Below are 144,179 nucleotides of genomic sequence, written 5' to 3'. Positions count from 1 at the left end.
GTTTGCTCTCTGTGTTGTCTGCTAAATCATAAGCTCCAGGGACTCTTTCTTTTTGCTGCTGCAGCCGCAGCCATGAGTATGCTCAGGTTACAGAAGAGGCTTACCTCTAGTGTCCTCCGCTGCGGGAGGGGGCGGGGGGAGGGAGAAGAAGGTCTGGTTGGATCCCTATGAGACCAATGAAATTGCCAATGCCAACTCCCGTCAGCAGATCAGGAAGCTGATCAAAGATGGGCTGATCATCCGCAAGCCTGTGACTGTCCATTCCCGGGCTCATTGCCGGAAAAACACCCTGGCCCGATGGAAGGGCAGGCATATGGGCATAGGGAAGAGGAGGGGTACTGCCAATGCTCAGATGCCCGAGAAGGTGACCTTGATGAGAAGGATAAGGATCCTGCACCGGCTTCTCAGGAGATACTGGGAATCCAAGAAGATTGACCGCCATATGTACCACAGCCTGTACCTGAAGGTCAAAGGGAACGTGTTAAAAAACAAGCGCATCCTCATGGAGCACATCCACAAGCTGAAGGCGGACAAGGCTCGCAAGAAGCTCCTGGCTGGCCAGGCTGAGGCTCGCAGGTCTAAGACCAAGGAAGCACGAAAGCCCCGGGAGGAGTGCCTCCAGGCCAAGAAGGAAGAGATCATCAAGACTCTGTCAAAGGAGGAATCGACCAAGAAATAAAGTTCCCTCGTGTCTCTACATAGTGGTCTGACTGTGGCCTCACTTGGATCAGTCATTAAAATAAATCAAGCCTTTGTCCATTGCCCTCTAAAAAAAATAAATAAATAAAAAACCTCCAGGGAGGGAGGGAGGGAGGAAGGCATTGCTTCTAGCTCATCCAAGACTAGGTTTCCCACTCTCAGACCATACAGGGTTCAACTATTCAACAATCTCACCACAAGACAACATAGGCTTCCTTTCCAAACAAACCCATGAGCAGGTAGCCTCCTGATTATACACACCAGTCCAGTCTGTCACCAGTCCCCCTGTCACACGTACAAAGGTCACCAAGTCTAAGGGAGACTTTGGTGGGAATCTTCACTTTTGGACATAGGAAGATGAAGGCACGAATGCCAAGGTGGAGAGGAGTAATGAAAGTTTGTTCACACCTCTTCTGTTCACACTTCTTGACAACGCTCACTTGTGGGGGTACAGGAGGCCCTGAACCCCTGGAAGAAAACAACTATGAGAAACTGGGGCGTAGAAGAAGAAGACACAGGGATATGTCTTTAGGGCCTTTCCATGCTCCCACCTGTCATCTGCATGCCCAAAACAGAAATCAGAGTCAAGGAGACCACCCTCGATTAGAGGGGTGTACTATATGGCTAAGAGAAGACACTTTTTTGTGAGGTCTGGGTGAACACAGGGGCAAAACTATGTAGTGTTTCCCTGATGTGTAACCCTGTTCCTTGCTGTTTCTTGTGCGCTGCAACTATTGCTGCTTCTAGATGAGGCAAACGTGCTCCAGAGGAAATTGCCACGTCTGGAACGAGAGGGTACAAGTTTGGATTTTAGCACTACAGCCTCCAGCCCTAGCATTACACGGTATCTCCCAATCAGTGCCACATGACTGGCAGGCTGAGACCTTTAAGAGAATCAGCAAGGAACTGCTGAGGTTCCCTCTCCAAAGGCAGCCTAAGCAGGCTGGATGGTTCACCCCTTATCCATCTCCCTACATTGAATCAGTTCCTCAGAGTAGCTACATGCTCAGGTTTCATACTCAAACCCTCTGCTTCTTAATGTTATCGTTTGGGGGAAATTACTTAGTATCCCCATACCTCAGTTCTACAGGGCTAGGCTTTCAGGCCTAGAACCCGAGTATCTGCACAGCCCCATGCTTAGAATCATCCGCTGCTTGGCTTAATGCTTTGTACTTGAAAATCTCTGGGTTCTATTAAGCAAGGAACCTGTATTTCCATTTTGCACTGGGTGGGCCCTACAAATTATGTAGTTGGTCATTATTATAAAATGTATGTCACAATAGTATCTCTTTCTGGGCAAGGAACAATGAGGCAAGGCAGGCCTATAGCTAATGCACACTAACAACTAAGATTAAGGGGAATTATTATTGTGGTCTCTTGTGTGACCCACCAAGTATTTACTGATTCTTCAGTTTCCTCACCACTGGTTGGTAAGAAGAGACTTCTCAAGGCTTCAAAGATAATTATGGGCAGGATCCCCTTTAATCTCTGCCTAGGACTTGGATAAAATGAAGAGCCACGACCAAGACCTAGACTAGCTGCATAGCCATTTCCCCAGAGCATGAAGTTGGGTCTAGAGTTAGAGTGACAGACTGCCTCAGAACCTATGTTACACTCCTGCCTCAGTGCCTTGGTATTTAATATTACTGCCATCTACTGTTGCTTATCTGTATTCTTCCACATCTAGGAGCTTCCGGCCTAGGCATCTATCTGTCAGGGAACAGAAACAGGCTTGGATTCCTGTAAGCTTGGATTCCTTCGTTTCACAATTGGGTGCTCTGGAAATCTCCAGCCCTATCCAGGTCTGTGATCTCTGTCTCATCTAGAATGTTTGGCTCTGGAGAGTGTAGACATGTTCCTTTACCCTTCCAATCTCCCCTCAACTCATCCCTTGACCTGTGTGAGCTGAGCTCTGAAGGCCTTCACCTGTCACTTCCTGGCTTTTGACTAAGATAAATTTGAACATGGCTTTGGCCCTCAGAAACCCCTTACTATTTGATGACTTTTGAAGTGTCCATAGAAAACAGAATCCCTTTGTGAAAAAAGGAGGGGCTCCCAATGACATTTAGCCCTTGTGTATTTTTTTATGCACAGAACATACATAACTTTTTGGCCTTAAGTTTTCTCATATAATCCCAGCTACTCTTTAATGTCAACAGGAGACAGGAAAAGCAGAGGATCCTCCAATCATGAGGAAGCTAGCATACCAGAGAAGCTCAGCAGGTACCCACAGAGCTCGGCTTGGAAAAGGGGTCTCTGAAATTCTGCCCAGTGCTCTTTTTTCCCGACGCAGTATGTTGTCTATTGAAAAATTTTCATTCCCAAACATAGCAAATACAACAATCCCATTGAATACATCGCCAATGACAAACTATGTATGGACAAATAACAACAGTGACAAAAACCGCACATAGAGACAAGGCAAGCTGTGTCGGGGAAGAAAGAGAAAAATAAATGAAATTAACAGTGGGAGACAAAAACAGAGGAAAACCCAGCAATTAGATTAATCATAGACTTCCAGGAAATTGGCCCAAATTTCTTTAAAATCTTGTTGATTGTTATTCAGATTGAAGGGTTCCCTGTGAGATTAGCCAAAGCCCACCAAGCTTGCATACCAATCCACTGTATCCCACACACTAGCTGCTCCCTGATATCCAGATCCAGGGGGCTGTGTTCCTTCTACCTGGGACCACTTATATGAGGTGAAGTTCAGTTGGCTAGTATTTCTATTCCAGGCTCTCTGGCCAACTCAGGGAATTTGGACAAACTCTCTACCTTTTTGGACCTCAGTTGGCACATCTGCTAAATGAGTATTTAGAATTGTTTTTAAGTCAGCTGGGATTTGAAAGGCTGAGAAGAAAGTAGGTGTGGAAATATGTGTATTAGCTAAAAGTATTGGGCAAGTAAAACAGAGTTTTGGGGATAGGTTGCAGCAGATTCAACTCTGTCCCTCCCAGTATATTGGGATAGGAAGCTGTACCTTGAGGCTAGCCCTTGTCACTTGCCAAAAAAAAAAAAAAAAAAAAAGCCCAAAGCCTGCAGATTCAGTCAAACTCTCAGTACACCTTGACCCAGATATTCCTTCCTTTTTTTATGATCTGGATTTAAAAGAAAATTGAATGACCTATCTCTGGATATATTAACACTTAAATCATTAGTATGTTGGCTCCAGAATGTTCCAGGCTTGCCAAAGATATGTCAGAGCTCTCAAATGCCTGGAAGTAGCCCATCACCCAGGGTGAAATAATCTAAGCATAAACCAGTTTGAGTTTGGTTTAATGGACTGAATGCTAGAATTATTCTTCTTAGAACCCAACTGTTAAACACAACCATATTGAGCTCAAGGGTAAATAAAATTGAGGCTGCCTTCTAGGTGCTAGGCTCTGTGCTAAGTATTCTGCATCCTTTACTTAATTTCATCCTTACAATAGCCAATGTGTTAAGTTCTGATGTAAAAGGTGGAACACCCTTCAGATATTGTGGAAAACATTAGGACCAATTTTTATCTTGATACTTGTCTTCAAGTCTTTTAAAAACTACTTTTGAAATTCATCCTTTGACAATTTTATATGTGCATATATTATATTTTGATCATATTTACCTTTCATTACCTCTTTTATCCCCTGCCCAGTCCCTCTGAATCCTTTCTTCTTCCCCACAAAAAATCTCCCTCCCACTTTCATGGTATGTGTGAGGGGGGTGAAGGAGGGAGATTTCAGTGAGTTTAGTTAAAATTGTTTGCATGGGTATAGGGCCATCCACTAAAACGTAAGTGACTTACCAGTATCTACACCCCCAATAAAACCTGATTCTGCCTCTCTCAGCTGCCATTAACTTCTAATAGTTTCTCAGCTAGGGGTGAGCCCCTCCCCATCTGTGATGGCATGTTGACAGACTCCACCCTGCACAAATTTTATGCACATACCCATGCCATATCTGCTGTGAGTTCATGAGTGCAGCAAGCAACTGTGTCATGTTGGGAACACGTTTCATAGCTCTCCTCCATCTTCATACATTCTTTTCAGCTTTGCCTGTAAAGAATAAACAATCTGAGGGCTAAAGAAGACCATGGCAACCATTGCTCATTATAATTCCAGGAATAGGTCGCTGCTATATTTAACAGATACTAGCAATTATTCATCAGATAACTCAGAGGCAGGAAGAGTGGGATTAAATGGTTTGTTTGTTTGTTTTATTTTGGTTTGATTTTTGCTTGTGTTTTTGTTTTGTTTTATGTTTGTTTGTTTTTTTCTTTAAGACTTCTCAGAGCCTTGAATGAATGTTTCCCATTATGCCCTAAGAGGGAATGGCTATATACAGGCTTTCCCAAGTTGGCTTGGTAATACAGAAACCTTAAACCTTTTCCAAAGAACTCTTAATAATACCCACTATTTAGGAAATATTGACCTAAGTCAGATCCCAGCTTTAAAGAAAGATGACAGTGCTCTGCTTGGGAAGAAGGCTTGCTCCTAAGTCCAAGGATGACAATGCTTAGTCAGGAAAAGGGGCTTGCTCCCCAGCCCTTGGGCATTAATAGTAAACAAAGAACACAACCCAGATGGCTCATGTTCAGGTCTGGGGTGGTTCCAAGTTACACTACTGCAGAGAAAGATATGCATGGGGCCATTTATGGGATTCTAGAGACTGAAGCTACAAGGGCCACACTTGGGAATCACAGATCACAAATCATTTATCTCTAATATTTTCAGGGGAACGTGGTTAAAAGAGAGGGGAGTGTGCAGACAACTCTAAACTCACTGACCTCCCCCCTCCCCCACTCACACACACACCATAAATATAGGAGAGAGAATTATTAAGAAGAAAACAGGGTTTAAAAGGGAGGGAGATAAAAAATGTAATGGGAGGTAAATATGGTCAAAATATAATATATGCACATATGAAATTGTCAAAGGATAAATTTTAAATGTATTTAATGCATTTATTTAATTTAATGCATTCCCAGGGCCAGGAATCAAAGCACTACTCCCTTGGTCAGAAACACAGAGTCTCAGGCATGCATCAGAACACTAAAGAGTATATTTTAACAAGATCCATAGGCAAAGCATATTTCAGACCATATTTAGGACTCAAAGGCCTGGGTCTAGACTTTGAATACCCAGAGACCACTCTGGCAGTACCAGGTACATAGTAGGAAGCTGGTAGTTACTTTTCCTGAATAATGGCCTGATTTGGGAAGCTGAAGCTGTGATGTGACATACAACAGACTCACGCAATACCAATATAGTCTTCTCATGAGAACATAAGGATCTTTGGCCATATCCATGTTCTTGGTATCATAGTATACCTGCTCTCTGAAGAGTGTGTCACCGCTGAGAAGTCTCAAGTTTCCAGTTTCATAATTTCAGAAGCCAAGAAGTCCTAATGTTCTTTGTTTTGAGTGTTCCTAGTTTTTTGTGTTCATGGGAGACCTGCCTCCTAGGACTTCATTCTGCAAACAAAACTCTCTCGGCAAAAATGAATAGCTCCTCAAGAGGGTTTCTGAATAAGAATGGAAATAGAGCTTATTTTTATCTGTACGTCTGTTCTAACTGAAACAAAAAATCCTCATCTAGGAAATACAGGGTCCATTTGGACTGTGCGTTCTGCCAGGGTGTGAGAAACCCTGCAGATGATCAGTTGAGTGAATCTGCTGTTGTGCTGAACTGCTAGCATGGTGGCTGTCATAAGGGAGAACAGAAAGCAAGCAGAGAGTCTTTGATCCTCAGTCTAGCCAACTTCTTCCAGAAAGTTGAACAGGAGATCAAACATGAACAGCAGTGCAGGCGCTGGGCTCCGTCCAGGGCTATCGGAATCCAATACCCAGATAGCCATCCAACTTCGACAGAAGTCAACCCAGGAAGCTTGCCAAGGAGAAAGCTGGACCAAGAAGAGGGCTGAAGCTATAACCAATGAAGGAGAGGCAGAGAGGGATGTACATGTCTTTGGGTTGTCCTCACTGCAATGTTTCTCCTGTGCATTGCCCCAGCATAGCCAGCCTTTCTTACAGCAGCTAGCATCAGGAAGAAGAAATGTGCTAGCTCTTTTTGACTAAGATAAAAGAATCAAGGGTCTGTCTTGCGTGTGTGTATGTGTGTGTGTATGTGTTTGTGTGTGTACAAGTGTGCATGTGGACATGCATGTGTATGCTAGAAACATCCTCAGGTGCTGTATCTCAGGCACTGTCCATCTTGTTTTCTGATATAGGGCCTATCATTGTCCCAAGGCTCACCAAGTCGGCTAGGCTGCTTACTAGTGAACTACGGGGATATGCTTGTCTTAGCTACCCAAGTGCTGGGATTACCAGTTTATGCCACCATGTCTGGCTTTGTTATGTTGACTCTGAGTCTCAAACTGAGATCCTCATGCTTGTACAGCAAGTAGTTTACAGACTGAGCCTATTTCTAAGCTTATGTATGGTCTTTGCTTTTCTAAGTACTAAGGAGTCACAACACCACAGTCCATGAAATAAATTTACCATACAGACAGTAGTGTGTAGAATATGTCACTCCAACACTTCCTTCCTCTGAAACATGATGGTCACCACAAAGACCTCACACCTATAAGTGAGGCACCTTTTTATCCTTTAATGAATGGATCTGAAGTGGGGTCTGTGTGTTTTAGGATTTAGAACTGGTAACCCATGACCTCCCCACATTGTTTTCCAGTCTGCAAATCTCAGTCTGAGTGATGCAGGGATCCATTTGGTCAAAGCCCAGCAAATTGTTCATCATACTTACCATACTCACGGCAGAGGCAGAATCTCATGATAGCTGCTGGCCAAGAGCCAGGCATGCTGATATTTGGCAAGAGACAAGCAGAATAGCACCTCTTACCACTGTCTTGGGATTCAATAGGAGACAATCTTACTTTGGGAGGATCAAGTGCACAGAGAAGATATTTCACAAAAGCTGTGCCTTGAGGCTAGAGCTGTACCCACATGCTTGGTCCTGAAGACATTCTTCAGTGTCTGTAGCTCTCAAATGTCTTATCTACTTACTGCCACACCCTTTCTTCCTTTATTTCCTGTCCCTGCTCAAATGCACCTTTATTACAGCACAAACCCTTGTCAATATAAACCAAGACCTAGTCCCACCCCTGTACCTTAGCATTCTTCTCAAGTACCCTGCCTGGCCTGGAAAACACGGTACAGTAAGAGTGTGTCAGCAATTGGGAAACCCAACATGTGGAGCACCATCAATATACCACATGGTGGGATCCACTGTTTAGTCATCAACATGCAGAAAAGAAGCTAGCCAGACAGAATGAGTTCTGGAGCCTTAAGTATGGTGGACTAGATTTTATCCGTCATCAAGGTGGATTGATGTCACTCACAATGGTTAACAACACAACTCCTTCCCTTGAGAGGCTTACAACCCACCAGGATGGTCAACACTTGCCATTATGGTAAGAGGTGGTGGTCGTGACAGTGCTCTTAAAGAACACTGACTACCACAATGAATCTATCCACCCTGGAAAAAATTCACAGGAAAATGGCTGGGCATGGTCTTTCTGGCTAGCTTTCTATCCTTACCACACAGCAGCTTCCCACAGATGCTTCTCTGAAAATCTTGTGCTGGTACCCAAACATCAATGCATTCATTCTCTTTGAGACCCACTCCAGAGAGGGCCTTGATGTCACCTCAAGCCAGCATCACAGCAGGGAAGCTCATAGACAAGCAGGGTAGATTCCTTGTTTAGTTAATGAACTGTGCAGTGTAGCTCTTAGTAGGCATTTGTCTGGCTTTAAGATACAACTCTGTTTACATATTCTGCACCCTAACCAGGAATTAGTCCTGCATTTTTGTGAATTTTCCTATCTTAGACAACTCCAGCTTTTTTATTTTGTCTCCCTCTTACATTCAGTAGGTGTGCAGGGACCAGTCTCCCAGAGTTTCTGTTGGAGAGTAAAGCCCTGTTGGGGATATTATCTAGCATTGAGATTTTGTGCCGTAACTGAAAAAGAGAAGTTTGTTTAATTTCCTTCCCCTAAATTTGTTTTATAATGCAGAAGATGAACGGGAACTTAAAATTATCTAATGTAAAATTTTGTCACTTTAAAAAATATAATATTTTTTTAACTTTTAAAAATCTCATACATGCATTTAGATTATATTCATCCCCTTCTTCTCTTTCATCTTTTAATTCTTCTAACTCTTCCCAGATACCCTCTCACCCACTCCCAACTTCATATAAATACATATATTCATATATATGTGTGTGTGTGCATATGTATATATATGCACACAGATATATATACATATATTACATATACACACATATATACATACATATATACATATGTACACACACACATATATATATGTATATATACACACATGCACACACATATATTTATCTCACTGAGTCAGATTTGTACTGCACACATACACAGGAGTATGGGGAGATCCTCTGGAGTATGGGTCAACCTACTGGGAGTTACACCACTACAAACCTTATTCTTCCTCCTGCAGAAGCTATTAACTGTCAACAGTGCCTCAGCTAGGAGTTGGGATTCATAAGCCCCTCCCCATTACAAGATGGAATGTTGACTAGCTTGATCTTGTGCACAGGTCTTGGGCAGGCAACCAGAGCTGCTGTGAATTCCTGAGTGGAATGATCCTGTCAATGTCCAGAAGATGTTCTTTGGCTCTGGTCCTTTCACATCCTGGCACTTTTAGTCTTTCTACCGCCTCTTCCATAATGGTCTGAGAGCCGTGTATGTGTGTGGGGGGGTAAGATTGGCAGTGGTAATACAGTTTGAAGTTAGTCTAAGTCATGTCAAAGATAATATTAAGGAGTCCCTATTACTTGATTAAATGAAATCTGTGTGTATGTGCCATTCCAATCATTTTCTCACCCTTGAAATCAAGATAGGAATCCTGACCCTGTGACTATTCTAATGTTCCAACTGTGCAATATAGACAACACATTAGTATTTGGTTGAACACTTAGCTCCAGGTGAGGTCATAGCCTAACTTGAGTAATACAGAGATGGAGAAGACAAATAACTTGTCTAATCCCTGAGAACTTTGAAATGGAGCTCAGTTAGAAAGGAGCAACCTAAAGTTGGGCATGATGGTAATAAGCCTGTGCCACTCTCCCTATGGGGATCTGAACCTGTTAATACAAGACCATCAAAGTGCACAGTCTTTCTTGGCTGAGCACTCCCACAGCCAAGTCTTGGGAGCAGGTGTAAAAAGAGGTTTTGACTCTAGGTGACCATCTCTGGGACTCTGGATGATACATGGGAGCAGCATGAGCCATTAAGGGTCTAATAAAGTAATTATAAAAAGGCTACACAGCATAAGGAACGGAGAGGCACTCTGCTGCCTCAACAGCATGCTCCAGGCCTTACTGAGGGCCACTCTCTCAAATGAAGGGGGGTGTTGAGAACGCAGAGCAGAAAGATTGATAATTATTTGAAACAAGCTTAAACATTCCGATTGCTCCAACTGCCTTAAATCACTCTACCATATTTATACTTGACTAGTGTTCTACATAACAACTTCCAAATCAAAGACTTTTGAAAAATCTCAATCACTGTGTTTTGAAGTGATTGAGAGCTTAGGGCGTGAGCAGTGTGGAAATAAGGCATATTAACATTATTAGCGCGACAAATTTCCTGAAGTAGTTACAGTAAGAAATGATCAAGGCCTTAGCCTCTGCAAAGAACGAGCAGCATGGGGTTCATGCACTTGGGCCTGAAAGGCTTCTTAACTCTTTTGATGCTGAGAGGAGCTTAGTAGCTGGAAAGTGGAGGATTCAGAATGGACAATATCTTAGGCTCTCTTCTGTTACTGTGATAAAAATATTCTAATAAAAATTACTTGAGAACACCAGGGATTATTCTGGCCACAGTTCAAGTGTATATAGTCCATCATAGTGAGAAAGTCAAGAAGTCGTAACCTTGAAGCATCTGATCATATCTTCTATGTAATTCAGAATAGATATGATGCATGCTTGCTGCTTCTTAGGTCCTTTCCTCCACTTAGATGTCCAAGATTCAAGCCAGGGAATGTTGCTACCCACAGAAGACAGGTCTTCGCACCGGAATCAATGCAACACATTTGATAATCATTCCTACAGTCATGTCACTGAGATTGACGAGCATCACAGATGGTGTTGTCAGATCTAACAAATTAAGACATCCTCTAGTATAAGCATGGTTAGCTGATAAGGAAGAAAGGAATCCATAGATTTTATGTAACACCATCTACAGGGCAGGTATTATCTTAAATGCCTTATAATTTTGTAGCAACTGATACGTATTCAACTCAGATTAACCAACTCCTCATGGGAAATATTATGATCTCCCTGAAGGTCTTCCTGACAATTACTCTAGTCAGTTTGATGGGGTGTAGAACTACCTAGGGACATATGTCTAGATGTGTCTTTGAGGAGGCTATTTCCAGAGGCCATTTTCACATATTGGAAATATGTGAAATATGAGCCCTCCTCAAGCCTTTCATGTAAGTCCCTAACAAAGGTTTAATGGAGGAGGGAAGACCCACCCTAAACATGGAAGCCACCACCCCTTGTTTTGGGTCCTGGGCTAATCAAAAATGAGAAACCAAGCTGAGCGCCAGTGTTCATCTCTCTCTGCTTCCTAATAGGTATAATATGGCCAGTTGCCTCATGGTCCTGCCTTCCCAGACTTGGTAGACTATATCCTCAAACCATGAGCTAAAAATAAGCTTCCCTTCCCTACATTGTTTTTGATATACTAAGAAAAATAGCTAATAAAGCTCTCTGTTTAGATAGTGAAATGGTCAGGATGAAAAACAAACCCACTCTAGGCTCTCTTCTCTTGTAAGTGAGAAGAAAATCTTAGTTCTGGCTTTGTAGTGCACCAGATAGGTGTTCCCATTTAAACCTTTGGACAACCTTCTAGACTTCAGCTCTCATTCAACACCCAAGGAAAACAGAGTTCCAAGCAGATTGACATATAGCTACAGAACTTTAATCTACCTCTCTTTCTGGCCAATCTGGCTTCTGTTTTGATCTTTGTTAAGGGCAGAGAATGCTAGGTGTGCAGAAAGAAGTCAATGCTTATAACATGGACAGGACAAGATTAAAGGCCTCTTTCCTTTCCAGTCTATCAGACTGCTATACTGAAAAGGAGTATCAGAGACAGCTGGTCACTTAAACTGGGACCAGGAGGAAGCAGTGACATTGTGAGTCACATGGTTTGGTTCTATATCACCGTCTACTTCTGAATGAAAACATGAGCTTGAACAAGTAGAATTTTCATTTGTCCTTTTGTCCTTTTGTCTTTTTGCTCTCTCCTTTCCTCTCTCTCTCTCTCTCTCTCTCTCTCTCTCTCTCTCTCTCTCTCTCTCTCTCTCTCTCTCTCTCTCACTGTGTGTGTGTGTGTGTGTGTGTGTGTGTGTGTAAGATTGAACCCCATGCTTACCTGGCAAACACTTGACTCTCGGTCATATTACCAGCCTACAAGTAGACGATTCTGAAGTTTATCTGGTCTCCTTGAAGACTGATGATAGTTCATATGTACATAACATTCTCCTGAAATTGCATAGTATATGCTAGATGTTGAGTAAATATCAGAGCCCAGAAAATGGCTAGACTGTAAATGCCCCTGTCAATAACATTATCATAATTGCATAATGTGTGTGCATAGTATATGTGTGCATGTGGAGGTCAGAGGTCAACATCAGATGACTTCTTCAATGGCTGCCCTTGTTAGTTTGGAGACAGCACTCCTCACTAAACCTGGGACTTGTGGATTTGGCTAGGCTGACTGGCCAAAATGCAGCAGGAATCCTTATGTCCTTGCCATCCTAGTGCTGTTCTATAGGTCCAGCCTACCAGGTATTGTGACTTCCCCTCTCAGGAGAAAGTTAAGTAAAAATATGAACAGACAAGACTTGACTTGGGTAAAGCTGCAGTTTAACCTTGACTGGGAGGGCAGCTGTTTCATTAACTGAACGTCCAGCACCCTCCCCATAGTCCTGACTACCTTGGAGTACACTCCTAGTGTCTTTCTTTTCCTAACCAGGAAAAGAAACCAGGAGTGGGGGTGGGGTGTACACCTGTGACATTAGTACTTGGGAGGTGGAAGAAGGAGAATCAGGAATTCAAGGCCACGCTGGGCTACATGAGACCCTGTCTGAAACAAGAGTAACAACGAAAACAGATGGCCATGGGAAGTCCCTAATAGAACAGCAAACCTGTCATTGCAATCATGATCAGAGGCCCACTAAACAATTATTCTCCTGCTCTGAGAATCCTCTGACCCACTCACCCTCTCGACTCCTCTTCTTCCAGCTGCATCCACCTCTATCAGATCTGTTGTTGGATCTTAGTCAGTGTCTACATTTATTTTCAGTTGCTGCAGTAAACACTGTGCTCAAAAGCAACTTGAGGAAGAAAGGATTTATTTCATCTTATGGCTTATAGCTTACCATAAAGGAAGTCAGGCACTAGAGCAGAGGCCATGGAGAAATGCTGTTTACCCATTTGCTTTCCTTGGCTTGCTTGGCCTGCTTTCTTATACAAGTCATGGCCACATGCCCACAAGTGGTACTATTCGTGGTGGGCTGAGCCTCCACACATCAATCACTACACAAGAAAAATGCTCCTATAGACTTGCCTTCAGTCAATCTGATGGAAACATTTTTTCAGTTGAGGTTCCTCTTTTCAGAAGACTCTATGTCAAATAACAATAACAACAGCAAAACAGAACCAGCACAGCTAGATTGTCCCAAAATTTACTTGATGGTGCTTTTTGCCTAGGACACAGCATATCCCTCCCACTTCCTATCTCGGGTCCTCAATTTGAAGTTGAGAGGCACGTTCATGTGGCACTAGAAGTTCAGGAAGGCAATAGCAGAGGAACACCCTCAGTTGAGAGACACTTCTAGTTCACAGATTCAAGACACCTTTTACAAGATTCACCCTTTGAGGACACATATCCATTGTTTGTGGCAATAGCCTGTTCCTTAGTACCCTTTGTGTCTGCTCTCCCAGCTCACACCATTTCCCTCTCCCAACCCTAGATCAAGTTCATTTACATTAGAAACCTGCACACAACAGCATGTGCTGCAGATCTGTTTCCAGGGGAACTCAGAAATTACCCGTACCTAGAAGGATTGGGCTCAAGAAAACAAAACACAAAATAAAAAAAAAAAATCTCAGGCCCCTCCACATTGACTTGGAAGGATGGGAACAGAAGGATTCCAGGGACAAACGGAATGAAGCCAGGGACACCTTCACATAGAAGGACAAGGTGACCTAGTTGCCTGAGCACAGAATGACCAGGAGGGCAGAACTACCTCAGCACAAAGGGTCTGCTTGACACATTTGCTTTTGCTTTCAGCAATAAAGAACCCATGAACAAGACTACCTCAGTGGAATGAATACAGATCCCACAATATCTACAGCACCAAGGATGGGAGGTGTGGTATATAGTTAGAGGGGAAAACACCAATTTGTCAGACAGAAGTTTCTATTGCTTCTTTGCAAATGGGTGAAGGCCCCAAGATTGCTCAGCATGAACAGAGGCTTGGTGTGTGGAGTGAAGTTAGCAGCCTTGTTTCTTCCACCCCTGGTGTCCCCATGTGACACTAGCTCTCTCCTTCTTTTGTACTGGTGGAAAGCACATGAAGAAGCTGTGGGGTTTTAGCTTGGGAGATCTTTATTCCTCCATTGCCTGTGTGACTCAAGCATTCACCACAACTGTCTGGACACCATTTCCTCCTTTATTAATGAGAAATAATAAAGCATGCAAGAGTGGATTTGCACATCCTCTGCAAAACTATAAAATATCATACACTTAATGTTGATAATGCTACTGCATAGAAAATGCACACTTCATAGAAGGAGCCAGGAATCATCATTATTACCATCACAGTTATAGTTATTATCAAATAATATTGACATAGCTCTCAATTACAAAACATCTTTACTTGATCTTGTCAAAAACCTGCCTGCCTAATTATGTCATCATCCCTCTTTCCACAGAGAAGGACACTGCAAATAGCAAGTGGACTCCTCAGACACTCGGGTGCTGAGTAGGCACAGGACAAGACTTCTAAGTCCATATCTCTTGCTGTGTTGCAATTCCAATATTCCTGAAAAGGCAGCTTTAATTGGAATAATTCCTGGAGATGATTGGATCATGATGTTTTGTCTCATTCCCTGGGGCAGGTGGCGGGTGGCAGGGGGAGAGGATATGCCCAGGTAGCACTCACATCATGCTGTCACCAAAAGAAACATCAGGCCTAAATTTAAGTGATAATATATGACAGGCAGTATATTTCTGGAACGTTATTACATGCCTGGGGTGATGGCGGGAGGTCGGGGGGGAGCTGAGCCTGAGGACATTTCTTTGAGTGTCATTTTGTGTATGCTAGGGAATCACATATAAGTCAAATTATAGTCAGTTTAGAAGTGTGACTGGTGTGACATCAGCATCAGAAAATCTCTCTCTTTCTCTATCTCCATCTCTTTCTCTGTCTCTCTATTTGTGTCTCTTTGAGTCTGTCTCTCTGTGTGTTTTTGTGTATGTGTCCCTCTCTGTCTCCATCTCTCTCTCTCTGTCTTTCTTTGTGTCTCTTTGTTTCTGTCTGTCTCTGTCTGTTTTTTTGTGTCTATGTCTCTGTCTTTGTCTCTGTGTATGTGTGTGTTTTGTGTGTGTGTGTGTGTGTGTGTGTGTTTGTATGTGTGTGTATATGTATTTGCATGCAGAGGCCAGAGGACAACCTCAGAGGGATGCCAGTCCTCAAAAGCAGTCTACCTGTGTTTTGAGATGTCATCTCTCCATGGTCTGGAGCACTCTGACTAGGCTGCCTGGCCACTGGGCCCAGGAATCTCCACCTCACCAGTGCTGGGATTAAAAGCACACTTGACAGCCTTTCCACGAGTCCTGGTGATGGAATCTAGGGTCTCATGCTTGCAAAGCATAGATAATTGAGCCATCCTTCCAGCCCCCAGGAGCCTCTTTCTTACCTCAATCAATTTGAGACTTAAGAAGTACTTAGGTTCAAAATCAATGATAGAGATGAGAAATTGTCAGTGTCCATGAGGGCAGAAGATGGCTCGTCTGAGAAGATGTTATGTCTGAGTCCAGAGCCGCATGAAGTGGGTGAGTTGGACTTAGAGGGGTGTGAGGCAGAGCCTGCCTACATTTTCCAGTGGATACTCACTAGATTTGCATATCTCAGGGCCTTGCAGGATCTGGTTGTGGCTTTGCACTCAATCTCAGGGCTGGGTCTGTTCTCTCTACTACTTTAAATGAGCAGAAGGCCAGAATGATGGATACCAGGATGATTGGAAATAGACCTCTGAGCTGATCTCTGGGCTGGATCTCTGAGCTCTGATGTCCCAGCCAAAGTGAAGCAAATCCAGGCTGCTTGACTCTTCTCTGTGGATTGTTCTCATGTGCTGCAATCAGGAGGGGATTGGGGCATTAATACTTTCCAGAGGTGTTGCCCTTGAGGACCTGACAAACTGGAAGAAGATATAAAACAAATTTGCTGAGATGAATCCAATATGGGGCAATAAAAGAACACTTACTTCAGAGTCCTGCTTTGCTCTGTCTACAGTGTGTGGCATTGAGTTAAAAACAAGGTTTCCAGGACAGTGCCTGCTGAGGGATTCAAAGGCCTAAAGAACCCAGCATTCTAAGGAAGCCCAGGTTCTCAGCCCCACACTTAAGGTTTTGTTGTTGATGTTTGTTCGTTTTGATTTTGGTTTGGGTTTTTTTTTTGGGGGGGGGGGTTGTTTGTTTTTGTTTTTAGGCTCCAAGGAAAGAGAAATTGGAGGATGGGAGCTGAGTACTTTCTTGCTTCTAGGGTTCAGGTGAAAATTAGAATATGGAAATTTGGGGGGAGCAAATTGGCTCCATGAATAATTTGAGGGCAAACTCAAAGGTCACAGTAGAGCTCAGATCCTAGAACCCTAGAGGTTACTACAGGCAGACTTGCGAATCCAATATAGGGCTACCTATAATCCCTACGCTCGAGAGGCAGAGGCAGGGGATTCCCCAAGGTTAGCTGGTTAGCTAGACTTGTCAAAATCACCAAGCTCTAGTTTCAATGAGAGATCCTGCCTCAAATAAAGCCGACAGTGGTTGAGGAAGACATCCAATGTCAACTTCAAGCCACCACACTCACCTGCAAACACATGCACCTGCACACTGGTGCACCCACAAACATGGGAACACACATATAGGAGTGTGTGCCGCACACACTTATGCATGGAAAAGAGGAGACCAGCCATTAAGCACTAGCCAGTTGTGACTAGTTGTATAGAATCTGATGGCACACATGACTGGCAAGAATAGGAACAGCTGTTAGAAAGTTCTTTTGAATTCTTGGGGTCCATGAACATTCCCAACTTCTTTCTCTTTTCCGTCTCAGTGTAAGTGGATTAGACTGGATGCTGGTTGTCAGGAGCTTCCGTCTAAGGAAGCTACAGTAACATCTTCCTTGTTTAAGTTGAATAGCATTGAGATGTTTTATCTGGCCTGGGGAGAAGGGATCAGTTGACAATATGTTCCATGGAATTAGGTTAAGAAAATACTAACACAGGTACATGGATGGGTTTTGTTTTTTCCATTCTTTGCCTCAGCTCCTACTTTCTCACTTGGTAGAAGAACCTGCTGATTGAGTTCCATCTTCCAGCACCATCCACCCTAATCCATTCTTGCTGCTGCCACCAAGGTGGTCCCTTTCAAAATGTAAGTCTGATCATGACATTCTCTCTCCTCAAGTCACTTACAAACACTTCAGCAAGGCCTTCTAACCCTCAACTGTTTGACTCCTAGCTTGCTTTTAAATCCTCTCTGGCCCAGAGTCCTAAATTGGATTTTAGTCACACCAGCAGTAGTACCACCAGGTTCCTCCCCAAGCACACCCCAGTGTCTTGCTGGTGTAAGCCCTTCTACTTTTATCCAGTGTTTTTATTTTCACCCCAATGAACTTGTCCTCTCTCTCTTTCAAAGAGAATTGATGTCTTCTCCTTTATCCCCACAGCACAACCAGAAAGACACCTACATGCCATTATCCTTCATGAAAAATATTTATTTGCTGTTTACTCCCCTTATTATGGTGTGAAATTTGCAATCCATGGGACTATGTCTTATGTATATAGCTTAGTATGCATCCTCACTACTGATTTACATAAATATATAACCGATTAATATTTAAAGAACAAATAAATGAGTTATAGAAGGCAATGAATTGGCCTGCCAGACATGTATTTCTTTTTATAAGGCTTTGCTTTCATAACTGTCACCCCTAAATATGAGTCCATCTAGGGAGGGCACAGACCTGAAACAGCACCTCTGATGATGATGACGGGCTCCAATGTGGTAATTGTCTTCTCACTGCTGAATCTGAATTTGAGATACAGCAAAAAGGAAAAGCAGACAGTAAAGGCCACTTTGCCATTCTCAAGACTTCAGACACAAAGGAGAGCTGCCAGGAAGACCATCCACAAGGAACAGAACAGAGAGCATGGCTGCTGCCTGCTGAGAAGGAGACAGGGCCAGCTCTGGTCCCCTGGGGATGACCTTTGGAGCCATCTTGGATCCTATAGGCCTTTCTGGTTTGCACTGGTACCTTCTGGTTGCAAGGACAACTTTGAACTTCTCTGTTCAGGTATTTTTATAACTGCACTTATTTATTTCTGTACTGACATTTTCGACTTTACATATGTTGAAATATATTTCTACCTTAAGAAAAAAAAAACAGAAAAATGTTAAGTGGTTTATACATAGAACAGAATGAATGTTTGCTAATTTAAATAAGTGATTGATTGGGTTGAGCCCCAAATGGGCAGGGAAAAAAAATCCTCCCTGTTTTCTTCATTTACATAAATATATCTGACATGCTGTAGGTGCCTTGATAGTGTCTGTTGAATGAATGAAAGCACACAGAATCTGAAAAGCAGGAATGTGAAAAAATATCTATGAAACTTACCTGTCATCTATCAAAAACATTGGCAAGGCAAGAGGCCAGGCAGGATAGCTCTGTAGGTAAGAACGCTGTGCCACTAAGGTTGATGGCCTGAGTTTCCCAGTTTCTCCCACTGACCATCTCCAGTGGGCAGACTTATCCCAGGATTCCTTGCAGCCAGCATTCTTCTCCTGGGACAGTAGCATTTCATAAATAGCTGATATTGTCACTAAGCATCACTATACTGCAGATGTCACTCATATCCTGAGCGATTCTTTAGGACCACCTTCCTCTTGTCCCTGGCTTTCACTCTACCCTCCACATTGGCTCTCTAGACCCAACTTTTGGCTAATGGACCTATCCTGGAGGAATAGGCCTGTGCATCTATTACCATATCCAACCTAGACTCCCTTCTGGCTTCTAAGTCATTCTCATATTAGAGAATACAGCCCAGCTCCGTCACCACTTTCTCCTCTTCTCTCTTGTCCTGGTTTACCTTAGCCCTTGTGGTCTTTCTCCTCCCATCTTTTCCTTGAGCCTGGGTTCTAAAAGGACAGTGGGAGGCCCATACCCTGCCTCTTCCAAGCACATTGTAGGCTGGTGGGAAGGAGATTCAGCCTGCCCTTGGCTGCCTCCATTTGCCTCAATTATTGTCCATTTCTCTAAGCCATAAGTCACACTAGGGTCATGTTGCAGTGTCTGTCTAAAGCAAGGAAATGGGACTGAAACTGAAGCATGGCCAAACAGAAACTATTTTTGATCATGCTTTTGTTTTTTTGAGATACTCCATAACATGTCTGCTGCTTGCAAAAAAAAAAAAATTTAAAAAGGGTGGAAGGGCTCCAGTTTCAGCCTGATAAGCATATCTGACAAGCCCAGGGATCATGGGAATCCTGAGAGAATGGCACTGCAGGGTTATGGAGCCTCGGCTGTGCTCAGGGACAGACAAGTGTTATTGAAGGATGATACAGACCAGAGCTCAAAGCAGACATGGGCTTGTCTTGTTCTCAGAGGAAAGGCGGCTGGAAATGGGGCTGGAAGACAGGGTCAAGGCAGCAAGGCCCTCCTGGCCAGCAGCCCTCCCAATCTTGTCTCCACAGAATCTCCCTGGGAAAAAGACAGAACCCAGAACAATTCACGGGGCTGTCTTTAGAATTAATCGTGATTGATATTCATCCAAGAGAGTGAATGGATCCAGGAAGGGGAGAGAGATGTCTCATCAGAGGGCTGAGTGGGCTAGCTCCCAGATTTGCTTTCCATCCCATTAAAGCCTCATTAGAACTAGTCCTTTGGGAGATCTAAGACAGTCACATTGGAAGCACTTGAGAAAGCAGATATTTGGGCAAGGGAAAGGACTCCAGTGAACTGTCTTCTACTCTCTGGGAGAAACAGCGAAGACAGCAAACAGAATCACCAGAGCAGAGAGGAGTCTTGGAGGTCGTCAGAGTCAATGTCTCCATTTCAGAGAGGAGCACAGAGAAGAAGGGGGGATATGCTCAAGGTGGCAGGGGTTGGGTAGGGGAAGCTGGACCATCCTTTGCTCTCCCGATGTTCAACCCCTTGCATTTTTCTTACATCCATCTTTGAAGGACAGACCAGACATTGGCTAAGATGCCCATTTCCCTTTGCTGGCCTATGGAGCCAGGCTTCTAAATGCAGCTCTCAGGGAAGTCTCTAGCAGGGGTGTCATTGCTACTGCCAGTGCTGAGCTGGCAGACGAGGGTGGAGAGAAGTGCTTAGAAATCCTGAGCACTGAAAGGTGGCCTGTAATTGTAAAATTCCATTTCCTTTCAATTAGCAGCTGATTGCCTTTGATGAGCTGCGACATTGTTTCCTCCGTGTAGATTAGGAGTCAGAGCAGTCAATGAGCTGTGAAATTCTCTCGCTGCTGAAACAATAGACAGTGATTAAGGCACAGCTAATCCGATCATTACAGCCAGAGCCCACTGATCATTAGCTGCTAACCAGATCCCAGAGAGCCGCTCTAGTCCGGCCAAGGCAGAGGCAGGCACCAGGTCAAGGCTACCAACATGCTGCCACCCCCTCCTCCCATGCACAGGAGGGGCTGGGCACAAAACAGGATGCTATGGCGGATACAGAGAAGAAGCCTACTAAGGCAGCCGAATTCCAAAGGCAGATGTCCCAGAACTGGGCTGGAATCCTGCCTAAATCAAACCCAGGCTGAGGTTTAACCTCTGAGCTGAGATAAATTATTCGTACCAAATCCTTAATAATACCTTCCATGTGCAGTTGTTCAGAGGATTAATATCACAGCCTAGGTAAGACCCTTGGCATGACGCTCTGAGTTGGTGATAGCGCTAACTAACATTTTCAAGTGTTTGCTACGTGCCTAGCACTGTTCTCGGGGCTTTATATGGATTAACTTGTCTAATCTTTGTAACAGTGCTGACAAAACACATGCTATTATTATCTCCCTTGTTCCAAGAGGAAACAGAAGTTCAGTACCTCATTTGAGATCATTTAGTCAAGGGTGGCAGAGCTGGGATTTGAACTAGGCTTGCCAACACAGAGACCCTGTGATGAAACATACACACACACATACACACACACACACAGAGAGAGAGAGAGAGAGAGAGAGAGAGAGAGAGAGAGAGAGAGAGAGAGATTACTTGTCTTTGTTTGGGCCTGGAGACTGAAAGCTTTCCTGTGCAGGAGATCTAGGCAGAGATGAGGACTAGCATTCAAAGAGCCATGTCCAAGCCATGGAAACTGACTAAGCAGGTGAGGAGCAGGCTTCAGAAACGTATGGTTGTAGAGCTGAGGTGCCATAGGTTCTGTTGACCATGGGCCTTTCTGTCCAGGGTCTGCATTCTCCTGGACAGTGCTGTCTCATCCAGTGTAGAAGCTATGGCCCGACGAAGACAACTGCAGGTGCACTATCAGAGGAAAGGGAGGAGGGAAATCAGAAGTGCTAGAGCCCTATGTGTTAGTGTTTGGAACTCTGCCCTTCCCTTTTTGGAGTGGCCATCTAAATCATTCCGTGAAGCAGGGCTTAATGAAAGGGGGAAAGTGTCTGCATTCCTAGGGTGTATAGGTTGGGTGTATCTCCCATGCTTGCCACCTCTAGTACTGAGGTCCGCTTGCAACAAGTGATTGTGGAGCGTACTAGTCTATGCTCACAAGCCAGTGGAGGTTCCAATCCACAAAGTAGCATCAACTAGTGACAGACAGGAAATTTATTCATAATCTCCCCTAGTGGTCTTGCCTCTAGGGCCAAGTAATAACTAAACAGTATTGTGCTCCAATTCCAGAGTTGCCAGCAAGGCTGAGCCCCTTGTACCTAGGTAAGCATCTTACTGCCTCTGTTTGCACTTTCTTGTTTCCCATAGCACTGCTTAGCTCCTAGAACCTCCTCCTAGAGGATTTACTTATCCTTTTGACCTCATCTCTCAGGCTCAGAGCTGTCATTGATGGGCTATGGGACCCAGGACCAGTCTTAAAATGTCAGTTTTCTCAAGAGTAAAAGGGAGTGATGGGGAAGATGCCAGTGGATAAGAGCCCTTGCTGAATTCAGACCCCAGCACACACAGAAAAAGCTAACCATGTTCATGTGCACCTCAGCACTGTGCATGGGTACAAACAGGATTCTTGGGGATTGCTGCCCAGTGAGACCACGTGGAAGGTTAGAGGTTCCAGATGCAGTGAGAGACGCCATCTCAAGGGAATACAGTAGAGAGTGACAAAACAGGATACCTGACATCCTCCTCTGGCCTCTGCATGGACATGGATGGGAGAATACACACACACACACACACACACACACAAATACCACAGCAAGAATAACAGAAGAAATATGTAAAATGTAGGATAAAGCAAGCACTCGGGTTTGATGCAATTCTATTAATAGTTATATTTCTCCTGGGATAGTAGTAATACTGGAAATCTGAGGCTCACACCCAGAGGAATCTTTTCTCTATCTTGCATCTGTGTCCTTTGTCACTCCTCTGAACTGCTGCAATAGTATGTGACTCTCAGCCCTCAGCCTCTCATACACAAAGTGGCCAGGTCTCAAACTCCTTACTTCATTGCCCCTGTCATCCTGCTGCATAGTGGGCATGTTCTAGGCTCTGAGAAATCTCCACATATTGTTCTCTGCTTGCTTTGAGAAATGATTTCGGGATAGCCGCTGCTAATGAGCACACACTGCATGAGCCATCTGCAGAAGCTGATGACAAATATTGAAGATCCACACACATCTGGGAAGCCCACAGTTGATTGTCCCCCTTTCCAGGCCCTTCCATTGCTGCCTCTAAACAAGTCCCAGTGTCACCTCCAAGGTCATCATGAGTCTCAGCTTCCAAGAGCACTGCTGATACTGTTTTTGCCAGAGGCCCCTCCCTCCAGAGAAAACAACACAGAAAACCCCGCTCTGTATGATTCACCCATCTTCTATAGTTGCATCAAAAGGAACAAATGAGAGGTGCTATTGCCTATTGCTTTGAATTCTTTTTGCCAAGCACAGTTGAACAGCTGATTTCAGTCATTTCTACCTATGGTTTCCTCCTTAAAGCTAATTAGTTTCTTTTCAAGTAATTGCAAATAGTACATTTTCCAGGCCCTTAGAGTCAAGGCTGACAACTAGCTGGCTGGAGTGGGCTCTTATCAATAGTTCAAGAAAATTAGACATGCAAACATCCCACCAGGGCCCTGAGGGTTGCTCTGAGTTGTTTAGAATAAATGGCTCATGGAAGGCCCAGAGCTCTTTTATGAATGGACCTGCTCATGCCAAGTCTCTGGGATGTAGTGAACCAACATAGGAGTGAGGAGGTTTAGAAAGCCTCAGCAGGACTCAGCTCTGTGTGGGGCAACAGGCTTTGTGCCCTGAGTGTAGGCACTGGGTAGAGGCAGGGGATGGAATTGAGGCAGATGGGTAAGAAGAGAGTGGCAAGAACTATTTGGAGGTGGGGGGGGGGTTAGAGGAGGATTGACAATCTTGAAAGAGGAGGGATGGATGCAGTAATTGAAACAGGACTCATTATCTTCTTCACCACCACCTTGACTTCTTCATCCTCTTCCTCCTCCTTTTCTTCTTCCTTATCTTCCTCTCCGCTTTTTCCTTATACTTTTTTCCTTTTCCTTCTTTTCTTTTGCCTTCTCTTCCTCCTCTCCCTCTTCTTCTTTCCTCTCCTCTTTCTCTGCCTTTTCTTCCTCCTCCATCATCTCCATCAGTGAGCCACTGGTCAGTCACAGTACTCAGCCTCCAGTAACCAGAGAAGCACTCCTGCCTGTTTAGCTCCCAGTTCCATCCTGATGCTTTGGTAAGTGCTGATTTCAGACCTACTGTGAATCTGGCTTCAGATTCTGAGATGATTTCTTTTTTTTCTCTATAATTTTAAACTTTTAGTCATTGTCACTGTCACTGCTGCCGCCGCCACCGCTGCACCGTTGCCATCGCTGCCGTCACTGCTCCTGGGTTTGGAGCTAGAGTGAGGGATCCTCAGCTGATGGCACTGTTTGGGAGGTAGTAAAGCCTTTAGGAGGTAGAGCCTAGTCACAGTTTGGAGATAACTTGGAAGGGCCTTGAAGTCTGTAGCCTGATCCCTTTTCCTAATCTGCTCAGATGTGAGAAGCAGCCCCAAGCTCCTGCTGCCGTAGCTAGAAGCGGCTCCACCACCATGCTTTCCCTACCATGATGGGCTATGCTTTCAAACCATGAACCAAAATAAACTCCTCCTTTATTAAGTAGATGGATTGTTTGTTTTGTTTTGTTTTGTTTTGTTTTGTTTTGTTTGTTTGTTTGTTTGTTTTGGTCAGGTGTGTGGTCACAGCAATGAGGAGAATGATTCAGGATACAACACAGATGCATTCTTTCAAAGTTTGGTAAATCTGAAATATTACTCAGATCTTCACGGGTGAAGGTGGGGATGCTGGCAGGATGGGTTCTTCTCATAGTGGCCATAGATGAAAGTGTCTCTGCTTTTTTCCTGCTCCCACATCCCTAAGCTCGTATATATTCCTTCCAAATCCAAAGTAGGAGGCTTCTGGCCCTGTCTCCTGTGCACCTCCTCTGTCTTAAACAGTGGTATCTCCTTCATTCAATGGATTTCCTCTTCCACACTGAAATGTCTTTAAGATTATTTGGTGCTCAGGTGGATAATCCAGAAAAATAATCTCCAGATCTGCTTGGGAGCAACCCTAACCCAAAGCCTGTAATCATGGAATAAGAGAGGTTTGCAGGTACTAGAGATTAGAATGTGAATATATTTTGGGAAGGAAAGAAGGGATTACTATTTCTACCACCATCTTAAGTCCTAATTCCATACCTGTTGCTGACACCCAACCCTACTGTAACTGACACATATGCTGACCTGTGGACAATTCCATGTGAGCATGCCAATGTTTCAGTAGACAAAGGATATTGTTCTGTGTTCCAGTGATGGCAGCCTTCATTCAACACATCGAAGGTTGTTGCTATGTGTCACTGAGTTTGATGTCTCTAACTACTTGTCATCTCATGGTTTTCATCTCTGTCATCTCACTCCTCCATTGCTCCTCTGACATCTGCAAACATGCCTTGAGCATCTACTGGAGTAAATGCATCTCTCACTCTCCTTACCTACTAGGCTAGAAAAGGATTTAAGTACAGACCCACCTGCCACAGTTCTTTCAATTAGTTTGCAAAAGTTTAGCCTGGGTCCATTAATTTCTCCTGCAAATGGACCTACTCCAACCACACAGCATTTTTTTTGTTTTGCCAGAAAATTGCATTTCCCTTCCACTTGGTTATGCATGTTTCCACACACACCCCCACCCCAGAAATCCTTCCTTAACATGGCATCTAGAATAAATATTAAGAATATATCAGTTATACCCCATTAATCTCTCACATCTGTTGGCATTCTGTCACCTGGCCATCGAATAAAATTCACATGCTGTGGCCTGGTTTATAAAGCTGTATTGCAGCTGGCTGAACCTGTCTTTATGACCTCAGAACATTTCTCTCCATTCCCCACATGTTAGCCTTCTCGCTAGTCCAGGAACAGGTCTACCTCATATCCACATCTGAGCTTTTACATCAATGGTTCTGTTTTGCCAAAATTCCCTTTTCCATGAATTCTCAGGAATGGCTCTTCTTATCCCCCACTCAGCAGGGCTGCTTTTATTTTCTAGACACCACTTATTCACTTATTGGCAGTACTAGGAGTATTGAGGGTATGAGGCCTATTGCATAGTGCTATGGCCACAACAGCAGGCAGAAACAATTTAAAGGAAGAAAGAGTTATTTTGGCTCATGGTTTCAGATGGCTTTATTTTATTTTTATTTTACTATATTGTATTTAGACAGGATCTATTTAGTTCTGGATAGCCTTAAACTTGTGATATCCTTGAGCTCACAGGAATCTATTGTCTCTGCCCTCCAAGAGCTTGAATTAAAGGTGTGTGCCATCATGCCTAGCTCAACATTTCAGAGAATTTCAGCCCCATCATGTGCGACCAAGCATCTAAGACTTAGCCTGAGGTGGAGTCATTTCAGATTTGTACTATTCTACCTGGTTTACCCTGAAGTGTGTGAGCTTCATGGGAATGCTCTATTCTCTCTTGGTCCCTCCTCTATCCAAGTCTGCTGTAAAACCTGTTACAGACCAGATTCTCAACCAATGTTTGAGAAATAAGAACGGTTCTCAGTCTTGGCTCCCAGCTAGAATCCCTTTCCTGCCGAGACCATCGAAGTGGGACTCTTTGGGCCTGGGGTGCAGATACTTTTAGAAGCCTCTCAAATAAGTGTGCATCTAGACTTATAAATCAGGCACTCCAAGAACACAGACCATCTACCTCGGGACAGTCTATGACCCTTCCCTGTGCTTTAATATTTAATTTAAGCTCTAGCAAGAAGAAGATTGTTGCTTGCTTTCTTTGGAGCTAAGATGAAGGTCTTCTATGTCTGATTCCACCTGAAGCCATGTCAGCTGGTCATTACACCAACTACAGCACTGAAATGAAGCTGTAGAAGAAAAGTGTGGAAAGCTAAACTGACTGGGGCAGGAGAGAGGACTGAGGGGAACATGGAAGAAAAGGGCTGGTGATGTGGTAGTCAGTCACAGGTGCCTATGTGCTCACCCCTCTTAAATCCTCCCTTCTGCTGAGGCTGGGCAGGATTAGGCTTCTGTCACTTGCAACTAAAGGAATTCTGACCAGTACTCCATCAAGCAAACAAGTGTGAGTCTAGAAAAGAAGAGCTGAATGGGACTCAGAAGACAGACTAATAAGGCAGTGCCTTTATCAACAAATCTGCAATTCCAATTATAGGCTGTTGCTAACCTAGAAATAATCCTCCATGTCGTTTATTTCAGTAACGCTAGCATGTTTACAAAGGGTTGCTGTTGGGCATTTCCACAGCTGAATGAAATGTATTAGATCACTTATCCTTAATACAGGGAATTGATTTGCCATGGAACTGTGTGTATTCAACACACACACACACATGTACACAAACACATACATATAACTGTACACACATACACAAGTACACACCAGTGTGTATGTGTGTATCAGTACAAATAAAGATATATTTAAAATAAACAACTAAAATGAGATATTTTTGTGGGTTTTTAAAAAAATTCTTTGACAAGGTTTACGTGTGTGCATGAGACATTTTGTTCTCAGTGCCAACTCCCCATTGAACATCCTTTCCTCTCTGATTGAAAGCTTTCTTCTGCTTGACAAGTCCCTGCCCCTACCTTCATGCCTGTCATGTATGTGTGACCTACCGAATTGGTCTGAGGTGACATACATGAGCCTGGGTCGGGGGTTATTTACTGGATCAGGTGCAATTTATCACCACTGAGGAAAATGACAGTTCTTCTCCTTAGCAACAATTAATTGGCAAATAGTCCTTCAGAGATGAGTGGGGTGTCATGAGTGTCCCCCTACCTCCAACCACAATGAAAGGCTGATAGGTCCAATCTTGTGAAATAACCACAACTGCAATAAGTTCATGGGATGCAAAAGTCATGCCACATCCTGGTGGATGTGTCCCAGCACTCCTGGACATCTTCCGGCTCTTACAGTCTTTCCATTTCCTCTTCCATGATGTTCTCTGAGCCTTGGAGAAGTTAATACAAATGTTCTGTGTGATTTGACAGTCACTTGCTGTTGGCATATCGAAACATTATGAGGCTCTGCATTCATTGGATTCCTCATCAAAACAAACACACTAAAAACAAAACAAACAAACAAATAAACAGCGACAAAAAGCCAAGCTGATGGAGGCGGACAGCAGCAGCAATCTGTGTCTATCCACACTAGCATTTAAGAAGACAGTTTCACACCATTTTCATTTAGTAGCCCCTCATCCAGGGCTTATGACCTCCTCCCCGACCCCAACCATTACCCAGTTTACAGTACAGGACATGAATTCCCTTCTGTGCAGCAGGCCTTCTTAATCTAAACAGAAAGCAGTTTGTTCACTCCACAAGGGTCATACCACCGTTGTACCAGTGGGCACATCTCGCTACGTAAGAGAGTTGATGACTTTTCTCCCCAAGCCGTTTATATAGTTTCTTCTAGAACAATTAAAACAAATGAGCAAAAAGAAGTTTCCATTTCATTTCTAGAGTAATCCCTCTGTGTCCTACAAACAAAGCACACAGTATCTTCAGCAACAGGGTCTAGTCATCCAGTGCCAGGGAGAAACTGAGGGCAATGGCAGTAGAGATAACGTTAGGGGTGGGACTCTAAAGCCTCCATAACCAACAAGTACTAGGAGGTACCCCCACTGGGCACCGAGATTTTCATGTAAGAATCCATAGCTTCTGGTAAGGGTATGTTTCATCCATGTATGGTGCCTCATTCAAATCTCTTTTTAATTGTGTTTTAAATATGCTTATAAAACAATAAGATTTTTAAATGAGTTTTCATCTATTTTTAGCTTGGGTTTTCTCTACTCCTTACTTCTTTCCCTACTATCCTCCTGTCACCAAGGCTATTTTTTTAAAAATCACGATGTGATGTTCATTCCCCTGTCCTCCCAGAGTGACTTAAATATGCTTCTTTACATGTGAATTATGGGTTTGGCCTGTGTCTCAGAATTTCCATAGTGATAAAACACCATGACCAAAAGAAACGCAGGGAGGAAAGGATTTACTCTCAGGTCATATTCTGTCACCAAAGAAAGTCAGATCAGGAACTCAAGGCAGGATCCTGGAGATAGGAACCAAGCATTGCTGTGAAGGAGTGCTGCTTGCTGGATTGCTCCAACTGGAGCTCTCAGCCTGCTTTCTTATAGAACCCAGGACCACCTGCTCAGGTGTGGCACCACCCATAGTAGGCAGGGTTCTGCCACATAAGACAAAAAAAAAATGCCATCCAGACTTGCCATCAGGCCAATCTGATAGAGACATCTCAGTTGAAGTCTCTTCTTGGATGTATCTAGGTTTGTGTCACGTTGGCAAAACCCAACCCCCACAGCACATTGGTTTCCAATGGGATATTAGTGGACATGGTACAGGGAATACTTTGTTTATGATCACCATGAAAAGAATAAGCGTAGTGGGCCCACTGCTCCAAGCACGAAGAGCACCCAGAGTGGAACTGAACACAAAGTACAGCTTCAAACCATGGCCAGTTTAGGACATCTGCCCCTCATTCTCATATGAGGCTATCATGAACTACCATGTGATTCCCCCATATTTAAAATACAGAAAGAGTAATAAAGATTTTCCAGAGTAAGTTTTGAAGACCAAAAATCAAAAAGAAAATTGTACAAATACATGTACATACACACACATATGCATGTATATCTATATATGTATATATGTGTATATGTATACATATATATATACATATATATATATATATATATATATATATACACACACAGGTGAGGTTGCATTCATATGTGTGTGTGTGTGTGTGTGTGTGTGTTTGAATATCCTCTTTGATAGCTACCTGCTGTATATATTTTGGGATAGGGTCTCTCAATGAACTTGGAGCTTGCTGCTTTGCCTGTTCTCAATCACCACCTTGCTCCAGGTATTCTTTGGTCTCAGCTCAGCCTCCTGTCACATCGACTTATCTTTTAAATGGGTTCTGGAAACCCAAACTTGGTCCTCATGTTTGTGAATTAGCCAGTAAGCTATCTCATTTGCTCCTACTTCATAAAGTATCAAAGATGTTTGTGGATTAAAAAAAAACATAGAAATTAGCTTATACAGTTTATAAGCTTTATGAGCTGGTAGTTAAAGAATGATCTTTAGTAAACGTGGATGGAATGAAGGAAGCCACAAGAAAAGTTAAAGTATACAGAATGCACATGCACTGATAAGCTTTGACTTTGTTCTTTGTGGCAGATCAGGTAGCTAATAAAGTAAGTGATGTCACTATTCTATAAGGTAATAGCATTATCCTATATGGTCCACTCATTTGCATAATGCTTTCTCCAGGGAAAACAGTGAAAGAACACGGAATGATGGCTGCATCCTGAGTCTTGGAATCTAACAGATGTGGGTTCAAATCCTCCTTAGGGGGGGGGTTATGCAAATTATGCTGGTGATCAGATCAGTGTATCTATGTCTTTACATTTATAAAATAGAAGTGAAATCTACCAAGCAGTATTAGCATGAGGAAAAAAAACTGAGACAAGGTTTAGAAAGCACTCAACACAGTACCTGCATTGAATAAAAGATCATTGAATGTGAACTCCGCTTCTTGCTCTGATGTTATTAGAGCAAGAAGCGGAGAAATACCTCCATAGCTAAAATACCTCTGGTGAAATACCTCCATAGCTAAAACACCTTTTTATGTATTGAGGAATTAACACCACTGTTAAGAGATTAATTCACAGCACTGCACATGAAAACAGTGATTCTGAGCATGGCAAAAAACCATAATTAAAGTATCCAGTATTGTTTGATTACAGGGTTGACTTCGCTCACTTTAGCACTTTGTGGTTAGGGAGCAGCAGGCTAGAGGCAAAGAATGGCTTTATTTTCTGAGGGGTTCCTGACCACTTCCTGGGGCAGGGTGGTGGTTATTCTTCTTGTCCATTGAAGAATCTGAATCCCAGTAGAGGGAGAGGGGCAGATAGAGAGGTATTGATAGATGAATGGAGAGAGGGAAGAAGGGATGAAGGAAGGGAGATTGAAAGTAAGCCAGCTCAGGATCCTATGACCACAAAGAGGGAAAGACACACAGGTCAAATACGTATCTTTAGTGCCTTAAGATAGCCTTTCTACTGATGGATGGTACTCCCATCCACTGGGTCCTACAGAGGCTCTTTCCTACTTTAGGCGCCAAATTTAAGGTTATCTAATAGGCAACACTTTAAAGTACTTTGAATGCTATAGCAAAGATTGCTAGATATAAATTCTATTGTTTTCTTCTTTAATGGATAAAATCCAAGGTTTATTCTGGCTGTTCAATCATAGGTCAGCATTCCCTGGTTTGGGCACTTTTGCAGCTAAGGAGATTCAAAGGATCTAATAACATATACTAGAATTGCTAGGGAGTTTCCAATATACTGAGTCATCTGAGAGATAAGAGCACACACCCTCCTTCCCTCTACATTACCTTCTCCTTCTTGTCTAGAACATGTACTGAGAGTTGGTACCTGGCAGGTATTATAAACCATAAACCACAGGGAATGGCTTTACAAATGGCAATGAACACTAGAGACAGTACAGCAGGAAGTTAAATGGTATATCAGACTCTTTGATGACAGTGGCCAATGCCAGGTTGCCAGCTTTTAAATATCTTTTAAAACAGAGTGAATATGCCTGTATTAAGTTTCTTTTGCTATTATTGCACCTGAGTGTATCCTGTTGCTCCTACAATTTCTTTAATTCTCGTGCTAATTACTTTTCTGTTGTTGTGATAAAACATCATGACCCAAGCAACTTTATGAAAGAGGTTGTTTTGGCTTATAGTTCTAGAATGGTAAGAGTCATCATGGCTAGACGGCATGGCAACAGGAGCCAAGAGGTGTGTGTGTGTGTGTGTGTGTGTGTGTGTGTGTGTGTGTGAGAGAGAGAGAGAGAGAGAGAGAGAGAGAGAGAGAGAGAGAGATACACAGAGAGATACAGAGAGAGATATACACACAGAGAGAGACAGAGAGAGACAAAGAGAGATACAGAGACAGAGACATAGTCAGAGACAGAGAGAGAGACAGAGAGACAGAGAGAGGCAGTCAGAGAGAGAAAAAGAGGACTGGAAGTGAAATTAGGCTACACACTCAGAGCCCTGCTCCAGTGATATACTTCCTCCTTCAAGGCTGCTCCAGGTCCCCAAACAGCACCACCAACTGTGAACAAAGTCTTCCAATACCTGGGTTACCCCAAGGGGTCCATTTCTCCTTCAAACCACTACAGAATACTTCAGTATTCTGTAAGGTAGCATTCTTGCTCACTCCCCAGCATTTCGCTTGAGATCACTGGAGCAGTGCAGTGAGGCCCCTCCCACCAGATCAGTGAGTGAGTCACAGAGTAATTTGACCTGCATCCAGCTTCTGCAACACCCTGCTCTTAAAACTCATATTAGACTGTGCATCGGACGCAACATCAAAGACCGTTTTCCTAAGCTGGAGAACTTTCATGTCTCAGTGGAATTTTCCTTCAGAATCAAACTTTTTTTTTTCTGATGGCTTGAGCTCTATTTGCATCTGGCACGAGGTTAGTTTTTCATTTTGTAAAAAATAACATTCTAATGGGTTTTCAAGGGCCCAGAAGACTTGTTAGCCATTCCCTGGCTGCTGCAGGACAAACTCATTAAAAACATCTGAACAAAACCAACAGAACTTGAAGGGCAGCAAGAAAATGAAGATACTCTGTGGGTGGGGTTAGAGAACCCATACCAGGCACTAGAGATACTGAAGGTGTTCTCACCATACTACGGTTGGGCTCTATGCCCTAGACATGCCACCTGTCTATATCCCAGGATCCCATCGACTGCAAAGAAGAGTCACAATTGCTTATTCATTATTGCCAGAAGTTCAATCAGTAAGACAGTTTTGGATGTCCTTAGAGTTTTCTCTTAATGAGGTTGCTCCCTCTTCAGACAAGAAGTTTGTTAAGCAAATGAACAAAGTTAATAACACTGAAGGAAAAGTCTTTACTGGGTTCAAGAGAGTCAGTGACTCTTTTCAGCCTTGGGCAAGTAGCAGTTACAGGAAACTATGGTGTAGCCAGGGTACTCTCGGTTGGAGTTTACTATGTGTCGCCTGGATCTGTAGAATGGAGATAATCACACTGGCATCTCAGGATGGTGACATCACCTTGAGATGCATTGGCATACTTTTAGTGGTTTCTGGGACCAAGGGCTGGTCTCCCAGTTCTCTTTCAACCTCTGCACCATGGTCTATAGAAGATACACAGGCTATTAAAAACAATAAAGTTGGAAGAAAAGCCATATGTCTTCTGATGCCTCCAACAGCCTGGATAAAGAAATGAAAGCATTGGTCACAGTATCTGTCCAAATCTTAGCAGAGGTGTGGGGTTTTTATTTTATGTTTTTGAGGGGATGGGCAGGTACCTTAAGTTCCAAGCCCTTAGAGTGCAGCTTTTAATCCCTGGATCCTATCAAGGGAAGCACAGCATAGCAGGAACCAGCATGAGCTCCAAACCCAGTAGGCTTATTTTAATCTTTAGTCTTTATCTATGTCAGTGGTTCTCAACCTTCCTAATGCTGTGACCCTTTCATATAGCTCTTCATGTTGTAGTGACCGCCAACCATAAAATTATTTTCATTACTATTTTATAACTGTAATTTTGCTACTGTTATGAATCACAATGTAAATTATATGATGTGCAGAATATCTAATATGCAACCCCGAAAGGGGTCACAACCCACATATTGAGAACTACTGATCTATGCGGTCATGTGAGTTGAATATTTGCAAGGCAGAACTACTGATTGTATGCATAGTTGATGATGTTCAGATGTCAGTAGGTCAGATAACCCATAGCAGAGGGGTTAGAGCACTGACTGTCTAGACATCACCACTGGTTAATAGATAAAGATATGGACCAGGCTTAAGTCTTGGTTTCTCCAATGATTAACTGATTCTGTTAGAATGCCCAGAATGTTGGTCAAAGTATGTCTCTGAAATTGACTAACTGAGGAATCAAAGGCAAGTAAAAGTGTTTAACTGTGTAGCCAGTGGCCAAGACTGTCTGGACCCACAGGCTATTTAGAAGAATAACCCACAAAGATTCATTTAGGAAAGGCTTGCCTCTGGCGCCACCCATTCCTTAGTGACTTACAGTGATAGCCCTTGGCTTCACTGGTTTGCTCTAGCTCAGCTGGAGGTGAGGGGTGGGTTTGAAGAGTGTCTGCCTTGGTGCTTCATGCTGACAGACAGTACATGTCTACTAGGCTAGCTGCCTTTCCATAATTGCTTTGAAGTACGATGCTACTAAGTTAATTCTTAAGACAAAATTAAGACAAGATTGAGGGTGCCAGGCTGAGAGGCTTCTTTGGACCCCAGCATCTGTCTTTTCTATGCCTGGGCCCACTTTGCCAGCATCTCTCTTTCAGTCCACAGGTCTCACTGCGCTCAGTCTCAGCTCTCAGGGGCAGGCATCTAGCTGTGATATTCACAATCTTCTCTGCACTGAACCTTGAAGACTGGCACATGGCCTTGAAACCCAATGATACTCAGGCAACAAAGAGTGTTTGAGGCAAAGAAGTGCAGAAGAGATGGGGGCCAGCAACAAGAGTGATCACTGACCCAGATGGCATGCTGCTCACAGCCCCTCCACCTACTGGGACCACCTAATACTACTAAGTGACCATTGTCCAAAGCCAGCCAAACTCCATTTCCACTCTGGCTTCAGGCAGCTGTTACCAGAAGCTTAGGCAGGCATACAAGCAGACAGCACCAGAGAAGGTTGCCCTGGGGCTCTCTTCCTCAGGGTCTGGTACCTAGGCTCCGGGCATGAAGGCCTGGCATGTTTGCCATCTCAGTCCTGCCTTGGGCATCCATTAATGAGCATGAGCTTTTCTGTTGTCTCTTGAGTTTCTCAGTGTAGACCTGCATCATGGATGTCAGACTTCGAATTCCTTATCATGTTTATATCTAATAAGTGAACCGCCCTTTTTTTTTTAAAGTCAGCTTTTAAAAATACTGTGTTTGAACATCTGTCATGGGCTGGGGATTAGCTGAATAGGCGCTGCATGCCAGGATATTATATTCTCTCTTATCTTTTATACTGTAATTATCTTGATCCTCAAACAACTCAACACCAGTTACAACCACTTTCACAGACTTGTTGTTGCTGCAAATTCAAAAAATTATTTTATTTGAATCTAAATTAAACTGATATGTAACAAGGTTTTTTTTTTCATGTTAAGTCTCAGGGTAAAAAAAAAACAGTATCTGCAGATGATTAAAAAACAGTAAAACACGGACAATTTCAAAGTTTATTTCAAAAATAAACTCATGAAAATTCATCTAATTATGTAGCAGTGTACCAAAAATAATCTTTTCCAAACCTAAACTTGTTTAACAAAACACACAGTCAGCTAAGCCAAACGAGAGGAAACCTGTGTTTATGCCACACTTGTGCACCCTCTCCCCTGGCTGATGAAGTGGACACCAGAGCTTGACAGGGTTCAAAAGCCCAAGGGTGGCATCTGTGCCCAGAACTTTTGCTTTCAACCGTTCTGATAAGGGGATTGTCCATAATGGCATGGTGGCAGAGATGGGTTTTGTGGCGATTCATGGGAGTGAACTTGCTTTTGGTGGTACACAACATTAGGGTGGAGAAGACTGAGGGCACAGGCTGTCAGGAATATAGAGATACCAAGAAGTCACACGCATGAGCACACAAATGCGTCCTGCTTCCTTCTCTGCCTGACACCGTTCACTGAGCCCTTGTGCTGGGTCAGATGTGTGCTTGAGCCTCCATTCACAGCACATAGCGCCATGGAACAAAGGAGCTGGTTCTTATTGCTCCTGATTTACAAATGTGGAAACTGAGTTCAGAGTTGAATGGCTATCCTAAGGCCACACAAGCATCTTGTTCATATATTACTATGTTCTAACGTGCTGGCTTAGATCCCAGCCAACCTCTAAGAAGGAACTCTTGAGAATCACTGCTGTCTCATTCTTTAAAAAGTTCCTGGCCAATCTGTGTGGGGCTCCTAGCTAAAATAGAAGAGCCCAGAACTGAAGATACAGCAAAAATTCAAGAATTCATCATGAAATATTATTATTCTATTGGCCAAAACATACATCCCAGAGGAAAGGGAGTATGTTTATTTTATTCATATTGCAGCCCTAGGACCTCCTGTAATCGTTTTTCTCACTGTGTTTGGCTTAGAAGAGAGACTATTAATGTGTGGGAAGGAGAATGATAAGAGGGGCTTCCTTCCTGTGAGGTGGAAGTTGCTTACACTTTCTTTGCGAAGAAAAAACTAACTAGTGTGAGCAGATGAGAGAACAACCCCAGCGGGCATGTGGCATCAAGGAGGCTAATTAGCTGCAAATTGGCCACCTATCAATACTATCTGTTGGAATTGTCCCTCTCACGGAATCAGACGATAGTTTCTGGTCTCAGCGCCACAATCTTGTGCTGTGTGAATCACTCTGAACTTCTGACAGAGATGAACTGTAATGGTCTGACTCGGCTTCTTCCCCGGTCCTGTTGTGAAGAGTCCCAGAGTCCAGAAAGCGTCCTCAGAGGCTGCGTAAAGTGTCATCGCTGCTATTGTTCCTGACAGTGAGGGCTAAGAAGCAAGGCTACCTCAGGGCAGGAGTAGACTCCTGGAGAACTGACAGCAGCAGTCTCTAACATTCTAGAGGCCCAGAACATCCAAAGACAAGTCTCACTCTTTGTCATTTGCCTCCAGGAATGAAGAAGACTTCCAGTGAATGTTCTAAAATTCAAGCTCATTTCTTTTTTTAATTGCAGTACATGAATTACGATAGGCCTCAAAGTATAGTTAAAACCCTAAAACTCACTTCTCTCCCGCCGAACACAAATCCACTGAAATCATCTGGAAGGCTTCCCAAAGTCCGGTGAGCTGTGCTGTTTAGAGCTTGCTCTAACTTGGGGTGAGGGCAGGCCTGAGGAATAAGCTTGGCTGCAGCAAAGGGGTGAGAGGCTCCATGTCTAGTCAAAGCCAGAGAAAGAGTTTTCCACTTTAGGAGGGAAGGCCCTGAGACTGGCAGAAGACTGACCTGACATCCCTTTGACCCCTTGACACATGCTTTCCAATATCACTCTGCTGGTGGTCTTCTCTCACCTCAGCATCCTTGAATGTCAGCATCCTATGAATGTCGTTCATCCCTGTTGCCTGCTCGATACCAAGCTGGTCCCTAGACTGTCGGGCTTGCTTGCTTGCTTATTTATTTATTTATTTATTTTACATTCTATCTCTGCTTTCTTGGACCATCTTTGGATTTTCCTGCTCCTCCCTTTATAGATACCATTTTATATGCCTTCCAGAAATCGGTAGGATGATCTAATGGTGTTAAAAATGATCAGCAAGAGGGAGGGGTAAGAAATTCAATGTGGGCAGGGAAAGAAAGACAAAATACCATATTTTCTCTCACATGTGAAATCAAGATTTAACACGCACAGCAAGATGACATCAAAGCAGAAATGGGATGAGTCACCGGGGAGGACAAAAAGCACTGCAGGGGACAAGATAGGATGGATGAGCACAGATCACAGTGATTGCATAATGCCTATATTATGATGAAACCCATCGATTCGTACCCTACAAATGATTAAAAAAATAAACAGCAGCAAATACAAAATAAAACAGAATGCTAAGTGAGCTACCCCATACATGGTGATTAAAAGAATCGACAGACGACCAATTACAGCTTTAAAAAAGATATCTTCCCATCTAGCAAGGGGATAGTTCTCAGAACTAACAATGAGGGAGGTGGGAAGGAATACACACACATGCAGTAACACAAAATAAAAACAAAACAAAATATACTTGATTATATTAATCACCTGTCAAAAGCACTCTGATGTCCACCATCCATCCCCAATGAGTCCAGAGAGTCTGATGTGAGCTGATATTCCTGGGTGCATAGAGTCACACCTATGTTGACAATTCCGTAAGAATGAATGAATAAAATAATCCCTGTGAATTCAGGGAGTTGGAATGTGGCAAGTTCTCATGGGCTTTCTTTAGTGGTCCCTTTAGTAGCCATGTAATGTCTACCTCTGTATATACCCAACCTTCTTCTGACTAACAGATAAAAGCCTTGTAATGTAGTCTCAAGAGACAGCTAGCTCCCACCAACCCAAAGGTTATGAACACACTAGAGAGCACCTGAAGCCTGCCACTGAGACTTCTCATTTCCCACAGCTGCCTACCTGCTGCCCAATGTGTATTTCTAAAAGACCTTGACCAATGGCTTCCCTTAATAATAAAATAAAGATGTGATAATGACTATGAAACTCTATGTAACTGCTGCCATGTCAGAACGTATCTTTCAGGGCAACTTGAATCCATGTTCCTAGCCTATAGTCTATCATATTTGGCTCAAAATAAACATGTTCTTATTCCTTTTGAGGTGAGAGCTGTTTTGAATCAGCGTTTGACTGGCCAGCTCTCTCAGGCTCACTCCCTGGCCACCATCCACCCTTCACCTCTGTCCCTTGATAGGCCAGTTATCCAAGAAGCCTTGCTTCTGCCCTGCCTCTGCAGGGGCCACTCCCTCTTTCTGTATATTTTCAGTGCGTTAGTTGGCCAGAACAAGCCCAAGGTCAGCTCCAGGAAGGCACCTCCTGGTCCAGCCCTCCTGGCCTGACTAAGATTCTTGGTGGATCATCTTCTCAGTGCTATCTTCTAGCCAAGTTCTAACACCCATAAAACTCACCAACCACATCTTCAGTTTTCCCTTCATGGAAAATACAAACAGCCAGCATGCTACTTAATAGGAAATATATCAGTCAGCTTCTAGTGGGCTTTCTCAAGGATTTTTTTTCATGAGTACTTACTATCTGCCCATCATCCTACATATGTCACCTCAGTCACACTACCCAGATAAAGAAAGGGAGAATCCGGGAGTTGATCCCCTTCACCTGTAGTCCCAGAGCAAATGCATCGCTGTGTGCCACAGTGAAATAGGCTCCATCTGGAATCGGACAAGAGTTCTCCCTACACATACACACACACACACACACACACACACACACACACACACACACCTATCTCATTCAAATATCACAGGTAGCCATCACGTTTCACATTGACAGAACTGTGTGTGATCTCACAGGATCTGAGATAGAGCACAGGATGAGCAAGTTGAATGTCACTCTCTCACAGATGCAGAAACAGAGGCCCAGAGGCGTCCAGCTTATACAAGGTAACACAGCAGGAGAGTAGAAGTGTTGGGCTGTTTGTTATAGCATAGCTTGTAAGTAGGGCAAAAAGAAAATAAAAAACAACAACAACAAAACCCGAAAACAACCACCACCACCCCACAAAACATTAAAAGCATGAGATTCACTATTTTCTTTCTAATCTTACTGTTTCAATTCCCCCCTCCCCCAGACATTAGCTCTCTTCATTCTGTTTCTTTTATTTATCTGTTTATTGCATCTGTAGACGTTTGCTGGTGTACTAGTGAAGTATGTCATATTCGGGGAAGTAGGGAATTCAGAAGGAATAAGTGAGACAGAGAGAAAGAAACAAACAAGAAAATGAACAGAGAAGGAAAAATTTGAAAAGAAAGAAAAAGAAAGGAGAGATAGAGAATGGCTGGAAGGGCAAGACAGAATGACTACAATGTGTGTGTGTGTGTGTGTGTGTGTGTGTGTGTGAGAGAGAGAGAGAGAGAGAGAGAGAGAGAGAGAGAGAGAGAGAGAGAGAGAGAGAGAGACCTTATGTCAGCAGTCCAAGGTCAGAGTACTGGGCAATGGCAAGGCCCGCAGCAAGCCCTCGCAGATCACTACCCAGAGGACCGACCTGGAAGCTTTGTGAATCTCTTTGACATTCTCCATTTGCCTTATGGCTGCTAGAAGCAAAAGTGGAGTAGATGCCTCTAGGGACAGTCACATCACAGAGATCCTCCATCTTTCTTCCCAAGCTGCTCTCTGAAAAATACCCTCACATGGCTTTAGGACCTTCAGTGTGCCAGGCAGGAAGTGGGAGAGACCCATCAAGCAGAGCCGCTGTTGTGTCTCGTCATGTGATTAGACCCACAAGAGGTACTGAATTGAGTGCCTTCCACACCAGAGCTGTGACACAGATGAGTCACCTCACCTCTTCAGCTGCCTGGCTCCTCCTCTGGTGGGTGGGAGCGATAGTTCTTCTTGACCCCGTTTTGGAAGATTGCATTTAGAACACCTATCAAACAGTACAAATCCAGTGATGCTTAATTTCATTCAGATGTTTATGGGGGGCATCAAAACCAAAAGAATCATTGAGGGGGGGAGCTGATCTTAGAATGAAGATGTTGGAGAAGCTTAAGAGAGGATGACTAATGTGAATTCATGGCTGATAATCAAAGGGAATGGGTCCGAGTTTAAGAAAAGTAGATTATATCATTCATTCATCATCTATTCATTAATTCAGTTAATATGAGTGTCTCCAAAATGCCAGGTCTAGGGATACAGAGGTGTAAGAAGCAGAATCCACCCTGGTTCACATAGAACATGCAGTCCTCAGAAAATTAGACACTGCACAGATGCGTGTAGAACATAAACGTGTAACTACAAACTGTGAGGTGTTTGTTCTATGAGACAAAGAAAAATAATCTATAACCCTGGAAAACGGAACTGAGCAGTGTGGAGGGGGTGTCCTTGCTTCGCCCTTGCTCCTCCTCTCCACTCATCACCTGCCATCCAAAGTCTGACATCTCTGCTCCAAGCTGATTGGTGGTGCCGGGAAGGAACAGGACCCTCAGAATGAACAGATTGTCCATAATCCATGAGCATCCATGGTATAATCTCAGGTAACTTCATAGCCATCCTCACTGCAGCCTTCTCTGATGGCTCTCTGCTCATTGTGACCACTGCACTTACATACAGACTGTGAATGTTTTCAAAACAGGATACTGGTTTGTCCAAGATAAGGCTGGTCATATGGCTGCTTGAGAGTTCAGGACTCTACAGAAAATCAAAGGTCCTTGTAGTAAACTCTGAAGGCCACTGCCCTACCTCATCTCTTGCTGGTGTCCTTTCCTCACCAGGCTTGGTCCACTTGGGTTTTTCCAGTTTTTCCAGGCAGAACAAGATCTTCTCTGTTTTTTGGGCTACACGTCAGCTCTGGCTGATGTTGGCGACCCTCTTCTTTGCCTTCTTCACTTTATAACTCTCCATATCTCCCTTTCTCTTTCTTTTCTTTTTTCCTGTCTCTTCTTCCCATGTCTTGTCTCACCTTATTTCAGTCTTTACCACTTCTTTGTTTGTTTAGTTATTCTATTGGTTAGATTTCTTTTTTTAAAGAACTAAATATAACACAATGAGTTTCATTATGACATTTTTATATGTGTATGCCTTATCTTGTCCCTGAATTCCTATCTCACTTCGTGCAACTAACTCCTACCTACCTTCATGCCTCTGTGTGTGTGTGAGTGTGTGTGTGTGTGTGTGTATGTGTGTGTAAACTAATGAGTTTAATTAGGGTTGCTTACAGGAACATATGGGTTTGAGCAGCTATTTCACAGGCGCTTGGGCACTTACCAGTGACTACACCACGGAAGAAAAGATATCTCTCTCCTCCAGCAACTGCTAATATTTGAGACAAGGTCTTGCCATGTAGCTCAGCTTGACCATAAACTTCAGATTCTCTTGACCTCCATCTTGCTGTTATGAACAGAGCACATCACTACCTGGTCCAGTTTGTTTTTCTTTCATCTTTTGTTTTTATAATCAGGTCTATTGAACTGTACTTTGCATGCAATACCATCCCCTCCCTCTGAGAATGCAGACCACTGAGCTTTGACTTGTATGTGCACACACTCAGCAAGACTGAGATCATACCTGTCCCCTTCATAGCCAGTCTCCTCCGTATACCCCAAGAAGCCACCATTTACCTCTTTCATCCTTCAAGTTTGCATCAGACCACCTTCTACACAGACATCTCTCATTCTGAGCCCTATGCTGGCTCCATCTGCAGAAGGCCCACCCCACACCCCAGACTTCTTTCAGATACCTTGGATATTCTTGCTTTAATATTCACTTCATCTGTACATCTATTTGTTGGGGTTGTTTTGGAAACAGAATCTCACTCACTGTATGGCCCCTTGCATTCTCTACATGGCCTTGAATTTTTAATGTAGACCAGGCTGGCCCCCAACTTCCTACAATCCTCCTGCCTCTGCCTCCTAAGTGCAGAAATTGTAGGAATGTGGCCCCATGTCTGACTCATTTGTTCTGTCTTCGTCTAACCCTATAAACTCTGTGAATGAAAGGTCTCAGTCTTCAGTTCCACCACCCTTTTAACCCCAGAGCATTGTGTATAGCACATTTATTGAATGGATAGACAGATAGATGGATGGATAGGTAGATAGATAGATAGATAGATAGATAGATAGATAGATAGATAGATGATAGATAGGTAGATAGATAGACAGACAGACAGATATATAGATACATGGTACTACTTTCTCCTGTGCAAGTAGCTATGATTGATAGCGTGACCGATTCTGAAATGATTTTAGCACTTAGGGAGCTAAAAGATGAATGGAAATCTTGGGATAGTATGCAGATAATCTGAGCCTTGAATAATCCCCTTACTAGGCACTTGTAAAGCACCTACTGGATGCCAGGCTCGTTCCGGGTCCTTCGTATATCGTCATTCATTTCATACTATGACCAGCTGTATGGAAAGCATGGTCGTTTTAGATTTAAAGATGAATAATATTGAGTATTTTTTTTTTAAAAAAAGGGTTAAATAACTTCTGGCCAGCCAGAGTGCAATCAGATGCAGTAGTCATTTCAAGCTGAAGTTTTATCTGGTTCCAGAAAGAGAGACGTAAGAGAAAGACCATGAGGAAAGAGAGAAGAGAAGGGCCACGAGGAAAGAAGGTAGAGAGACTACGTGGAGAAACCCTGAGACAGTGTGTCCAGAAGAAGTCCTGATGAGCAGGTCACTGAGGGATTTGCCATCAGTTCACCAGGAGAGAACAGACATAGGCAACGCTCGGACCAGAGCAAGATGGTGAGACTCAGATTGAAGGTAAAGGGCCCTGGGACTGAGAAACGGATAGCTTAGACTGTTAGAATAGATGAATACATGCCAAGTCACAGTGTTTAAAGCTTGTTAATAGACTTAATAGATCTTTTTGTCAATTATTTGGGAAGTAGAACAAGAACACATAAGACTTCAACTTTTAAATTACTACTACAGACAGGACTTCGGGCCCAAATAACACATGTAATAGTTAAGACAAAGTAACATTAGGGCAAGTAAAAGAGAAAAAGGCTGAAGGCATGCCCTCATCAGGGAGGTCAGACTGCAGCACAGATTAAGGTCTAACCAGGAAAATCAGAAATAGGAACATTTACTATAAATTTTACATCTGATCCTTTCTGAGGAACCTTTTAACCCCAGGGGAAACCTTTTCAGACCTCCCAGGTGTTCCCCAAATAAGATATAGCACAAGGAGTTCAAGAGGTCTGGTAGAATTGTTCCCACACAACGCAGCCCTGGAACACTCTGGAAACTGAGGCTTTAAGCAGATGCACCCCAGAGTTGCTGCTCTGGCTCCCCAAGGACACTTCCAAGAGGCTTGCAGTTCTCATCTATGGACAGTAGGTGGCAGTAGGTCGTGAGAAATGTGGGTTCTCCTGGGCCCTGGCTGTGGAGACCTAGCCTGCAGAAAAACGTGGCTGGGCTTGAGTTGCGCCTGGGAGCACACCCCCCCGGGGGGGGGGGGAGTGGGCCGCACTGCCCAGGTCAGCAAGGACCTTGCCGGGTGGGGGCTCCATTGGCTCCCGGTATCCCTGCAGCGTTGTAGTCATGGGGAGTTCCCAAAGAGCGCCCAACCCATCCTGCCTCCCCCATCAGACCTTGTGCCAGGCGTGGATTCCCCTTGCCTGGGCAGACAACCTGGTTTTGTTGTTGTTTGGTGGGAGAGGGGAGCGCGGAGGGAGCACAAAAGTTTACTTTTTATTTTCTAAGCTAAAGAATAAACTTCTGTTCAGGGGGACATGGCTGTATCCATATAGCTCACGTCTGGCTGCACAGAAATGAGGTGTGCTTTTTCCTTCCCGTGGTGCCAATGCCTGCTGGGGTTCCCTGGTGGAGACACCTGTTTTATCCAGACCTCTGGTCTGCACTTACAACAAGGATCTCATGGCGCTGTTGTCTTGACCTTAGTAGCAGCCAGCTTTGCACCACTTGGATGCAGTATGTCCCAGCAGGGCAGTGGCTGAGAAGCTGCAAATTCTCTTCAGATTCCCCCAGGACCTGGCCTCTTGGCTCTACCAGGACCTGGGCATTAGCCTACCCAGGCCGGATCTAGACCTCTGAATACACTTTCATTTAACACCTGCACAAATCCTGCCATCCTCCCTTCCACCCCTCCCACATTGAAAGAGCGTGTCTCTCTCTCTCTCTCTCTCTCTCTCTCTCTCTGTCTCTCTCTCTCTCTCTCTCTCTCTCTCTCTCTCTCTCTCTCTCTCTCTCCTCTCTCTCTCTCCTGGCAAACTCTTACAGTTGCCATAAGGCAAGTGGAGGCTGAACACAGAGATCTCTGGGTGAATATTTGTTAAAGGTTACAGAGCCAGTAGTCCAGTGCCTCGAACCCCAGGCTTCAAGGCATCCTTCACCTCAAACCCCTCCGCCTGCCAACAACAGGGCTGCTGCTGCTTCCAGGGCACCCGGGCCAGGCCAGCCAAGGAAGCACAGACAGCCCCAGTGCATCTTTCTCTCTCGCTCAGTGGGCAAATTAATTCACGCTATCTTTACATTATGTATAATGCTGCATGATTTTATTTTGCTTCATTCCCGAAATCTTTTACAGTAATTAGTAGCCGAGTAAAATATAAAAATTAATGCAATATAACACTTTAATGGTAATAATACACCATCCTGTCTAATTAATAAAATCTGTTGTTTCCAAGCACGGTTATTTATTTGACAAATTGATGGCACACATCCTGTTCATATCCCCTTTCCCGGCTCCCATCCTTTCAGTTTATTGAATAAAATTGTATCAGGAAAATAAACAGATTGTCTTCTGACCTGACAAGCGAGTGAGGAAAAACCCCTCACTCATGCAGCCCTAATTGTTCTCAACAATATTCGCTAACATGCATCGAGAGGGCTTGGAAATGAAGCCTCATTTCCTAGCTCCTGTATTTTTTCCATTTAATTTAAATCTTTATAATTGTGTCTTCTTATTTTTTTAGGGACTGGGGACCTAGCGAGTTTGAGGGGTGAGCTTTGTCCCTGTGGGCTGTCATTCTGATGGCCTTAACAAGCGGGGATGGCCCCCACTCTGCAGAGAGATCAGAGTGGAGATCTGGGCTCTTCTGAGCCCTGGTGGAGCACACTGAAGTCACCTCCAATGTGGCAGAAGAGGACCAGATGGAGAGCCGGGGACAGTCATATTGGAGGACTGTCATTAGGGATTAAAAGGGACATGGAAGGAGGGGTTCAGGCAGGATTCTGAGGCTTGGTGATGTCTGCTGGTGGGAGTGGAGCAGGGAACAATGTCCAGCCCGAGCATGTGCCACTGGGACAGAGTGCTGATCTAATTACAGAGCCACTCTGTGCTCGCTCTCTCATGTAAGACAGGACGTTTATATGCTAAGTGTGAAAACATGAAAGCCTTAAGCTATAAATAGAACGGCAGAGACGGAGGGAGACGAACACGGAGGAAGAGAAGGCAGAAAGAGGAAGTAAAGGAGAGACTTGCCCCTTGCAGGCTAATTTCTAGCATTTTTCCCTGAAAGAAAAATGATGTGATGTAGTTGGTGTTCAGGAAGAGCCCCTGTCACCAGCTTTTAAGCTACATTTACTGCAAGAGAAAAGGCGCCCAAGTGCACACACGTGAGGACTCATCCCCTCTGGTGAAGTGACTTCTACACCAGAGAGACATCCACACAGAGACACGGAGTGCAGCCCTGTGTGAGCGTGACTATGGAGTCCACACCACCGAATCAACACAGTCCCACCCTGTCTGGGATGCCTAGGACATTGTGCTGGGCCACCACAGTAACAACGTCTTTCCCCAAGGTCTGTGTGGGAGTCTGGGGGTGCTGACCCTTCCTTGTCACTTCTCCTGATCTGCCTCCTCCCCTTCACCACTATTGTACGCCAATGCCTTATCTTAATAATTCTTACCATAATGATCAAAAGCTTAAATAAGATTTATCCACACAGAGGTCACTGCTACCTTCTGACTAACGCCCAGGTACACAGAAGGTGATCAATAAATGCCATGGGAACCAGCACCTTCTACTTTGGCTGCCTACAAAGTATTTCATGGCATAGGTTACCATCCCTGCCCATTTCATGAAGCAGGCCCAATCTCCTTCTAAATGGAAACAGTGGGATGTTCAGTGGGAAAAACAAATGGTATTTGTTGAACTATTTTGGACATTCCAAAATTGTTTAGCTTAAAGACATTTCATTGAAACCTCAGTAATAACTCAAAGAGAAAGGCCTAATCATTACCACCAGTGTCATAGATGCAGTGTAATTTCCAAAACTCTATGTAGTTGGCTTAAAATTATATAAAGTGTATAAAATGACTGGGGTTTGAACCCATATCTGTCTAGATTTGGGGCTCCTCAAAGCCATGCTGTAGTTCCAGCTGGGGTGCTAACAATGTCTCCTTGGGGTGGCATTTCTGTAACTGCCTCCTCAGCTGTAAATATCCGAGGCTCTGCTGTTGGGTTTACATGGCTCCACATGGCACTGTGTGTAGGTCAGGAGGGTAATCCAGTCTACCTTGTCTCTTTGTTCTTTCGTTTGTCACTCCCCCAGCTATCATCTGACAGACAACTCTTTTGGCTGGGGCTGTACCAAGGGAGTGACAGCTGGGGTTCCAAGATCCATTTTACTTTTTGCAGAATAAGGAAATCTCAACTACTGGTAATGGGGGAGGCAGCTAAGGCATGAGAGGTCTGTACAGTGCCTGGCCCAAGGCTGGCTTGAAGGCTAGAAGGCAGGGAAAAAGAGACAGTAGAATTCTGGATCGCTACAGGGACCCATCCCACCTAGCACTGCCACAGAGATGACAGCAATATTCCAGGGGACACTGAATGTCCTGAGGACCTGCTCAGTGTCATTGATCAATATGTTTTATGATGGATCTAATTAAGCTCCCTAACGAGGGATCAGGAGATAACAATTTATACTGGAGCCATCAGTCATTAAAATGCTATTTCAGGAGATGACATCGTTCCAGCCTTAATTAGTCGGGTTCGCGTGACTGGAATCCCTTGGGAGCAGAGATGCCCCTTGTCATTTGCTCATCACCTCTGTGCGAAAGGGTCTCAAAGGAGCTCTGAGAGCCACATGCCTTCTTCAGCCTTGTGTTCCTTACTCTGCTGAGCTTCCTGAACAGGTTACGCAGGTGGTCATTGGTGAGAAAGCAGCTTCTAAAGGCCTGGGTCCAGACTCAAGCTTATGTCTGAGTTAGGTCCTGCATTGAACCCAACTGGGAACCCTGGGAAGAGAACTTCCTCTCAGAGCCTTAATTTTCTCTTCTACAAAGGGACCTTCCCAGGCAGTGGAGAAAACTCAATGGGTGACATACTAATCTCAAAAGCATGAAGTGTGAACCCCCAAAACTTACCTCAGGGCCTTAAAGCCCCATAGGATAGTGCATGTCTATATTACTAACATATCTTAGCATAGACCTGCATTGTAGGTGTCAGACATGGAGTTTCTCTTCGTGATAGTTATATGTAAGTGAAAAGATTATTAGAGAAAGTTTAAAAGCCTAAAATTCAGACACAGGGAGAATCCTCAGTAGTTCAAGGACCAGCTGATATAACATAGCCAGCTATGAATATCACAGGAAATCTTTCTCAAAGGAAGTAGAACCTGAATATCAACAACCTGAAATTGTTCTCTGACCTCTACATGTGTCATAGCGTGTTGCACCCACAAACACACAAATGCACATAGATATCCATGCACACACAACCTATGCATATGTACGCACACAAGTAAATAAGGTAAAACGTGGAGTTTCCTGCCTTGCTGTCTACTTAGAAGAAAAAGGAAGATTTGTCTCTGAACCTTGCTTTCTTCGTGCACAAAGTGAATCAGTAATCCTGTGTACGCCTGTGGAACTTTAAAAGCTTGATGGGCAATCTAATGTCTAAGGATCCCAGGAACACTGAGACGAAGAGACATAACTGTGTTCTGAAGGAGCCGATGCCAGGCACATCAGAGTTTTATCTGTGTCATGGGTGCAGTACCAGCCCACAGAGGACCTGAGTGAGTTGTAGAAGTCACATAGGCCACATCCATGAGAGAGAAGGGGGCATTTGATCTGGGTCATGAAGAGGAGACCTTATCAAGTGGAAAATACATCCTGGAACAAGACAGCAGAAAGTGCATACAAAGGGCCTGGGGTTGGAGAAAGTATCCAGAGTCTAGCAAACAGAGAGGTGATGTGGGATGAAGGACACACTTGGTGATGAGAGATGAGAGGCTAAATGAACAAGCCCAGGCATACAACTAAAGTCCTTAAATGTCATGCAGAAGCACTGGAGTGCATGTGGCTCTCTGACACCTCACAAAGGATGAGTTTTATGAGGTCTCCTTACAAAGCCTGGACCTTAGGAAAGAGAAAGAGGAGGAGGAGGAGAAAAGGGGAGTAAAAAGAGAGGAGGAGGAGAAGAAAGGAGGTGAAGAAAGAAGGGGAGAATAAGAAGAGGAGAGGAAGAGGAGAAAGAGGGGGTTGGAGTAAATTCAGGCAGGCACGTTTGCCATGACAGGTGACTTTGTGGCCACAGAATAGAACCCATTAGCCCAAGACCAGGAAGCCTTCGGTGTCAGTGTGCCAAATGCTGCAGTTCTGGATACTCAGGCTGGGGGAAACTCAAGTGGCAACTGCTTTTCTCTGGAGCTGGGTCCTAGTAAGGAGAAAGTCAAATGTGTGGGCCTGCCATCCAGACACCAGGATTAAGTCTCCATTAGGTGTGACAAATCTCACCAGCTTATGCCTGGAGTGTTTGCAAAGGCCAGCTGGCTCCACAGGGCTACCTACTGAGACCAGTAGAGCTTGAGCTTGAATCCTGCACAGCTGGCCCCAAACCATAGCTTCTAAGGCAGCATACTCTCTCACCAGATATTGCTACTTCTAGGGTGGTGAGCCCTCACTGCTTTAAAGGACAGGTAATCTGATCTCTTTTTAACCCCCAGAAGTGAATAGTGAAACCAAGAATTCTATAAGGTGCCTTTTGCCTGTGGACACTGTCATGGGTTGAATAAGAAATACCCTGACTAGGCTCAGGTTTTGAACGCCTGTCCCCAGAGGGTGGCAGCAGTTAGTAGTTTGTGTAACCTTTAGAAAGTAGGGTCTAGCTGGGTTCTGCAGGGGGGGGGGGGCAAGCTGGATTGGGGATGACAGCATGGGCCCACCCCCTATGGGGTTCTGTCTCTTGATTCGCTGGGATCCGAGCAAGCATGTTCAGATTCAGAATGCCCCTGCCTTCTGTTGTCATAAACTCTGTCATGCCTTTCTGGCCATAACACACCGCCTGTCAGATCCTGAGCCAAAATAAACCCTTCCTCATGTATATTGCTTTAAGTGTTTTATCACAGTAATGAGAAGACAGACAGACACTTTGCACCCCAAAACTTTGATAGAAAACATAGATGCAATTCTAACCTGACAGCAACGGAGTTGGGGAACCCGCTTGCCCTGAACTCTGAGGTGCATTTCAGGGTCACATTTTAATCTGCCGTTACAGGGGTCATTTGTCTTGGCTTACTCATGACTTCTGCCAGAAGATGCAATCACTCTTGGCTCTTGGACTTTTGAGGAGACAAAGGTAGGCGATGGGGCCAGATTCTTATTGTACAATAAAAATCGTTCCTTAAACATAAAAACACAAAAAATGAAAAAACAGAAAACTGCAGGGTGGGTCTCACAGTTTCTAAGTCAAGTGCTTTTAGGGAAAAAACAAACAAACAAAAAAAAAACACCAACAACAGAGAAGTGTACTTAGAGATAGTTGAAAGAATTCGCCCCTAAAAGGGAAGCTGCTAGGGTAGATGTGCTAGTAGCTGGGCTTCCACAGTCCCTGACAGCCACTACTTACACTGCTTAGAAGTTGCAATTAGTACCAAAGGCTTCGATGAAGAAACATCCCATCACGGGCATATTTATAAAACAACTTCCATCAGCCGAAGGAAAAATGGACAGAACTCTATTACAAGCTTTTTATATTTGAAGAGCAATTTCTAATAATATCTCTAGCAGCCATTTCCGAAATTGACTTAGTGTGCATGATCTGGGATTAATGTTTTCTGCGGAATCACATGCTCGTTTGAACATAAACATTTTGCACTTCCGTTCCACCTCCTGGTTCAGAAGAATGCATGGCCAACGTATAAAATGATCTATCAAAATTAATCGTGAATGCCCTAATCCAATCAAGTCCACCTCATTAGGCAAACATTTAAATTATTAAGTTAAATAGTGGGATATTTCAATATAATCTTGTTAGGCTATTTTTATGGCATTACAAATGCCGTCTACATATGGGCTCAGCGTCCTAGCCTCCCCTTTGTTAAAGTGTTCTTATCTTTTGGGGCTGGACTTCACTGTCTTGTCGTATGGATATGAACCCTATATGGGCTTCATTCCCCTACCACAGGCATTGCTAAAGGAGCACTCAGAGGAGATACAGGAACTGGGGTTCTGAGAGGCTGAGAGCTTTTGGGTGAATCACACAGCAGTCCCTGACAGCATGTATGTGGAACCCTGGCTTCTTGCATCTGCCTGCAAGCTTCTCCTCTCCTCTTTTCTCCCCTTCACTCCTCTGCCCATTTCCCTTTGTAATTTGCATGTAAATGTATAGATAAAGTAGTTCGGATAGGTACCTTGATGTCTTTTAAAGATTTGTTTTATTTGTATTTGTGTGTTTGTTCCATGAGTATGTAGCTGCTCCAAGGAGCCAGAAAAAGGGCATCAGATCCCGTTGCAGCTGGAGATTAGATCCCCAGGCAGTTGTAAGCTACACAAGATTTGTGCTAGGAATTGACTTGGATCCTTGGAAAGAACCAAGAGTGTTCTGAAAAGCTGAGCCATCCCTCCAGCCCTCTTGTTTTAAATAATAACTATTGTACAAAATTATTCTTTTATCCACTCTGTTTGATACAAGTTCTTTCACCCAACCTGGTTGGTTGTGCTTCACAAAGCTTTAAATAGCTCACCTTTTCCAAATTCTTCCAGTCAGCAAGCTACTACTTATCATTTGATATTTCCTTAAAGTCCAGCCCAACAGAGGCATGTTGAAGAAATAAGATCTTGATCCCTCAGACCCCAGCCCCGTAATTAGTTCTGTGCATTTGGAGGAGAAAGAGTGAGGGAGTAAATGAACAAGAACTAAGGCAGTTTGGAGCGATAGCCTTGTCTAAGCAGGTTGGAGGGATAGCCCTGTCTAAGGTTCAGATGACATTGCCAGAATCCACTTGGGAAGCCTGAGAATAGATGCCATTCTTACCAGGAAACTTGACTTCAAGGTGGTTAGCTTCATGCTATCTGTTTAAATTTCACAATAGCACTGGAGGAAGGTTAAGGACCTCTTATGCCCACCTTACTTCTGCTACACCATGAAATAAGGAATGTACAGGGTCCTTGTGTTCCAATTCAAATCTAGGCAGAATCCCTCTCCCTCCTCTATCTCTACCCCCACCCCCTATGTCCTGAGGCTTGGCTGAATCAAAGCTTTAACTATCATCAAGCTATTCCTAAAGGAACATGAACCCCAAAAGTGTCATGAGTTCCATCTGATTCTCTCTCTGGTTCCAAAGTCATGCTATGACCTTCATGGGCTGTAAGTACAACTGCCTTCAAGGGCTCTGTCTTCCATTTAGATAAGACTGTAGACAGATAGATACACACACACACACACACACACACACACACACACACACACACACTCTCTACAACTATAATGACAGTAATGCAAAGAGGAGTGTATTAAAATATCTTAAATTATAACATTTTCTTCAACCTAAAATGATTTTCCCCTGATTTTTAAAAGACTGTAGACATTGTGTGTGTGTGTGTGTGTGTGTGTGTGTGTGTGTGTGTGTTTTGTGGATCCTGGCACTTAGATGACAGTGGCTATGGGAAGCCCAAGCAGTAAGAGCTACTAGCTATTTCTTCATCTGTCAGATGGGTGCTGAGAGACACAAACATCTCAGAAATGTCTGGGCTCTTTGGGCCTGGGTGGGAAGGAACAGGAGCCTTTCCAGCCCTTTTCCTTCCTTTGTTTTCTGCCCAGAGACAGGTTGAGAAGCATTGGTGGAAGCAGTCGTCACCTTGCTAATACCCATGGGAAAGGCACTTCAAGGTCCTTGCTGGAGGTGCGAGGCTGACCACTGCCCTTTGCCCTCACAATCAAGGTATGATGTCCTTGCCATCATTACACTGGCCCCATGTGCACCGTGATCCTTGTTCACTAACACATGACATATCATCTGGGGAAAGATTTTCCAAAAGGAAACCAAATACGGAGTCCATCATGGAGTTACAACACAAAAGTAAACATAGGGAATGATGGGACCCTGGGGTACAGCAAAGTCAAGGCTCAGCCTTGCTTTCATTTGTTTACTTGTTTTGTTTTATTTCTTAGACTACTAATTCAACTTCCCCCACTCTTTGCTTTTCTCCCAGTAGTTTGAAGGTGGGAAGAAACATACAGAAGATGGATAGGAATATGTGCTTCTGGAGGAGGCTGGGTGAGTCTACTTGTGTGCTTTCCCTTTAAAGTAAAAAACAAACACTACTGAACAGGGTCTCTCATTATGCTCATAATAATGCTTAAAGATACATGTGATAGCTGCTGACTTCACTGCATGGGATGTCAGTATGAGAAATCTGGGAGAAGTGGAGATGAGCTAACCCCTTCTTCTCCAGGATCTTCATACAGAATTCCTGAATCCCTTCAACGAATGTGCACATACTCAGAGCATGCAGTCCAGTGATACAAGCAGGTAATCTGAGAGGCACAGCTACTCTTTCTGGAAACACAAAGAGAGACACTGGGGAAGAAAAGGCAACAATGGCCTCCCACAACTTTACACATTACATGGTACAGCTACAATTTTCCAAGGAAGAGATGCATACTGGCTCCATAAAGGCACAATTGTTATAGGGGTAACCAATTGATTCCTGAATGGATCTGATGTAGGCTCAGTAGAAGGGAGTTTATAGATGCATTTTTTTTATTGTTACTATTGTTGGTGATGGTTTAGTGTGTTCATTTTTAATATCACCAGCATCTAGACTATGCCCAGCACCTTCCAGATGCTTTAAATAAATATATCTTATATGATAAGCAGATAAACGAATGCCCATTTAAGACCTAAATGTCAAGCCATCTTTGTCCATTACAACCCAATCCATCCACCAAGCTATTTCAAATTCTATTTCCTGCACACATTTCTTCATCTCCTTGCCTCTGACTTAATGGGCTTTTCAGCTTCTCCAAGTCCTCCTATCATTCAGTTGAACTCTGTTGTGGACTGTTTCAATCTCCCTGGGCCAGGAACACTTCATATTGCCCTCAGCATCAGTCAGCTCATTCCATGAGCCCCAGAGACCAATGCATTCTCTTTTGATGATGCCCATCTATGCCTTTCCATCTCTCCAGGAATCCCCAAACTGATACTAATACATTATCATGGGTCTTTCATAAACCAGAGAGTACATTTCCTAAGCTCCCAGGTTTGCCTTTTTTTCTTGTTCTACAATTTTCTCTCTAGACATACAACTGCTTCCATTCTTCATAAACTCACTAACTATACAAAAATAGAAAGCGAACCAGGGGCCAGCACAGACATTCCCAGGGAGCAGGCAGCCTCTTGCACCCTTTCTGTGCAAACACCTTAAGCCCAAACTGTCCCCATGGAGAGCAAGCTAACACTCCCCAGGAAACCCCACACGTTCAGGCATTCACACTTCAGGGAAAAAAAATAAAGATTCTGAACAGGAGGGGGAAAATGGAATCATGGGCCACAGCCATCACACAGAGTGAGAAGCACTAATTATTCTGTGTAGCCTGAGTTTTTCTTAGTAGGCAAACTCTTTTGAATATTAACAAATATTTATTTAGGAATTAATAATTGACATCTATTAAAGCATAATTTATGGAGAGTGAATTCCTCTTGGTTTGGGTTCCCACTGCTCTGCTACAACTGGCTTACCCACAGCCACTGTTTCTTTTGTTGAAAGCAAGATGCACAGTGTTGAGGGTGGATAAGCAAGGGGGCAAGGTGCCCTATGTTGACCATACAGACAAAGCCTGGGCGAGAGGGCAGTGGGTTAGGACATAGCTGGAAACTAACAGTGCTTCCAACCCTCCTACTCCTGTCTGTTTGGCTTGGGGCCCACCCCTACCCCATGCACCTCTGAGCAACTCTCTATCTTTGCAAAGCTTATCCTATGAGGATGATGCCGTTTTCCTATCCACCTTGATTGGGTTGGAAAGGCTTGTTTACCAGGAAAGAAACTCTCCTGCAATGCTCTAGGCTGGAACTCTCTCTCTCTCTCTCTCTCTCTCTCTCTCTCTCTCTCTCTCTCTCTCTCTCTCTCTCTCTCTCTCTTTCTCTCTCTCTGTGTGTGTGTGTGTGTGTGTGTGTGTGTGTGTGTGTGTGTGTGTGTGTGTGTGTAAAGAGAAGAAACCAGGTCACCTCCTGGGTGTCCTGGTCAGAGGTGTGGCTGGGCCAATGGGACTGCTGGGTGACAGGGCAGGCCAGTCCTCACACTTTCCACTTCCCATCTCTGCTCATTCTCTGTACGTTTTTCTTTCCTTTATTTTTCTTGTTTCTTTCACTTTTATGGTCCCCATGGCAAAGCACAGTCTCTTCACAGCTCCTGGGCTCCTCTGACACACCAGAGAAGACAGTACATGTCTCTTTGTCTATGCTTGCCCCTCACCCCTGTTTTTTGCTTCATGGAGAGATTAGTCTGCAGAACAAGCCATGGGCAGCAATGCAAATATTTGATAAAATACCTGCAGCTCTTCACACATATGTTTATTAACTCAGTATGTACTGAGGTTCCACTGTGTGCCAGGCAAGTTCTGGGGGCAGAAAGTTGTGCAGACCAGACAAGACCTTATCTCCGTAGCAGCAGGCCCTTCTGAGGCAAGAAAGCAGCATCACCAGAGAATGGACAGGAATCCACTCATTGGAGTCTGACTCTGTGTATGATGACATCCAGTCAGCCTTCAGATCCTGCACAACTACAACTAACCTTTAAACGTTAGATTTTATATATATAAAATCTAAATCTAAATATATATATATATATATATATATATATATATATATATATATATATAATCTAACGTTTAAAAAGGAGTAAAGTGGAGGAGATACAGAAGTAGGAAATGCAAAAGTAGGCCCACAGAAGTCAAAATAGGACAGAGATTGACGTTGGACCAATACAATAATTTAGTGCTTGAGTCCTGGAAAGTTAAAATGACAATGGCGAGCTCCAGCTTGATGTCTTTGGGGAATATCCAAGTCAAAGCTAGAAAGCCTCCGGTCAGAGCTGATGTTAGGCCAGCCATGGTCTGGGCAAAAGACAGAAAGGCAAATTGGCTGAAAAGGTGCTCTGCCATTCTATAATTCTAGGAATCAATGTTCAGAGCCCGATCCAAGGACACAATGCCATCCTCCTGGTCTTTAAGCGGAGCAGTAGCTCATCATCTTCCCTATCCTCTCCAGATGAGAGTGTACACCTCATTTTAACGTTAACTAAAAAGCAGCATGCCATCTCCTCTGGAATGCAAAACTGTGAATTTGAGTGAAATATGCAGTTTTCATTATGTTAAAAGATCTACTCATTACAATCAGGATAAGAGGATGTGAAAAGACAAATTGATCCCCACTTTAAATGTATTAATCAGCTCGCAACTCTTGTCACCAGTCAAAACAGAACCAGCAGACATTTATTCTGTCTCAGTTGTGTTTTAGAGCCCATCCCAGGAGGTCACAGAATCAGTGAGTCACCCTGTACTGTGTGTGGGAAAACAGCCACGGCACATGGCTGAGACCTCGCCTGCTCACAAGCAGGCTAAGCGTGTGTGTGTGTGTGTGTGTGTGTGTGTGTGTGTGTGTGTGTGTGTGTGTACTCATTGCAAAACTCTGTGCATCCTTACTTATCCCATACTTTGTTCCAGATATTGGTCAAAAGTAGTCCTTGTTCTCTGCCAAGTTTAATCCAGGGTAAGTGAGTGGGTAAACCCTGACACTAACGTGTAACTGGGGGTACATTAATGATCTGTGTGCAATGCTGTAGCACTAAGCCTCAGATTGAATGTTGTAGTTTATAGGCAAGTGGGCAGGCTGGAAGGATGGTTTGTATAAGTGCTGACTAAGTTTTAGATCTAGGAAGAGACAGAGTTTAGTGAGAAGAGAGTCAGCCACCTTCAGTCCAGTCTGTAAACACAGAGCAAGTATTACTGTTCAGGAAGAATGTGTCTTCTCTTAGCAGTGTAGAACTCCAGGTTAGTATCCACATTAGCCAAGATACACTCAGCCCAATGAAGATAGTGAAGCTCCTATGAAGGGCCTTCCCTCTTGCTGTCTGTGCTACGATATGACTCAGGGCTCAGTAGGCCCACAACAGTCAGAACTTCACGAGTATAGACAAGTAAGGGAATGGAAGATTTATTCTCACAGTAGGCAGAAGGCAGGACCCCTCAGAAGTGAGCTTTCAGGGTAAAATAGACTGAAAAGAGGCTGGTACCTGGACTGGGTTAAGCCGAAGCAAGATTTCCATAACTGAGAATCCAATAGATGGTCTTCCTTCTCTAAGGGTATATAATGATTTAAGGAGTCAGACTTAGTGGGGATGGAGGTGTTTGTCAAGCTTGGGATACAAGGTGTTCAGCTTGTTCAGAATCAGACTGTCAAGAATGAGACTCATTGTTCAAGACCAGCATCTTCAATCCTCCTTATCTAAGAACAGAGAGGCAAGGCAAGGCTGACCTGTGTGAGAGTCTCTCTGTCTCTGTCTCTGTCTCTCTCTCCATCATGCTAATTCTCAGAAAGACATCTGGAGTGGTTAATCTTCACTGTCTAGAGAACTGGACTGAGAATCTTCATAGGAATGGCTCCTCTGCGTATGTCTATGTAGGTGTGTCCGGAAATAGTTAAGTGAGCAAAGAGGCCCATCCTGAATACAGCTATCACCATTCACCCATCAAGACAGCTGAGCACTAGTATTTATCTTTCTATGCTTCCTGACTCTGGACAAATGGCCAGCTGTCTCAGGCGCCTGCTGCCATGCCTTCCCCACCATAGTAGACTGTCCCCTCCAGCTGTGAGTCCAAACAAATCTCCCTTCCTTCCTTCAGTTGCTCTTGCCAGACATCTTGTCACAGCAGTAAGAAAAAGTGTCTAACATGATGCTCACCAGTGCTGGGCACAGATTTATGCCAAGCCTGGCTACTAACTGAACTCAAGTGCTAAAGAGTCATCAGGTATCATTGGGAAGGCAGTTAGAACCATCGAGAAATAAGATTTCTTTTGATAGCTTTGCTCCAACCCTCATGGAAGACATAGAACAGCTATCTGAAGTTTAAAAAAAAAAAAAAAGAGCAAGCTGCCTCTGGTGTGACGTGCTTTTCCTCTGGGCAGCCTTAGGGTCAGACAATCATTGCATTAAGTTGAACCATACAAGTGACAGGATTTTTTTTTTAACTCCAATTATCTTCTGTTGACAATTCCATTATGGAGAGAGAGAGGAGTGTAAGCTCCATCTAGGATTCTCCGGAGCAGAGCATTTATCTGGTTTTATGAGCCCATGAGAGACCATAATGTATATTTTATGAGCCCATTCTCATTTTTAATCTGCTGTGATAAGATCACTATGCTAGGACAGAGAAACTCACTGACAAAACCAACCCAGAAGAGAGGCAAGGATACTGCCTGCGAGAGTCCTGGCTCTTCCAGGGTTAGCCCTTGGTGGTGGTCCCTGGATGTGAGCACCTTAGGATAGTTTCTCAAGCAGGGCACAACGTTGCTCATCCTTTCAGTCACCACTTGACATGGCCTCTGAATGGTAAGTATTGATAGGGGACACTGACTTCAGACAGTGACCCAGACCAGTCATCTTAAACACTCTGTCAGGCTGTAACAGCAACTGCACTTCCCAGTGAGAGGCTGGGATATATGCACACTAGGAGAATATAGCTTTCATAGTCATAGAAACAGTTTAAGGCACGGATATCAAATGTAAGATTTGAAAGTCAAAGGTTGACTTAGTTGGACTAGGTTCTCTGCTCCATCCATCATCCCTGACATTGGCTGTCTCCACTGGGACCTTCAGTCCTTTCTCAGTTCAGTCTACCCATCAGGAGACAGCAGAGTATGACTAAGAAGACAGAGGCAAGCAATCCTCCTTGAATACCCACATGTTCCCACTCCACTTCCTGGCCTCCTTTGCAGCTAGGCCAAGCACGTGCCAGATCAATGGTCTGAGAGTGGGAGCAACCTGTGTTGCTTCTAGTTCAAGTATCAGAATTAGAAGGTGGGAATGACCTAGTATCTAAAAAACTATTGCAAAAGATCCTCTATGTCTCTGACACATGGAAGACTTTATGAAATCACCAGGGCTTAGAGACAGCTTGTTCTCATTGATTAGTGTGTTTCCTTGGAAGTCATGGGAAGCGGGCCTGTTTCTAGGTCCCACTCACCTTTTCATTCCTTCCCTGTCTGTTTGAGTCCCTTCATATATTCCAACCCCATCTCCCTCCTACCCCATTCTCTCACTGTATACCCAGAGGGTCAGCTGGTAGGGCTGCTTCAGGTTGATTTCTTGGGGTAAATGAGGAAGGAGGTGGGATGTTATCTACTGTTGAGACTGAGACACACTCAGGTCTGGCTGTTCTGGGAAAACTGAGGGGAGAGACATGTCAAACCTCTGATTTTTGTGGAGAAAGACTGCCAGGTGGCACACTGTGGCTTGGTGGCAATCCTCCAGGAAGTGCTGTGTGTTAAAAACTCCCTGAGGGGCAGGGAAGATGGGTCAATGTATAAAGCATCTACCATACAAACAAAGGGATTGAGAGAGTGACACCAGAAAGTTGTCCTCTGACCCCCACATGCCCGCCATGACGCACATCACCCTCACTATAGACTGAACCAGGCACTGCATTGGGTTCTTGCTAGAATTATCTCAACACACCACCATGGATGGTTGTTAGTGTGATTTAGGGAGGTCTGACAGGCACCCATGTATCCCCCAATATTTTATTTTACACCCACCCCTCCTGGGTTCCAGAGCCTCACATCCTGTCTTCAGACACTCTCCTGAGAATCCAGGTGGCTATCTGGACCTGGCAGGCTCTACCTTTTCTTCTGGACATGACAGTGATCAGACACTGGTTTTATTGAAGGGCTGCAAGGTGACTACGTATGAAATACTGATTTCCAGGGCTGAAGAGATGGCTCAGCTGGTAAGTGCTTGCCCTTCAAGCCCAAGAACATGAGTTCAATCTTCACAGCCAGCAGAGAATAGCCAGGAGTGGTGACTGTGTATAATCCAAGCTCTAGAGGGGTGGAGACAGATAGAAGCTCAAGTCTCACTGGTCAGGCAGATTAAACTAATGTGTCATCTCCAAGTCTGTGAGTGAAACTGTCTTTAAAAAAATCACAAGGGAGATGATCTCATGAGGGGTGATACCCAAGACTGACTTCTAGTCTCTATACCACACACCTGAACACAGGAGCACACATACCAGTACACACACACACACACACACACACACACACACACACACACCAGAGGACAACTTTGTAGAGTTGGTAATTGGTTCTCTCTCTCCCCCTTTGCTTGTTTGGCAAGTGCTTTCCCTACTGACCATCTTCCCAGGCCCTTCAGAGAATTTTTAACTCACAGCTGGACACATCATTTTCAGGCAGACCGTCACCTAGTGACTGTGTAACACTGGGCAGGCCAGTGCATTCTCCTCCTTCTCCACAACATCAGATGTTTCCAAGTTCATCTCTTCCGTTTCTTTGGAATGTCCAGACCCGTGTGTGTCTAAGGTGCAACAGTAAAATTTAAAAGTAAAGAAATGCCTTCCTCATTTATGACAAGAAATCAATCAGGTTTAGGTATACTGAGGTATCCAGGGGGTGGGGGAGGAATATATGCATATGGAGGGAACAGAAAGGAGAATGGGAAGGTACAAAACAGAAGGTGAACACAGAGCTGTTTCCCCCCAGGAATTTCTGGTAAAATTCCTCACCTCAAAGTTTACAAATTGACTCAGTGGCTCCTTGAAGTTAACCAGCAGCCAGGGGCTTTTTTTTTTTTTTTTTTTTTTTTTCCTCTGAACAGAGCGGGTGGAAAGCACACTGAAAAGGAAATTTTAAAAGCCACAAGCACAGAGCAGAGACTACAGATACTGAACAATAAATGTCCTGGTCAAATTGCGGATCCAAGTGTCTGTATTAGTCTGCGTTTGTAGTCTCTGCATGTTGAGTGATGGGGAGGCCTGATTGTGACCGGGAAGTCACACAACAATGAAGCCTGATGTTTTGTTTCCACTTTTCAAAGGCGCTCCTTTTTTTCCCCCTCCTGGTGATAAGGCCCAGGAAATGGTTAGTGACATGCTCGTGGGAACCTCTGGAAAAGAATGCACGGGTATCAATGGTGCAGCCACAGGCCCAGGAGCAGAGCTGGGGGGTGGGGGAGTTGAAGGTTCCCAGTGTGGGCTGCAGTGGTGAGATAGCATTGAGGAGACCACTGGAGCCCTGCGCCCCTAGTCTGGGGAGTAGGCCCCTTTATTCAGCCAGAATGGGTGGAAGGCCAGACAATGGAGCGCTATATTTGGTTTGACAACAAAGGCCTCAAGAAAGATTTGATAGTATGGGGATGGCCGGGTAGGCGGTACAAGAATCCTGCACAATATAGGCTTTGCAAAGGTATTTAGCTAGGTCCTTTATGTCAGGGGCGTGCTGGGGTATGGATATGTCCTGATCTCTAATGGTTTTTGTCCAGGTCAGCTTCTGTTTGCTAGAGTGAAGTCCCTAGGCAGAGCTCAGAAGTGCCATTATACCCTGGTGCTGCAACAGTCAGGTACAGTACAGCTGATGCCCTTCTTCCTCTTCATCCAGGCTCCTTCAAGCTCAGGACCCTAAATGAGGACAAGCTAGAGCAGGGTCTTTGCAGTGGTCACACAGGTATACAAACCAGAAAGGGGCACTTACAGCTTCAAGTCTATTCTGAGCATAAAATTATAAAGTTTATTCAAGTGGCTCACACACATGGAAGCTAGGTAGTTCCATAATGACCACAATGACCGCTTGTTACAGGGCAGAGAGCTGGAGGAGCTGCCTGATGCTTAGCTCAAGATGTGGGTAGCCTTGAAACACGAGGGCCCAATGGTGCAGCCCCATTTCAAAGCTGAGGGTCCAGAAGCACCCTGTAGAGTCTCTGGCCCAGCTCATTTTCAGTGGCTGACAAAGTGGCATTTGATGTCCATGGCGATGGCAGAAGATAACAAAGTTAGCCTGTCAGGCTGGCCTCCTCTCTTCCTCTGGATGGTATGGCCCTCATTCAGGGCAGATCTTGCCACTCAGTATGCTCACCTAAATGCCAGTTGTGTCTGGAAACACCTTCACAGGGGTACCCAGAAGTGAGTTTTATCAACTTTCTAGATACTTCTAAATCTAGATAAATTGACCATCAAGACTAACCTTTATTTTTATCCAGAGAGAAACCACCCAAAAGGGACCAGCCCTGCTCAATAAGTCTGGCAAGTATCTAGAAAAGCAAGTTTCAGGGCATAGGGATGTCTGAGGAAAGGCTGAGGAAGACAATAACTTCAGAAATGCAGGGTATGGGGCAGCCTAGCTATATCAGGAAGTGCTTTGGACCATGGAAGTGGAAAGGGGGTTACTACTTGACAGCAGTTTTACACATGTAGGTCAGGCATGGAGTGTCAGTGATTCTTTTGAACCGTAGTTCTGTTTATTCGTTGTTTGTTAGAGTCTTGTAAACCTTACAGGGTTGCCTTTGTACCAGGTCAAGAAATGGAATAAGACATCAGGAAGACTTTGGCTTTGGTGAGAGGCGACGCAGTCACCTCAGAAAGATAAAGCACTGTGGATGCACAGGGTGGAAATAGATTCTGGCATCTACCAGAAGAAGACAGCTTAGAACATGCATTTACCTCATGGTCCCCATAGAAGCCAATCCACTATCAACCATGAGTGTTTGCCTGCATGTATGCATGTGTACCACACCCACGCAGTGCCTTGAAGTCCAGAAGAGTGCATCAGATCCCTTGGAATTAGAGTAACAGATGGTTGTGAGCTTCCATTCAGCTGCTAGGAATTGATTCTGGGTCCTCTGGAAGAGCAGCTGCTAGTGTTACTGTCACCTCGATCTTGAACCATGAAGAGAGTCATATCTGAAAGTTGCTTATTCTGACCAGTCTATGGAACTCTGGCACGGCAGCTCACTGATCATTTTATTGATCCAAATGCCAACATTCTTTGAAGGAAAGAAATAGGCTTGTCACAATAGAGGTGCCTAGTAACTGCTGAATGGAATGAATAGTGGCTCAGTTTTACTTGAAATTTATACTAGCCTCAAAGAGAGCGTGCAAGTCACAGAGAAGAAAGTAGTCTTGTTCCTAACCCACACCCAACTTCTATCTCAGCTTCCATTACCCATGCATTAGTTATTCTTGAGGTTGTGACCTGACAAAAGGGAACTCAGCAAAGGAAGGGTTTATCTGGGCTCAAAGTTCAAAGAATCAGAGTCTATCATGGTGGGGCAGGCCTGGAGGTGGTAGCAAGAGGTCACACTGTAATCTGGTTAGGACTGAAAAATGATTATGAAGAAGAAATTGCTAATTCACCTAGGGTTATCTTGAAATGACTAAGTTAATGCCTTTCTATCCCAACATGGTACATTCCTGGTCTTCCACCCTTGGCATCTTTAACAGCCACCTCCACCTTGGCAACACTTCTGGAACCATCCATAACCTTGACCATGGTGCAGTATGTAGAAGATACCCCTGAATCTTACAAAGAGAGAAGATATTAACAGAAAACTCTAAGTGTCTCACTAATGTTAAGAAGCCTCTACACCAATACTGATGTAATTATGGTTTTGTCTTTATAAATGCTGCACTACTGAGCTTGGGCACCAACAGACTTTCCAGAGGCACGAGCTCACTCTTGGCCTAGCCACTGATGAAGGAGTCAAAATTAACTTTTTCTTTCTCTCTCCCTCTCCCTCTCCCTCTCCCTCTCCCTCCCCCTCCTTCCTCCCCCCCTTCCTTCCTCCCTTTCTTGATTTATTTTGATAAATAAGTACACTGTTGCTATCTTCAGACGCACCAGAAGAGGGCGTCAGATCTCATTATGGGTGGTTGTGAGCCACCATATGGTTGCTGGAATTTGAACTCTGGACATTCGGAAGGGCAGTCAGTACTCTTACCCACTGAGCCATCTCACCAGCCCGAGTCAAAACTTTCAGTTGGCCTAATCATCATGGTTGTCAGTAGCTATCTCATGTGGATCATTTCTACATCTTCATCATCCACAGGACTATGCTTCAAGACCAGTTCTACACACTATGGGCTGAAATTGATGACAGAGCCTGCCTTTACTATATACTACTGGAAGGCTGAGATAGGGCACATGAGCCAGAAGAATAGAAGGGGCACCAGTAAGAGGGTCTTAGGAGAGATAGCCAAATGAATAAACTGAATTCCCTTCTTGTTCCTTTGAATCATTCCTGGTCCTGGGATAAACCTAGGGCTGATACAGACATGTGGATCCTCAGAAAACTGTGAGGAGTTTCTCCTTCTACCTGGCAAGCATCCAGCTACCAGTAGTGATGAGTGATCAGAAGAATGGAGAACAAGTGTGTGTGCTAATGAGGCCTGGGGAGTCAGGCAGGAAGCTACATAAGCAGCATCTGCCACAGGATGCCAGCTCTAGAGGCAAGCACTGTGGATAAAATCTACATACATTCACGTACATATGTGCACACATGCCAGCATGTGTAATGTATGCTTCTGTTAGCATAGAAGGCATTCTGCTCTATGCTGTGGCACCTACACACAACACTGAGCAGGAGCCACAGGCATGATACACACACAAAGCCTGGCATGTTTGGAATGCTTATGGGCATACAAATACATAGATGTTTCTAAGACTCCACCCACTAGAAACCTTAAGTTTACTCTAGGGCATGGAAGTTAAGTCAAAGTAACTACAATGTATGAAAGTTGTGTTTCTCAGGATCTATATCCTCCTCAACAGTTTAGAATAACTTCCCAGGACCCAGAACAAGTAGATGTTTTTACTCTTCAGGTCTTTCCTATTTGTCTTCAGATGAGAACCAGACTCAGTTACTTTGGAAGTCACAAAGCACCTCTCAGTAGATTACCACCATTATTGACTTAAAGGGACAAAATGACGGTATGATGCAAGTTTTAAGAAAAAGCAGCAGGCTAGACATCAGAAGATTTAAATTCTTCCAGGTGTATATGGCTAACGTCCAATCAGATTTCTTGGTAATGGTTGTGACAAGCATGTTCTGAAGTTCCAAAGAGAGAGTGCCACATTTGACTAGTGATGCCTAAGTCCGCATCAAAATACAAAAGAGGGATACGTATTAATCAATTTTCTAAAAACATAGAACTGAGAGAGAGAGAGTATATATGCATACATATACATAAAACATACTAATACTTAAAGGGTATTTGTTTCATTAGATTAGACTATAGATGTGGTCAGGGTTGGATACTCAATCAATGGCTGTCTCACACTGGGAAGGCTAAGAACCTGTAGCTTCTTAGTTCATGAGTCTGGATGTCTCAGCAGTCCCTGTTTTGCCCTGAAGTCCTAGAAGATGGTTGGAGTTTGCATTGGAAGTCCAAAGAAGCTGCTTCTGCTATTAGTGAAGGGATGCTGCAACAGCAGAATGGATGAACTTGCCATCAAGAGTGGGGACAAGCAGGCAAAGCTTCTTTCTTCCATGGTTCTGTCACCAGAAGGTTCTGACCACATTTAAACTTCATCTTCTTGCTTCAAATCTTCCAACCAAGACAATCCCTCACAGGAATGCATAGCAGGCTATGTTTTACTTGATTCTAGATGCAGTCAAGCTGACAGCCAAAGTTAGGGAGCATGGGGTATGTCTGGCCTGTATATTCACAAGAAAATTTAAGTGTGTATTGTGATCGTCCTCATGCAGGATCTGGATGTCTGGTAGCATGAGTGAGGACAGGGACCACGCATATACCTCTTTCTTCTCTCCCAGCTCTCCTTCAATCTTAAGAAAACCTTCAGATTGCTGTTAAGGCGCTTTGTGACCTGTGTGAGTTCCATGGAGCCTCAGTTTATCATCTGTCTCTGAATAGAGGGATGTCCTTAAGGATCTCCAAGGCCATGTAGTAAAGCCTCAACCTGTGGTCATGAAAAGAGTTGCAGGACTGCCCAGAACATGCCTTGCTCTCTGTGGAGTGTCCTCTGCAACTCAATGGAACAATGCACTTGCCTTCCAGTTACCAGAGTGGTCCCAGATGCTGAAGAGCATCTGCATCCTCTAAGCACTGTGACTCAGACTGATGATGTAAGGGCGAAAACTGGGCAGAAAGACTGAGGTCCCTCACCACCATCACACTACTTAAACAAAACCAGAAAATTTAATTAGGGTTATCAGGAATATCAACCCTGTCCTTAATTTCTACTTCTCAATATCTCAGCTCCGTTTACATTAATCAAGACATATTCCCAAGAGGACCTGGATTTTTAGAATGTGCCAGACATTAGACATTACACCTCAGGTTACTTACACCATTTAATATGCTCCACTTGTCTACTAGATAAACAATATCTACATTTTTAAAGTAAAAGAAAATCCAAAGAGGGACTAAATGGAGCAAAGGAAAAGTTGATCAAGAGTCAGTACCCTATATTAAACTGGTTTTCCCAGACTACCCGATGTAGCTGTCAATGACAGAAACTTGCATCATTCCTCTTTACTGAAGAACATACAGGTCCCCTCCATGGTCATTTCCAACTGAGGATGACCCCCATTAATCAGAGTCCTCCCTAGGGCGACAGATCTGACCTTTAAAATAGTGGAAGTATTTTGAGAGCTGTGCTACAGGAGAGACCACTTTCTAAAAGCACTGGTTGTGACATCAGAACCTACAAAATACTTTTGGGAATGCATGGCCTACAGTCAAATATACTGATCCCTTGCCAGTCTTAAAAAAAGACCTAGAGCAGGGTTCTCAACCTGTGGAGATCAAGCTACCCTTTCACAGGGTTTGCATCCCAGATATCCTACATGCCAGATATTTACATTATGATTCACAACAGAAGCAAAATTACAGTTATGAAGTACAAAATAACTTTATGGTTGTGAGCTCATCACAACATGAGGAACTGTATTAAAGGGTCCTAGCATTAGGAAGGTTGAGAACCACTGACCTACAGTCTCATAACATGATACTCAAACTATGGAAATCCAAGCCTGTTCAGTATATGAAAACCCAAAGGAAACTAAAATCTAAACTATGGTCCAAACACTGTGAATGAGGGTGACTCTGCTAATGGGCTCCAATGATGCCTATATCAACATCCACCCTGAAAGGCTCAGAGAAAACCACCAGAGGAGGCATAAAGAATATAAGAGACAGATGACGGGGAGGACGGCTGAGATACTGTCTTCTGAAATGACATGGCCACTACACTCATAGTCTCACAGCAGCTGTAGTAACCTGCAAAACAAACCTACATAAGATCAAGCCAATCAAAGTTCCAGCAAAGACAGAGTAGAGGGTCTCTGGGCCCCACCTTATACTGAGAAGCCATTGGGAGTTGATAGTTGCAACAGAAAGAAGAGCCATACTTTTGGGGGGGACTGTGATCACTGGTGGGATTCCAGTGCTCTATCAGATGCCTCCAAATCTATTCACACATAGGCACCACCAACCACACTCAGTAGATTGTCAAAATCATGAAAAGAAAACCCTGTGAAGTCGGGAAGGGGATATGTTAGAAGATATATTGGGAGGTTTAGAGGGAGGTAGATGGGATCAGTTTCATTGCACACCTGTATGAAATCCTTTAATGTAAAAGGTTTAAAAAAATAATCTAGGACTCACAGGAGAATAGATGCTCTATATCTATATTGTAGATAGTATTTCCAAAAAATCACACCGATTTTTGGAATGATCGAAAATATTACAGGTAGTAAGACTATGTATATGTGACAAAATTTAAAAGGATCAGAACTTTCAGGAAGAAACAGAGAACATGAAAAAATCAAGTGGAAATTTCAGAACTGAAAAAATACACTCTCTGAAATGAAAAGCTCATGGGGTTCACGGAGAAAGAAAATAAGGCACACAAAGGTGGTTCGGTAAAAACTGTGTGCTCTGTCCCTGCCAAGGTAGACTCTCAACACACATCCCAACCTCAACCCTCAGGTTCAGAAGGAAGCACAATCCCACGCTGAATACAAAGAGGTTGGCATAATCTTGGCATAATACCCCATGCTGGACTGCCTACCTAGACTGCAAATCAGTCGTGCCCACCCCTGCTGCAGAAATATAGGGCATCTTTGGGGGTCGTTGTCTAGCCCCAGACTAGTCCCCTTTGCTCCCAGCACATTCCTCTGTCCTGGTCCTTGACTTTAAAGATCATCCCCCTACTTCTTTTTTTCCTTTCTGGCTTTCATGCTGACTTTTAGTCTTAATAACTAAGCATCTAACAACTTAATATCCTTCCTGGTTTGACCTCAAATTCTCTCTAAAAACCACTCCTGACTGTGTACACGGGGTACATTAATCCAACAGCCCCTGGTCCAGTTAGCTAGTACCTCGGGGTGTGGTGTGGTGGTTGATAGTTGCAACAGAAAGAAGAGCCATCCTTTTGGGGGGGACTGTGATCACTGGTGGGATTCCAGTGATCCAAATTGTCCAAGTCTGAATGTTAGCTTCTTTTTTTAGATGATGTATTAGACGTACACAATGTGGCTTTTGGGTTTTTTTTTTTTTGTGTGTGTGTGTGTGTATGTATGTTAACATGTATATATGTTGTGGTAAATCTCCAACCCAAATATGCCCCAGCAGTGGCACACTGCTCAATCAATATGAATACATGCTGCACACCTAGATTGGGCAGATCTACCACTACACTACCATCTTCCCCATATAAGAGACCCCTTATAACTTGTGGTTTCTCCAGGCCAGATGCTTCTGTTTCACTTTTCTTCTTCCTCCTCCTCTGTCATTCTCTCTTTATGTCCTAAAACCTTCAGCTCCACCTTCCCCTCTTTCTCCACCCAGTCACTGGCTCTAGCCTTTATTTATAAATTAAGATGGGAAGTAGGTTTACAGGAAATCACCTGAGTGCTGACTCATTCCTTGTTCACAAGCCCTCACAGGAGAACAGAATTAACATCAAATACAATTAGCCCCAGGGCTATCTGTAACATATATGTGTCTGTATGTGCATGCACACTGTAAGTATATATAGATCAGGAAGATATCAAATTGTCCAAGTCTGAATGTTAGCTTCTTTTTTTAGATGATGTATTAGACGTACACAATGTGGCTTTTGGGGTTTTTGTTTGTTTGTTTGTTCTTGTTTTGTTTTTATTTTTGTTCTTTATATACATTACATCCTGACCACAGTTTTTCCTGTCTCCACTCCTCCCTGTCTATCCCCACATCCCCTCTCCCCTAGATGCACTCCTCCTAGTTTCCCTTTAAAAAAAATAGAAGGCACCCCAAGGATTTCAACTGAATGTGGCAAAACAAACTATAGTAAGTTGTCACATCAAGAGTGGACAAGGTGACCCAGTAGGAATAAAAAGATCCCAGGCACATTCGAAAGAGTCAGAGATACACCCACTCCCACTCTTATGGGTCCCTCAATAACCAAGCTATGCAATCATAACATATATGCAGAGGACCTAGCTCAGACCCAAGATGGTCTGTAATTATCACTTCAGTCTTTGTGAGCCCCTATGAGCCCCTAGTTGATTCTGTGGGTCATCCAATACATGTTTTTAAAACACTTGTGCAATAGGTAGTTCTATAGTTATGAATTCTGCTCCTTATTCTCTTCCTCCACATCCTCATATTTGAGTAACAGAGGAAAGTTGAATTTCTTGGACCTATTGTGAAATGCAACGGTTGTGGGATTAAAGTCTACCTCATACGTTGTAGTCAAAAGTGATGTGCGTCTCTTGTAGGTAGGTAAGCAGTCCCTTGGAACTTCCTTCTCTCCTGCCAAAACGGACATATTTCAGATATCAGTTACCTAGTATCCCTGAGTCATAACAAGCAAGAGAGTCAACCATCCTTGTGAGATAAATCAATCAAGAAAATCAATCAGCCTTGTGGGGGTAAATAATTGAGATTTAAGAATTATTTGTCACATGGCACAGTTTGGCCTATACTAACACAGTTGTCAAAAAGATTGAGATAATTTGTTTTTTAAAAAAAAAAAAACACATAATTTGTGCAATGTGTCCACACATCCAAAACATTCAATCAATTTTACCTTTAACTATTTACATTGCTATAACTTGTCTTAGCATTGTTTGCATGGATATAGGTGTGAGCATGTATCTGTGTTTCTCTTATTGCACCAATCAACTGATTAACCTTCCACTCTCAGCACTCAAGGGGTAAAGTGGGTTGTAGTTTTAAAGGCTCAGGGCAGTTGTGGCAGAGTCTCCAGACTTACAGAAAGGGGGTGCTCCCAAAGGGGTGCTCTGATCTTAATGTCACCCACAGACATATGCCCCCGGCATTTTAATAGGCAAGTCCTACTACCCATCTATGACCAGTGTAACTTCCCCAAAGTCAGCTAAAGCAAAAGCAGAAAGGAGATGGTTCCTTTGTCCAAGGATGAGAGATGGGGAGAGACTGGGTTAGATCATCCTTCCCCACAGTCTGAGAGATGGTTGGTCTGTGGGGACCACAGAAGACCTCCAATTAATTATTACTAGAGAGCATGAAATTATAAACAAAATTCCTTATAATAAATTTTTCAAATGAGATCACATGTTTTATTTACAGTACTGGCCCATTTTGGGTTTTAACATCTAGAAACAAAAACAAACTTTTCTTTTTTTTCCCAAACAGATAGGGAAAGTCCTCAATAGCCTTTCTTTCTCTGCTTCTGGGGAGGACATTCTTTCTGTGCTGGAGAGGGCCAGCCAGGCTCTGAACTGGAAGGGTAATTCCCCCATTTGCCTTTGTTGACAGGACTTAGGCTCTGTGGATCTCTTTATTTAGACATAGGGGAAGCAAAGTCTAACTGAGGCTCAGATGTTTTGCTTCTGCATTCAGCATAATACTTGGCTAGAAAACAAAACATATCTAAAGGGCAACCTGTAAGCGAAGAAGCCTCCAGGTCTGGAGAGATGGCTCAGTGGTTAGGAGCACACACACTGTTCTTGCGGAAGACAGGAGTTTGGTACCCAGCATCCACATTGGGCAGCTTACAACTACATGTAACTCTAGCTTCAGAGAGTCTAGATACCTTATTCTGGACTCCATGGGCACTACACTCATGTATACATAACCATACAAATAGTCATATAATTTTAAAATGCTAATTAAAAGTAAATAAAGACACACCTATCAGCTAGCTTTCTGTAGACAAAAATTGGGAATACAATTGACAAGAACATTCTACAAAGAAAATGAACAAAGAGGAGACGAGTTGAGGTTCCATGTCTCTTTTGCCTTTGTCTACCTGGAGTCTAATAAGGTGGTTAATGAACCTTGGAGGAGAAGTACTGTATGGAAGCACTCCTGTTGTTACATTCCTGAATTTGACTTTACTCGATGATGCCAGTTACTAAACTGTCAGTATTATCTATTTACTGATGAATATGAGAATGCAGATCTGCTATAACAAAGAAATGGAGCATTAAGAAATCAGGTAAATTCCAGTTTAGGGAAAAATCCTGAAGATAAGGTTGTTGTTTTCCAATGAGTGTTATCAGCCCATGCCAGTAATTTTTTAGCCTATGTTCTTGTAGATGCTGCATAAAATCACTATAAATTTGGTGACTTACAAAGACATAAACATGTTCTGTTACAGTTACGGAGGAAAAATATGCAAAACCAGTCTTTCTTTTGTTGTTGTTTTTAGGTTTTTTGTTGTTCTTGTTTTCTTTGTTTTGAGACAGAATTTCTCTGCATAGCCCTGGCTATACTGGAATTCACTCTGTAGCAAAATTATCTACAATCAAAATGAAATCAAAATGTTGCAAGGACTGTGCATCCTCCAGAGTTTCCAGTAAAAAAAAAAATCTATTTCTTGCATTTTCCAGTTTCTGGCAGCTGCTAGCACTTGTTGGCTTGTGGCTGTATCATGCAAATCTCTGCCATCATCTTCTCATGATCTTCGCTTCTTCCATTTGTCTCTCTTTCCCCTTGTCTTTTATAAAGTTGTTTTGGATGGTGTGTAGGTCCATCCACATAATTCACAGTTATCTCACCGTTCTGAAGTCTCCAAGTAGTCACATCCACAAGGGTACCTTTTTTATTTAAGATAACATTTACTGGTTCTACAAATAGGAGGTTGATATTTTTGAAAATCATTATTCAGTTGATCCACAGTACTTGTAAAATAAGAGTCTAAGATCCAAGTGTGATCCAACTATGGAATCCTTGCTTTTCATCTACACAAGCTTGATTTCTTCTGGGCTCAGAGTCTTGATTTTCAGAGCAGGGGACACAATGTGTGTTCCACTAAACCCAAAATTGTAAAGTGTTACCAGGTCATTTGGAGATCCTGTGCAAGTAGAGTCACAGGTAATGAATGAATGAGTGGTGAAAACAGGCATGAATGTGCCTAGATTCCAGAAGAATCACTGGGCTTGACATCTGGCTACATGTATTAGTAGAGAAAGTGAATGAATAGATTTAGCATGGATTGTCCAGTATAAACAAGGCTACTGAAACTTCAGACTGATTGGGATGAAAGTCTAAGACACAAAAATGGACAAGTATCTCAGAGTGAGTGACTATAATTTATGAAGGAAAAAAATGAAAAAGCACTTGAAGGTAATGAGAGTCTATTCAGCCAGGTCTCTTGTGGTAAGTGTTAAAAGTTTTGAAGAGCATAGAGGTCCCTTCTGCACCATATCCAATTTCTCCACCCAGCCATATCTCTCAAATCTTTGTCCAGTATCTAGTCTGATGACTCTCTCAATCCACACTTTTTCCCAGTCCTACAAATCTTGCCCCAGTCCCACATCTAGTGTCCTGTTCTACTCTGGCCAGCCTGTTTGCCCTGAAACTAACCTCTAAACTCCTGCCTACTCTCCCTACATATCCCTAATGACATAGGCCCCTCCCATGTCACATCTAACTTTTTCTCCTGCTAGATCTACCCTCATACTCAGACTTGGACCAGGAGATATATCCTGTACACCATTTAAGTCCCCTCTGTCTACCTGACTTCATTCCATTCAAGCCATTTCCAATGTCTATATACAACCTGCCTGCACATTCTCTCTTCTGCCCCAACCTGCTCTGCCCACATTAGACACAGAACCAACAAAAGAAGTCTGCATGCTCAGATGTCATTGCAAAAATTCCAACAATACAAAACATCATGACAATGTGTTCTTTCCAGAACCTACCAGTCCTATAGAAAAGTTTTCTAATGAGAGTCACCTAGATAAATCCTAAAAGACACAAAATTTAAAGGAATAATTTGTACACTTCATCGAAGAAGGAGTTCAAAGAAGGCATGAAGAAACAGCTCAATGAAACTAAGGAGAGGGATTTTTTTTTTCAAGTCAATCTGCTCTGTTTTTCCTTTCTCTCTTTCTTTCTTCCCTCCTTTCTTTCTTTCTCTCTTTCTTTAAAAAAAAAAACTTTTTATTGATTCTTTGTGAATTTCACATCATGCACCACAATCCCGCTCATCTCCCCATCCCTCCATTTCTGCCCTCTGTCTTGCAACCTTCCTTCCAAAAAGACAAAACAAAACAAAAAATATACTTCTCTGTGGAAGCTGCGATGTGTCATGTATGTCCCATAGTATACACTTTGTCCACACATCTTTACTTGCAAATGTTCTTAGCAATGAGTCCTTGGTCTAGTTGGAGGCCTCTGGCTTCTGCTACACCATCAATAATGGGTCTTCACAAGGACCCCACTCAGATACCCTCTTGTTGCCCTGTGTCACGGAGATCCTGTATCTTTTGTTCTGCAGGACCAGCCCCTTCACATGCTCCAGCAGTTCAGAGATGGGTAAATATTGTGGTGGGTCAATTTGAACCCATGGATCTGGGCCTGGGTAGTAGCTGAGTTATTCAACCCAGCAGTTCTCCTGTGCCCATGCTATCAGGGCTGTGTACCCTGTAGCCATGTCTCTTCTGTGTTCACACCATCAGGGTCAGCTCTCCAGTACCACCCAGGAAAGGGGTAGTGGCAACTCTCCCATTCTCACATTCTCAGGGCTGGACTGTAATGTGCTCCACCAGGGCCTGCTCTAGAATTTGATGAGAATAAATGCTCAAGTAATACCCAAGCAAACACAAGCATAAGGCTGATGAAAATAAAAAAGACAATCCAGGACTCAGAATGAAATTCAGTAGAGAGATAGAAACAACCGAAGCTGAAATAAAGATGCAATTGAAAACCTAATAACTTAGCTAGGAAGCTTGAAGGAAAGCATTACAAGTACAATGGATCAAGTAGATGATAGAATGTCAAGACTTAAGATAATGTACTCTCTCTGTTTCTGGCATGTGGATCAAGATGTGGTCTTTCAGTCTTTTTCTCCCGCTACCATTTCTTTCCCATCATTAAGGACATCTAGCCCTCTAGAACCATAAGCCAATCTCTGTATGGATGTAGTAGTTGCATTTCTGTTGCTGAGATTAAATACTGTGACCATAAGCAACTTAAGGAAGAATTTATTTTGGCTTACTGTTCCAGAGAGCTAGAGACATGGGAAGTGAGGCAATGACACAAACCCTCAAAGTCCTCAGTGATGTACTTCCTCCAGCAAAGTTCCATGGCCAAAAAGTCCCATAACTTGCCCTAATTGTGCCACCAACTAGCAGCAAGATAGTCACATAAACAAGCCTATGGTCAACACTTCTCATTCAAATCACCACATTACACCCCCTGTCCTTAATGGGCTTGTGGCCATTTTATGAACAAGACTTATTTAGCCCAACATCAAAGGTCCTCATAGTCTTTAATAGTTTCAGTGCTGTTCTAAACTCCAAAGTCTATTCTTCTAACACTTGGGAAACAGAGATCAGCCTTGGCTACATATTGAACTCCAGGAAATCTTAAGCTAATTCGGACTTTGTATTATAAAAGAATAGAATAAAACAGAGCAGAATAGAAATAACAGGATGACATAACTTCTTGGAGCATTTATTGTGTGTAGACACCATCCTAAACATTTCATATATGTGACATAAGTTTATGTACTCCTTGAAGTATCCCCAGGAAGTAAGTTATAAGAAGTGATGAGATACTGATTCAGAGTTATCTTCTGCACCTCCAACCATGCTGCCTACCTACAGTGTGGATAGTATTGGTAAGGATGGTGAGGACTTGGTAAATTAGATAACTAATTTGCTGCATTTGGTATTGGTGGTCCCTCCACCAACACAGTGATAGCCGAGAAAATGCTGACGTGAAAGGGCACTTGGATACTGAGACAAGTTAGATCAACTAGAAGTGGCCATTTTTATCCATTGGTTCTATGGCTTCATATGTAGTGACTTTGCTTTGGTGTCTGTCACCATTCCATGATACCAGCTTAATTGATAAGCAGGTGGTTGCTAGTGGAATGTTTCTCAGCACTGACTTTTGCATTCCTGAGAAGTGAGCTTCACCAGGCCAAACATCCAGATGGTGATTTTCCAAGAAGGCCAAGAAGCAAGGTACAGCATGACTGGCTCTGTCCCCAACTTTCCTGCTTCTGAGACTGACCCTTGTGAGGCATGATCAGCATCAAAGCCTACAGGGGATGGGCAGGGACAGCCTGAAGGCTCCACACTGCCCAGGCCCCATCAAAGGCACTCTTGCCAGGCTCTGCTCTACTCTGAGTCCGGGAAGATCAAAGGGCTCTGCGCAGAAGTTGGGTTTCTGGACAGCCCCAGTTCTGATCATCAATTGTCACTTTGGCAGTGACAGCAGAGAGCCCAACATGACAAGACTGCCACAGCCAAAGCTCCCAGGGAAGACATCAGAGCATTATCTCCAAAGGGCAGGAAGCCACTGAAGGCCCCTGTGGGCCTTGACCCCTGGTGGGAAGGGAGAAAAGAACTAGAGAGGCCTGAGAGGAAAATGTTTGGAGTGCGATCACTAGAGTAAAGTTGCTGTGGGGGAGAACCTGGACCCTGGCATTGATATTCCTGCCATTGAGCCAGAACTAACTATTTCACGGTGGCTGAGAAGCATGGCTGGAAAGCTCACAGACATTCATTCTCTCACATATACATGTGGTCATAAACCCAAAAGCTCATACCTCAATCACCCGGTCAGCTATATGTGATTATGACCACATCCCTCTCATACAAATTCTCATGCAGACACACTATTTATACACACGTTTTCCCTTACAGCCATCACACTTATCTACATACACGTGTGTGCCCATATACACATAACCCACTATTCACCTGGGACATAAACACAAAAATAATTAGGCACATATACCTGATTGCTTGCTAATTGTAAGGTCTTAGATTGGGAGTCTACCAGGGGTGCTGAAAAAGATGGTCCCTTTGGACAAGAGACTTATGCAGAGAATTCTTAATGTCACAGACAGGTAGCAGAGAGAGGGTTCCAAAGAGATTTTTTAAATAAACAAGGTTTTGGAGACAAGGGGCTGCCATTTGGCATTTAGTTAATAAGTAGTCCACAGTATGTGGTTATAGCCAGGTTGCCTGTGATTTCTGGGTAGCGGGGGAAGGGGGAAAATTTGGTTAATGTGTCTAGCATATGGGATGTGTCACTTATACCCACTCTCCCACCCCCATTGCTGCTTGCTGGATTCCTTTCTGGATGTGTGTACACTAAGCACATATTCTGTAGCAGCTTCTGCCATCTTTTAGCGTTTTCCACCTTCAGCATTCTCCTTGAAGCAAAGATTCGTGATTCAACAATAGTTCCTAAGTGCAGAAATTGCCTGTAATCCACATCTAATGTCAGCCATTCTCCAAACTCTCTGTAGAAAAATCCAACTGTGATGTCCAAAACTATATCAAACAGGATTTATGTCAGCTCTCGGAAGGGGCTTCTGCCAACAGCAGCTATAAAACTCTCAGCACCTTAGACTCCTGTTCACCGAGGGATATCTGGTTTCCAGAAATTTCAACCAACAGAAATATCATCTTTAACTCAGAAAATAGTTACATGTTCTGAGTCAATAAGGATTTTTACTTTTTAAAGCCAAATGGCCTAGCTGTAAATCAGAGGAATTGATTATAATTGGGAAGTTGAAAACACTTTAAAAAGTGATTAATGTTAGAATTCTATTCAGTTTAAGACTTAACTAATGAATTTAAGTAACAACCTTTCATAATTGAATTCAGGTCTTGGTCAAGCACCTCCTGGGTCATGATCAAAATAACATGACTGAGAATGCTGGCAAAAATGTCTTAAAAACAGTTCAGGGTTCCCTCCCTGAGTCCCTTTCCTAGAGAGACAAGGTGAGCATTTGCGGAGGGGAGTGGCATTTGCCATCAAGTGTACCTTCAGAGCCTGTGATGCTGCAAGCCATGGTGGCTGACAGGTCAAGTAAGTAAGAACCTGTATAGAAGGCAGCCCTCCCCTGTGGTGATGTCTCTTCCCTGGGGTACATGTTTATAATAGCAGGCTAATGTTAATATCAAATGGCCTTGCTCTCTTGGTCCCATTGGGCAGTAATAAAAGATTGTTCCAACTCCAGATTCCTGCAGAATCAGCAGAGGCTTCTGTAATAACCACATTAGAGTACAACTGAGGCCCCCAATAATCCTCCTTAACCCACATTTTTTCAGATGTAGAAATTGGCTCCAGCTGACTTGGCCTATTGTAGCAGCATTTCTCATCAACACGCTGTCATGAGACATTGAAGTGGCTGCTTACTAACCTTACCAATCATCATATAGCATCAGTGAGTGTACTATATCCCAGATCTCCTTGTCTCTCCTCAACCCTATGGCTACCACTCAGTAGGAACTACATTGCCACCTGGTCCATCACCAACAGTTTTCAACTTGATAACCAGGTTTGGTTCTGGATCTCCACATTCTATGTTCCACACAGTAATGAAGGCAAGCTTACCAAAACATAATTTATCCACGATGTTTCTTTGCTCAGAATCTTTAGGTATCTTCCTGTGTTATTAAGAAAGAATCCCAAGTTCTGTGCCTGCTGCTATGTGGCCTGGCATCTCCTTGCTCTGTGATGTCATCTCTTACCTTGTCCTCCCTAATCCATCACCCACTCTGTGCCACTGCCTCTCCTGTGGTTCCTTGAACACAAGGTTATGCCCCAGGATCAGGTAAATGTCAGCCTTTCTTCTCGGATACTTCTGGATCATTCTTTAGCCATATTTATCGTTTTTCTGAACCCTACTTTATCTGGGAGGTCTTCCTCGGTCATTTTATTGCTGTCATTTCTTCCTAGCAATGATCATCACCTATGATAACATATACTAACATATATTATTTCCTACTTTTATCTACCAAATGTGACTGCATGTGCTTCTGACCACTGGTGTTACAACTCTACTACAAGTGTCTAGGAAAACACGAGTTACAGACGAATACAGAAAGAAACAAGGAAGAGCAGTTTAAAAATTATCAGAGCTTGGAGACTTTGGCAGAATCCAAGAGAACTTTCCCAGAGTAGATAGATGTGTGTGTGTGTGTGTGTGTGTGTGTGTGTGTGTGTGTGTTTTAGCAAGTATAGTCTGAATAAAAAATGTTCCTGATATTCTCAGGCACATACATGCTTGGTCCCCAAGCAGTAGTGCTATTAGGGTGGTGAGGCCTTCATGGAAGAAGTAGGTCACTGTGGGTGGGCTTTGAGATGAAAAGGCTCTCATCATTTTCTCATTTGAAATTTCTAAATTCAGGATGTGAGTTCTCAGATTTCCGTTTCTGCCACCACACCTGCTGCTTGCTGCCGTGCTGCCCCCACCACCATGGACTCTATCACTCTAGAACCATAAACCCAAATAAATCCTTCCCTCCATAAGCTGCCTTGATTTTGTTGTTTTGTCACAATCGGAGATAATTGATGCAAAAGTTTATCTCTAAAATGGGTCTGTGCCCTGACCTCCTAGGTTGAGGCCAGGGGATAAGATAGAGTGGCAATTCTCAAGGTTAGATATGAGCTCTGGGAAGGCAGAGAGATGCTTATGTGCCCTACTTCTGCTTCGGCCAGTCATAATAGGAATTATTGTCTAACCCACCACAAAGGGAACAGGAAGATGAGTTGTACTGGCTTGGGACATCTGGCCATAAGGTTTCAGAGCCACTGAATTTACCACAGAGTCTGGAAGTATAGCATCTGTCAGGTGTGTGTCCAGTCTTTTGACATCGTGACCCAACAGTGTCATCTACAAAGTTTCTGCTCAAGAAACATGCATTAAGTTGACTGTGCCCCAAAAGAATTTTTAAAAGGATCCTATAATATTTTAAGTGAGTTTATAGTTTATGTTGGCCAGATTCATAGTTCTCCATGGACATTCCTGCATGCCATAGTTTGAATGCACTTTAATATTTAGAAAGTACAAAAGCCATAAGATGGTCTGTGGAAAACAGTAACTGAGGCTGGCTAGTACTCTGGCTGTCAGTGTACAATTACATTCCACCCTCTTCCTCCTCGGCTGTCAGCCTATCCACCCCATCCCATAGCTTAATGTCATGTAGCCCTCCATACACAGAGCTCTGATGGGAAGAAGGAAAAAGAGGAAGAGCCCCATTGTTAGTCTTTGGATCAGAAATACACTCCTATAGGTTCATGTTTGAAAGCTGGAGCTTGGAGCCCTACTTGAAGCCTTTAGGAGGTAGGGCCTAGCTGGTGGTGATAGGCATAGGTCACTAGGCACCAGATTTTTGGTTTCCAGTCTAGCTTTCTCTGCTCCTGGTCTATGCCTTGTGATTAGGTACTGCCACATATTTTAGCCTCCGCAGACAGAAGGGCCTCTGCTAGCATGCTTTCCTTGCCATGAAGAATCAAAATCCCTCTAACACTGTAAGCCAGGATAAATCTTTCCTCTGTTCTGTTTCTGTTAGGTGTTGTGTTACAGCATCAGGAAAAGTAATGCACCCTGAACCAAGATTCTATTCCTTTCAACAATGGGCTTCTCAAGTTCCTAAAAGGCAAACTGGTGGGTGCAGAAATCACACTGGCTCCCTAAAACCACTGCAATGGGGTGTTAACTCATGAATCTGTCTCAACTCCCAGCAGTCTACCCAAGGGATTACAGGGAGCCCTCTAGAATATGGATATGACAATTAATAAGAATCCAGGCTTTCAAGTGTGCAGAGGTGAATTCACACCCTGATTCTTCCATATACCAACTATGTGACTTTGTTGTAAACTCTGAGAGCATCTTTGTCCTTGCTCTGTTAGAAATGGAATACCCCCATGGTTACCTTACCAGATGCCACTGGGACCCAATGGGATGACACAGGACCTGGCCCCAGTGGGAACTGCTGTTAATTTTCCAGTGCCTCTTGCCTCTTCCTTGGCTTCAAAGATAGAGGTTTTTTCCACCCAAATCAGAACCAGAAACCTCTGCCTAGCAGCACACTTTCTGAGGCCTGGGCTGAGATGTCTCCTGTGTCCTCTCACAGAGGAGTTTAAATTTTACAATGCCATGTTTCAGTTCCCCAAGTTCAGCCCATGTGGCTGATGGTCATGTCCATGTTTTCTAAGCTAAAGGGTTTAACCCTTTATCCCTGGGTTCCCTTCCAACCTTGAGTTTCCTGAACCCTGAGAGGGCTCAAAGGATAAATCAAGGCTCTTCTTATAGGCAGTGGATCAGGGAAGTGTCAGTGTTGAGGCTGAGGGAGAGATGGGCTTGCAGTTCTTCCCATGGTTGCTGTGAGTGTCTTCTACCTTGATTCATAAGCCCTCAGCAGCAAAGCATCCCAGCAGGCTGGGGGACAGGGTTTCCACGTCATCTTTCATCTTAGCTCATGGTGTTTGTCGCTTTGATCCTTGAGCAGATCAAACAAAGCTCACTAATCAATGGCTTCCTCCTTGCCTTTCGAAGCAGATCATCAAACAGCCTGCATCTCTCCTGTTTCCAGCCTGCATCTCTCCCTGTTTCCATCTTTCCCTCTCTCTTGTTTTTAATTGCTCTCAGTTCTAGCCTCTGGGCCACCTAACACCCCCGCTTACATATAAGTGAGATTGTCTGCTTATTTTATGTAATTCTTATTAGTATAGAGATAGTTCAGGACTCACTCGAGGTTATATGATGGTTAATTGCCTCTTACCTATGTCCTTAGCAAGTGGATCCAGATCTTTACTATTGTTCCCTCAGATGGGTCTAGGAAGCACATAGTAATGAAAGAAATAGAGGAAAGACAAGTAGGGCCACCTAACAAAGACAATTCATTCTGAATATCTTTTCCTATATTTTTAAAATGAAATATTATTTCTAGTACTCCGTACTTCACAAGGCTGAAGTGTGGATCTGGCAAGCTAATAACTGTCAGACATCAGGAGAAAATGTAGTGTTATAAGTGCATACAAGTCTTCTTCCGTCTACACTGGGGCTTGCATGGATATTCTAGTTATTTTTCTGTTGCTGTTGTAAACACCACAGTCCAAAGCGACTTAGGGGAGGAAGGGGTTAGTTATCTTATGCTTTTAGGTCACAGTTTATCACTCAGGAAAGTCAGGACAGGAACTCAATCAAGAGTAGAAAAAACCTGGCCTGACCAGGGTCACAAGTCCCTTCCAGTCAGCACCAGCACTGGAGCACCATGGGCTCGGAATCTGCAGACACCCCCAAGGTCCCCACAGGACTCTCCACGGGATCTTAAGACCTCTGGTGAGTGGAACACAACTTCAGCCAGGAGGCAGGTTCAAACACCAGATATCTGGGCACCTTCCCTGCAAGAGGAGAGCTTGCCTGCAGAGAGTACTCGGAACATTGAAACTCAGGAGAGAGCTAGTCTCCCAGGTCTGCTGATAGAGGCTAACATAATCACCTGAAGAACAAGCTCTAACCAGAGACAACTATAACAATTAACTCCAGAGATTACCAGATGGCGAAAGACAAACGTAAGAATCTTACTAACAGAAACCAAGACCACTCACCATCATCAGAAAGGAGCACTCCCACCCCACCCAGTCCTGGGCACCCCAACACACCCGAAAAGATAGACCGAGATTTAAAAGCATATCTCATGATGATGGTAGAGCATATCAAGAAGGACATTAATAACTCACTTAAAGAAATACAGGAGAACATTTCAAAAAAGGTAAAAGACCTTAAAGAGGAAGCACAAAAATTCCTTGAATTCCAGGAAAACATGACCAAAAAGGTGATGGAATTGAATAAAACCATCCAAGACCTAAAAAGGGAAGTAGACACAATAAAGAAAACCAAAAGTGAGGCAACACTGGAGATATAAACCCTAGGAAAGAAATCTGGAACCATAGATGCAAGCATCAGCAACAGAATACAAGAGATGGAAGAGAGAATCTCAGGTGCAGAAGATTCCATCGAGAACATCGGCACAACAACCAAAGAAAATACAAAATGCAAAAAGAGCCTAACTCAAAACATCCAGGAAATACAGGACACAATGAGAAGACCAAACCTACGGATGATAGGAGTAGATAAGAATGAAGATTTTCAACTTAAAGGGCCAGCAAATATCTTCAACAAAATTATAGACAAAAACTTCCCAAACCTAAAGAAAGACATGCCCATGAACATACAAGAAGCCTACAGAACTCCAAATAGACTGGACCAGAAAAGAAATTCCTCCCAATACATAATAATCAGAACAACAAATGCACTAAATAAAGAGAGAATATTAAAAGCAGTAAGGGAGAAGGGTCAAGTAACATATAAAGGAAGGCCTATCAGAATTACACCAGACTTTTCACCAGAGACTATGAAAGCCAGAAGATCCTGGATAGATGTTATACAGACACTAAGAGAACACAAATGCCAGACCAGGCTACTATACCCAGCCAAACTCTCAATTACCATAGATGGAGAAACCAAAGTATTCCACGACAAAACCAAATTCACACGTTATCTTTCCATGAATCCAGCCCTTCAAAGGATAATAACAGAAAAAAAAACAATACAAGGACGGAAACCACACCCTAGAAAAAGCAAGAAAGTAATCCTTCAACAATCCAAAAAGAAGACAGCCACAAGAACAGAATGCCAACTTTAACAACAAAAATAACAGGAAACAACAATTACTTTTCCTTAATATTTCTTAATATCAATGGACCCAATTCCCCAATAAAAAGACATAGACTAACACACTGGCTACACAAACAGGACCCAACATTTAACTGCTTACAGGAAACCCATCTCAGGGGAAAAGACAGACACTACCTCAGAGTGAAAGGCTGGAAAACAATTTTCCAAGCAAATGGTCTGAAGAAACAAGCTGGAGTAGCCATTCTAATATCGAATAAAATCGACTTCCAACCCAAAGTTATCAAAAAAGACAAGGAGGGACACTTCATAATGATCAAAGGTAAAATCCTCTAAGAGGAACTCTCAATTCTGAATATTTATGCTCCAAATGCAAGGGCAGCCACATTCATTAAAGACACTTTAGTAAAGCTCAAAGCACACATTGCACCTCACACAATAATAGTGAGAGACTTCAACACACCACTTTCATCAATGGACAGATCGTGGAAACAGGAACTAAACAGGGACACAGTGAAACTAACAGAAGTTATGAAACAAATGGACTTAACAGATATCTACAGAACATTTTATCCTAAAACAAAAGAATATACCTTCTTCTCAGCACCTCATGGTACCTTCTCCAAAATTGACCATATAATTTGTCACAAAGCAGGCCTCAACAGATACAAAAATATTGAAAGTGTCCCATGCATCCTATCAGACCACCATAGACTAAGGCTGATCTTCAATAACAACATAAATAATGGAAAGCCAACATTCACGTGGAAACTGAACAACACTCTTCTCAATGATACCTTGGTCAAGGAAGGAATAAAGAAAGAAATTAAAGACTTTTTACAGTTTAATGAAAATGAAGCCACAACATACCCAAACTTATGGGACACTATGAAAGCATTTCTAAGAGGGAAACTCATAGCTCTGAGTGCCTCCAAAAAGAAACTAGAGAGAGCACACACTAGCAGCTTGACGACACACCTAAAAGCTCTAGAAAAAAAGGAAGCAAATTCACCCAAGAGGAGTAGATGGCAGGAAATAATCAAACTCAGGGGCAAACTCAACCAAGTGGAAACAAGAAGAACTATTCAAAGAATCAACCAAACGAGGAGCTTGTTCTTTGAGAAAATCAACAAGATAGATAAACCCTTAGCTAGACTCACTAGAGGGCACAGGGACAGCATCCTAATTAACAAAATCAGAAATGAAAAGGGAGACATAACAACAGATCCTGAACAAATCCAAAACACCATCAGATCCTTCTACAAAAGGTTATATTCAACAAAACTGGAAAACCTGGACGATATGGACAAATTTCTAGACAGATACCAGGTACCAAAGTTAAACCAGGATTAAGTTAATGATCTAAACATTCCCATATCCCCTAAAGAAATAGAAGCAGTCACTAATAGTCTCCCAACCAAAAAAAACCCAGGACCAGATGGGTTTAGTGCAGAGTTCTATCAGACCTTCAAAGAAGATCTAATTCCAGTTCTGCACAAACTATTCCACAAAATAGAAGTAGAAGGTACTCTACCCAACTCATTCTATGAAGCCACAATTACTCTGATACCTAAACCACAGAAAGATCCAACAAAGATAGAGAACTTCAGACCAATTTCCCTTATGAATATCGATACAAAAATACTCAATAAAATTCTCGCTAACGGAATCCAAGAACACATTAAAACAATCATCCATCCTGACCAAGTAGGTTTTATTCCAGGGATGGAGGGATGGTTTAATATACGGAAATCCATCAATGTAATCCATTACATAAACAAACTCAAAGACAAAAACCACATGATCATCTCGTTAGATGCAGAGAAAGCATTTGACAAAATCCAACACCCATTCATGATTAAAGTCTTGGAAAGATCAGGAATTCAAGGCCCATACCTAAATATGATAAAAGCAATCTAGAGCAAACCAGTAGTCAACATCAAAGTAAATGGTGAGAAGCTGGAAGCAATCCCACTAAAATCAGGAACTAAACAAGGCTGCCCACTTTCTCCCTACCTATTCAACATTGTACTTGAAGTCCTAGCGAGAGCAATTCAACAACAAAAGAAGATCAAGGTGATACAAATTGGAAAGGAAGAAGTCAAAATATCACTTTTTGCAAATGATATGATAGTATATATAAGTGACCCTAAAAATTCCACCAGAGAACTCCTAAACCTGATAAACAGCTTCGGTGAAGTAGTTGGATATAAAATTAACTCAAACAAGTCAATGGCCTTTCTCTACAAAAATAATAAACAGGCTGAGAAAGAAATTATGGAAACAACACCCTTCTCAATAGTCACAAATAATATAAAATACCTTGGCATGACTCTAACTAAGGAAATGAAAGATCTGTATGATAAGAACTTCAAGTCTCTGAAAAAAGAAATTAAAGAAGATCTCAGAAGATGGAAAGATCTCCCATGCTCATGGATTGGCAGGATCAACATTGTAAAAATGGCTATCTTGCCAAAAGCAATCTACAGATTCAGTGCAATCCCCATCAAAATTCCAATTCAATTCTTCAACGAATTAGAAAGAGCAATCTGCAAATTCATCTGGAATAACAAAAAACTAGGATAGCAAAAACTCTTCTCAAGGATAAAAGAACCTCTGGTGGAATCACCATGCCTGACATTAAGCTTTACTACAGAACAATTGTGATAAAAACTGCATGGTACTGGTATAGCCACAGACAAGTAGACCAATGGAATAGAATTGAAGACCCAGAAATGAACCCACACACCTATGGTCACTTGATCTTTGACAAGGGAACTAAAACCATCCAGTGGAAAAAAGACAGCATTTTCAACAAATGGTGCTGGCACAACTGGTGGTTATCATGTAGAAGAATGCGAATTGATCCATTCCTATCTCCTTGTACTAAGGTCAAATCTAAGTGGATCAAGGAACTCCACATAAAACCAGAGACACTGAAAATTATAGAGGAGGAAGTGGGGAAAAGCCTCGAAGATATGGGCACAGGGGGAAAATTCCTGAATAGAACAGCAATGGCTTGTGCTATTAGATCGACAATTGACAAATGGGACCTCATAAAACTGCAAAGCTTCTGTAAGGCAAAAGACACCGCCAATAAGACAAAAAGGCCACCAACAGATTGGGAAAGGATCTTTACCTATCCTAAATCAGATAGGGGACTAATATCCAATATATATAAGGAACTCAAGAAGGTGGACTCCAGAAAATCAAATAACCCCATTAAAAAGTGGGGCTCAGAGCTATACAAAGAATTCTCACCTGAGGTATACCAAATGGCTGAGAAGCACCTGAAAAAATGTTCACCATCCTTAATCATCAGGGAAATGCAAATCAAAACAACCCTGAGATTCCATCTCACACCAGTCAGAATGGCTAAGATCAAAAATTCAGGTGACAGCAGATGCTGGCTAGGACGTGGAGAAAGAGGAACACTCTTCTATTGTTGGTGGGATTGCAAGCTTGTACAGCCACTCTGGAAATTAGTCTGGCGTTTCCTCAGAAAATTGGACATAGTACTACTGGAGGATCCAGCAATACCTCTCCTGGGCATATATCCAGAAGATGTTCCAACTGGTAAGAAAGACACATGCTCCACTATGTTCATAGCAGCCTTATTTATAATAGCCAGAAGCTGGAAAGAACCCAGATGCCCCTCAACAGAGGAATGGACACAAAAAATGTGGTACGTTTACACAATGGAGTACTACTCAGCTATTAAAAAGAATGAATTTATGAAATTCATAGGCAAATGGTTGGACCTGGAGAGCGTCATCCTGAGTGAGGTAACCCAATCACAAAAGAACTCAAATGATATGTATTCACTGATTAGTGGATATTATCCCAGAAACTTAGAATACCCAAGATATAACATACAATTTGAGAAACACATGAAACTCAAGAAGAACAAAGACCAAAGTGTGGACACTTTGCCCCTTCTTAGAATTAGGAACAAAACACCCATGGAAGGAGTTACAGAGACAAAGTTTGGAGCTGAGACAAAAGGATGGCCCATCTAGAGACTGCCATATCCAGGGTTCCATCCCATAATCAGCCTCCAAACGCTGACACCATTTCGTACACTAGCAAGATTTTGCTGAAAGGACCCTGATATAGCTGTGTCTTGTGAGACTATGCCGGGGCCTAGCAAACACAGAAGTTGATGCTCACAGTTAGCTATTGGATGGATCACAGGGCCCCCAATGGAGGATCTAGAGAAAGTACCCAAGGAGCTAAAGGGAACTGCAATCCTATAGGTGGAACAACATTATGAACTAACCAGTACCCCAGAGCTCTTGACTCTAGCTGCATATGTATCAAAAGATGGCCTAGTAGGCCATCACTGGAAAGAGAGGCCCATTGGTCATGCAAAGTTTATATGCCCCAGTACAGGGGAACACCAGGGCCAAAAAGTGGGAGTAGGTGGGTAGGGGAGTGGGGGGGGGTATGAGGGACTTTTGGGAAAGCATTGGAAATGTAAATGAGGAAAATACCTAATAAAAATATTTAAAAAAAAAAGAGTAGAGGCAGAAACCACAGGTGAAAGCACCTTCCTGGCTCCCTACTTGCACTGTCCAAAGATCAACCAGTGTCCTTGCACAACCCAGGAATAATCCACATATAACCACTTGCCCAGAGAATGGCACCACCCACATGGGCTGAGTCCTCGAACCCCAATCAACAATCAAAACAACACAAGGCAACTCTACAGACAGATCTGATCTGGGCAGTTCCTCAATTGAGATTCCCTCTTCTCAAGTGACTCCTGATTGGGTCTTGGAGATAATTAGAATTAACCATGACAGTATAGATAAACCCATTGTTTACCGAGTATTGCAGCTTAGCACCATTTGTTGCTCTGTTGGTTATTTCCTTCCTTGGTATGGGGCTGATAGGGAATTATAATTAAATTAAGCTAAATTTTTCTACTGTGGTAAAACAGATTATAAAAATAGAAGTGCAACTTCTATTGATTGTATATTACTTTTGTCCCCTTGTGAGGGAAAAAAAATAAAAAAATAAAAAATACAAGTGGAACCATTGTGGTTTGAACAAATAAGTCCTTATTATTTTTCTACACTTTGACCTAGGCTAGACTGTGGAAGAACTGATTGGACTTCCTTGTTTTCCCAGGACTGAAGCATTTGCTAGGGTGCAACAATGGTGTTTACCTTACAGTAAGATTACACTTGAGAATCTTGGTCGTGGGCTGAATTGTGTGCTTCTTGAAATCCCATCTGTTTAGGTCCTAAACCTCAGTCCCACAGAATGCAGCTATATTTAGAAATGGAACATTTCATAAAGAGTAAGCCCAAACTGTCATTGGAGTAGACCCTAACCCACTCTGACAGATGTCTTTATAAGAAGAAAAATTTTGGATACAAAGATAGACACTGAGCCAGGCAGTGGTGGCACACACCTTTAATCTAGCTAGCACTTGGGAGGCAGAGGCAGGAGGATCTCTGTAAGTTTGAGGCTATCCTGGTCTATAGAGAGAGTTCCAAGACAGTCAGGGATACAAGGGAAATACTCTGTCTTGAAAAAACAAAAGGAAAAAAAAGCAGACACTGGGACACAGAAAAGGGGTCATATGTGACAGCCACACACAAGCCACAGAGGCTGCAGCAGACACCCACTCTGCCACACCTGCATCGGGTACTCCAAGTATCCACGATAAGAACTTAATTTCTGTTGTTTGAGGCACTCAGTTACTGGTATGTTGCTCTGGCAGCCTCAGTAGATTAATATAGTGCCCTTGAAAGAGAGGAGCAATAGTAAAAAGCTAATGGTTTTAGGGCAGTAAACTGACATACATTAGCTCTTGTTAGTCTTCACGGTAAGCCTGCGTAGGGGCTACATCATTTATCCTCACTTTACAAAGAAATGCCTAAGGCAGAGCAAGGCAAAGCAGCCTGCTACAAAGTCATAACGAGGAGGGAGCAGAAGAGTGGCTTCATTCTGTGTGCACCAGAGAGCAAAGCCCAGGGCAGGAGTTAAAGGCTTGACACTCTGGAAGAACAAGCCAGAGCCTAGAGGAACCTCCCAGCAAGTGCTCAGGATGAGATCAAGTGAAAGCTGGAGCGGGGGGGGGGGGTGGGGGTGGGGTGGGGGGGTGGGGGGGAGGGTGGTTAAGGCTCTTAATGTATCTGACCAGAGAGAAGCTGAACCTTCCTGAAAAACTGTGGCCAAGCTACAGATTTACGTATCATCTGCAAGGAGAAACCACAGCTTAGAGGAGTAATCAAAGGGAAGAAGGGGAGGGAACTTGGGAAAGTGGCTGCTGCCAACTCTCTTTTCTCTCTGATTCTGGATCACTCCATAGGAAATAAATCCCCCTGCACTCTTAGATTTCCAGGCCCACCTCCAACTTGTTTGGAGCTAAAAAGGTAAGAATAGGGCTGGGGTGAATCTTAGACAACAATCTCTTTACTAATTGGATCATGTCCATAGCCCTGTTCTTGCTATTTATTTATTCATTAATATATATGAATTTATTTATTCATTCATATATATATATATATATATATATATATATATATATATATATCCTAAAACATGTTAGAGGTGGGCCTGGGCTGATCTGAATTCAGATCCTTAGCATGAAGGCCTGATGTGATGGTGTGTGTCAGTAGTAACATTAGCACTGGGTTGGGAAGGGGACTAGATGAAGACAAACAGATTTGTGAAACTCATTGTCTAGCCAGCCTTGCCAAATCAGTGGGCTCCAGTTTCAATGAGAGACACTGTTTCCAAACACACACACACACACAGACGCACACGCACACAGGTGCATACACTCACACACCAAGGGATAGTGAGCAATTACATAATTGAGGCCCTAAACTCTAAAGTGAAAATATTTGGCTTGGTTGGTAGGGAGCTTGAACAAGTACACTAATGTTAATATTCTTGTTGATATTACCATTACGTTGAGTTGGTAAACTCAACTTCCCAACATTTCTTTCTGGGAGGACATAGCAAGAAAGTAACCATTTGCAGGCTAGCAAGAGCCTTCACCGGAAACTGAATCAGGCGGATGCTTGAGCAATAGATTTCTATTGTTTATGTATCACTCCACAGAAAGTGATCTGTTACAGTAGCCCAGATGGACTAAGCAAGCTTACTAATACAGAGACCCAGACACCACGTATCTATTTAGAAGTGACACATAAGGAAAGCTAACTGATAAATAAATGGCCCATTTACACTCCTCTCTATTGTCAAGCATATCATGCTTTTGACTTGAGAAACCACATCAGAATGTGGGATTTTTAGGATCCTGCTCCATGGGCCTGGGTATAGTGGGTAGAGTAGACCCTACTTCCTGTTCCCAGCCTACAAGATCTGCTTCTGTTACTCCCACCCCTATTTGGGTCCTATACCATGAATAGCCTTACAAGTTCACATCTGGAAACCAAGTTCGGTTCCGTCTCACAGTCACCCCGGGGTCACATTTCAAGCTTAGGATAACTCAATGATGGAAGGCTATTTTTAGGAGTAGAGGCCAGAAGAGGTCCCCAAAGCAGTCTGGAGGTTATTTTCTCTGGGAAATGTGGTATCCACATGTACATAGTGTTATCTACAAGGAGATGAGGGTGGTAGATGCATACATCACCATAATGGCTTCTCATATTCCTCACTGCAAAGATCAAAATTGAGAGAGAGACAGAGACAGAGACAGAGAGACAGACAGAGAGAGAGAGAGACAGACAGACAGACAGACACAGAGAGACAGAGAGAGACAGACAGACAGACAGACAGAGACAGAGACAGAGAGATGAGACAGACAGAGAGAGACAGAGAGAGAGAATATACTTAAGGCATCCAAAAAGGGTAAGAATTCCAAGCCAAGCACAACAGGGTTTGAACCTGTGCTATCTGGTTCCCTGGTCTATCCTTACAGTACTTTACAGTGCCTAGGGGATAGAGCTAGAGTAGGGACAGCCAAGAACACTTGAATGGGCAGAGGAAGCATGAGGGGTACCTCTCAAGAGTCTGATGTCAGCGACACTTTTGCCTTTTTGAACTCATACTCAGTTCCTAGAGCAGGGCCTTGCCTACTTGTAAAGCTGTCAAAGAAAGGTTCCAGGCTCATCAAAGAAACATAAGCACTCATGAATGAAAGCCTCCCCATGTAAGTCTTACTCATGGACTACCCCTCGATTATGCTATAGAATACGCTGAGGCTTGGAGATGGGAGTGGCTAGTTTGAAGTGCCTGAGGTCAGGATTTGAATTCTAGTCCAACCTTACTCCATATTCCCAGTGTATTTTAATTCTATAATACCGAGGCCACCTATAGTGGCACTAAGTGATATTCACTCATTTGCAAAGGCATTTGTTAAGAGCATTTCTTGCCATCTACTGATTTGCTTGTCAGGAGAGAGATGTGGATCAGACTAGCCTCTGCTAGAGTTCTTACAGAATAAAGGCAGGGGTGGACAGGTTATGTGTAGGAGTACCAGGTAAGGGGCACCAAGACTCAAGGCTTTAAAAAACCACAGGGAGCGCCCAGATGAGAGTTCCAGGAGTCATTACCCTAGACCCTGAGGGTGAACAAGAAGTATCAGGCAACAGAGGGATACCCTCTCCAAAGAAGAGAGAGAGATGGGAATCAGAGATCAGACAGAGGGGATCCCAGAACAGCCTGGAGCTTGTGAAATTGGAGCACGCTGGCGTTTTGAATACACAGTTGTCAAGCTTATTAAAACCTGTACAGAGATGAACAAGACATCTGAATGACTTTTAGGCAGGAAATGACCAGATCATAGACAGGCTGTATCATGAGTGACTTTATCTGTCCTTAAATGGCTACTATCCTTGCTCCCCTCCTTAACCCTGTCTGTGAATCCCTGCTTAATCCTGTTTCATTCACTTCTAGCTTCTGCCTTGTGTGGGACCTGACATTCACTTGCTAAATGAGTGTGTGAATGTATGAATGTATGAATGAATGAATGAGAGTCAATGATTACACTACTGCTACATGGTTGCCACCTGATATTTTAGCTACATTCTTTGTACTGTGTTGTTTCTGATTTTAGTGGAGGACTGAATGTGGGCTCTGCACACAGGCCCTGAGGCTGTGAGTCTATGTGTGTGTTGTATGTGTGTGTTTTACATCAGCCAAACCAAATAAACACATGGCAGAACCCCAGGCCTGGGGCTCCTCCGCTTGGCACATCCAGCTGGCACGTGGCAGCCCCTCCTTAGTTTCCCTTAGCACCTCCCTCTGAGTCTGAGGCTTGGCTGGGGATTTGAAAGCATCAACCCCCCCCCCCCTCCACACACACAACTCCGGCAGTAGCAGCAGGACTCCCTGCACTTGCAGGGCTGTTCCCTTTAATTAGAGAAACTGCTTCTGTCTGGAAACTCTTTGGAATACTGGTTGGCAGCATAGAAGACAATGAGTATGCCGTGGACAGGGCTGTGACCACACTTCCTGCCAGGACAGGACAGACATATGACACCCTCACAGCTTCTTGCTCCACTTCATCCTTTCCAGTTGTACCTGCTACCCACTTCCTTAAAATTTTCTTCCCAAAGAAAGTCCCAAACTTTGGACTTTTTTTTTCCCCAGAGAGGTCCAACTCTTCAAAGGACACAATTGACCATTAGCACCGTCAGTATTCACCTCCCTAGGTCAAATGATGATGCCCTCTTGAATCCCCCCAAACAGCCTCAATCCCCACTCAGAAACAGGACTGAAGCCAGACACCTTCTTATACTAAAATATTCATTTTTTTCTTTTATATGGGGCTACATAAGTCTATTTTCATGTAAGTATATGATGCGCTTTGAGCACATTGTCCCTGTACCTCATATACTTCTCCTCCCCACCCCCAGCCCCAATAGTCCCTTCTGGTTTTCAGTCCATTTTTATCTACTTTCATACCAAAAAGACATATATGACATTATGCATCCTTGATATGCAGAACCCAGAAATGAGGGAAAACATAGAGTTCTCTTTCTTAGACTGACCTGATTGACTTAATAGACTATCTCCAGAGAAGGGAGAAATAGCTCAGAGCACAGAACACTTCCTACCCTTCTACAGGACCGGAGTTCAGTTCTCAGTGCCCACATTGGGTGGACCACAACTGACTGTAATAGCAGCACCTCAGGATCCAGAAGGCGTTAATGCCCTCTTCAGGTCTCAGTGCTCAACTGCATAACATTACATATACACACAAACATGTACACACAAATACTTTTTTTCTAAATTTTAAGATTATGTCCAGTTGTATGCACCCATTTTCCTGTAAATGACATAACTTCACTCTTTACAGCTGAAAAAAATCCAGTTTGCATATTGGCCATATTTTCTTTATCATCCCTCTGTGTTTGGATACCTACATTGGATCTATCTATGACTTCTCTATTGTGACTGGGGCTGCAATAAACACTGATCAGCAAGTGTCTCTGTGATGTGCTGACCTGTATCTTTTGGGAGAATACCTGGAAGGTGTAACTGGTCACACGGTGGTTCTATTTTTAGTTTTATGAGGAATCATCATACGGATTTGCATAGTGGCTGAACTTGTTTACATTTTTCCCAGCTATGAGCTCTCTTTCAGTTTTGTCTTTCTTGGCCACCAACAGAGAGACTCAGTAGGCACTGTCTGTTGTAATACCCCATTGAGTTACTGAGCCACATCCTCTCTTCAGCCTCCTGGGCTGCTCTTCTCCCATGTCTGAATTTAAGCCTCTCAGGCACTGAGAGGGCCAGCATAGATTGGACTTGGTCCATTCTCACAGGAGATGCCGGTTTGTGTAGAAAAGTCATTTTTAATAGATAAATGAAGAGTTATAGAGACTGTAGAATCTGGTGCACAAAGAGCAGTATCAGCAGGGGTTGGAGAGGTGGATTAGTGGTCAATAACGCCGCAGTTACTTACTGCTCTTCCAGAGGACCCAGGCTTGGTTCCCAGTATCCACACGGCAGCTCACATCATTGTTAACTCTAATTTTAGGGGATGTGATGTCCTCTTCTGGACTTCATGGGCATTACACACATATAGTACACATATATGCACATGTACAAAAAACACTCATAAGAAAATAAGGTATATATTTTTAAAAATGAGCAACAGAGGCAGGAAAAGAGTGTAAAGTCAAGCCTCTGAATTGTACATACTCTGAGGAGAAGGCTTCATTTCCTACTCCCTAAACCAGAGGCTGGGTGATAAAAGGAATCCTAGACCAGAAAAAGCTTGGAGGACCTGTCTCTCTACTGCCACTTACAGGCAGGCACCCATATTGGTTTTGTCCCGTCTAAGGCATCCCCGGCCTGAGTTCTCCAGCCTCTTTCTCAATGCGTGCCATGCAGAATTATATGGTACTGTAGAACAAGATGGCACAGTTTCTTTCCTTCCAAAGAGTCACCTATAACCGTCTTGACAGAGAGGAAGATATTCTAAAGAAACACTTTTGTGTCCCTTCCCAACCCTACCACAGACAATCAAACTATGGAGATGGTGGTCCTCTGGGCACTGGAATTTTCTCAGCAATCTCATGCTCAGAGAAGGAAAGAATTGAAGCCTGTACCAACCCAAGGGGATCGTGTCTCCCTGGAGGCACAGTTTTGACTTGTCAAAACACCTTGCAGGAGAGACTAGAGCAGAGAGGATGATGGGTCATTGATGGATACAACCACACCTTGATCAGGACTTCTTTGTCATGTCTACTTCCTGCTCTCTATAGTAACCCAAAATTCATGTCAGTATCCTGAAAATAGAGTAGAAGTCACTGGATCCCTCAGTGGATTCCTTTTCTCAGTATAACCATATCAAATGAATGTCAGTTTTCTGCCCTTTCACGACTACTTGTAACTGGCCAGTTGAGGATGGGTGGCCAAGCCTAGCTTATTAGGGGTACCAGAGCCTAGGCTCTGACCCTAACAACTGCAGTTACAATCCCACCCTAGCAGCTCTGAGGTTTAAAGACCAAAAGTTTGTGTAAGGGTCTGGCACATAATAGAAAGTTAGTAAGGTCTTCCTGAGGCCTTTGCGTATCCTCTACTTCTCTGTACCAGCAGATGCAACCTTTAATTGGAAAGCTGAGTTGAAATTGCTCCTGTCTTGAAATTCTTTGAAGAATTGGTTAGTTATAACTTTGAAGAATTGGTTACTTATAACAACCACGAATCTATGAGTAGGACTACAATTGCAAGAATAGAATGGAGGTCTAGCCTCCAGCTCTGAACATAAGTGCTTCTAGATGTTCAAGTAATATTTAAAATAGGGAACAATTCATTCTGCACTGGATTGAGTAATTAGGTGTGCAATTGGGTGTAACCAGTCGATGTGTGAGCCTGTACATCAGCACTTTCTGGATAAAAAGTCTTCAAAATGACTTTATAAGGGACGGAGGAGACAGCTAAGTGGGTTAAGAATGGGTTAAGAATCCTTTTATATAAGCTTAGTACCTGAGCTTAGTTTCAATTGTTCATATAACAAGATAGATGGGGTCTAGAATATATCTGTATAGATCTCTGATCTAATGATGGATCACTTGATACATGCCAACCTAGCCAAAATAGCATGAGCTCCAGGTCTAGAGAGAGACTGAGAGACAATACATCAAAAAGAATAAGGTAAGAGAGAGTGATAGATGAAGATGCAGATGCTTTCCCACAGCCTCTGTGCACACATAGGCACATGCGTGCATACATATACACACAGGAAGTTAAATTAAAATGATTTTATAAATGTGACTTACTTTCTTGAATCTTATATTAACATTTAAAGACACCTCTCATAGTAGGCACTGCAAAGACAAAAGTTCCAAATGGCAGCCTTTCTTTCCTTTCTGCTTTGTAATCCTTGCTGTGTAGTCTCTCTGTTCTGGTGAGACAGGGTCTCATGGATCTTAGACTGCCCCCAAACTCAGTATGTAGCAGAGGAAGACCTTGAACTTCTCATCCTTTCAGTACATATATTACAAGCATGCACTAACCATACCTCATGTATAGGATGCTGGGGATACAACCCAAGGCTTGGTGCACGCTAGGCAAGCACCAACTGGGCTATACCCCCAGCTATCCATTTAATCTCTGAGATTCAACCCTGCTCAAATCCCGCCTGAAGTCCACTGGACTCTGAAGAGTCGCGGCCTGAGCCCTGGTGGTAATGAAGCCATCTCTGCCTCCCTGGTTCCTGATCTCTCCCCCATGAGTGCAGACCCCTTCCAGTGGTCCTCTCTATCTTCCAAGGCAGTAGCAAACCCTACTTCTATGTCTGTTCTCATTCATTCCACCTAGTTTCCTGTGTTCTATGCTGTCCTGAAAGATACCCACAGGGAACACAAACCTGACACATTCTCCCTGCTGGGAGCATTTTGCTCCTGGGAAAATGATCTTCAAAGAACACCTTCAGAGAATAGACAAGAAGAAGGCAGGGCCACATCTGCCAGCCGCTGAGGGCCTTAGAAATAACTCCTCCAGCTGCTCGGTTCTAAAAAGGGAAAGCTGAGACCTAGAAAACTGGAGTACTTTGCCTGAGAGCACACACAACATTTCACAAAATTCTCCAGCATTTTTGGGTACTTCACAACCCATTTTTCTGCATGTATCTTGTAAAGAGGTTTTGAACAGGTAGAAGAATCAGACCTACAACCCAGAGCCAGCACACAGGGTCCCTTTGGGGAAAGGACTATCTAGGGATCAGAGCATTTGGGGGAACCTCTGTGGTTCAAATACATCAAGTGAACAGAACAGTGATGGAGAACAACATGGAAGGAAGACCAGAGGTTGAAGGGTGGGGCCAAGATTCAGCAGAGATCCTGGGTGATAGGAGGAGGATGGGCTTTTCTCCCTAGTCTGGAAGGTTTGAACCTATAAAGCAGTGGCTCTCAATCTGTGGGCTGAGACCCCATTGAGTCAAGTGACCTTTTCACAGCCATCACAATATCAGATACCCTGCAGATCAGATATTTACATTATGATTCATAACAGGAACAAAACTGAAGCTAAGTAGTAGCAGTGAGATAATTTTATGGTTGGGGGTCACCATCACATGAGGCACTCTATTATAGGGTCATAGCATTAGGAAAGACAAAATCTACTGCTCCAGAGTCTAGCAGGTAGGTAATCAGCTGAGAGCATTAGTTTTGGTTCTTTGTCTTTTCTTGTCGTCAGGAGCGCGACTCCTCTAACAGGGAGGAGAGGGACACTTTGATTGACTGAAGAAGTAAATGAGTGAACCTTTCTTCAATAACAGACCAAGATAAGGTCATCAGAATGGAGAGAACTTTAAGTGAGAGAATGCTTCCACAAGATCCAGCTGTAGAACATTCTATTAACTGGTGATTAGTGGGAGAGGGAAGGGTAGTGATGCCATCCGTGGACTGGTGGTCTGGGGTCCGATAAGAAAACAGGCTGAGCAAGCCACATTAAGCAGACCAGTAAGCCTCAGTGGCTTCGGCATCTGCTCCTACCTCCAGGTTCCTGCTCTGTTTGGGCTCCTGTCCTGACGTCTATCAATAATTAGCAGTGATTTGAAAGCATAGCCAAACAAGCCCTTTTCCCCCAAGTTTCTTTTGGTGAAGTTCTCTCATCTAACACTAAAATATAAATCTTTTCTCCAGTTTGGTACCTGCTATCATATCTGGTCCAAGTTCTTATCTCCAGAAAAGAGACTCTTAGCAAGAGACCTTGAATGAAGACCAGAGTGCTCAGCTGGAGAACACCTTCTTCATACACACAGGCAAAAACATAAGACTTGAAGAAAAGTGATCAGAGTCTGTTCTGCATAGCAGATGAATCTTGTGCCATTTATGTCTTCTAGTCATTCATTTCTCTGTTGAACTAGACATCCTGGTCCAGCACCCCCATCCATAAGGCTGATGCTACAATTACAGAGAGAAGTGATATCACCAAGATGGCAGATTACACTGTATAAACAACAGATTCTCTAAGAGACATCTAGACTCGACAGGAAGTTCCATCTTCTGGTATTTAAAGCTGAATTCTCAAGACTCCATTGGGGACATGAGGGTCAACTGTCCTAAAGACTGGGCATGAATGGGGTAGACACTCTAGTGTCAGGCATTATGGTTGGGTTTTGCTGTGAATACTGGGTTTCTGCATACAGAGGCAAAAGACTGTGATTTAAATACTACAGAGGAGAAGCTGTAAAATCGCTGGACTGGACTAATCCTCACATTGTATACGTGAGAACTGAGAGAAGTAGAGACAGTGGTTAATGGGATATAGTGAGTCTACCAGTAGAATGACCCCAAGTCTGTCTTCAGAAAATTGATGTGAGGTTAAGGTTTAAATGGCAGGCAAGAGGTATATATTAACTAAGAAATCCTGGCCAAGGTAAGATCCTGCTTCTCATTGTTTAGGCTCTTAATCTGTTCTTCAAGGTGGTGTGATAAGGAATCACAGGAAGACAAACTTCTTTGGATGACACCAGACTTTAGCCTTCCCTTTCCTCAGTATGAGATTCCTGGGGAAATTTTAATTCTTTGGGGCTCGTTTCAATAGCCTGATGGCCACAGGGACACCAATGTCTCTCTTTTTTTTTTTTTTTTTTTTTTTTTGGTTTTTTGAGACAGGGTTTTTCTGTATAGGCTTGGCTGTCCTGGAACTCACTTTGTAGACCAGGCTGGCCTCGAACTCAGAAATCCGCCTGCCTCTGCCTCCCAAGTGCTGGGATTAAAGGCGTGCGCCACCACGCCCGGCCCAATGTCTCTTTAGAACATGGTGCACCTGCCAGAATGGTTTTGCTTTAATTTTACCACTAGTACATCTACTAAGGAAGCACATGTCTAATGAAATGGATGAGCCATTGGTGAGTCTCTTCTACCTAGTGACAGAGCAGTGTGAGAACTAGAATGTATCATCTGCTCAGTCCACCATATCTTTAGCAGCCCCCCTTTCACAGGTATAGAGACAGTCACCCTACTATGACATTATCTGTGAATCACCATTTAACAGACTTGCCAAAGTCTTTACACACCTGAGAAGCGAGTTTACTTCAAAGCCACACATGATGTAAGCCTCCTATGGGAAACAGAGCACCTGGCTTCAGGCTCTTCCTATGAGACCTCCCTCATCCTCAGAGAGAATCAGACCATTTTCTACCTCTGCCAGGTGGCCTCTGATGCCTCTCTTCAGAAACTCCGCCATTCTGTCTAGATCTGGTACTAGGCTCTTTACACTCTTTGGAGCTCCAACCATGCTCTTTTCTCTTGGTTTTGTCCATCCATGGCATTAATAACTCTTCTCCTTACCCCCAGTTACCCAACTCAATTTCCTCTCGAACCCCTTTTCCCATCTAAAACCAAGCAAAGGCTAGATCTCTGAATGTGTCGCTTGTATGTATCAAGCTGCACTCTGGAATGCCTTAATGAAACAGGGATCTTTCCCTTGAGGGTCTATTGATCCATGCAAGCTGACAGGGATCCTGGTAAATTCCTGAAAGGGATCCTGTATTCCTCCTCACTAGAATGTTGGTAGACTCTAGAACCCAAAATGGCCAGGAAGACACATTGTTTTGGTGCCTTCTTTGTTCCTTCGACCCTGTTCTTTGGGGTCCACTGACCTGGTAGCGGATTATATTTAAGAGCCGAAACTCTGCAGTGCACGCCGGATCTTCCATCTGCAGTTGCTCAATGTTGCTGACTTCATCAGCTGTGCTCACAGGACTTGAGTAGATCCACATTGCTTTCATCACTTCTGTCCTCATTTGCCACCAACCTAGTGTGGAAAAATGCAACTGGAGTCAGCGGGAGGAACCAATACTCTCTTGTGTCTGCTGATAATTATGGACTGAGGAAGAAGCCAGTGAAACAAAATAATACATAAAGCATTAAGATTGAGCCAGGGTTGTAGGAGATAACATGTTATTATAGTTAGAAAGATGCATGTTACTTATTGATAGTCACCTGAAATGAGCACCATTCATTTTTAGATGTATTTATTATTTTTATGCTTATGAGTATTTTGTTCTCATGTCTGTCTGTAAACCGTGTGTGTGCCTAGTGCCTACAGAAGTCAGAAGAAGGCATTGGATCCCTTTGAAGTTATGGATGATTGTAAGGTGCTAAGTGAGTGCTGGGACTTGAATCCTGGTACTCTGCCTAAACAACAAGAGCTCTTAACCATGAGCCTTCTCTCCAACATAATAAGCTGCATTACTGACAGTCCTTGGCTCTCATTCTCAAGTGGCTCTTTAACTATAGCAACTAGGATTTGGGCCACCTAGTTACTGAGACTGTGGGCTCCCTTGCCTAGCATTTTTGTGCCAACCTGGATTGCTGGACTTCAGTCATTACCATACTGACCCTTAAGTGGAGCTGTCCATGGAAGCAAAGAAATGTGTATTCCCTACTAAAATTAGCTACATATAGAGCTATACATACGCCATCCTGGTCAAGGTGTCGTCCCTCACATCATTGCTTCAGTTCTAGGCTATCCTTTAAGGCAGTTGGATAGAGAAGATGTCGTTCATCCATCCTACAAACATTCTAAGTGTTTGCTTTGAGCTGGCGTTGTACTCAAACATGGGGTTACAAAGACAAGTAAAACATGGTCCTTGTGATCCCCACCCTTCAAAAACAAGCAAAGTTTCTGTGGTTTGAATGCAAATGACCCCCATAGGCTCATAGGGAGTGGTGCTTTTAGGAGGTGTGACCTTGTTGGAATAGATATGGCCTTGTTGTAGGAGGTGTGTCACTGGGAGTGGGCTTTGAGGTTTCAGAAGTTCAAGCCAGGACCAGTGGCTCATTCTTTCTCTTCCTGCTATTGCCAATCCAGATGTAGAACTCTCAACTCCTCTCCAGCACCATGTCTACCTGCATGCCTCCATGCTTCCTACCATGGCAATAATAGACTAAACCTCTGAATTTGTAAGCCAGCCTCAATTAAAGGTTTTCCTTTATAAGAGGTGTGTGGTCATGGTGTCTCTTCACAGCAATAGAACCCCTAACTAAGACAAATGTAGCACATATTAATGGCATTCAGCTACACATGCAAATGTTTCTTGATAAGCCAGCTAAAATGAACCTTTCCCAGGGCTAGAAAGGTGACTCAGAGGTCAACATCACTTGCAACAATTGTAAAAATCCTGTGTTTGATTATGTCCCCTAAGATCCTTCTTCCAAATCTATTGTGAGTTCGTGTCACTTAGGGTAGCACTTGACTGTTTAGCAGGCCTGTTCTCTACTAGATGAGGCAAATTCTTCTATCTTCATGAGTATAAGGAAAAGGACAAGAAAATGTCAGTTGAACAATCTCTCTGCAAGTAGTGGTGTACAGACAAGTGGCCTGTTCTTCAGTAGACAGGAAAAAAATCCAGAGTGCCCCACAGCTGTGCTGGGGCTGCTCCCACCTGCAGGCCTGGCTCTGCCCCAGCTCTGGAGCAAGGCAGGAAGTCTTTAAGCACCTTTGGAACCCGATCCAATAAGGCTTCCTGCCATTTTCCTTGCTTGCCTGCCTCATGAGTGACTCATTTCCCCAGTACTGAGTTCAGGATCCCACAGCTTTCCCAATTCACCTCTCACTGTAGGTCTGGCCTGAAAGTTGGTTTGTATTACCCCTTGGGCTTCCGAGGCTTCTGTCATGTGTCCCCCAACCCCTCTGCCTCCTGTCACCTCCAGCTCATGTTTGGAGCCAGGCCTTCCTGTAGAGTGCTTCATCGTCCAAGACTAAAATGTTTAATGCACATCTCTGGTGGCTTATATTTTTAAGTGGCTTGGGAATGGGTACCACATTCTTGCCAGTCTCATCTCCACGTGCTGAAGTTCTTCTGCCCTCAGCTGATCTCTGACTAGACAATTGAAGGCATGGATCCTATTCAGATTTAGAGACTGCAGCACTACTCAGCACTCAGCTTCTTGAAGGTTGAGACTACATTCCAGAAGAAGAGGGCCTGTCTTCTGTACATCACTGTATGAATACTAGATGAGCAGAATGGACAGATGTGTGCTCAGTCTCACAGCTTGCCTTCTTTAGGATGAGGGAACAGAGTGCCCTGGCCTTAGACTGTTCATCCGTGAAGCCCCTTTTCTTCTCTTCGATCCTCCACTCTCTGATAGCAGCTTCTCCAGGAGAGCCTAGTGAGGCACATCTCAGTCTAAGTCCTCCTTAGAGTATCAAACATTCCCCCAAGTCTCAATCCCCCACTATGTTCTCATTTCCCCTATCTTTGGCCAGTCGTTTCTACCGTGCTCTGTGGATCGATCTGTCCCCATAGAGGGGCATGTCTGTAATAGCTGGGTTTTGTCAAATTGACACAAATTAGACATCTGAGAAGAAGGAACCTTATCTGAGGAGTAGCTTCCATCCGATTGGCCTGTGGTCTTGCCTATGGGACATTCCCTTGATTTAATGACCACTGCCACCCCAGGCAGGTGATCTTGGGTTGTCTATGAAAGAAAGCTGAACAAGTCACAAGGAACAAGCCCATATTCAGCTTTCCTCTATGGTTCCTGCCTCTACTTTTGCTTGTATTTTTGCTCTGATTTTCCCTAATGATGTAGTCACCTGGAAATGAAAATGAAATAAATCCTTTCTTCCTCTAAGTTGCTTTTGGTCATGGTATTTATCACAATGATAAAAAGCAAACTAAATCAGTGCCATACCTTGTAAGTTTTAGAGTTCAAATCCTTGAGTCATCCATTCATCAGAGTCTCTGGACATGTACTTGAGCCATTTAATATGTATACTGCCTCCAGGACCAACCTTGAGCCTCAGCTGACCAAGATGATAGAAAGGCTAAAGGGGTCTGCAACCCTATAGGAGGAACAATAATATAAACTAACCAGTACCTCCCCAGAGCTATGTCTCTAGTGGCATATGTTGCAGAGGATGGCCTAGTTGGCCATCAATGGGAGGAGAAGCCCTTGGCCTTGCGAAGATCATATGCCCCAGTACAGGGGAATGCCAGGGCCAGGAAGCAGGAGTAGGTGGGTTGGGGAGCAGGGCAGGGGGAGGGTATAGGGGCTTTGGGGATAGCATTTGAAATGTAAATGAAGAAAATATATAATAAAAAAGAAAAGAAAAGAAAAGAAAAGAAAAGAAAAGAAAAGAAAAGAAAAGAAAAGAAAAGAAAGGAAAGGAAAGGAAAGGAAAAGGAAAAGGAAAAGGAAAAGGAAAAGGAAAAGGAAAAGGAAAAGGAAAAGGAAAAGGAAAAGGAAAAGGAAAAGGAAAAGGAAAAGGAAAGACCTTCATAAACAGCTCCTTTGCCTAATTCTGTTGGAGAAGCCTCGTATTCAGCCCCTGCCTCTAAGTCAGCTGTACTTTTTTAGACCCCTTTAAACATGCACCTTGTTGTGGTGTTGTGGTGGTAGGGACCTAAAACCACTTTGATGGAACTTAGCACTTCCCATGGCCCTCTAATGCTATAATGAACAGCCCTGCATCATGTCTAAATTCTAAGAGAAGGGAAAGTAAGAAGGCCCCAAGCCCTCAGCTCTCTCAGCTTTTGTTCTTTGTTCTCACAGAGCAAGCACACAGTTATTCTTTTCTCAAGAAATAGCTCTGAGAGCTAAAGAAATGCTCAGTTGCTTAAGTGGGTTCAACCCCCAGAACCACATTAAAAACAAAAACAAAGCCCTGCATGGTGGTATTTACTTGTAATAGTAAGGCAAGGAAGGTAGAGACAGGAGGATCCTGGGGTTCACAGACAGCCTAGCATGTTGGTATTCTAGGCCAGTGAGAGATTCTGTCTGAAAAAAAAATAAAGTAAAATAAAATAAGTACACAATACTTGAGGAATTATATACAAGATTGTCCTTTGGCTTCCACAAGTACACACACACAAACACACACACACACACATATATATGTTCATGTGAACCCACACACAGATGATCACCCACACACATATACATTTTCATTCTCTCTCTCTCTCTCTCAGAAACCAGACATATACTTCAATATAGCAAACCCTTCACATCCTTCTGGTAGACGTGCTCTATTACAGAACATCTCAGGCACTAGGGACCTTGCAATCCCTAACACAGCACCTTCATGTACAATGCTCTTCATGAGTTGAGCCAACGACTCTGTGTCAGAAATGTGTTAATAGTCTTTTAGCTCTTTCTTCTGAACTTCCATGATACTACCATAAGCTTGGGGAGAGTTCAAAGCACCCCCAGGGAATCTCATCATACCCCAGTTTATAACCCATTTCTGAAGCAGCCAAAATCCCATTTCTCTTTAAATGTCCCTGTGGGGCTAAGAAGGGTGTCTGATAAGAAGATAAAGTTGTGAGTTCAGAAGCCCATTTTGGGTTATTAAGGCACACCAATGTCTTCAAGACATTTATTTATGCTCCATTCTAAAGAAAAACATCTCCCAGCTTCGCTTCACCAGTTCCCTCCAGCTTTGAGCCAGTGCAGGACCCTTGACAGCTGAGGGCAGTCTCCACCCTCTGAACTCCCTCCCAAACTCCACACCCCACACACACTTCTCATCTCTAACACCCTTTGCCATGGGGGCTGGCTTTTTTACATGCAAATTTCACATAAAATCTTTCAAATGAAAACAGGTACTTTCATTTTGCTCACATAAACAGACACTTTCTAAATATTTAGACATCTGTATATAATGCCCTTAAACTGTTTGTTCTGAAGCATAAATAGGTATCTACATGTTTGAGTTACTGTCTGATGTGTTTCTCATTTAAGGAGAAAACATAAAAAATAATTGGAATAGCTGCAGCCAGGAACAATGCTTACCCAGCATGTCAGTGTCTTTTATTATGTCTTAAAGTAAAAGCTTCAATTGTGTCTTTCCTTCTGCAGGAAAATAACCACTGCATGTGTTGATTAACCCTTTGTGGTTTTCAACTAGTTTTCGGCAAGGGCACCAGCTACATGTTCCAGTTCAGAGTCTGATACGTGTGGAGCAATGGGTTATCTGTTCCTCATGCTTACTTGTCATTGACGGGAATGGGTTCTTCTTTTATTTCCAGTGTGAGAAAGGTGCAGCATTTTCTTCAGTCCATGTTTTTACCTCCCAAACTATGGAGTTGTTGAGGAATAAGAATACAAGCTCTGTTGACTCAACTCTCTGACTTTCAATTCTTACAGTCTCCATTAGGCAGGTCTGTGTCTTCCTACCTATTTTAAATGGACCAAGAAGTCTAGTTCATGAAAAAAGTAAAATTCAGGACCAGAATAGAGAGCTCCAAGCCGTTCTCTCTACAATTGGCTTTATACATTTTTCTTTTTCATCATCGTGACCCTAGTGGGGTTTTGTTTGATTGGTTGTTTTAATGCACATATATGTGTATGTCCCTTTGTCTCCCTGCTCTCTTCGCTCCCTGTGTGAGTACTTCATGGATATAGAGATCTTTCATTGAGCACCAAGAGCTCATCAGTCTGGCTAGACCAGTTACAGAGATCCACTTGTTTCTGTCCCTCCTCCCAGTGCTGCTGTGATAGGCATATGCTGCAACTCCAGGCTGTTCTTTGAGTCCTGGGGATCACCTTCTTCATAACCCCTTTTTAGTTTTCTTGAATGGCTGGATTTTATTATGAGACAGTGGGATAAGTTTTACATCTAAACCTTCACTTTCAAACAGCATATTCCTGACTTCTGAAGCTCCTCTCAGGGAGCAGGTAACTGTTAACTTTTACTCCATCCTTAAGAGGGATTATTCTTTATGACTGGGAGATCTAATTCATTTCTCCCTGTAGTCTTTCACCTGAAAGAGCTATCTAGCCTCTGCCTGGACCTCACAACTATGTGGAATTCTTCCTGTAGGAGTCATTCTCTTTCATTGTTGAGCAAAGGCTAGCAGAACTACTTTGTTGTTGTTGTGGTGGTGGTGGTTTTGTTTTGTTTTGTTTTGTTTTGTTTTGTTTTGTTTTGTTTTGTTTTGTTTTGTTTTGTTTTGTTAACAGGGGCTTGTGTATCCAAGCTTGGTCTCACTGGGTAGCTGAGGATGCCTGGAGCTCCTGATACTTCTGCTTTCACTCCAAGTGCTGGAATTACAGGTGTGTACCACTAAACCTGGTTTATGCAGTGCTAGAAAATAAATACAGGGATTTGTGCATGCCTGACAAGCACCTTAGCCACTGAGCTATATCCCAGTAGCAGTACTACTATGTGTAATAAGGTAAAATTCCATGCAGAATTTAGCCATTGTCCACATTCTTTTTTTTTTTTTTTTCTTTTCACTTATGAAGCATATAATGAAACAGCAGGTACTATACTAGATGTATGAAATGAAAACAAGAGGAAGGAAGCTTCCATTTCTCCAGTCAGTGAAAAAAATAAGACACAAAAGTCAGTAATTTTGGCTTCACCTGAGGGCCACTGAGATGAAGATAGTAAACACCCAGGACAGAGTCATTTTTACAGGAGGGGAAGCCAGTTCCTAAGGCCCTGGGGTAGCATGAAATCTTGCTTTCTTTGGGTAGTCTTCAATCACTTTTGGACATGGGGAGTAGCAGAGGTCACAGAGTAGGTTCAGGAGCTTCAGTCTAAGGAGACTCCAGGATTTATGCACACTGGTACATTCAGAGTAGAGGAGTGGGCTTCCCTATCCTATGGCTGAGTAGCTCCAGGGTGGGTAGGGATGAACAGACTCTCTCTCTCTCTCTCTCTCTCTCTCTCTCTCTCTCTCTCTCTCTCTCTCTCTCTCTCTCTCTCTCTCCCTCTCTCTCTCTCTCTCTCTCACACACACACACACACACACACTTCCTCTTATTTCTTCTCTTCCTCTTCTGCATGTCTCAATGTAGCAGCCAGAGGGACCCTTCTCAGGTGTTAGGTGACACTACTGCTCATTTCTATAAACCCCCTGGAAACTGAAGAGAAACCAGAAAGAAAGCTAAAGTGCTCTGAGGCCAGGAAGAATCCTGCCTCCTTGACCTGTCCTTATGTCTATTTTTTTCTTATTATAATAACATCATACTGGAATAGTAAGTTATAAAGGAAAAGGTTTGCTTTGGTTTCTGAATCTGGAGGTGATAGACTGTAAGCAGAGTCCCAAGGTGTCACAGGACAGTACATGGCAAAAACTAGTGAGTACATACATATTTATTTACACACTCTCTCTCTACATGCCACCACCACCCCGCACCCCATGAGAGTGTCTGTCTATCTGAATAGTTGAATATCTGACTGTTTGTCAGTCTCTCTAGTGCTTAATCTCTTTAACTTTAAAATCTGAAAACTAATTCTAACTGAAAACAGAAACAAATACAACATTGTACAATCCAACAAGCAATATCTTTAGCCCAGTTATTTCCATGGACTGCCACTGAAGTCCTTGGATGGTCATTACCAGAACATACAATGCCTCTGTAAAGAATTTTTTTTTTTTTTAAAAAGTCTCACCTCTAAGCAAATGTACTCACTAGAGTCATGGTTTAAAGATCAGGTAATGCTAGGTTTCAATGTTCACAGTTCCTGTCTACTGGAACTTTCTACAACATTTAGACGGCCCAACCATTTTACTCCATGCCTCTCTGAGTCATGTTGACACCAACCACCTCCAGTTCCTATCACTGGTCCTAATTGACACAGGGCCCTGGACTCTTTGGATTTTTGCCAATCACATAATTACTTACCCAGTGACTGTCTTTCCAACTGAGTTATATATTGGAGAAGGATGTCATCTGTCCTCGATGAGAAGCAGAGTCAGGCACACAGAAGTCATCTGACATATACTGATGCAGTAGCCAGTTAAAAACAGTCAGCTCCTTCTTCTACACTTGAGATTACCCCAAGCCTGAAGTTGCTTTAGTCTATTGTTTGGACTTTCTGATTATCTTGACACTAACATGCTCCCTTCCCCTGCCTGTTTCACCCAGGTCTGAGCTCCCCACCATCCCAGTTAGCACCTTTGGGCCTTAGTTTAGCTCATCAGTGGTGTTTGGAAATGTTTTGCCTCTTCAGTGTGCAACACTGGCTAGCAGAGGAATGGAAACTCAGACTTTATGCTCTCAGGTATGTGGTATATGGTACTTTCCCCAAGGCAGAAAACAGCCATTGGATTAGAACATTTGCCCCATTTCATTGGAAGAAGAAATGAGGACTCCTGGAGATGAAATCACAAATCTAACCAAAGTCCAATTGCATACTCAGAGGGACTGGGACTCAAACTTCAATTGCTCTGCCTCCCTGAAGCCACGGTCTTTCCACTATGACAGGTCTCTGTGTTCCATCGAATTAGACTTACATGCCAAGTCAGAGACCATCCAGGGTCCAGATATCTCAAGCATGAGTGAGCTGGGACTGTGGAGGCAGGAGAGGTCAGAGGCAGGAGTTAGATCCGCTGAGAACCCAGCACCAGGCACTTGGCTGAAAACCAAGCATCAGCCTAGCAAAGGAGAAAATGGCTTAGCTGGGGACAGCTGAAAGGATGTTTACCAGGACAACCCAGAGGAGATTAAATTAAACCCTGTTCACTTGCAAGGCCCCTGAGCCTGCACTGCTGTTTACTGCTGGAACAGTGAAAAGCCAAATAGAAACTTGTTTTTCCTCTTTTCCTGGTAATAGCTTTTGGCATTCATCTCAGGACAAAGAGAAAAGGTTACTGACCTGGGCCAACTGCCATCTCACTCCGTCTTCTAAATAAAAGACACATAACCCCCAAATGAGAGCAGCGGAAAGCTGAACTTCTTAACTTTTAAATCGCAGAGACTTCGGTGGGGTCACTGATAACTAGATGGATTATTTGAGTTCGGTGTGATCTTCAGAATTCTGTCCTGTTCTAAGGGACATGCCAAAGCAGCTGGAAAAGATGAAGAGGGCCAGTCATCTGTGAACAAAATCATCAAGCCTCAGCTGGAAAAAAAAAATAAGCAAACTAATGTGTGCAGAGCCCGAGAACATATTACCTGATGATTCTAGTCTTATTTTGATCTTTGAAATTTATAATTAAGACAGGAACTTTAAAAAGAATTAGAGAAAAATTATTACAGAGGCAGATTTTTAAACTTTCAGGGACAACATTTCCCTCTGGCTTATTGTCTTGTGCAAGAGCTTTGTGTTCGTTTGTATTTCTGTCTCATCTTTTCAAGCTTCTGGATATAACCAGCTCAGAATCACCCTAATGATTATCTGACTCTGAATGCCTCTGGTGATATTATGTCAGGAACTTTGAAACTGTGCTCTCAGGAGGGAGGGGTGGCTCAGTGATTCAGAGGACTCTTGCTCTTACAAATGATCTGAGTTCAATTCCAGGTACTCATGGCGGCTCACAATCACCTATAACTACAGTTGCAGGCAGTTCATTGCCTTCTTCTAATGCTGATGGCAGCAGGCATGCACTTAGTGCACCTATATATATGCAGGCAAATAGTTTGCCCTATATTTTATATGTATAAAATAAATATAAACAAACAAAAAAGAAAATAATATAGTACCTAGCATCATAGGGAATTGTCTAATGTAGTTTAATTGTTCATTGACTGGAACATTCAAGTTGCTTTTTATTAAGGCAATAGATAGCTATTATTAATGTAACTGTTTGCTAGTAAATTAATTATTGTTTAAATATAGCTCTTAAATCCAAAAACATTGAATGCAAAAGGCCTTATTTTGTAGGGAACTCTTAAGTCATACAGTATATTGATTAAATAAGAACTAAATATTTGATTCTAAACATTAGCAGAGAATGTTAAAATCAGCTATCTCAAATTCTAGTTGATAACTGTCTCCTTTATGTTTGTGATAAACATGCTCAATTGTGGGAAAATCTCTGTGCATAGCAGCGGCCATGTCTGCCTAGAGCAACTAAGATGTCTTCCTATCAGCGACTTCCCGACACAAGAAAAAAATGAGATTCTTCTTCTCCTATATGAGTGTCACTCTTCTCCCATTCTGAGAGAGCAATTATGAAGTCACTTAATTTGTGTCTAATCATTTAATAAATATTTATTGAGGGCTTCCCTCACGTAAAACACTTCCTTAGGCACTGGAATGGAGTGAAAAACCCCACATATACCTCAGCCTCCAGGGAATCTTCCAGGATTCCAGTGTAGGTATGTTTTAGAAAGTAAAAGGCATGTGTGGGTATCTTACGCAGACTGCAAAGAAAGAAAAGGCAACCCAGAGGTAGGACCCCAGAGCTGGGACAGTTGGCTCAGTCACTCAAACCCTGTGGTGGAAACATTAAGTAGGAGAAAGTGTCCAGAGACTAGGGGCAGAGGGGATCAGACATGCCAAGCAAGAGCATTTTCAACCTGGAGCTTTCTCGTGTACATCAGACTACAGCTCCACGTGGGCGACACACTGTCTTGCTGATTAAAGAAGCATGGAATGTCCTGGGGCTGAAGGATCACAGATGTCACATCCCTAGGGATTATCTAAAGATGCCCTAGAGTCCCATTTCCCAGAACTGCTACCAAAGAACGCTACTTCCTTGAGCCATAAGGCTTATCCTGCAACAAAAGACAACATTCCAGATATACAAAGTTAAATAGAGATGAATACATGGCTTCACTGGGTGCTGTTTAGCATGTTTCCCAGGCACACAGTCATGATCATTCTCTAGGTGACTTTGATACATGACAGGGTTCCTAAGCAGTCTTCTGTGAGATAGCCAATGACACTCATCTTCAATGGAAACTTTTCCCTTCATGAAGTTCATACCAGTCCTGACTTTTTAATGGATGGAGTCACTGAGGGAAAAGATCACAGATCAGGAGAAGAGCAAGATCTCACCCTCAGCTCACTGCCTGCTCCAGTGTAACTTGGTGTCCTACAGAGCTCTTCCTATTTGAATGTAAAGTCTCCCATACAGGATCACGTGTTTGAACTTGTTCTCAGCGGATGGCCCTATTTTGAGAGGTTGGGAAACCTTCAGGAGACAGAGCCCCATTGAAGAAGACAAATCTTCTAGAGGTGGTCTTTGAAAGTTAAAGCTTGGGCTTATGTTTAGCCCAACTCTCTGCTTCCTTGGTCTCTCCATGTATCCAGTAGCTGGTTAGAATGACTAGAAAATTAATTGATACAGTTACAAAGCAAATATCACCATAGGCTATTTTTCAGCTGTATGTTAGCTGTTAAGATCATAACTGCCCTGAAAAGTGGTGGTTTGGCAGTCATGTATTCAACTTGACAGTTTCCACCTGACCTTACGTTTATGAAATGTTGTGGATACCTTTCTCTAAGACCTGCCCATCCTTGCTAGCAGTCAGTACCCAGGTGGATACTTACTATCCCATTGTGCCCTTCCTTCTTTGATGGGTCTGCTCTTCTGATAACACCACCACTAGTCCTAGTGATGAATGGGCCCTAGATTCAAGAGATGCCATGTAAAAGTGAGTTGAACAATCATCCACTTTCAGCCTTAGAGTCAGCCAGTTTAGAAATGTCCATGTCCATCTATCTTCTATGTAAAGGTTTCCAAAAAATGTTGCGCTCACTGGCCCAACCCCTCTGTGTCTGGGTGACTTTCCAGGAACAGTTATCCAGGCCCTGTCCAGAATCCCCAGGCTTTGGGGTTAGAGGCAGGTTGCTGCTTGGCAAACACATTCAGCCTCAAAGGCTACCTAGCCCAGGCTCTTCTCTTTCCCTCTAGCTATACTGTAGAGATGGCTGGAACCTTCCCTGGGGGCTCAGTGCTGGCAGCCAACAACCATCATGCTTGACTTGAGTAGCAAAGAGTTTCAAGATGATTTGTCTAAAGAGAAGCAGCTATGGATTAGCCTTTGATTGCTCTTAATTCTCATAATGAGAAAATCTATAAAAAGCACCAGGAAGAAGGGGGATTTTATTGTCTTTCTTTCTCCCTTTAATGACAACAGGGAGACATAATGAGGAGAGAAGGGGGCTTTCTTGTGGGTGCTGGGGTCTCTCTCCCACAAGAAGGGCCTGGCACTATCCCAGCTCTGGAGGAAGGAATGCGTGAGAAAATGAGGCAGTGGGGGAACAATAAAACTTCCAGGGAAGGACATACATCTTTGCAGGGAAAATAGGAGCAGCTGAGGGAACAGAGCGATCTTGATGAGATCAAGATTTGTGTGTGGCTCCAGCCGCAGACCTCAGGACAGGCAAGGCAGGCGACCATTTTGGAGATGGAATTTCCCTGAGGAAGCATGCAAAGCTAGCTCACAGCCACGCACAACTTGCACTGTGGCTGATTCTTAACTTAATTTTCAAATTGTGAGAGGTATCAGAAGTTCCAGCAGGGCAAGAGAAGGGCAAAGAGGCACATGTGAGCTGTGTCCCTCCATTTGTCAGTCTGTCAGAAGCAAGATGGTCACCCTCAAAACCCTGACCCTGATTAGGGGTATAAATGTTTAAGTTCCTGTGGACTCTTAGCTCCCTGGTCTCCAGGGCCCTCTACAAACTAACCTAGAACAAGATAATGTCCATAAATTAGCTACCACAGGTCCATAAGCCAATATGTAGCTTCTAGGTGTAGATTTCTACTTGGGGAAGTCTTGTCTTAGGCCTGGCCTTCAGAGATATTTCAAGTCAAGGAAATCAGCTGCCATGGGTAGGTGTGTGGACATGTAGGATATTAGGCCTGAAAGGTGTCCCTAGAATAATTGTTTTGAGCAATTAAAAGAGGTTAAATTGAAGCCAGACAGATAATATGACTCAGTCAGGATCATTTGAATGATTAAGTCCAGGGTCAGGTGCTCTGAATCCTGTGGCAGCTCTATTGCAGGGCGTATGAAAGAAGAAAGCCAGGTATGAACAGAGATAGCTATTGGCTCCCATTTCAAAGACTCCATACAAGGAAACATAGTGACATATTGAAGAAGTGAGGAATAAATTTGACAGCAAGAGTGAGGGCAAGCAGAAAAAGAGCAATAGCGTCCTTCTTCCACGTCCTTTATGTAGGCTGTCACTAGTAGGTATGGCCCAAATTAAAGAAGGATCTTCCCAATTCAAAAAAATGCAGATTAGATATGAGTCTTGCTACTTCAAACAGTTTAAGAAAAATCCCTCACAGGTGTACCCAGCTACTTGAGTTTTAGGTAATTCCAGATATAGTCAAGTTGACATTCAAGAATAACCATTACACATATACCCAAGCAGAGCCTGTCATCAGAGTTGGCCTCAGTGTCTGATAGTCAGACCCACTTCGGGTGACATGTTTAGATCAGGAAGGAAGAAAACGAGAGAGTCATTAGCATCATCTGCTGGAGAGATCACTGGGTTCCTGATCTATCATTTCCCTCAAATGTTTCTTTTATGGTATGTCTTAAGGCATGAGCTTTAAAAGTTCTCCACTGTATAGCCTATGAAGATCCAGGACAACCAAGGTTTGGTTAAGAAAGTATTATGGGAATAAAAGATAGTAGAGTAGGACTTGGGGTTCCATGAGTGTGGCAAGAGTGAAAGGAATGAAGATCTTCCTGAAAAGCCATGATCCACAGCACAGAGAAAATGGAGAAGGGAGTCCTTTACCACTGCAACTGGGAAGATGCCTGGAATGATTTCAATGGAAGCTTGACAGTACTATAAGGTTTAGAAAGACAGACCAATCTGTGCTTCTTAAATTACACTGGAGCCAGGGTTGGAGAGAGGGCTCATTGGGTAAGGGCACTTTCTGCTCTTTCAGAAAGCCCAGGTTCAGTTCCCAGCCTCCAGAGAGTGGCTCACAATCACCTGAAATCCCAAGGAAAATGATGCCACCTTCTGACCTTGAACAGTACTGTACACATATGATGCACACACATGCACGTGCGCGCATGCACACACACACACACACACACACACACAAAGTAAATAAATAAAATTTAAAATTACTCTTGAGCCGAAAATGAAACAGATGAAGAAAATTATGGGCATGCTCTCTGAGCTTAACAGTCAAGGTTCTGTCCTTTGTGGGCATCATATTCCTAGGTTGGAATTCATGCACTCATACAACACCTGCTGAGTACCTAAGCACAGCAGGTTCTTGGGTGCAGTAAGGAAGCTTGGAAATTCTGTAGCTGGGTACAAGGGATAAACATACTACTTCAGAATGAATTCCCACTGAACCACGTCTTGAGAAACAGAAGTGATAAGTGAAGAACTAAGATAAAGAGCAGACAGTGTTAGTGACTGAGTGGATTATTGCAGCAGGCCTCAGATGGCCAACACAGCTAGCTCTTACTGTCATACTAGCTCGTAGATGGGCACTTAAATTACATTGGTTCTTTCTGTAACCAAGATTGTTTTCTAACTGAGCAGGAAATTCTCTGGACATGTACCAAGGACCATTATAGAACCAATGGTTATTGGGCTACATCTTATAACCGTGAGGTCAATCTTAGGGTGAAGCTGATCTCTGAAGAGACAAGAAGATAGACATAAACTGGGTCTCAGTCATGTTCTGAGCTAAATTCAGCATTCTCCTTTCCCAGGAGACATCACACACTCTAGCTCTTAAGCTACTTTGAGTCGACTTATCTGATACTTTCTACATAAGAATATATTCTAATACATTAATATCACTTGGGGAATTTATAGAAAAAATTAACACATATTAATAGAATATAAGTGATGTCTATAATCACATAGAAGGAAATGGCATCCACTGAAATTAAATCTTCTGCAACCATTTCAAATTTGTATTTTTATATATGCAATAAAAACTGGGAGAGGGTATATAAACCATTAGGGGACAATAGATGGTTCAAGTTCCCAATGCCTATCTACCTCAGCTAGCTCACTTGCATAGACCAAAACCAATCATCATATTCCTATGTCAATGAGAAATCCTCTGCCCAGTGGAAAATCAGGCTTTGGATCCAGCTGGTGTCATGATCCTGTATATTAGGATAAGGTGACAACTGCTCCCCTAATGCCCACACAAAGGCCCATCTTAAAGGCTTACTTCTCCCAGTTCCTGCTGAGTCTCCAAACCACTAAGCCTGCCACCCTAGCTTAAACCAAAAATGGTTGGCCAAGGCTTAACAGTTCCATCATCTCTTCAGAAGGGAGGAGACTCAAGGGTTCTCTTCCACTAGATTTCAGAGAACTGATGCCTTCCATCCTTGTTCTTCCTGCTCCAATAGTTCATCCTCTGGTTCACATGTCCAACGAGGGGTTCTCCCTCTGCCATGTCTAAAACCTGCAGCTTCCTATTGCAGAATAATTGACCACCAAAGTTCTTGCAATTATCTTTATTATTCTTTATTAATGACTTTTTAAAAAACAACAAAATAACTCACAATAATCCATATATACTAGTCCTACTCACCACGGTCACTTCCCTACCTAATCAGACCCCAAAGTGTCTTCCACTCTATCTGGACCAAAGGACTTTGAAGACAGAAATATATAATTTCTTATCCATGTGTGTGTTTCTAGCTTCTAGTCTAATATCTGGTACAAAGAAATGTCATCCCCACTTGTCAAATTAAAAACTAAAAATAAAACTATATAAGTAGGTAAGTGTTTGTATATGGGTATATAGGCGGTAAACTACTATATACCAAAGAATGCCACCAGCACTAAGTACCAAGTTGCTCAGAATGGGAAGGGACTTTAAAGAACAGCTCACACAAACCTTCATGTGCACAGGAATCCTCTTCAGTCCCCAGATGAGGTCATACCACATCTGTTTAGCACTGGCTGTAGTTTTGAGTCAGTGTGAAGAGGTGGTAAGGGTTCAGATCCCAGCTCATTCTCAAGCCTCCAGCACAAGAAAGGATTAGCAAATACTGGCATCATTTATTACAGCTTAAGAGATCTTCCCTAAAGACTTACTCTTTTGACCCTGACAGCAAATTTATAATATCTTATTATATGTTATCTATTTTATTGGTGAGGAAACATGCTTAAAAGAAGTTAAAGAAGTCCCCTGAGTAGCTGTATAGCCACTGTTCCATCTTATGCCTAAATCCAGGTCTTAAGCTTCAACAAGAGGGATTCAACCTCTGTGCTACCCTTTACAAGAGAGTGATTGTTTTTAGCTTGTTTATTTTCTTTTGTGGGGAGGCAGTAAATGCTGTCTATGGGTCTGGCACTAGAGTCTATGCATGGTAGAATAACACTGAGTTAAATCTCTAGCCCTCTTTTTACATTTTACTTGACAAGATCTTACCAAGTTGCTCAGGCCAGCCCTGAACTTGTGACCCTCCTGTGAACAGCTGGGATTGCTGGGATTGCATGCTTGTACCTCCAGGCTTTGTTCCTTTGAACTCTGTAAATGACCTCAATATACATATATATATATATATATATATATATATATATATATATATATATATATATATATGTGTGTGTGTGTGTGTGTGTGTGTGTGTGTGTGTATCATAACAAGCCTGATGGCTTAGATAAGGCAATGGTTTAGTTGGCAAAGTGCTTGCTGCTCAACTCACAGGCCTGAGTTCAGATCTGCAACAACTACATGAAAATTCAGGTATTATTGGGAGATGCTGTAATTCTAGTGCTCAGGAGATGGGGATAGGAAAGTTCCATGAGCTCATCTTACTGAATCTGTGATTTTTAGCATCAGTGAATGTTGTAGATAGGCCTGATGATATTTGTATGTTGATGCTAATTCCACTTTCCTGGGAGGGGATGTATACAAGGAGTGAGTCATCCTCAGGTGACTTCTTGTGAACCAATCCCCTAATGAATAAAGGACTCAATCACTGGGTGAGTAGGCAGGACTTCCAGGCTAGAGATGGGAAGAGAGGAAGCAGAAAAGAGTTAGGTCTTTTTGGGCAGGGATAGCATGAGGACAAGATGTAGCTACGAGTGTCTCCCCATTTCAATGACGGATCCATCAAGACTTGCCACCAGAAGATTTAGATTTAATAAAGCTTACATGATTAGGAATTTAGTTGTTGCACCCAGCGATTGAGTTACCATTGTTTCTGAACTAAGTTTATGTTGTGTTTTCCTTCATGTAGTGTTTTCCTTCACGAGGCCGGCAGTTAGTCTGGGTTCAAGACAGAAAGGATGGGTTTGCCTGAGGTGTACCACAAAGGTTGTGGGGGATTTGAAACATGGGGTTGGCATGGTAGTGACCCGCCAGTGGGAACTTAGCCTGCTTGGTGGAGCTGTCTCAGGAGCTCTGGGCCAGAGAGTTTCCATGAGATAAAAACAGGTTGGCCATTGCCTGCCAGTGCATGGCTGGCCAGGTGGCAGTGGCAGAGAGTTGCTGGCACAAGCGCGAGAACGTGCCAGTTCTTTTTTAGTATTTCCTGCAACAAGTGAAAGGCTGTCTTAAAAAAATAAGGAGATGGACAGAGAAAGACACCTAGTGTCCATGTGCATGTATATACAAGTGCAGCAACGGGGAGGGGGGGGGGGGAGAGGGAGAGGGAGAGAGAGAGAGGAAGAGAGAGAGAAACATAGAGACAAAGAGACAGAGACAGACAGAGAGACAGAGAGACAAAGAATCTAGTGGTAGCATGAAAGAATACAGGGGAAAATGAACATAAGAATAGACTGAGTTATTGCAGCAGAAAAACATTTGTATTTAATATTATCTTACTTTCTTTTCTTTTTTAAAAAAATAAACCGCCAACTTGCAACAATTAGGCTGAAGTTACAGACAGCTTAGAACAGGATGTTTTAAATTAACAACTAAATTGTCAGGTTTCTTTGTAAAGCATTTTACTGTCGGGCACATTTGGAGAGAATCAGTCCTGGGTGAGGCCCGTCTGCTGTTTAATCCACTCTGTGGAACAGATGAGGGCCACATAGCATGTCTCCTCTTTCCTCCCTCCAGCTTTTAACACTCTAACCATGCTTTCTTGGGCCACCAACAGTGTGCGCAGTTTCTCAGAATAGGAAAGGACCTCAAGAAACAGTTAACATGATTCTTCACCTGAGGAGGAGTCCCCCTTCAAGCCCTAAGGGAAACTTCACAAATCCCTCTGTAGCCGAGTCAGGGTAAAGAGGTGATGGGAGTTCGAATTCAAGCTCTCCCCATGACCCTGGGGAATCAGATCAGTCCCAAAACCTCTCTGGATTTTATTGTGAGAACATTTAGAATTACAGTGAATACACCATGGCAAAAACCCATACAAAATGCCTAGTCTAGACCTTGGCTGGTAGTAGAGGATACTTAATAAATGTTTGTATTACTTCCATCCATTCATTTATAAGGTCCTCTGTGGCTTTCTAATTCTGGTTTGTCTAATTGCAGGGAGCAAATCTTTCTGTCACCCTTTGTAGTGACTCTTTACAGGGGTAGAACCCCTCTGACCTATATCCTGTTTCCTTCTGTACTATACAGCCAAGACTCTCTTCTGTTATTTCTTATCAAACATGGCTTGTCTCATGCCTTGTGTCCAAGTCTCTGTGATATACCCTGCTTTCTAAACATCCCCACGGTTTTTAACTGCAATCAGAAACTCAGCAGTAAAGGCAACCTAGTTAGATGAAGCTTTTACCCTATCCTTCCTGTCTCTCCTTCCGTTGTGTAATTATTACATTTGAATTAACACCATGCTTCTGGTAGGGATGAGGGAGGCTCATAAGACCATGGAAGCTAATGAAATTAGGAGATTCAGGAAGCTCCCAAAACATATAAGACTCAGTACATCCAGAAGGTTAAGAGATCCACAAGTCCTCTCCTTGGGGTCGTATAAGCAGTAAAGAACTGCAGGGGAGGAGGAGATTCTCCAGTGGAGCTGCCTATAAGATAAGAAGGGAACGCCAAGGTTGTAGCTTTCTTGGGTTGTCACTCAAGCTGGGGTGAGCCTTTTGGTAATGTAGCTGCCTTTGGACCACCCTTGCTTCTGTACCATTGTTGCAAGTAGCTTTCTGCTACCCCACTTAAGCTCTTTTAACACAATTGGTAGGTACCATTATCTCCTGGCTGAAAAAGTGTACCCTTATTAATATTCTTATCTCACACCTCCCATCTGCCCTATACTTTAGTGCCTCAGATACATCTAGTCCCCGCTAAACACCCCTGACCAGCTGCCTATAGAAGTGGCGACAGACCACTGTTACTCCCAAGACCTCACATGGCTGCTTGACTTTTCTCTTTCCAAAGCATAGTGAACCTCCTCCTCCATTGCATCTGTCTCTTTTCCTCCAGGGATTCGGAAGTCCCTCCTATTTCTTCTGCCCAACAATTGGCCCATGGCTTCTTTACTGACAGATCAAGAACCCGTTGGGGAGCAGGACCTTAGCATCAGAAGCACCCCTACATACCATCAATAGATTTATGAGCTCACCATGTTAGACTTTGGTGGCATCCTTTCTTCCCCTATTGTCACTGCTCTACCTGAGTGAATAGATGTTTGTTCATCTGCCAGATAACGTCACACGGAATTTTCTTTTCTTCTTCCTTAGCTTCAGACCCTTCTGTCTTTGACTATTACCAAATTACCTACTCACTGATGGCCCAAGGTAGGGAAAGGAATGTTGTTGGACTCAGGCAAGGTATAAGTAAATGTGCTATGAGAAAGATGGGTGTCCACGTGTCCCTGATGTGACTATGTAAAGCACATCCAGTATCCTTGTGGTATCACCCCTCCCTGCCCTAATGAAAGAGGGCCCATATTGCCCCACCTTTGATTTCTGATGATAGTCTGAAGGGCAATCTTACTTCTCCAGGGGCTTCTGAGTTCCAGGGACACATGGACACAATGTGGATGAACAAGCGCCTATGCTAATTTATGTGAAGGATTCTGAGTTCCCCATGGCATTAGAAGTTACTGCAATGGGAAACGTAGTTGGAGCATCAGCCAAATTAGGTCCCTCCCATCCCTGTGCCAATTAGGGATGCTTTTGTGAAAAGCCAGGACAGTGCTAGCATCATAAATATGGACTGAGTTCTTTAATGTGAATCCAAAGCATTAGAATACATAAAGAGATTTACAATAATTAGGGGCAGATTTCTGAGATTTTTAGCAACCCCTTCCCCTAATGTCTGATTTATTTATTATTGGAAAATCAAAGAATGCTTTGTGTTAATGTGATATCCAGGCCAGAGACTCTGAATATGTAGACATGTAGAGAGAGACGTGTAATCTGGAAGCAGCTCAAGTCTATACATTTAGAATTGGGACCGAGGAGCCCAGGGCCTGGTGTTGAAGCCCTAGCTTGTTTCAAAGATAAGTTACCCCAGGTGAAGACTAGAGAAAATCCAGATTGTATGTTCAGCCATAGCTTCCAGCAGTGCTTTTTGTCCCAGAACCAGGATTTAGGGACTGGTGTGGGTATTGATGCCACTACTCAGGAAGGAACCACAGACCCTCCTCAAATTGTTGGCTTTCAAACACAGGGATCTAAAAATGTTAACTTTCTTTAGATGTATTCAGGTCAGGGCTGTAAAGGGAGCTCCATCAGTAGTGTCTACTTTCTTTAAATACTTTTCATCATTTAAGAAATCCTCTCTACCTTCCCCTTACCCCCAGAGGAGGTAAAAATCCACATTATCCTAGGATGCAGCAACAAATGCTTCATTTTAAAGCTAAGTTCTGAGTTTTGTTTCTTTAATATGTTTTTCTTGTCCTCTAACCACCACACCTTGTAAAACCAAAACCTCTAAGTCAAATTTATTTCTTCTCCTTTTCCCAACAAAAACACCAAGACGCAAAAAATCTTAGAATTTCCCAAGAGCCTAAGGTCTTGCTGACCTCCACTGGACACTGGTTGGTGACACTGGGGACCCACAGAGAGAAAAGCAAACTTAGTAGAGAGAATTTTCAACAGTATCTGAAATATAGTGTGCTAAAGCGACCAGCTATGGGAAATGAGGCAAGTGACCTGACCTCTGTGCTCAGTTCTGGAAACAAAGATCATTTCTAGTGTGTGTGTGTGGGTGGGGGGCGGCGGTGTTGTGATTACAAGATGATACCAACACAGAGCTGTGTACACAGGGTTTACTGCTATGAGTCAAATGAATTTCTGCAAGCTGCAAGCTCTTACTTCAACTGGGAAGTGGAAGCAAGGTACCAGCAGCCAACACGGGTCATGAGATTGGGAAGAGGACCCTTGTCCGGCTTGGAAGTTCCTTAGAGGCTAGATGCTAGGGTCTGGCCTCTTCAAGGAAATGGAGTAGCTAGGAAGCAGACTGAAGTTGGTTTTGTCCCTTTTCTAGCTCTATAAAGATCAAATAATCCACTGTGCATGATGTCCAAGGAAGAACAAATATAGATGCCCTCATCTTCCCTGAATCATTGATTCTGTTTGTCTTGGGAAAAATTCTATGGCTGTCTTTATGGCAAACTGTAAAAAAGTATTTTTATTCCTCATTTATCCAAGAATAACACAATCCCCCTCTAAATAGCTATTTTATTATGACCGCAATCAAAGCTGAAAACAATTTCATTTTCCCCCTTTGAGGTCTTCGGAAACAATTTTAATTTCATAATAAAGTGAGGCAGCCCAGGGTTCATTTCTAAGAGGCAGCAGTTGGGGAGTGTGAAGCCAGAACCCAGGAATCAGTGCTGCGCCTCTGCCGGCAGCTATCCTGCAACCTGTATTCCAGATGGCTTAGAGTGCATCCCAGAAGCCGTTTTCAGGGCACTTTTCCTGAAGGTTTTGGTCACAAGAGATGAAAACCATGCATCCAGGTCACTTGAAGCCTCAGGAGAGGTGAAGCCATGAAGTAGTCCAGACTTTTAACAGGTAGCACTGAGCTATGGACTTTCCAGGGCATCAAAAATCCTATCGTGTGTCCTAAAGCTACCAGCAATGCTCTGCCTGTGAACCCACCTGGGAACATAGTCATTTCTGATGTCTCATGTCCTGTATGTCTTCAGTTGTCAAGTCTTCCTTATTGTTTCCTCAGACTTTCCTAGGATATGTCTTTCTCCTCTGCCTGTTGCAGCCACCCTAGCTCCCAGACTACCCTGTGACTCTCACAGCACTCTTCCCTGCAGCCACTGTGTCCCCAGTCATTGCTGTTTCTCCTCACCAGCTCTGCCACATGAAAGTCCTCTATCTAAATCCTTCAAGGTCACTCAACTGCTTTGAGCATTAAAGTCTCAGGTTTGTTGTTCTGTCTCAGAGTAACACGAGCCTTCTCTCCCATCCTCCCTCCACCTTTGCATATATTCTGAAATATGACCATTGCGATCATGCTTTTGCTTCTAAGACCATGGAGCTAAAGTACTTTTCTTCCCAGTCTGCCTAGAGAGCCCCTTGCTCTTTCAAAAGCATCATTTGGGGTGGGGGGTGTTGTTATTGTATTTGTTTTTGTTTTTGAGAAACCGTTATGGACCCTCTTTTGCATGGACCCTTCAGATGGTTCTATTTGAAGTTGCTTACACAACCATGTGTCATCTACTTGATTAGTCTCTGCTTATATGAATCATCTTTATGGTTCCTTGTGACTGATGCAGTCTTGTACATGTGAGAGCAAAGAAGATATGGAAGAAGACTAGGCAAAAAGCAAAAGGCAAAAGGGAAGGGAAGGAAATAGAAAGGAAATGGAGAGAGGAAGGGAGGGACAGGAAAGAAAGGAGTCTCAGCCCACAGAAGCATATTTTCATAGTTACCCTAAGATCTTTCCACTTGGAGACATAAAACATAAACTTGTACAGAATTCAAGACATTGAAAGGACAATAAAGGTATGTGTGCATGCATGCCTGAATGCGGACATCCTCAAGAGCTTGTATAAGTCAGCTGTGTGCTTTGAGGAATGGTGGACAAAACTCCAAAATGTCATTTAGAAGGCATTTTTTTATTCCCTTGGAAGACTCTTATAAAAGTGGGGCCAGATTCTTCATGACATATTTCCTAAACATTTTATGATGAAAACATTTATTATGATGAAATGCCCCAAAAGTTGAAAGATTTATATGGCGAACGTCCTTATACCCGCAACCATTCCACAGTATTTGCTGTCACGTATTGCATATCCACCCACGTCTCCACCCTGAATTAGTTCTACTTAGTTTCTGATGCATTTCAGGATAACTCTCACCCTTGGCTGTGCTGTTACCCTGCTCCTTCCTTAAACGTGGCTACTGATTGATGAAAAGAAGAAAAGTTACAAAAGAGGAAGTTGAGCATGAAAAGATGAAGTCAGGATGATGGGAGAAAAAGTGAACTTATCAGGAATCTACAACTATTGCCTGGGAATGCAGTAGACCTTCCATAAGCAGACTCTGCCCAAGCAGTTACTAACCACAGACTGGAAATGTTAAATTGAAAACTGCAAAAAGTAAATCAAGTTTTAGGTCATTTGCCCAACTGACACCTCGTTTCATTTTTCTGACTTGCCCAGGTCATCAATCTATTTTGTTTCCAGTATCCACGCTGTATACATTACTCTTCCACTGATCATTAAAATAATCTTGGTACCAGACATGACTCGTGAAATATCACAATGCTTGTGTTCAAGTAACCCTTAGGTAGCAACCTACCACTATGTTGCAATGTCTTTGTCATCTCACATCTGATCACACGGAGATTTGATCATGTCATACTACCACAAGAAACATTAGTACAGTATGTTGCCTTTACATTAATTACAGCATACCGTGGTAACTGTTCTATTTTTACCACTAACTATTATTAATCTTTTATTGTGCCTAATTAATAAATTAAACTTCACCACAGACATACATGTAATTTTATAGGAAAAAAATGTACTCAGGCTTAGAATCCCTTTCTAACACTGCTTGGAACCAGACATGGTTCTGTTTTTGTACTTTTTGGGATGGTGAAATATTTGCAAACTTTAGAAACTGTGAAACTTTGAACGTCACTTTGGAACTTGAAAAAGTTTTGTCCTCAGAGCATTCCAGAGCTGGGGCTTTCATGCAAGAGATGCTGGCTTGAATATTCATGATAGAGTAGTGTCTGTCTGTAGGTTTAATCATCATTGGAGGTCTTGAAAAAATCCTCATGGAGAAGGAATCCCTGTGCAGAATGTGGAACATAAGCAAACACATATTCTCTTGGCCTTCTGTACTTCAGTAATGGACTTTTCCCTAGACATTTGCCTCCATTAAGAAGAGAGAGGCCGGGCAGTGGTGGTGCACGCCTTTAATCCCAGCACTCGGGAGGCAGAAGCAGGCGGATTTCTGAGTTCGAAGCCAGCCTGGTCTACAAAGTGAGTTCCAGGACAGCCAGGGCTATACAGAGAAACCCTATCTCAAAAACAAAACAAACAAACAAAAAAAAACATCAAACCCCCCCACCCAAAAAAAAGAAGGGAGAGGGAGAGGGAGAGGGAGAGGGAGAGGGAGAGGGAGAGGGAGAGGGAGAGGGAGAGGGAGAGGGAGAGGGAGAGGGAGAGGGAGAGGGGGAGGGGAGGGGGAGGGGGAGGGGGGAAGTTGAAGAGGGAGGGGGAGGGGGAAAGAGGGAGAGGGAGAGAGGGAGAGGGAGAGAGGGAGAGGGAGAGAGGGAGAGGGAGAGAGGGAGAGGGACAGAGGGAGAGGGAGAGGGAGAGGGAGAGGGAGAGGGAGAGGGAGAGGGAGAGGGAGAGGGAGAGGGAGAGGAAGAGGGAGAGAGAGAACCACATTCAATATTCAATGAAGGAGAGACAGAGACAGAAACAAAGAGACACAGAGAGAGGGGTGGGGAGGGTGTGTCTGAAATCATCCCCTTGCATCATACCTGGTGTGTCTACCCTGCAGAGGAACTTCAGTTTGCTTGCTGCCTCCCAACAGCTTGCATTCTTAACACTGTGCATTTCTGGAGAGCACACCCGAGGGAGCTTTTGAGTTCTGCACACATTTAGGCAAGAAGAAAGGAACTACTCATAAAATCAAAGTTTCTCTGGAAAAGGAGCCAGGGCTCCCAGAACTCAAGAGGAAGGGTTTTTCCCAATAAAGTCAGAAGGGGAGGAGTTGAGCGCGTGAATGGAGGAGTCAGGACCCAGAGCAAGATAGCAAGGGCATTCAGAGCATAGAGTAACTAATGGATTTCAGCCTTGTCAGGCCACGGCCTTCACGCATTTCCAATTACAGGGCCTCAGTGTATGACCTTGCACTATCACCATGGCGAATGCAGTTAGAATCACCCTTGTCACAGTAGCCTGTATTTCTGCTGGGTTACCTGAGGACAGGAATATAAAACTTGCTCAGATAAGGGTCCTGAGCATCCCAGCAATCTCGCCCATTATCCCTGTGCTCATTTGCATGCGCTCCTCCTAGATTGCAGCAGTTAGCAGAGGCTTTTATAGGTGTGCATTGTGCTGTCAGCTTGCTTTACAGCGCAGTTAGCCCATAGACACTTACAATGAATGAACGTCTCACCAGTGCTCACAAACACATTAACAGGGAGCAGGTAGCAAATTATTCAGGGCTCCCCATAATCTGCACTTATGTAAATACCAGATTCTTAGTAGGCTGGGATTGTTTAAAAGTCCCTCGTCATTTGTCGGGTGGTATGTCAGCTTAATGGGTCCCCATGCTCATTTGTGGGCCACCATCTCCCACTAAACTGTCTGCATTGTCTGACTTCTCACTGCGCTTCCAGGATCCCACCATGCCTGGACATGAGTTAAACTTAAAGCCTGGGTATTTGAACCTCTATTTCTTGGAGGGTCTACTAAGGAATTCTAGAGAAAAGATGCAGAAGTGAGCAATGATGAAGAAAGCAAGTCTGGGTCGGATTCCAGTCTCCCTTCTACTTACCAGCTGTGTAACTGGGGACACATTGCCTCAGTTTCCTGATCTGCAAGTAGAGATAATAACTGTAGATCAGGCATGAGTATGAAATGAAAATAAGAGCGTTGGCTGACAGCAAACTTAGCACTGAACTGAGAGATGCAAAGACTTCTACATGAACTTAATTTATCCTCAGTGCCACCTCACCTCCCATAGGGCCTGGCTCTTGTTTTAGTAACTCCATCTGCAAACTAAATTCTACCCCCAGAGGTTTAAAGGGACAGCTGGTCCATGACAGCTCCTTCCCAATCTGTGATCCTTTCCTAGAGCTACTGTGCCACAGTGCTGGTTTCAGGGACCAGAGTGGAGAGGAGTTAGTGTTCTGAGAGTAGGGACTCTAGAGAGGTAAGTGTGCCATGCATCTTAGCTTTCAGAAGCACTGATGTGTGAGGGAGACAAGACCACTGGACCATTTGCTTCATGGTAGCACTGGAGTAGCCACATTCCCTAGCTGTTATTGCTACAAAACAGTAAGTTACAGGGTCCATGGGATAGGAGCCCAGTGTGGACAAACAGGGTTCTCTGCACAGTCACGGTGTACAACAGGCCATGGTCCGTTCTAGGCTCGAAATCACCTTCATGTTCATACTGTAGCAGAATTCAGGTGCTTGCTCGTGGAAGTACAGAAAACAAGTGCCTTCCTGATAGATGGGTCACCTGAGAGCTAGCTGGGACTTCAATTGTGAAGAGCTTAGACAATCTGATTATTAGAGCTGTTCAGACTGGCCATACCAACCTCTCTGTCTTTGGGCATAGTTGAAAACTCTCTCAAATAAAAAGCAAGGAAAACAAAGGAAACCTGCCAAGAACTGAAAGGTTTGACACCTTTAAGTTGAATTTTACATAGAATCCCAGCCAAAAGGAGCAAATGTTTATTGAGCTCCCTTCATGTGCCGAGTTCTAAGCCCAATATGCTGTATATAAATCATATCCTCAAAGGAGGCATTAGAGCCCATTTTGCAGACAGAGATACTGAGGCTGAGATAAATAAGTGGGGGACTGTCAAGATCCTATCCTCTGTGTTGGACGCTACTGTAAGATAAACTGAGGACTGTAGAACAGACCATAGAACAATAGTCTGTGTACAAAAGCATAAAAACTAGCATAGACTTGATAAAAAACAGACACAAGACAGGGTCCCCTCAGGGAAAAGTGGGGCCAGAAATGGATCAAAGAGGAGTTCATAGAGGCAGAAACTACCAGAACAGAAGGGACACAAACATGACACCATGTGAAAACCTGATAAAGCTTGTGGTAGGGATGGAGGCGTTCATTATAGTGTTTGCAACACATTTCAGAATGTGCTAGAAATATGCATAATAAAAATAAAAATAAACAGATGAAACACACAAAGGACTCAGGGATCAGTTATGGCTTTGATCACCAACATAATTCTTCTCAGGAAATGTCCATGGGTGAATCTCTGCCTGCTGCAGTTACAAACATGCCTCATGGGTACATGTCTTGAGAGGGTCTTTGAAGCTGGTTGATAGAGTCCCAGCTAGACAACAGGAAGTTTACAGTTCAGGAAAAAAAATAATATATTCCAGCTGTGGGAACCAGGAGCCATGCTGTGCAGGACCCAGTGTTCTCCAGGAGACAGAGGAGCAAGTGTCTTCAGCTGGGAAGTCACACAGGCCTAGAAGATGACCTCAAGAAGGACATACTTTTGAGAGATGAGGAGATGATCATGGGTGCTTCTTGCTCTCAGAAACCCATAAAGTGTTCTAAAGATGTCATTCCATCAGCTCTGGAAAATAACCTGTGTGTAGCTATAACTATGGCCGTTTAACAAATGAGGTTGACTAGGGCTCAAAATGATTACAGGATCTATCAAAAATATGCAAGAGGACACTGAAGCATTCAGGTTTTTCTATCCAGATCTTCTGTGGTAAATACAGCTGCTCTTAATCCACCACTGTGCATCCCTCTGGGAGTTCCTTCCTACCCAAGAAAATCTCTTCCTCTCTATATATACCAAGACAGACCCAAGAGTGTGTTGCCTGGAAGACTGAGGGAGGCAGAGGGAAGAGCTGGCTCAATCAGTAAAATGCTTGCCATGCAAGCATAAGTATCCGAGGATGATCAGTCTAGAGCCCACCTATAGAACACAGGCATGGTGGGTGCTTTTCCAGCTGGGGGCAGGGTTGGGAAGATACAGGTGAATCACTGGAGATTACTGGATGGCCAGTGAGAGATCATGACTCAGAGAACAAGATGGGTAGTATCATGATTAATGACTCCTGCAGTTGCCTTCTTGTTTTTTACACACACACACACACACACACACACACACACACACACACACACCAACTAAGGAAGAAGAAGGGAGAATATGGCAAAAGGGAAGTCAAAGACAGGGGCAATCAAGAAGGCAGTATGGCACAGGAGTTTCCTGAGATGACTCGAGAGGAGGATGAGGGGCCACCTACACTAGACATTTATGGACAGCAGTTCCTTCTTGGTTTCTAAGACATTGGATGCCCCAGAAAAGAGAGTCTATCTGAACGGAAGAAGGGGCATGGAAGGGGGTGGAACTAAGACCAGCTCCAGAAATATTAACCATCAGGTGCTTTGGCACCTAGGATAAGTGCTTTCCACAGCAGTGAGCAAATCTGGTTGGTCAGGGGGTACAATTGCTACCTTGTGCTTCAGACAAGTTACAGAAAGGCCCCAGTCTCTGTTCTTGCACAAACACTGACTTTTCCACAGGAAGAGTCTGTTCAGCTCTTCTCTTCCGCAGAAGGAATTTCTCAGTGAGGAAAAAAAAAAAAAGGAAAAAGAAAAAGAAATAAATAAACAAAAACTGAAAAAGACCAATGGTTTGGTAGACACTTAAGCATGTAAATTCACTCCAAACAAAGAGTTAAAGTGCTTTCTAATATAAATTGGTTTTCGGTATTTCAGTGCCAATATAATTAGATTGTAACAAGCAAAGCCCTGTAACATAACACAGCGAAAATTTAAAAATTTGATTCTGCCTGGCAAACAACCAAGTCCCTGCGTGTGCGCAAACCTGACATTAATAAGCTACAAGAGATTACATGATTTAGAAAAGAAGCACGTGGTGTTACCAAATCAAATAATAGATCTCTAGGCTATAATTAGGAGAATTGGGACTCAACAATGAAGTCATAATACTGTAATTTAGCTGTGAGTAACAGAGCCACAAAGTCACATTAGGAGGTGGGATGGTGCGGCGGTGGCATGTAGCTCCCAGTGGGGCTACTGCTCCAGTATGCCACACACAGCCACCTGTTGCTACCAGGAAGCCACATCACGGATCCTGGCCCTTGGCAGTTTCATGGGAACCTCACAGTGCTTTAGAAACACCACCTTTGGGGAAGTCCCCAGGGAGAACTGAGAGGGAGAAAAGCTACTGCCAGGGCGATACTGGGCAAATTGGTCCCTTGGCATGCTTTGAGGTCTAACAAAGAACATATTATAAACATAGAAACATAAACAAACCAAAACAAACACCATGAAAAAGAAAAAGAGAGAGCGAGAGAGTCCACCAGTACCGTTTATAGTCCCCAGGCTGCAGGGGATTGTCAGGTTGGGCGAGCACATTTTTTCTTTGAAATCATTTCTACTTAGACCAGACAAGGCTATACTCAGCCACCTCCTGGCAGAGTAACACAATCCGCACTCATAGGTCATAAAACCATATAATTTCATGTTGAAAAGAAATCCTAGCAGGCCTTCTTAATCTAGGGACCCCCCAAGGGGTCTGTGGATAGAACTGAATTTCAATATAATTGGCTTGCTTTGTAATCCAATGTATTTTATTTTATGCATTTCAAAATGCAATCCTGAGAGGGGGGTCTCTGGTAGTCGCTGGAAGTGCGTCTGCACACATCCCTCTGACTTTCCCATCAGCCCAGCTGGCTTCCAAACCCAGTCTCTGAGCATGCTCCCCATCAGCAGCTATGCAAAGCAGCAGCATTCAGACACCCACAGGACAGGCACAAGAACCAGAGTCTGAACATGGTGGAAAACTCCCCAGATCCTCATGTTCTGTGGGAGAATTCAAAGGCGTAGCCTTGCATCTCACCCGGCATCCCTGTAGAATATACCTCCAATTTTACACTTTATTGCCTTCACACATCTCCATGGATATTTTCTGTACCTCCCTCCCAAATAAGTGACTTGTGCTTAGGGTCTGTCTGCTTCTGGGGAAATCCAAACAAAGACAGAGTCATACATCAATCAACTGCCAAAGGGACTTGTGGCTATCAGAAAGGTTAAGAGCCCTGTGAGGTCTCTTTCCTCCAATTACCATTTCACAGATGAAAACCCTCACAGCATACCACTATGCACCTTCTAGAAAGGAGTTTTGTATCATGGTATCTGACTACTACCTTTTAGATGCAAGGGTTGGAAAGGGAAGGGAAGGGAAGGGAAGGGAAGGGAAGGGAAGGGAAGGGAAGGGAAGGGAAGGGAAGGGAAGGGAAGGCAAGGCAAGGCAAGGCAAGGCAAGGCAAGGCAAGGCAAGGCAAGGCAAGGCAAGGCAAGGCAAGGCAAGGCAAGGCAAGGCAAGGCAAGGCAAGGCAAGGCAAGGCAAGGCAAGGCAAGGCAAGGCAAGGCAAGGCAAGGCAAGGCAAGGCAAGGCAAGGCAAGGCAAGGCAAGGAAAGGGGGAAAGGGAGAAAAGGGGAAAAGGGGAAAAGGGGAAAAGGGGGAAAAGGGGAAAAGGGGAAAAGGGAAAAAGGGAAAAAGGGGAAAAGGGGAAAAGGGGGAAAGGGGGAAAAGGGGAAAAGGGGAAAAGGGGAAAAGGGGAAAAGGGGAAAAGGGGAAGGAAAGGGGAAAGGGAGGAATTAGGAGGGAGGAAGTAAGCCAGCCACCCTGAGGCAGGCAGACCATCTGTGGGCTCTGAAGGTGATAGCTCCGGTATGACAACCTTGCTGTCTTCTGTCTGCCCTGCAGCACATCAAATAATGAAGACAAAGAGGGGTATTGGTGATCTGTTTTCCTCTTGTGGGCTTTCCCTGGGTCCCCACAAGAGAGGGTCAAGATCTTGGATCTGCAAACTATGCTGTAAATCCATCAACTCCACTTTCAAATAGCACCTTCACAGCAGTCCCCTCTCTCACACATCCCATCTGTGATTTTGATTTTTGGACTTTTAGTTACTTGTACTCATCCAGAATTCAAAAATCACCATATCACATGCAAACCCTCAAATCAGCATATCGGACGTTTATAGGTTGGCAGGACCAGATAAGATAGTGACACACATTTTACAACTTCTTACTAGAGTGCTCAATTCTATAATCTGTTATTATCAGTTTCTTATTGTATATAGTTAATACATTAAATGTTACTGTAGATGTTTTCATACAGGGAAGAATTCAGGATATGTAGAACTGAGTGTTGGCTGAGGTGTCAGGCAGACACTGCAAGTCTTAAACAGAACCTGAGGCTGACAGAACTGACACACCACTTCACATCCCTACATGTAGATGCCACACAGCAAAGTCAGTCTGGGTCTTCCTCTCTTTCCTCACCCTGTATTGTCATTCACTCCAACTATTCCTCTGTCACAGTCCACAATGCACTGTTGATGTGATTAAAGCCACCGACCAAAAGGAGGACACACTAGAGACATACCTTGCATTTATTCTCTTGGTCATACCCTTTCTTTCTCTATGCAGACCCAATTTCTGCTTTGTCTAACTTTCCTGCCATTTCTTTTAAGAGATATACGTGAGTGATGAAATTCTCTCCATTTCTATTTATCAGATAGTGCCTTTGCTTTTTCCCCATCGTTGAACAATTAAACTGCGTGGAGAATTCAAGATTGATGTTTGTTCCTTTTAATACTTTACATTCTTAGCTCCACTGTCTTATTTTCAAGGCTCCTGAAGAGGATTCTTCTAGAACTTTTATCTTGTTCCTCTCTAGGGGGTCATCTCTGCTCCCTCACCTTGCCTTCTTTCAAGACTCTCATGGTTTTAGTTTGCTTTGGTTTCCTTTTCAGTGACTGATACACATATGTAAAGGGATTGGTATGTACTGAACGCTTTGTCGCTTGGTGTCTATTATTCATTTTGCAAAATCGTTAGCCGTTACAACTTGAACTATTCCTTGGATTCTGTTCTTCTTTCTTCCATTTCCCAGTCACACCTCTGTGTTACCTTCCAAGTTATCCCACAGTTGTCTGGTGATATTTGTGTCTCCCCTCCATCCATTCTTCTGCTTGCATTTCATTTCCCAGAGATCTTCTGTTCTACGTACGAGTTACTGATTAGTTCCCTGCCTCAGTCCAATCTACTGAAAGCTCATCATCAAAATTCTTCTTCACTTCTGTCCCAGTATTTTCCATTTCTAGCATTTCTTTTTGATTCCCAGAATCTACATCAACCTAGTTACATGATACATCCATTCTTGCACATTGTATTCTTCCTGCATTAGGGCCTTTTCAAAAAAATTATTTTATGTTTAGTTACATGTCTATATGTATATGCATTTGTGTAGATATATACACACATGAGTGAAGTACCAGAAGAGGGCGTCAGATCCCCTGGAGCTGGAGTTAACAAATGTGTGACACAGTTGTGTGGGTAACAGTTATGTGATACCCAACGTGGGTGCTGAGAACCAAACAGGAATCCTGAAGAAGCAGTAGCACATTCTCTTAGCTGTTGAGCCATCTCTCCAGCTCCTGCATTAAGGTCCTGAGAATATTAATTGCAGCTATGCTATTAAGCTACATCTGGTAACGACGGCATCTGTGCAGTATCTGAGGCTGGTTCTTATGCTTCATACTGTCTTGACTTTAGCATGTCTGGCAATATGTTATTTGTTGAAAGACAGACATGCTTGCTGAGTTGAGGAACAGAGGACTTTAATGTGATGATTTGCAGTGAACTGGCTTGGAATTGGACTATGTTAATATTGGCTGCAGCTGGGTGCGCAAAAGGCTTTGAATTCCTCCAGTGTCCTTGTTTTTGTACCCACTGTAGTCTTTGGGTTTCACTGAGTGTTCTTCTCCAAAGAGTCAGTGACTTATCTTATTTGCTATAGTCCATCTTTACAATGCTGGTATGGTGGTAAGGTTTGCAAAACTGGAGTATTCCTTAGTTTTAACAGACCTCCATCTTGAACTAGGCCTGGGACATCCATCATGAGTGTTACTCAATTAATCTACACTGCTTCCCCTCCTAGGTGATACAGGAAGGCTAGAGAGACTTGTGGTAAGAAGAATGTCCTTCCCTCTGCTGAGTCTAGGAAAGTCTTTCAAAACCTCTTCCTTCTACAGAGTGCCTTGCTGCCACGGAGAGTTCTCTGTAGTTTTCATAATGATTTTTCCTCTTCTGGTACCAGAGCCAGCGAGATTTTTCTTGAGTCTTGCTGATAGAAAATGTGGAGCTCCTAGAGGTGCTGCTGGGAGGAGAGCCCTGTGACTGCAGCCAGCTAGGCCCCACAACCTCAGCACTTCATCAAGATCACCCTTGCACTGATCCCACCAGCTTATGGCTTCAGCAGCTTGTGGTACAGCTGAGCAGATCTCGGCTGTGGCTCTTGGGCTCACCTGTCTTTCCAAGTTTGCAGGAGTCACTTTATCTGTGCCTCTCTGATGGGTCAAGGGAAGTCCCTAGTTTGAGTGATTCACTCAACTTTTACTTGCTAAAGAACAGAAATGTGTGAAATGAGTCTTGACTTTCCAGTAGAAAGTTTAGACAAAGGAAAAAAATCTAACATTCTGCATGTGAGATCTTTGTACACAAGATCTCTCTTGAAGCCAAAGGCAGAAAGCAAGACCTCAAGCAGAACTTTAGATTCTTCTATTACATCAAGTGACAGATGGCACTGTGAATATTAAATATGTCCTATGACAACCACAAGTAGACAAAATATTAGAATCTTATTTCTGTATATATATATATACATGCTCATGTATATTTGGATGTGTGTGTGTGTGTGTGTGTGTGTGTGTGGTGTGTGTGTGTGTGTGTGTGTGTGTGTGTGTGTATGCATGAGTAGATCTGAGGACAACCTGTGGTGTCATTCCTCAGACACTGTCCCCCTGTTTTTGAGATGGGATCTCTCATTGACCTAGAACTCAACAAGAAGGCTAAACTGGCTGATCAGTGAGCCCCAAGGATCTGCCTGTGTTCATCTTTCCATATTTTGGATGACAAACTTAGCCATTTGATAGCTCTTTGTTTGATCAATCTGTCTATATCACTGGCAGAAGTATTCAAGAAAATTGGCCTGTGTCATTCACAACTGTGTTTCTCTCACTGATAATAGTGTCTACCATATAGAAGATTTGTGACCAATACTCATTGAGTATATATTTTTAAAAATCTCTATCAGTTGAGACATATAGGTGAACCTCAATATATTATTACATAAACTAATATCTATCAATAGAGATATTTTATATACATTGCCTTATCTAAATACAGAAAGTCAATAAGTTTGACAATCCCAAACCCAAACATTAGAAATCCAAAGTCTGTTATTCAGTTTTCAAAGGAGTCCATTGAGGCACCAAGAGCTTATATGACATACCCAGGGTAGCAAGGCCCTTATGAATCAGAGCCAAGATTTGAAGTACAGCAAACTTCCCCACAGGCCTTGACATTCTACCACACTGCCTTCTCCCCTCGGCTTCTTCTGTGTGGCCTCAGCTCACCGCCTCTGTCCCCTCCTCCCTTCACACCAGATGAGCCACAGACGGCTAAGTAGGCAGCGAACACTTCGCAAGATGTTTTCATCGATTTTGCCAACACTCAGCTGCTTTATCGGCTCTGATGAAACATTTGTGACAACCACAGCAATTGCAACGATCATTTCCATGCTGAAAACATTTGCCTACAAAGCAGACATTTTTCTCTTTAAAGTAAACACTGGGGCTGCCTATGCTCCCATAGAATCCTTGAAGGCAAACTCTCCCAAGCGACTTGGCAGCAGGGGACAGGAGGTAGGCCTCTGCTCCAGGGAAACTTGTCTAATATTGCCAGACTTTTTTCTTGAGGTATCTTCACTCCCACCTCCACCCCCTCAGCCTGGCGTTGGCACTGCCTGTGTGTGTGATCGTTTCTGCTCTGAGTCTTGATTGCATCACGCAGGTGTGGGTGCTGCTCTACTGACCTCCAGCCCAGCACTCTGTACCATTGCTTCATTGATGAGTTAACACTACAAAGAAGAATATCTTGAACCCCACGGTAGCTGGACTGTTTGCAGAGTAAAATGAAACAGAAGGCAAAAGAGAAGTGTGATGGGCAAAGGAAGAACCTTTGGGAGAGTTTCTTTAAGTGTGTCTCAGGAAGTTCCATTTCAAATGGAGCCATTTGGGCAGCAGATAGTTTCATGCTTAAATACGTTAAAGTTGCGTGTAGCATGAAAGGTTTTTGGTGGGTTTTCTTGGAGCCTTGGGTGTGCCAGCATGCATGTTAAATTGTCAAAAAGGTCATAGAGTAAATACACTTTACTCTACATCAGTTCTTGCCTGGCTCTTCTGGGTCCAGGAGGACCACAAAATAACTTTGCAGAAACGCTATCTACACAGACAAGGGCAAAACCTCCAAACATGATAATGCTTGCGTAGATACCATGGGATAGGTCACAGAGATCAGTGGCCTTCCCTAGGCTAGATGACTGAAGTCTTCCAGAGAATAGAAAGACTCTCTAGGTTACATGGCATCTTGGTTGGACTAGCCTGTCAGATACAGGAAAGGTCTGGCTGTGTATATGACTTGTACGGTTACACTAGATCCTCTCAGGAGCCTAAGCCTTGCCAGTCTTACAAATGTGCATGACATCCTATCACCTGTGTCAAAAGGCCTTACTGGGAGATCCAGCTTCTTCATAGTGCATATGATGTTATTATCTGTAAACATGTTGAACCATGTTCATATCTGTGATGAAATGCACAAGGTCTGTGCTCTGAAAGTTGTACATACATGGTAGGACCACAGAGGCTTGGCAGTGGGTTCATGTAGATAAGATAGGAGCCCTTGTGATGATCCCCTGAGTTGTGGAGATGAAGGGTACAATCTGAAAGCTGTGCACAGTGTACCTTACATCAAAGAGTTTAAGATCTCAAAGTCTCATCCTGTCTTTGTAGCACCTGGCCAAAAGGCAGCTACAATCCAAGCCTGCCAATGGGCAGGTCAGAGAACCCTGCCCAAGTCAGCCAGACTCTCTCCCGTGTCTCATCTGCACATCGACTCATGAACTTTGTCAGTTCCCCTAACTGACTGTGACTGCTTCGTTTTCAAAATATCAGTCGGCCTGTTCGAGTAATTTTATACTTAAATTATTTAAATGCAATCTATCTATTGAAGCGATTTCCCCTGCACTGGAGAAGTGTTTTCTTTTTTAGGAACTGAAGCATGATAAATAAATGAATAAAGACTTGTAGCTGTGTGTCTCTCCTGAAGAAGCACTTCAGCGGCGAGTCCCTCCTGCCAGAGATCTTGGAACTCATAATATTCCCTGTGGCTCTGCTGCTCAGCATTAAAAATAACCAAAGACCCGAGTCACAGTTATTTTTTTTCCTTCCTAGACACGAAGCACATTTTATGCCACAATGACTGGGACATCACGGGGACAGTGCGGAGCTTGCTAATGTTCTCTGCTGCCTCTCTCCCCAGGCCTGTAAGCAGTTAGAATGGCTTAGCGATGATCACAAACGCTGTCCCATTTGGAAAGCTCTTCTTCAAGACAGCACGGATTAAAATTCATGAAAGGCGGCTTGCTTGCATAAATAAATTAAAAGATGCAAAACTAAAGTTTAAACACCCATACACAACTAGCATTTTGCAAACACCATATGCACCACAGTTCTCAATTCGGGGCTGTCATGCAAGGAGGAAGGAAGGAGGCCTCATTGGGGTTGAAAGCATAAAATCGGGAGTACCATGAGCACCTTTGGCACAGAGGCGGCTCAGCAGCAAAGTGTAAACTAATTGATTTGAACCTTGTCTGAATGGGTATGGATTTTAGAGGCACATGCTGATGTCTGGAGCATGCTGTAGACTCAGAGAGAAAAACACAGCGTGCTAGGTCCGACTCTGAGTTTTTGGCTGTCTTTGCTAAACCATGGCCTATGGCTGACTCCAATCCCACCCCCATGCCCACCCCCTTTTTTTCTTTTGTGAAATAATCAAAGGATGGCTAAAGAGATAGTTCAGGAAGTTAATTGCTTGCATTGCAAGCAAAAGGACACAAGGTTGCTCACTATGAACTAGATAAAGTTATGTGTGCTTTATTCTCAGTTGCTGGATGGAGACAGGCACATAGAGATTCCCCAGGGCTTGCAAGCTGCTCAGCCTAACCTATTTGATGAGCTCTGGGTCAGTGGATAACATTCAAAGAATGACAGCTGAGGTTTCCCTCTAACCTACACACACACACACACACACACACACACACACACACAAACGCGTGTGCGTATGCTTGCACATAAACATGCATACACATGCATAACCAAACTCATGTGCACTTACAAACATGTATGCATAGATATAGACATGAATACCCACTAATGTACTCACACATGTGTACTTATACACACATATGCATAGATATACATATAATCACACATAAACACACTCCTACCTACACGTGTATGAACAGATACACACATGAACACACACACACACACACACACACACAGGAGGCAAAGGAAAATGAAACTGTAGCCTGAGACTGTCCTGTGGAAATGACGGCATCTACTACTTGCACATCGGCTAGTTTCGTGCAGATGCTCCTTCCCTACCTATCTCCAGCTAACTAATATTTGCTGTGCTTTTATCTTGTGGTGATGACATGGAAAGAGAATGAGTTCTGGGTCAAAAGCCTCGGAGTTGAAAGTCTCGTGTGTGTGCTGCTTACTGGCTGTATGACTTCTAAGGGCTCACTTCATTGATTTGAGCTTCAGTTTCTCTATTTGTCAACTTAGGATGCAACACCTGTCAAGTATCTGGTCTTTGCAGTGCTATGAGGTAAGCAGAGTAACAACTTTATAACCATTTCAATAGAAGTAAACAGATGTTAAGAGATGGAACCCAAAGTCACTTGACAAGTGAGTGGCTGAATGAGGATGGATGGTCTAAGGAGCTTAAGACCCACAACTCCATTGTACATGTATTTTTTGGTCTTGTTCTGTGTCTTCCTTCTCGTTCTAGATGATTGCCACCTACCAGTTCAGCATCTGGTCCACTTCTATGTATCCAAAGACATTTTTGTTGAGTGTCCTACTTTGGTGGGATGAATGCTTCATCCTGAAACCTCAAAGCTTTCTCACCAAATTCTGACTCTTCAGTACAGCTGTCATTAACACAATGGAGTTGTGTCCCTGCTAAGAAACAAGTATGCTTTTTGATAAGGTCTTTCAAGGAGCCCAAGATACTGGTTTCAGATGGGGAGAGTGATGAGCTGGAAGCTGCAAAACTTTTGAATAGGAGCACTGAGTTTTTAGGAAACAGCCTAAAAGTGTAAACTCTCAGTTGTTCAAATGGGGGAATCCAAGGAACACTAGCCCAGCACTCTCAGACTGATCCTGTCCAGAGACACAAACCTAAGGCCAGATCCAAGGGAACAGGATCTAAACCACCTTGTATCTGTCAGTGTTGCTGATGTACAGCAAGTTTAGATCAATGGAAAATAGTTTAAATGTGAGCCAAATTTATAAAAAACATCTTGAGGAAAATATCATTTTAAGGTAGGATGGTGGCCTGAAATCCCCCTTTCCTGAGACACCTAGAAATGCTAAAAGTCATCAGCAAAGCTGGAGTGACAGCTTAGTTGGTAAAGGGCTTGCCTTACATGCATGATGATCCCTGTTTGATCCCCGCAATCTATGAAAGGCCTGGCATGGTGGTACACCCTTGTCATCCCAGAGATGGCAGACAGACTCCTGCAACTCCTGGAGCAGCCCTTTAGCCTGCTTGGTAAAGCTTCAGGACAATTGGAGACACTGTCTCAAGTACTTGAGGAGCAGTTACTGAGGTTAGCGTTTGACCTCCACACACATGAACACCTCTCAACACACACACACACACACACACACACACACACATACACAGAGAGAGAGAGACAGAGAGACAGAGAGACAGAGACAGAGACAGAGACAGAGATACAGAGAGAATCAACGATGTATAGATTTTTAATGGGTCAGGTCTTCAGTGTCTACAGTTTTCTTCAACGAGTAAAATAAGGAAGTGCCACCTCCCTACATGCTGACCTGAGAACTGAGCTGATAAGTGGGTGTGAGGTTGGAAAGGCAAAGGAATCTGGTACTATTGAACTAAAAGCTTGAGGTTTTGTGCTGACATCATAAAAAAAATAAAAGATGAAACCTGCTCAGGAAATGCTTGAACAAACACCCCCCACAGAGATCCAGGATACTCAAGGAGTGAAAGGACAGACTTAACAGCCTCTGTGTACAGGATGCTCAGCTATCTCAAAGGGACTCTAGGGAGAAAAATAAAACAGTAGCCAGGAACATGTACTCATAAAGTCACATGCTTTGTGGGTCTGGATTTCAAATTTATATTACATTGTTTGAAAGAATACCGTGCAATGAAACTATGGATTTGCAGAAGCCTCAGAAGCAGTAAGAGAAGAGAATGGGTTAACTGCCTGTCAGAATAATTCTCCAAAGAAACCAGAGAAAGCAGAGCTTGGAGGACTAACACTGTCCGAAGTGCTAGAGAAAACAGTTGTCAGCCTTGAGTTCTAGACACAAATAAATGCCATCCTTTAATCGTAAGATTAATGACAAGGACACTTCTAGGCACACAAAGACTAAGAGAAATGGTGCTAGTGACTCTCCAGTTCTCAAAATTACTAAACATGTGGTTTCATGGCTATGAACACTGGGCTGAGGAGGAAGAGTTAAGCTCCCAGAGTTTAATGGTAAGCACAGAGGAATGAAAGAAATGTAGCTTGGTACAGAAGTCAAATCCCCAAGGCTGAGGTAATGCATGGGAACACTGGGTTAAAGCTAAAGGGCCCAGAACATTATTAATTACACTGTACCGGACCTGAAATCTCCCTATTAAAAACCAGATAGTAGGAAAGAGCAAACAAATAAAAGTGGAAACCTAAGAGAAGAAAATAGGAAGGAAAACCCTTTTAAATTTAAAACCCTTTTAAACTTAACAAGTATCTGCGGACAGCGTATGCACCAGTAGTTCCAGCACTAGAGAGACTGAGTTCAAGGCCAACCTAAGCTATATAGTATGAGAGTTTCATGCCAACTTGGGATAAATCATGAGATGAGAAATAAATAAATAGATAGATGACAGAGACATGATAGATAGATAGATAGATAGATAGATAGATAGATAGATAGATAGATAGACAGACAGATACAACATACATGCATACATACATACCTAACAGTAAAACTGAGAAAGCTGAGTCCTAAGCCAGTAATGGGAAATGTCAGGATTTAAACCAGCTTACATCATCAAACTTTCCAGAGGCTCAAAAATGTATAACAGCAAGAACTTCTGGGGACTGGCATGAAGATGGGGCTAAAACCACACTAACAGGTTTAAAGTCTGCATGGTAAACAATTGGACCCCTCTGCACCTCACAGCCAGATCCCTGCAGCCATTCACCATCAAGAGTGAGTCTCCAGAACTGCAGCCTCCGTACTCCCCTGCCTAAGCAAGCCACTGTCACTCGATGGTGTTCTCTCCAGCTGAGATGCTGGACCCAGCACCCTGTGACATTGCAGCAGCCTCTCCAGGTGACATTAGAGAAGTGCTGCTCTTTGAGGAGCAGGGTACTGAGCACATTTGGCATAAGTGCTAGTTCTGAAATGGAGGGAGAGCAGAGCAGTCTGCCTACTGAATGCTGAGCCACAGTGACCCATATGATAACACATCTAAAATCTCTATTCAGCTTGTGAGTTGGAAATATGGTCTGACAAGCAGGAGCTGTAAGTTACTCCTGTTATCTATGAAAGTGTGTGGCAGCCCAAATCCTTTTAATGGCACAAAATGGAAAACCACTGGGGAAATGCAGAGGACAGCTCTAGAGATATCGGCTGACTACATTCTTTCTTTTCTAATGGTATTCTTTAAAAACTGCTACCACAATCGAGCAGTAAAATTTGGAAGCAGAATGGAACAAGATCAAAGAGTAGATTGTGGAAATTGAAAACATTATAACAGAAAAGGAAAACAAAGCAGAGAGCTTTAAATTAGAAAAACATGCATAAAATACAGAGGAAAATGCAAAGAAATATATAAAAGAAATTAAAATGTAAGTTGTGGGAGCTAGGAATCAAATGATAGAATTTCTAGAAAATGAAACACAATATTATATATGTGTACATATGATTATACATATTATATATACACATATGTGTTTATGACATATACACATATATTAAACACATATAAACAACAAAAAAGGGACTGAAGAGCATAAGTTTATAAGAAAAGATAAAAATGTTCATCAAGTCAATGAACTTTTTCAAAATCCTTTTTAAAGACCACACAGCAAGGTTCATCAAGGTGAGATTTCCAAATGCTGAGGCCTAGAAGCTATATCTAGTATGGTATCACTGTAGGGGGCAGAGGGTATGATTACCCACTGCAGACTAATCTAAGCTGCAGTGAGACCCTTTCTCCTAACTAAGAAAAGTCTCACTGTTTGCACAAGTGTTCAGAGAAGAACATACATCACAGAAGTGAGATGAGCTTCTGACTGGTTTCAAGAAGCAGGCTGGGCAACACTGGAGTATTTGATTCTAGTCCTAAACTATCATTAAAGTATGAGAACAGAGCAGAAAGATAAAAAGATACCAACTGACTTCCATTCAACTTTCTTCAAGCTCCAACAGGAGAGGGAAAAGGGAGCAAGGAAAAGATCCTGGGGCTGTACTCATCCACCTCACAAGTGTAAGGACCTCAGTTCGGATCTCCAGAACCCACATAAAAAGGCATCATAGTGGTTTGTGCCTGCAATCAAAGTGCTAGCGGGATGGGAGGCAGAGTCAGGCAGATTCTTAGAACTCAATGGCCTGGGAACCTAGTCTACTTGTAAAGGTTCCAGGCCAAGAAAGACCTTCTCTCCAAAAACATGCAGAAGGTACCTGAGTGAGGATAGCCAAAGTCATCCTCTGACCTACACACACACACACACACACACACACACACACACACACACACACAGAGAGAGAGAGAGAGAGAGGGGGCGAGGGGGAGGGAGAGAGAATACGCATACTCACTTATATACAACAGAGAAGGAAAGAACAGAGGAAGCCAACACAATCAAAAGATACGATCTAAACTGAACAATTAAGAGAGAGTGTGTGTTCACTGAGTATCATGGGAGTTAGTAGCAATACTGTGAGCTCCTGTGGGTGAATAGGTTGCTTCTGGAAGGAGGAAGATAGAGGAAGGGAGGTTTTGGTGTGACTTTGGAAGGCTATTAAGTTATTTTTTTGTTATTCTATAATTTATCATAATATCAGAATTTGGTTATCACAGCTTGATTCCCTGTCAGCTAGGGAAACGTCTTGACAGCTGCCATCATTGAGCCAAGAATGACCTTGAGCCAGATATTTTTAGTGCTATTTGATTCTTCAACTTTTGTCCACAGTTGACTTAAATAAGGATAATTAAAAACGAAGCCTCTTCCGGTTAGAAAAGCACCAGGGTAGCTAGGGCGCAGGGTCGGCTGACACTCGCCAGCTACCCACAACACCCGCCACAGGATCTTAAGACTTCTGGTGAGTGGAACACAGCTTCTGCTCCAATCCAATTGCGCGCGGGACCTGAGACTGCATTAGTTAGGGAAGCAGAAAACCAGCCTGAGTAGGACCACAGGCCTCTTCCGGCTGGACCAGCACCGGGGTACCGCCAGCTACCCATGACCCCCGCCACAGGATTTTGAGACTGCTGGTGAGTGGAACACAGCTTCTGCTCCAATCTTTAAACAGTGACAACGACAACAACTAACCCCAGAGATTACCAGATGGCGAAAGGTAAATGTAATAATCTTACTAACAGAAACCAAGACCACTCACCATCATCAGAACCCAGCACTCCCACTTCGCCCAGTCCAGGGCACCCCAACACACCGGAAAAGCTAGACACGGATCTAAAAGCATATCTCATGATGATGGTAGAGGACTTCAAGAAGGACTTTAATAACACACTTAAAGAAATACTAAGGAACACTGGTAAACAGGTAGAAGACAGTAAAACGGAAGCACAAAAATCCCTTAAAGAATTGCAGGAGAACACTGCTAAAGAATTACAAATCATTAAAGAAAAACAGAATAACCTAATCAAACAGGTAGAAGTCCTTAAAGAAAAACAGGAAAACACATCCAAACAGATGATGGAAATGAACAAAACCATACTAGACCTAAAAAGGGAAGTAGACACAATAAAGAAAACCCAAAATGAGGCAACACTGGAGATAGAAACCCTAGGAAAGAAATCTGGAACCATAGATACGAGCATCAGCAACAGAATACAAGAGATGGAAGAGAGAATCTCAGGTGCAGAAGATTCCATAGAGAACATCAGCACAACAATCAAGGAAAATGTAAATTGCAAAAAGATCCTAACTAAAAAACATCCAAGAAATACAGGACACAATGAGAAGACCAAACCTATGGATAATAGGAGTGGATGAGAATGAAGATTTTCAACTCAAAGGACCAGCAAACATCTTCAACAAAATTATAGAAGAAAACTTCCCAAATCTAAAGAAAGAGATGCCCATGAACATACAAGAAGCCTACAGAACTCCAAATAGACTGGACCAGAAAAGAAATACCTCCCGACACATAATAATCAGAACAACTAATGCTCTAAATAAAGATAGAATACTAAAAGCAGTAAGAGAAAAAGGCCAAGTAACATATAAAGGCAAGCCTATCAGAATTACACCAGATTTTTCACCAGAGACTATGAAAGCCAGAAGATACTGGACGGATGTTATACAGACACTAAAAGAACACAAACTCCAGCCCAGGCTACTATACCCAGCCAAACTCTCAATTAACATAGATGGAGAAACCAAAGTATTCCACGACAAAACCAAATTCACACATTATCTCTCCACGAATCCAGCTCTTCAAAGGATAATAACAGAAAAAAACCAGTACAAGGACAGGAACCACACCCTAGAACCAACAAGAAGGTAACCCCTCAACAAACCTAAAAGAAGACAGCCACAAGAACAGAATGCCAACTTTAACAACAAAAATAAGAGGAAACAACAATTACTTTTCCTTAATATCTCTTAATATCAATGGACTCAACTCCCCTATAAAAAGACATAGACTAACAAACTGGCTACACAAACAAGACCCAACATTTTGCTGCTTACAGGAAACTCATCTCAGAGAAAAAGATAGACACTACCTCAGAATGAAAGGCTGGAAAACAATTTTCCAAGCAAAGGGTATGAAGAAACAAGCTGGAGTAGCCATTCTAATATCTGATAAGATTGACTTCCAACCCAAAGTCATTAAAAAAGAAAGGGAGGGACACTTCATACTCATCAAAGGTAAAATCCTCCAAGAGGAACTATCAATCCTGAATATCTATGCTCCAAATACAAAGGCAGCCACATTCATTAAAGAAACATTAGTAAATCTCAAAGCACACATTGCACCTCATACAATAATAGTGGGAGACTTCAACACACCACTTTCACCAATGGACAGATCATGGAAACAGAAACTAAACAGGGACACAGAGAAACTAAGAGAAATTATGAATCAAATGGATCTGGCAGATATCTACAGAACATTCTATCCTAAAACAAAAGGATATACCTTCTTCTCATCACCTCATGGTACCTTCTCCAAAATTGACCACATAATTGGTCACAAAACAGGCCTCAACAGATACAAAAATATTAAAATTGTCCCATGCATCCTATCAGATCACCATGGACTAAGGCTGATCTTCAATAACAAAATAAATAATAGAAAGCCAACCTTCACGTGGAAACTGAACAACACTCTTCTCAATGATACCTTGGTCAAGGAAGGAATAAAGAAAGAAATTAAGGACTTTTTAGAGTTCAATGAAAATGAAGCCACAACATACCCAAACTTATGGGACGCAATGAAAGCATTTCTAAGAGGAAAACTCATAGCTCTGAGTGCCTCCAAAAGGAAACTAGAGAGAGCACACATTAGCAGCTTGACAACATACCTAAAAGCACTAGAACAAAAGGAAGCAAATTCACCCAAGAGGAGTAGACGGCAGGAAATAATCAAACTCAGGGGCGAAATCAACCAAGTGGAAACAAGAAAAACTATTCAAAGAATCAACCAATCAAGGAGCTGGTTCTTTGAGAAAATCAACAAGATAGATAAACCCTTAGCCAGACTCACTAGAGGGCACAGGGAAAGCATCCTAATTAACAAAATCAGAAATGAAAAAGGAGACATAACAACAGATCCTGAAGACATCCAAAACACCATCAGATCCTTCTACCAAAGGCTATACTCAACAAAACTGGAGAACCTGGATGAAATGGAGAAGTTCCTAGACAGATACCAGGTACCAAAGTTGAATCAAGATCAGGTTAATGATCTAAACAGCCCTATATCCCCCAAAGAAATAGAAGCAGTCATTAATAGTCTCCCAACTAAAAAAAGCCCAGGACCAGATGGGTTT

The 144,179-nt window shown here is 43.2% G+C and overlaps 1 pseudogene; it reads left to right on the top strand.

Moving 5' to 3' along the window:
• Window positions 1-127: 127 nt before the first annotated feature.
• Window positions 128-679, top strand: LOC110299120 (large ribosomal subunit protein eL19 pseudogene; annotated as a pseudogene).
• The last annotated feature ends 143,500 nt before the right edge of the window (window positions 680-144,179 follow it).

This window comes from Mus caroli, unplaced genomic scaffold, assembly GCF_978045245.1.
Source record: "Mus caroli unplaced genomic scaffold, Mus_caroli_1 scaffold_8, whole genome shotgun sequence".
Taxonomy (NCBI): Eukaryota; Metazoa; Chordata; class Mammalia; order Rodentia; family Muridae; genus Mus; species Mus caroli.
Note: the sequence above shows the minus strand (reverse complement) of the source record. Positions and strands in the feature narration are given on the sequence as shown.